Source organism: Aphis gossypii, chromosome X, assembly GCF_020184175.1.
Source record: "Aphis gossypii isolate Hap1 chromosome X, ASM2018417v2, whole genome shotgun sequence".
Lineage (NCBI taxonomy): Eukaryota > Metazoa > Arthropoda > Insecta > Hemiptera > Aphididae > Aphis > Aphis gossypii.
Genome location: NC_065533.1, coordinates 22791018 through 22935196, shown reverse-complemented (window position 1 = coordinate 22935196; position 144179 = coordinate 22791018). Strand labels below are relative to the sequence as shown.

At 28.5% G+C, this 144179-nt stretch overlaps 6 protein-coding genes, 1 long non-coding RNA gene and 2 pseudogenes across 12 annotated transcripts; 4 read left to right on the top strand and 5 right to left on the bottom strand.

Moving 5' to 3' along the window:
- Window positions 1-54148: 54148 nt before the first annotated feature.
- On the bottom strand, window positions 54149-56644 carry LOC126552021 (uncharacterized). The gene is made up of 8 exons (XM_050206497.1): window positions 56614-56644; window positions 56445-56555; window positions 56078-56388; window positions 55876-56012; window positions 55645-55820; window positions 55479-55583; window positions 54928-55423; window positions 54149-54864 (listed from the first exon to the last, which is right to left on the bottom strand). The coding sequence occupies exons 1-8, from the start codon at window positions 56633-56635 to the stop codon at window positions 54840-54842; spliced, it is 1383 nt and encodes a 460-aa protein (XP_050062454.1). The 5' UTR covers window positions 56636-56644; the 3' UTR covers window positions 54149-54839.
- Window positions 56645-58105: 1461 nt separating this feature from the next.
- Window positions 58106-60300, bottom strand: LOC126552426 (uncharacterized). The gene is given in 4 exon segments (XM_050207125.1): window positions 58106-58156; window positions 58159-58823; window positions 59140-59403; window positions 59473-60300. Coding segments are annotated over 4 exon segments (1137 nt in total). The 5' UTR covers window positions 59630-60300.
- Window positions 60301-60371: 71 nt separating this feature from the next.
- On the bottom strand, window positions 60372-63953 carry LOC126552020 (uncharacterized; annotated as a pseudogene).
- A 14120-nt stretch (window positions 63954-78073) lies between these two features.
- LOC126552425 (uncharacterized) lies at window positions 78074-79551 on the top strand (annotated as a pseudogene).
- Window positions 79552-87630: 8079 nt separating this feature from the next.
- Window positions 87631-95642, bottom strand: LOC126552023 (uncharacterized). Its single transcript, XR_007605879.1, has 5 exons — window positions 95402-95642; window positions 94673-94762; window positions 93641-93784; window positions 91326-91449; window positions 87631-87725 (listed from the first exon to the last, which is right to left on the bottom strand). It is a non-coding gene; the product is annotated as an uncharacterized LOC126552023 (long non-coding RNA).
- A 264-nt stretch (window positions 95643-95906) lies between these two features.
- Window positions 95907-99016, top strand: LOC114120667 (protein PBDC1). The gene is made up of 5 exons (XM_027982638.2): window positions 95907-96321; window positions 97562-97627; window positions 97689-97748; window positions 98392-98532; window positions 98695-99016. Exons 1-5 carry the CDS (start codon window positions 96292-96294, stop codon window positions 98908-98910), a joined length of 513 nt encoding a protein of 170 aa, XP_027838439.1. The 5' UTR covers window positions 95907-96291; the 3' UTR covers window positions 98911-99016.
- Window positions 99017-99318: 302 nt separating this feature from the next.
- LOC114120668 (FERM domain-containing protein 8) lies at window positions 99319-107511 on the bottom strand. 3 transcript variants are annotated; one of them, XR_007605876.1, is made up of 12 exons: window positions 107207-107511; window positions 106937-107139; window positions 106223-106396; window positions 105992-106154; window positions 105767-105928; window positions 105497-105682; window positions 104343-104472; window positions 104114-104272; window positions 103911-104031; window positions 103756-103854; window positions 103587-103695; window positions 99319-102114 (listed from the first exon to the last, which is right to left on the bottom strand). XR_007605876.1 is itself a non-coding variant. In XM_027982639.2 (11 exons), exons 1-11 carry the CDS (start codon window positions 107290-107292, stop codon window positions 102071-102073), a joined length of 1527 nt encoding a protein of 508 aa, XP_027838440.2. In that variant the 5' UTR covers window positions 107293-107511; the 3' UTR covers window positions 99321-102070. The 3 variants fall into 3 exon arrangements, 2 of the variants coding, with proteins under 2 accessions (XP_027838440.2, XP_050062453.1); XM_027982639.2 differs by lacking the exon at window positions 103587-103695 and having other exon boundaries at window positions 99321-102114; XM_050206496.1 differs by lacking the exon at window positions 99319-102114 and having other exon boundaries at window positions 102981-103695.
- Window positions 107512-109236: 1725 nt separating this feature from the next.
- Window positions 109237-113905, top strand: LOC114120671 (dynamin-1-like protein). The gene is made up of 2 exons (XM_027982644.2): window positions 109237-110765; window positions 113245-113905. Exons 1-2 carry the CDS (start codon window positions 109377-109379, stop codon window positions 113827-113829), a joined length of 1974 nt encoding a protein of 657 aa, XP_027838445.1. The 5' UTR covers window positions 109237-109376; the 3' UTR covers window positions 113830-113905.
- A 1288-nt stretch (window positions 113906-115193) lies between these two features.
- LOC114120672 (aftiphilin) lies at window positions 115194-132816 on the top strand. 4 transcript variants are annotated; one of them, XM_050206493.1, is made up of 9 exons: window positions 115194-115443; window positions 115515-115649; window positions 115712-117135; window positions 117202-117372; window positions 117455-117595; window positions 117676-117736; window positions 122168-122233; window positions 123362-123582; window positions 132550-132816. In XM_050206493.1, the coding sequence occupies exons 2-9, from the start codon at window positions 115520-115522 to the stop codon at window positions 132559-132561; spliced, it is 2226 nt and encodes a 741-aa protein (XP_050062450.1). In that variant the 5' UTR covers window positions 115194-115443; window positions 115515-115519; the 3' UTR covers window positions 132562-132816. The 4 variants fall into 4 exon arrangements, with proteins under 4 accessions (XP_050062450.1, XP_050062451.1, XP_050062449.1 ...); XM_050206494.1 differs by lacking the exon at window positions 132550-132816 and adding an exon at window positions 126353-127854; XM_050206492.1 differs by lacking the exon at window positions 132550-132816 and having other exon boundaries at window positions 123362-127854.
- The last annotated feature ends 11363 nt before the right edge of the window (window positions 132817-144179 follow it).

Here is a 144179-nt window from a genome sequence, read left to right as displayed (position 1 = left end):
TGTATTATAATACAATATTATTTTGTTTGCGGTGTGTAATTTGAAATCATCATTATTATTATTTTGATATTTTATTGTATAGCTGCCTGTCTGACGACTCCGACGGGACAATGCGCTCGAAAAGGACGAATGATACACCTAATATATTAATAATATTTTTTTCCAGGCTTTGCGTCCCGAATATATTATTTAATATTATTATTCACATTATCTTGATAAATCAACGCGCGGCCAACTGTACACGGCCGACCGAAGAGGACGGAGACAACGGCAGAAAGAGAGAAAAATTAATAAATTAAAAAGAAAAAAAAAACAAAAAACGGTTTTTGGTAATATACCGTACCTGCGTGGCGAGACCACACGCGACACGGCTTGACAGCGTCTTGAAGTTTACGATGATACCGGTGAACAACGGTTAGTGTGGTCTGTGTTTATATTATTAATATTAATAAATATTTATATTATATTATATACGTATGATACGCATAATAATATTGTAATGTATAATGTAAGAATATTTTTCCCCTACGTATTTTGATATTCAAATGACTTAATACAACATTGGCCAAACTAATCTAGAAAATCCAATCTGTCGACTCGCGTACGCATAATATACTGCTGCAGCGTATAAATAACTTAAAATATATAACCATATTATTATATTATTTTACGTTTAAATACATACAGTTTTGTATAGAACGGCAGCGATGAAGATAACAATATCGTAATAATATCATATATTATATAACGGTAGTCACGGTCGGACTATGGTATGGTCGTTGGCATATTGTTGAACACCAACCATATATACTCTCCACCATTTGCTTATATCACAGTGACATGTAATATATTATAATAATAAGCAGGCGAGCACGTCGCGAGTTATAAACCAGCTCCTCTCTGCACTCGTTGCCAATGTATATAATATTTGAACACAAAAACTATCTGCTCCGTATTACTTCGCCGCCGCCGCCGCCGCCAATTTAATGCATTATTATTATTACTATTATTTCACGGGGTGCAAACGAATTGCAGCATAAATCACGGTTTTTATTTCACTTATTTCGCTCCCTGTAGCATAAACGCGTTTAATGCGCAAAAGCGAATGGTTTCGAAACGACCAGACGAAAAACATAAATCTTCACATCGGATGTACGCGCGTTTATTATATTATATGCATAATATATATTATAATATATATGGGTATAGAGCACGTTTGTTGGAACGCGTTTCTTATAATATGCACTGGTTCGTGGGTGGTTGCGGACAAACGAGGATCGTTGACATTTGTCTGTGAGATTTAATTTGCAGAAAAAAAAAAACTATGTACGTATATAATATAATACGATTATTTACATACGTTATCATTATCATATTAGTATACCTATATAGAGCACTTGCTGTAACGACTTGTACGCATAGTGTAGGTACAATCGTAGCGTTTAAAATATTGTAGTAAACGTCGTAATAATATATAATATAATCCACTCGAATAATCCACTATCGACTTTGGCGTGACATATATTGCAGTTGTATTAGATACCTATATTAATTAATCTATCTGATAAATTGTCTCAATAGTTCATAATAATATATACACTGTGTCCTGTTGTTTTCATTTTATACCTAGTAATTTATTTTTTCGTCAAATATAAGATTGATGTTTCGTCTGTCGTCCGTCAAATTCCCTTAATACTCGTAAATAAATTGTATACAGATCATCGAACCAGTCCCGCACACTTTAAATGTTAAATTTTAAAACGAAACAAACGCTTATAATAATATATGTTGATTTTTATCGATTCTGGAAGTCAACGCACAGTATAATATTATGTTCTATAGCGTTATAATTTATTCTTGTATTACACTTTAGCCAGGCATCAATTAAATATTTAACCATCTTTGTCCATAATATACGTTATGGTCTAGTTTATATGTTGTAGTGGTCTAAATTTTGATCGCCTTATAACGCATGCATATCATAAATATAAATTGGATATCGATGACTACAGCCGATATGTAAAACTTATAGGTACATCGAAAATGTATATTACAACATGGTTTTTCAAAAATGTTAAACTTCATCTTTTGAAATTATCACATATACCTACCACTTCGTAGAATACACTGCTGCAGAACAATAATATCCATGATTAAGGAAGATTTTATTTTTATTCTCATGTATATCTGCAATATAATAGATATAACAGTGTAACACCATATATTATGGATACATATATAAACGTATAACCATATATTCCATATTGGAGTCACCATTAACAAGTCTGCACTATATTATGAGATGGTATATAACTTTTACGACAATGAAATAAATAAATAAAGCGCTCAGAAACTTAACTACTGGTGCATATGGCTATTTATAATCATAAATAACACAGAGAACTGGAAGAGTATAAACTATAAATACTGCTTGTAATATAAATCCACTCGATGAAGAAAACAAGAAAATATACGATTTGAACGATACCTAAATAATATGTAAACAATATTATTATTATACATAGATTTATTAATCCGAATCTATTACCTTATACATTTTAATCCAACTATAATTTCAAACCGAAATAATATTATCGGTTTATATAGTTAAGGCTCATAAAAATATAATGCATCATTTGTCTTTTATTAGATCACACATAAATTGTAACACATTTTAATCATTTACTCAACTAAAATAACATGTTATAAATGAACTAAACATTTAAACATTCAAGAGGAAAACAATATGAATAATTTTATTAGTACAATTGTGAATTGACTTTTTTTTAAAGTAAACGGTGGTCATATTCATAAAACACATTTTTGTATGAAAGTGATTTTATCCATCGTTTAATGTGAGTGGAGGCGTGGAAGTAATCGAGTACTATATTTTAAGAAAATATTTTAACGTATCTCTTCTAATAAATTATATCCTATGATCAATAAAATATTTAAATCTACAGGTATATAACTATATTTAAAGGTTCTTAACACGATAAAATCTAGATATTTAAGAATGATATTAGAATATAATTACCTATGTTCTATGATCTCTCGGCTCTAACTATCTCACCCAAAATAATTAAAAGGACATCGTAATTTTACGTTTGTGTTAAACTGTAACTAGTACCTATTTAATATACATACGTTTAATATCACAAATCTGAATTTCAATTACGATTTAATAATAAGTTAAAGCAAATTTACTCGAATTTATTGAAGAAAATATCATCTATGCAAAAGAGTTTTTTTATTTGAAAATACGAGTACCTATATTATAAATACTAAAACAATTATTTTTCCATGTTCGTATAACTTGTTTTTTAAATAAAAATATAAAAAGAAATTCGTCACTCGATCACAGTTAATATTATAAAACTACAATATGGTGTAGTAGTGTAGTATACGTGGGGTTTTTCAACTGTCAACAAAACACATTTGTTGTATTATGCTTGTATTTTGATTTGAAAGATTTTTTTTTTTTCTAAAATTTCGTAACGCTCCAGTTTGCGTGAGGTTATTTTCACCAGTTAGGTAGCTTAAACCGAATATTTATATCAGCTCATCAGCTGCAGATGGTCACCAAAAATGGTAGCCCACGCAGGTATGATATCGGTGCATAATTTTCGAGGGCCACCAAGTGTGTTCTTTGCGTACAAACAAATCTGTAATCGGACGCTCGCTAGTAAACTAGTGACTTATAGTACAATAATTATTGTCTTAATTAAAATCATAAACTTGTTTAAATTGACTTTGATGATTTTTTCTAGTGTAATGTTGAAATGAACCAAAATCTATAGTTTATTTATATTTTACTCATTTGGTTGAATAATTTTTTATTTTTTATTTTTAATATTTTTAATATATTTAATTCATTATGACCCAAGTATCTATTGTGTACAAACATAAATATAGCTTTTTCCTTTTAGTATCATATTATTTTTGTGTAACTTTTTTTATCATAACTTTGATTTTTCTCAGTTACATTGTATACGTTTAACTATTACAGATATTATAATATAAACGTTTAAAATTACACAAACGTAAATTTATTTGACAAAAATTCATGATTTTACCAAAAGAAACTCATAGGACACATCCTGCAATGTGGCTGTAATAATAATTATCATTAGATAGGCTTCTAAATGCATATCTCAGTACTTGGAAACGTTTCGCGCATATTTATAATATTTTAATTGTTTTCAAGACCATTGAATTAACATCGATAGTATTAATGTATTATCAAAATACAATTAGGTATTATTGCAGTCATAATTATTATTGTAAGTTATTCGAGATTTTATGGTTATAAATGTATGTATATATAACGAATACAAAGTACCTTTATAATAATAAATGACATTATGACAAGTTTTATAATGCAAAGTTATTGAGAGATTAAATATTAATCATTTTAGTGTCGGTAGAGTAGATAAAAAATATAAAATGTTAAAAACTCGTCATTACAACTAAATGTAATAAAATAGGCAATTATAATTTTCCCATATAAGTATATATAATAATTATATAATTCGATGTGTGTTTGGGTTATAAGCACATACAATATACATATATATTTTATACCTACGTCAAGATGACTATAAAAATGTACAAAACAATATAATGATATGAACTCGACATTCGTATTGAAAATGTAATTAATATTGTCCTCATGAGATAATAGCTATATCCTTATATTAATTTATTATAATTTACAAATTAGTAACGTTAAATTGTTTAAAATCGCATATTCTAAACAGGTGTCAGGTAATTACCCAAGTTACTATATTATAAACGTATAACGTATGTATGTATGATTGAATGAGATATTCATTACATTAATTGGAATTTTATCATAGCTTATTGTATTTCTACAAAATAAGCTGTACTATTTTGCAAGTATGATTTGAAATTAAATTTTTGTACAATTTCATACTGGTCAATTTTTAAATTGATTTATAGAAAATTCATAAAAATGTATTAATGTTTGCTTAACCATCGTGTTCTATTTTAAAATAATTTTCCATGGTTTCCTTTTTATTTTGTATAAATGCTATAAACGTAAAATCTGAAAAAATGCTTAAAAACATGTCTGTTTTGGTGATTTATTTTATTAAATACCTAATTACAATAAAAACATTATACATATTTGATATTATAACTAAGTGTATAATATTATAATTTTCGTTAGTATAGGGACCAGATATTTTCGTGAACAAATTATCGATTTTTATTATTCTATGTACATTTATGTAAGTTATCTACCTACCTATATATAATATAGTACCTATGTATATACATAAAATATAATAACGTTTATATTATATTATAGGTAGGTAACTCGCATATATAATATAATACATCGGCCGATGTAAGACGTACGTCGATAGTAAATCTATGTAAAATTATTCATAATTAAACGAAACCGTGGTCAGGTTATTTTCGATTGCATCGAATCTGATGTCGATTTTATCTATGTAAATACGCGCCACGATCGTTATGACTCTGTTGGCATCATTCGTCGTCAAAACAACGGTGGTAATTTTTTATAGCTACAGTAATATAACGTAACCGATAATGTTCTTATAATAACTCTATGTCCAGATCCAATGTGTAAGAATGGACTTAGAATAACAATAATACATTTTAAATTGTATGAACAAATAAAAAACTGCAGTTATCGACACATGCTGTTTATTATTGCACGTGGGTTTAATATTTTAATATGGCATAATATATAATTCGACTGTTACAACTACCAAAATTGAATATTAATTTATTTTGACTGAAGCAGTGTTGCGTTGTAATATACGTCAGTGAAATATTATATAATAATATGTTTAATGTTTTACTATCATAAATTGTAGTATAATGAGGTTTAATTAAAATTCAAATTCAAACTAAGGAAATAATATAGTCGAAGAATAGAAGTGTTTTTAATAAATTTTATTAAAACAAAATAAATAACATGTATTGATACGATATTAATATTTTGATCACATACTCGTTATTTTTATACTCGAGAAAATTTAACACCGGGAGATTTCATCAGAAGATAGTGAAACAAAACACGAATTTTGCATAATATACTATAGCATTAGTGTCGTGTTAAGCCATTTGGTGCCAAATAGCGACAATTTAGAAGCGCTTCTCCATTCCCTCTATATGGGTGGTATCACGACTAGACGATCCAAATCAGAAAGGTTGTTCTAATTATGTATTAATATGTATATTATAAAACATTATTTATTTTATAATTTCCGCCCATGATGTGATAGATTTAAATATATTTTATAACTATATTTCATAAGAGTAATTATTACCAATATATTTAATGGATAGTTATTATACATTTATAAGGTGTGCAGATTCGCCCTATATTATTTCAACAAGATGAATTGCATGAAAAGATATGTCCCTTTGAGACTTTATCTCACATTCTCACATTCATATAAATAGGACCATATTGCCCTGGTGCTAACTGCTAAGCATTCTAAAACGTCGTGTAAAAGACATACAGAACTCGATAATATTATAGGTAGGTGATCTAAATATTAGTTATGAGGCCCAAATAAATACATTATAGATCATGTCTATACCACTAAACAGATTGTTCCTAGTTTCGAGTGGGTTAGACAAAAATAATATTGAAACGTGATAATATAAAACTACCTACTTATACAGTTATATAATACATAAACGTACACCGTACAGTATAAATTGATGGTTGTAATGACCGGGCAGTTATTATAACGTACTGATACGGCAGGTTAAGTAGATGGAATTGACTAATAACTATATTATTTTAAATTTTAATAAAAAAATATGAATTATACAGTCTATCAGTTCAATTATTATCTCTGTTAAAATATAATCAGTTTTAGAATTTCTAAAATTAACAAATATAATATTTTATTAAATTACCTTAAATCTTAGTCATGATGCTTGTTTATGTTTCGATCAACAGATCAACAAATTTTAAACAACAAACCTCTGCAGCAGTTTATTCTGTGGTGTAATAAAAAAATTTGCCCCCCCCCCTCCGCAAAAATTAAAACTTTTTAAAATGAGCCCTTAATATATTATTATACCAAATATAACCCTATAACTAAAGGCCCCAAATTACCATGGACCCCTCGAAACGCGGGGTCTGCGGGCCCTCAGTTACACCACTGAGTTCATTATAAATTAACTCGATGTTAAAATAGAGTTTTAGGTATTACGTTCAATTTTCATCAATTTAATTGATGTTTTTGGGTCTCTGTATTTATACTTGTAAGTTGTACATTCACAATATTTTGGAAAATATTTCATTTTCTATATTAAAATTCACTATACACGCTATATAATATGTAATACTGTTTTAATTTATACTTCAGTGCATTGGATTCGAATTTTGGATGGATACTTATAATTTTAATATAAACGAACAAAATAACAGCGCACCGCGTATATTATAGGTGCATAATTCCGAGTGTTGAACGAGACGCAAAATAATACGACACACATCACTAGAGAAATATCGACTTGTCAGTGGGATTCGAAAACACCGTAGACACTGCCTGAAATGCAGATCTCTGCACGCCTAATACGTAGTGCAGTCAAATAATTACAGTCGTCGTCGTGGACAGATCGTATAGGCGTCGACAGTGCGTACGTATATTATATTACTATACATATTTTATAAGCGTTACACAGCCAAACTCTATATTATGTATAAATATATATTATAATATATGCAATGTCCAGAAAAGCGATCGGTTATAAATTAGAAGCCTATTATACACTCGGACGATGATAATAATAATAATTATAATTCGTAAAATATTTTACGACGATCCGTGTGTGCATTCGATCGCACATTACAATATCGTCGACGGTCAACACAATAATAATATGCACGTGTAACACCGCGAGATATCGAGTGTGATTACTGATTATTATTATTATTATTATAGCTACACGCCTCGACAAAAAACAACAATATTAATAATAATAATAATATTTATAATATACGCAAACGTCTTATCTTTCAACATTGATTTCACGCACGTGTGTGCGTACGTGCGGCGAGTGTTTGGTCAGTGTCGCGCCGGTAAGTTTCGCCGCGACCGCCACGGGAAACGCTGTTCCGTGGTTCACACGCCCACGGTCTCATTAATATTACCGTATAACTGTTTATTTATTATTATTTATTTTTTCTCCGCCGCCGCCGTTGGAGAAGACCGTAAAAACGGCCTTGACTTTGAGAAATCGCTAATTTATACAGCGATTAGGTACATATTATAATATGCGGGCGACGCACGTGACGCAACGACATATTATTATAATGATGCTGTACGAATAATTGGGAGACGGCAGCTGCTGCAGGTAAATTGTCCGAACAATATTGCGACGATGACAATAAAAGTTTTCATCGGTTTTATTAAAAAAAATCTGTGGTCAAATGCGCATAACCAAAAAAGAAAATTCGAAGAGCTTATACGATGGGTACGATGACCAATACCTACCGACACATACCGATGTCGATAACAGATGTAGTACTGTGGTCACGGTACAGTACAAGGCCGTAACTAATGTGGATGCTGGAGCTGATGTATTTCACCCCCGAAGAGGACGTATAAAAACGTGTGTGGCCCCAAGACACAAGATCATATTAATAAATATAAAATTTAACATGCACTTACAATCAAAAATCTTTATTTACGGCACTGTTATCAAGTATTAGCGGTAATTTATTATATCGGTTGTTGTTGAATTTTGTGTGCGTATTCGCTCAATGTGGCTGTTATTAGGCCACAAGTCCGTATCTAAATGTCGTAGTGCTACTGCGGCCGAAAAATATACACAACGTGTTTGGAACGCGGGGGTGCGCATTCGTCAGGGGTGGTCGTATTTATAGACACACGCACATAATATACGCATATGGCATATTATTATTACATGTTGTGCGCTACAGTGACAACGAAATCGATTTTAATTCATAAATCGTAAAGATAAGATGATATACATTTTTTTCGACCAGGCCGAAGCTTGATTGTGCCAGCCTACACATTATTTGTAGGTATTATACACGCTGTAGGTAGTCTGTACACACATCTGCGCCGCAAATTTTGAGGACAATCGCACGAAAATCGCACCCCATGACCAGGAGAAAAGTTTTTTGAACGGCAACCGCGGTGCGTATAATGTGTATACTTTACAATAATATAGTCGTTTATTGTCGTTTGTAATGTGCGAAAAAAACGAAATTCATACTGTTGTTGGCGCAGATACATTGTGGTAGCGTGCAAAATATGATATTAGCGTATAGGGTTCATCATCGGGTCGAATGATAGTATATATTATATGTATAAATAATATACAAGTCTCTTGATTTACAGGTGCAAATTGTATTGTATTCAGTTAAGTTGATTAACGATTTCGATGGCGAACGTCTGCAGTTTCGATTCCATTCAAACCAGCTGAAATCTATTCGTTGATAAAACTAAACAAGTATGAACTATTTACACAACACCAAAACACGAATTATATTTCTCACAACGGTTTAGCGGTTATTATATTATAATTTATAAAAGATGGCAACTCGATGCGTACATAGTTTATATTGCCAATTCATCGTGTCTAACCCTACGTTTTCGATACTAAAAAAATTATTGGTATAAACAATAAGGATTATCGTTTTAATTTAATATTGTTATTGGAACCATAAAAAAATAACACTCACTTTCAAAAAGTAATTTTTTATGTTTTGCTCATATTTACGAACAAATGATTTAATTATTTCAATTTATTTATTTTGTTTTTATCGTTTCTGTGTATGAAAGACGATCGATAAGTGAAATTTATGAATACGAAGCTATAAAGCGCAAATCCTTCGTATTTGTGTTTGACCATTTGAGGCAAGAATTTGAAACGCAGTAAACCCAAGAGAAGATAAGTAAATTAATGATAACCGATAAAAATCGATGTGCCATAATATAATGTAATAAAACGTGGGAGATATGGAATACTACTGAAATCATAATATGGACAATCCAATATTATGATTAAACAACTATTAAAATGAAAAATGAGACATTTGAGGGTCGATTTTGATAAAAATGATTCGCCGAATTTTGGGTTATCTCAAAAACACGTGCAACAGACAAGCGATTTCTTTGCTTATATAGACACCGACAATTTTTTAATATTATTGAAAAATAAATTACACATGTAAATCGTTAATAAAACGTTCATGGTGCATTACTTAGGAGCAGTCAGCAGTGCATAAAGAAAAATAAACACTCATATACGTCCTAAGTCCAAACAGACTACATTTTGGGTAATTTTACCCAAAAGCAAAAAGGTGAGCGTCCTACGATTTCATAATATTTTAAGTCTTCTGTATTTATTGGTTAAAAATTAAATTTATCATGATAATATATTTAAATTAAATTTTTCTATTTTCTAATAGTTTTAAAAAATATGTTAAGATTTACGACATAATCACAATTTATTTTTTCACATAAAACAAAACGATGTATTTATATGTACTCCATTATTATTATACTATAAAGATTATATTAAAAAAATGTGTTTCAAAATAATATTGTAATAAACATAATACTGAATTTATTTAAAATCATGGTAATATTCATAATAGCGTATTATGTATAAATTTACTTTTATAATTTTATTATATTTTGACCATGCATTTAAGTGGGACATCAATCTTGTCTTGTATCACATTTTGTTTAAAAACTCGTAATTATTTTGAAACCACGCAAAAATGTCGTAAAATTAATAATAAATGATTACCTACTATTCTTATTTTAAGCAGTTTTAGCATTTGAATAAATAATAAAACCGTTTGCATATTTGTATTCATGTGTCTTTTAATATTTATAAATTTATATAAAATACAACAACAAATACAAAAAATAATAATAATATAAAAAAGCAATTATTTTATAACAGCCCTTCTTCGAGGATATAATGTTTTATTTTTCGTTAAATGTATTAAGACAACATGATTTATTTTAAATACCTACGTATTAAATAATACAATAAACGATGCGGTTTTATTATTATTATTTTTTTTTCAAATTCATTTTCTTTATTTTAGTCCCGTTTTTAAAACCACCCCCGTCGAATTATGTCAAACAAATCACACGTTTTTCATCCGAAGTGAGGTATTTCCAAATGAATTATTTTTCAGATGAAGCCTGTCAGATGTTCACATTTTGTGTACGGGTTGTGTAATACAATAGGATAAACGCACGTGAACCAGCTAGTGGCGAAAGCCTGCGGCTTTATATACAATATTGTTTGTTGGTGGGCTTCACTAATCGGCAAATTTGACCCGACTAATAGCACGGCTTTGATGGCGTTTAACAATTAATTATAAAACAATTAATTATGTTTAAATTGTTTTTTTCATTCTTTTTTTTTTACGTTACTCGATTTAACGATTTAAAAATGGAATGCTCCGGGCCCACACACACGTGTAGTTTACCTATAGGTAGGTATATTGGAATATTTCGACGGAAGGCCGACGTTTAGCGCGTTTAACCCTCGGAATTGACTTGTTCGCATAATGGCTTCAGAATAATTATTATTATTGTTACCGCAGGAGATATCCGTACCTGTACGGATGGTGATCGTGGCGAAGGTAGGACGTCGGGAAGCAAATCTACCAAAGACGTCTTAATAGAGCTGTCCAAAAGGAATCAGAGATGGAGGAAAAAAACACTAACAATAAATCACGGGGCATCTGGCAAATTACCGGTTGGTTTTGGTTCAAAATTGAGATCACCGGGCAACGGGTAAATAATAACACCCGAATTGTTTTTCGTCATCCCTCTGGCTGATGTATGAGGTTTAAATAGCTATTCGTATTCTAGAGGGTGGTCTATAATAAACGACGGAAATAATAACAACCGAAAATGAGTATAAAAAAACACTAAGATATACCTATAGGTACTGAACTCGTGACGGTTTCTTTATTTATATTTTATAAATTTTTTTCCGCTGCCATCAGATTCTGAGATTAATATTTTCGAATCGTCTGAAAACATGAATAAAAACTTTTCCATTCAAACACAAAAATAGCAAATACTATATTTTAAGTACAGAACGTGACATTAATTTTTTTCAGTATAAAAAAAATAACCAAACAACATAAGGTATCAATTTCTATTTAATTTAATAACTTAACAAGTTATAGTAATTAATGAATAAGAATTATGTATACCAGTTGATTTTATCTACCATGATAACTTTTTGACATTGATGTGTCTATTTCTTATTACATGTTTAATATAGCGGTTCTGTAATGAATGACTAACATTCCTGTTTTTTAATCGGTTATGTGTATTGGTGTATATAATTTTAATGACATTTTGAGAAAAATTAAAATTTCATTTCGCATATTTTTTTTCAAAATAACTTTTATGGGCTACCATGGTTGGTTCGTTATTTCTATTGTCTAATTTTTGAAATCACACAGAATACACTAACAGATAAAATAAAAGATAAAATTTACTCAAGTTTCACTCGTACTTAGTTTTCAAATTTATACCCGAGATAAAGTACAATATTTTTTGTATAGTTAAGTTTCTATTTTATTGATGGCGGTCAATCTAAAAATGTATTGAAGTTAGTAGAACATAAACAAATAATGCAATTAAAGACAATAAAATCGTATGATTATAACTGAAATAAAAAAATAAAAATGCAATACCATACAACAATATATTATCTTCCATATCGCTTATAAATTTAGTTTCTAAACTATACGTCTATATGACTTTGGCCTGAGAGCTAAACGGTTATCACACACAATTTATGGGTGTGAAATCAAAACGATCAAAATAAGTTGTTGAGTCATCTGGTTTAGTTATACGCGTGTATTGTTTCAATGATGGCGTGCGTTATCTGACTTATCTGTTGGAAATCTATACAAAAAAAGTTATTTGGAAAATAGATTTAGGAATCATTTTTTTTATATATATTTAGAAAATTCCAAAATTTGTAACAAAAAACAAACTATTTACTATTTATTTTTATTTTGTTTTTAAAATAAATAATAGACATCAGTGACTCTGGCTAATAAAATGAACAACATATTATTATGTTATTATATTTTATTATTAATGAGATTTTAACATTATAACATTACAGTACCTCGACAATATTATGAGCCTGTAAGTTTATGTATTATATTAGAGGTTGGTAAAGCTCACACTCTTAGATTTAGAGACCTGATTGACGATTGTAGGATTAAATTAATCGTTTGAATAATTAAGTTATTATATTTTCGTTTTCAAAATCTATAGTACAAACTGCGTCATTCGAATTAATTGCAAACTAACCATATGTTTTTATATAACCAATATGTTGATATATTTTACTCAGCTTGAGAGAATGTAAATAAATCGAATACAAAATATTTTTTTAAATTAGATCTAGAATGCTTTATAAACTAAAGCGAATGAGAACCTATTCATAATATGTTAGGTATGTTTGGTATTTTGACGTTAACACGTGGGTATAGCATTCAATCTGACACTTCTTAGAATCTACTTGATCTACTATATTAGATACTTATAGTAGATTACATTTTAAATTGTTTCTCAGGATTTTATCTTCAACCTAAATCGCCAAGCTTTTATAGTTTGAAAACTAATATTTTGGCGATGATTAAAATTAAAAGAGTGAATTTTTGATTAGGTATGATATTAATCAAATCGAATTATATCATCACTACTATAATATTATGTATATGATAATTTATTTTTGTTTAACCATCACTAAAAACAAAATTATATCTTTCATTTTAACTCTTACGTTTGTAAGTAGATACTTATCATACGCTTTATTCGAGTTTTATTTAAAAAATAGATTAGAACTAATTTTAAACATAATTCTTAATCGCAACATTAATTTGATTACGTTTATTGCTCTTTAATTGATTGCAACATATTTCTTTTAAGTAAGATTAATGATCACTGAATTGATCTCTTTGTATTATATGTTGTAGCTATTTTGAGTAATCGATCTTTTCTTAAAAAGTTGTTCATTCCATGAAGTGGAAACAGTTTTTACCTATACACTTTTTTAAATATGAAAAATTTTACGAAATGACCTCTTAAATTTTAAGTATAATACTACACTACTATACCTGTATCATTTAATATATATTTAATTAAATTGTATTAATTTATTGAAAAAAAAAATTAAGTACAAATATTTTTTAAACATTTATTGTTTTTTGTAAATTTTAATGTAGCTTCATAAATACAACTTAAATTCATGTAGGTACGTAAATATCGTGTAAAGATACATTATGTATATAGTATTAAATATGACAAAAATAAATAATAATATTAATTCTGCGGGGTAAATGTAACATTCCGTAAAGACATAAAGTGAATGACAACTTTGTGGAAAAAATTACACGGTTATAGGTTCACAAATTAGCTATAATATATTGTGCATTTAATATGTGTTTAATAATTTTCTGTTTACCATTTATTATGTTATTATTATAAATTAGTACACGCTTAGAATATTATAATAATTCCAACACGTGATTTAAGAGATTTCGTGTTACTATAGGCGTATGCAAATGACAGGGTTGTAGTAAGGTGAACAGTTAACCTACATAATATAATATTATTTACGTACTGTAAGTTTTGCGTTGCAAAAGAGTTATATGACGGACGAAAATCTTACATGATTTTATAGCATACATTCAATTATTAACCTTACTAACCTTACTTAACGAAATATGACTGTCTACTTCAGTACTCAAAAATCAAATTTGACATATCGCATTAAAGCGTACTTAACGTTTTAACTGTGATTTGTGAGATGAACTTAATAAATAATAATACGGTCGTCTGAAAATTGTCCATTGTATTATACTAAGATAAATTATATGTACTTAATTATAACTGTTCTATATTATTTCTCAATAACTTTCATTGATATAAGTGGACAATAATAAAATTGTTAACTTTTGCAGATAATAATTTACCGGAAAACAAAAACAAATGTACCTACCTGTAGTATGAAACTAATATAATATGCATTCAAACAATTATATTTTTCCATATAGTATCATTTATTTTGACCATTTGACCTTTTTTTAAATCTAAATAAAAATGTACAAAATGAAATTTTAGAGAAACAATAAAGAAGACATTATTTAAAAAAAAACTAATATTATACTAGGAATCTTCTATGTTATTTTGTCTTTAATTTGCATTTTCAAGGTTTATAAGGATATATAACAACTAACAAGTACTAAAAATTATGGTAGAAATAATAAAACAAAGAACAATGATAGGCGTCAAACCAGCTTTGTATAATTTAAATATAAATAGTATTTTTTATGACTATTTTTAAACTAAAAAAGGTTATATTTTATTTTTCTTATTAAACAATAGATATAAATATATTATAATTGTAATAAAATAAACACATGGTTAATGGTTCAAAAGTTATAGTGGTAATAGGACACCTACACCGTAATATAATAATAGGACAATAAAAGTTATCTTGGAGCATAAAATTATTAAAATCACTTAACAAAAAAAAAAATTCTGTCAACGGTTATTACTCTTTAATTACTCGTGGATATATAGATTAACATATAAGATGGTTTCTTATTGTATATTGTTTATTATATACAATATTATTATTTAACATTAAATTTGTTTGAATATTCATCATGCATAAAAAAAATTTGTAATAGGTATATTCCATAAAAAAATTCTATTGTTGTAATAATAATATAGTATAACTATAGGTACACAAAGAAATTTGTTAATATTTAATGTCTAAAAAGTGTAAATTTACATAATTCTGTATCTATATAATGTTTTGAAAAGTGTTCCGCAAATATTCCCCATCATTATATATTATATATTATCATTATATATTTCTATCCTACAATATTTGGAGCAAAAAAACGTCTCCAATCTTAAAATGTGATGATAGTTTTTGCTAGTAATTTAGATCTTGTTGGTACTTTGGTAGCTTAAAAGATTAAAATGTTTAAGTAAAAAATGTTAACTTCTTTTTAAAATAATTGGGAATACTAATAAAAAACAAGGAAATCCGGGAATATTTTTATAACCACAATTTTCATTAAAATCAATTCTGTTTTTTTTTTTTTGTAATTTATATTAGAAAAACTACAGGAATTTAAAATTTTAATTAAATAATCAAATTAGATTTTTTTAAACATAATTTATTTTTAAGGTATTTTGGTTTATTTGAGAATTTGAAAGTTTGAGATATTTGAAATTTTTAACACTTATCTGTTACTCAATGAGGTATTCTTAAAATCTACAATCTACTGCATACACCGCTGCAGAGAATGTTTTCTAGCTTCTTCATTTAAGTCGTAACTATGATTTTATTTAAAATTATACATTTTATGGTTCTATTTTGATAAATGGCGTGTTATTCAAGTTGATGTTGTGTAACTATAATAAGTATAATATATCTATTCACAAAGTCATATAGAATTATGGCACTATAATATGGTCACTATGAGATACAATTTCGTTATCGAAATACGTATTTACATATTTTTTTTTTTATTGATTTTATAATCTTCTAATTTATATTTTCAATTCAAAAATCCTCAAATACTTGATTAGGTATATAAATATTATATTGCCATATAAAGTATAGGTATATGGATAAACTTACGATGATGGACATATATAATACGTTAATACCTAGTTTCACACATTTTATTATTATGATTTTATACGACCGTTTAAAACTGTAAGTATATTTTATTCAAAATCGTGGTAATCCGTTATTGTTTTCAATATATAATATTTTATATATTTTTTTTTCATTGTAATTTTTCTTCTCAACTTTTCTCCGGAATTATTGTATAATGGATGTAGGACGTAAGTGGTACCGATTTACCATAAATTCCATACTTACACCTATCATAAAAGCAAGTGCAGGTACCTATGAACCTATATGTGACTATATGTCAAACGACTTACTAAAATTGGCGAATATCGACGAAATACTTGTGGACCATAATAATAATATATAATATACCCTATACTTCATAATATTATGATATATAATTTATAAAATAATGGCGTATTTGCAGCTCAATTAATTTCTTTAAAGGGAAGTTTAAACTATTTAATATATGATCCAGAATACTTATCCTTTTTAATTCCATTTGTCATTCCAAAAATTTATCGATTTATCGATTTTGAACAGTCGAAATTTTAACGTCCAAATATTATTAATTTTTAGTTTCGTTTGATGCCAATACTTGATGTTATAATTTCTAGATAATAATATACATAAGCGTATAAAAAAAAAAAACACCAACGTCCAACTCTGGCTTTCCACTCATCGGCCATCGCCATCACACATCAAATATACATCACTGATGAGTATAATAATAATATTATATAATATTATAAGTTCATCATTTAGTATAATAATATATTATATATAACAGCCGAGACCTTGACCCGTCTTACTATTTAGATGCATAATATAATATATTATGTATGTAAGATATATATACGAACGTGTGCTGTACCGAGCGCGTAGGGTTATAATATTATTATTATTATTATTATTATAATATTATCGCGTCGTGGTGCCGCCATGCCGACGTGGAGCGACGGAAGAGCGCACAGCCGGCGCGCCGCCGCCGCCGTTGCTCGGCCCACGCCGCCGCCAGTCGACCTCGTTCCCAGTCCACTCGTCCACCGCTCCGCGGACGATTGGCGCCTGCCGCTACTGCCTGCTATAGTCCGCTTAATAATAATAATAATAATAATATCGTCGTGTTTCGGGTGCCTCCGTCTCTACACACGTTTCTCTACAATATTATATTATCAAATTTACACTATACTTCTCCTGTCCGTGCACGTTTTTTTTTTTATTATACTTATTGTATTTGATATTATACGTTATAACAATATTAGGTATATAGAACAGTGTGTGTTCGGCCGTTTTTAGCTCGACGTTTAAAATTTGACGTGACGGAGAGTCGCAAAAAAAAAAAATCACTGAAAAATAAAATATGAAATCGCATTGAATTTAAACGTCAACTACGACTTGAACGAACTTTAAGACGCTATCTGTTAGTACCTATGTAATTTTCCCACAGTATAAATTACAAAGGCAGTGCCATATAATATCATGTTTAAATTTGTAAAAATTCACAGCAAATCAATTGGCTCATTTTTCTATTATTTAGGTTACATTTACAGTTATATAGACTAGGACCGATTTTATACACCTACCTACGTTATATGGTCGGCGGCTGTCGAATGATATAGTTTACGAATGTACCGTCCTAAATAAAAATGTCATACAATTCTATTCGACTGATAAAGTATTATAAACTATTATTATTATTATTATTATGAGTTATGACCATTTCTATAATAAATAATAAACGAATGCGACATTAATATATGTATAAATAATAATTGAATAATAAACAATAATATATAGACATTATAGTTATAAACGAAAAAATCTGTACCTATTTTATAAGAAAAAAATGGAGTAAAACGTGTATATAATTATATAATTTAAATACCTATTTATTAAGATTTAGCTTATAGGAATGTGTAAATGTTATAAAAATGATTTTACATTTTGAGCACACAAAAATATTTAAACTTACAATACTACCTATACTTATGCTATTTCTAAACTTGGAAAGTCGGTTTGACCGATTAAATTAATTTTAAAAAATAACTGCAGTCGCGCGTAGTGAAAGTGGGTATAGTTGCTAGTTAAAAAAAAAGTTGTACGCTGCAGAATACCTGTATATATATGCGCGAAACATAAATGCACAAAAAATACTAACATCATAAATTATAAATAAATACTTATATCATAAATTTTATAAAAATACTAATATCATAAATAATATATCATATATTATTATCACGATGAACAATATATCATGGTTAAAATTTAACAACTCTGTGCTGAGATATTAAGTGTTTTCAGTTATATAGTGGTTATAGTTATTATATTATACACTGTATAATAGCAATAAATACATTTTGACATTTCAAGTAAATCTCACCAAAGTATACAAATAGTTCAAAAAAATCACAAGTGTTATAACATATTTACGGTTTAAGTAATCACTGTCCACTGATCACAAATGTTTGACCATATAGTACTCTAAAACTTTTGAAAATTTATAAAATATAGGTATATACTATTTATAATAATATCAATACACAATACAATACACTTTTGTAAAAGAGCGTTTATCGTACGTCACTCACACTCAAAAATAAAATATATTCGTAAAAATGTGACAAAATTAAAAATCTCGAACACTAAATTATTATTATAATTATTAATGTTCGCCAACACCTGATTTTTCTATTTAACGTTTATACTTGTAGTTATAATTTTATTATGATCACTTTGTACACATAAAACACTTTAGAAAAAATATACCGGCAGCTTATAATAAAACCAGATTTTAACCTCCGTCAAGAAGTTACTCTCTACTAAACAGTATATATACCCATACTTTATGTTATTTGTTTTAAAAATGTCTAATATTTTCTCACCTTATACGGGCTGTAAAGTCAAAGATGTAATGAGGTTGGATAGTTTTTTCACACCGAATTTTCTGTAGTGATTGAAAACACTCACCACACCCACATCGGTTTAAAACAGTTGAATATATTCGTCAAGTTTATATGAAAACTTAACTTTCAATGAATATTATTACACAGAAGCGTAAACAAATCTATTTTCACCGTGAAATTTGTGTGTTGAACATTTTTTTTTCTTTAAACGAGATTTAAAATGGAATTTTAATACTATTATTTTTTTTTTCTAATTTTATTGTTATTATTATTTGATTTTATTTAATAGAATCGTTTATTTTTATGGTTTATTTTATATTTGTAAACTACAATGTTAGTTTTTATAGACTTTTAGCGAATAATGATTATATATTTGAAACATTGTTTCAAAGTGATTTTCTAGCGAAAGAAAACAATTCACTTGTAATCAAAATGTATGTCTTCAATGAAGGCAATCATTATAAACGAATCGTAAACGAATCGTTATTAGAAATTTCGTGATATTATTACGACGGTGACTTCAATGCTAGTCCATGATGTTATTAACAGCGGTTAGACGTTAGAAATAAAAACCGGTATTTCTGATAATTACACAAAACTGTAAATTTGAAACAAATTTTCAGTTAATATCAGAGAATATTACCTTTTATATGTTCCTTGGTAAATCTCAAAAGAGCTTTTATTCATCATTAAGAGTCGGTATTAGATATAAAACACCAAATATGGTCAAGACTGAAATTGAAAAAAAAATTACTTAAAAAATGTATAAAGCCGATGAATTTTAAGAAAAAATGGGCAATTTGGAATACTATAATATTGTGTACGATTTTACGGAAACCTAAATATACCAAATTTTACTCAAGTCTTTAGATATTGCATATTAAGTAGGTATAGGTACATGACGATAGTTTTTGAACGCAACATCACTATAAGTATATGACAATAATATTACGGTAGTTAATAGTAAAAAATTATGAAAAAAATCTGTCTCATCTAACAAGTTAAACATTCGTATAATTAAATTATAATAAATTATTATAAATTTGTTTAAGACACCCGTATATAGCGGATATAATATGCAATATGTATGAGTACCTATTAACTATACATATATTATAATTACCAAAGCATGTGGGTATGAATTTAATATTATTCATTTATAACTAATGACTAACGTGATGTTTAACTTTATTATTTTCAAACTTCTTTGGATTTTTCTTACCCAATACTCTGTTGTACGTATACGCATTTCATTATAAATGTGATGACATGATTCGCCTTTATGGTCTGTATATACAAAAATGAACCACTGCCGTTTCCGTACATTAAAACGCAATATTCAAATAATTGGATGTAACGACCGGCGCCATGAAAAGTTACAGAATATTTAAATTATGTTTAAATTTATTGAGTCTCGGCTAAAACAAATGAGCGTTGTATGCGTATATGTATGGGTACGTGTATAAATTAGCCAACGCAATTTTTTTTCTCTGTGGTTTGTTCGGAACAACTCTTGATCCTGCAGTGCAGTGCATTTTTTTTTACCTCTTCTACGCCATTATAACTGTTTTTGTTTCATATTTGATACAATTTTTAGTACAATAGTACCAACACCGAATTATACGATTAGATAATTATTGGATAATAACATCATCGAGATGATGTGTCGATCGAACGATTATAAAATATAGTATAAAGCTTATTGTAACGATAAATTATGCTTACTGTAGAAAACCGTGGCCGACTAAACAAATTACTATTTACAATTTAACTTAAATCAGTATTTATTTTGTTGTATTATGTACGTCTTCGGATATATTGTATGTGCATCACAACAAACATTGTCACATGTTATATTAGGTTTTGAACGCACCAATTGGTATTTATCGGTATTGACTATTGGTATAGATATAATCAAAGCTAGACAATATTATTATTTCATTCAGGGATTGTGGTTTACAAAACGTCACGGTCCTTCTTCTAAAAAAAACTTATGTTATTATGTAATATTTAATAACAAGCTGTAAATCAATCATTTTAGACTGCGCGTGCTGCAAACGTTAAAGAGTGTTAAGTCTGGTGACCTAAGAGCTTCGACATTAGTTGCGCCGATATAAGTATTGCACACAGTAAATAAGTAAGTATTACATACCTAATTATTATACTCCCGTCACGACGATTTTCACATAATATATTATTGAGTTTTCTTCATCACGACATTGCATACGACCGCATGAACACGAGTTGCAGCAAATGCATCGACCTATATATATATATATAGGTATGTATGAAATTAAAAATATTATACGCAATGCATTTGAGCATCGTATAACGTCATTCTCACGCGAATGGGGGGGGGGGCAAACGCACATATTATTATAATGATAAAATCCGTCCGTCGTGTAATTGTTTTTAATTAAACGAGCACACACACCGCCATTATACGTGCAGCGGCGTATATTGCCGAGAGTACCTCAGCAACAGTAATAATAATCGACCGTAGCCCAGAGTCGAAACTAATTATTAATAACCAATAGAGGTAAAGTCGATTTTTTTTCTCCACAACGTTGTACATATATATGTATGTATATAGCATACATGTAGTACGCGTATAATATGTAAGTACAGCGGCACAACTGTGTACGACTGTTATTATGATTTAGTAAGGCGTTACTCACGTCACCTTAAAGTGATAATACACAAAGCTGTACGTGCGCACAGTATTTATATACCTGTACACAATATTATTGTATAAATAGCTTTGGCCGGCGCGCGCATTAACGTTTAATTAAAACGGTGTTGCGTTTACTTTTATACGCGAGCATATATAATATGGGTAGGTACGTTTGTTACAGCGCCAACACGTATGTAGGTAACCTATCTGTGTGTATAATACAAAACCGTCCGGGAAAAAGAAAGAAAAAATTTTTGACCAAACTAGACTTTTCTTCTTCTTCCACTCGTTCTTCTCGCACAAGCCGCGCGACCGCGACCGCGACGCGGCGTATAAACGATATAATACACACCTCCTCGTCCGCGTCTCGACTGACCAAGAGAGTATTATTAATTTTGTTTATACACTATATACACATATATACATTTACAATATATAATATTATATATCATTAACTATACATATACGCATGCGTGTGCTGGCCGGTCGCGTACATAATATGTAAAATGTACAAACGTTATAGTGCGGCGAGCGGTGTGCCCATCTATCAGTCTATAATATAAATGTATGTACAATAATATACTGCAGCAGTGTGTGTGTACTGACGGCGGACCACACCGGTTCAATGTTTGTCCGATTAAAAACGCGCACATAATAATAATATTATAATAAAGGTATGTACTACAACCGAAAGTCATTTACAGCCGTGTTTCACACGTTAAACAACGCGCGACACGCGCGCGGTGTATATGAGCAGAACGCGAGGAAAATCACGGACCTCCGGTGTGTAAATCGTATTTCGATTTATTTTTTATATACTTACTTATTTATTTGTTTTTGTTGTCCTCGAGAAGCGTTACACGAATATACCTTTATGTAGGTACGAATATTTATAGGTACGTACGGCCGCTGCAGTGGTACAACAGTAACAACCGACGAGTATAACGGACATTAATTCTACGCGAATTTACATACATTTTCCGAATAACATTAGGCGCACCGCATTATAATAACAACACGCGTCAAACCCGCAAAGTATACCTATACATAGGTACTCTGTGGTTAATGGCATAATTGAAAACCGTGTTATCTTTCGTGTAACAATTTGTATCGAATAAAAAACGGCTGTAAAAATAAACCGTCGGTAATATAAAATCGCATAAGACTGTATATAACATGTTTATTTTACAAGACGACTTTACACATTACATTATTATAATATTATAAGCATTATTGTATACTACATGACTAAACTTATCATACGTATTATAGTTCCTCTCGGCGCGCATTCACCAAGACAGACCGCTGAGCTGACCGATTTGAATTCACTCTATGTGGGACATAAGTATCTATAGTAATGTTGTCTATATAATTGATATTTTATCATTATATTCCATACACCTAATATGATAAAAATATTATTATGATGACACGCAATAAATATTATAATATTATGTAAATATAGGTACACTGTACCTACACAAGGTACTTGTAACCAAAAAACCAATTTATTGTGAACAAAACTAATGAAAATTAGTACAAAAACGAATTTTAATTTTAAAGTTTTCTAGGATTTGGAAAATTATACCTGAGAAAGTTTATTTTATTTTTTTAAATTAAGCTTTAGAAATAATCTGCTTTAATTAATCTTGTTTTCAGACGATACAGTCGAAGATGCTGTTTTTTTTTATTGATATTTATCAAATAAATTAACACTTAAATATATTATTATTACACCTAATTTAATATTACATAATATTAAATTCATACGTATAGGTTATCATTAGGGCTCAGATTTATATGTATTTATGCTACCAAAATATGTGCATAAATATGTGCTAAAAAACCCTATTACTATTATTAATTATTAATTATTGGGTATTATAAATTACCCTATGTATAAAGTATATTATAATAGTCAATAGATAATGACTAGATTATACATTTCTAACAAAAATGAATATATTATATTATAATTTATAAAAATATAGTAGTTTACCCATGAGACCAAAACTTCATTAATTTGTACGCAAAAATAAATTAATTAAAAATATAGTCTTTCGGTGTATTATTATAGTATAATAGTATATGTAACATAAAACATATTATTATTATATAAACTACAAGACTTCCTACTTAATTTTAAAACGCATCGCAAACACCAACCAATTAATAATATTTAATATTATACCTACGTAAAATCTAAATTTAAAAACTGAATAATAATTAATGCTGTTGGACGATTTAATCTAACAAAAAAAAAAGGAATAATAATTATTGCTGTTAAACGGTTTCATCTAAAATAAATAAGAGTGTGTCTGGAACAAACACTGTATTATAGGTATGTTTATAAAACTTCTAATGATGTATATTAATAAATAATATATTATACAGCACGTTTAATACGTGTAATGTATTAATGTGTCAAGAACAAAAACTGTTTACTTTAAAAATTCCAATGGAAAAAGTGCATAATAACTATAGGTGTTAAGTGTACCTCATTATTGAGTATAGGTCAATGCAACGGATGTGTTAAATTTGAATTGTATATTATAAAAACGATTATCAGCGAAAAAGTCAGACATTTCTGTGAAATTGTCAGCGGTGGTGACTGTCTAACTGATTCGAAAAATGAAAACTAATATTTTGAAAAATAATTGAAAATTGATTTTTTGTAAAATATTACAACTTACAAGTTAAAAAAGATTCTATTGTTCTCCGATTTGGTAAAAATTAATTTTCTAAAATATATTGGCGCTTTTTTTTAATCGATTGAACAAAATCATAGGAAGACAGAAAATCACTTCATGGATATGTCAACATATATATATTTATTTATTTTTACTTATATTTTGTTATTTACAAAAAAGATATCCCCCTTCCCAAAGCCAAATTAGACCACATAATATATTAAATTATAAAATTATAATTATTATAATATTATTTCATATAATAATAATACTAGTTGGTGTTAACTTAAAAGACACTATAGTTAGTATTATACTTACTAATGTGAATATAAAGGTGCGTAGTAAAATAGCCCAAAATTAATCTAAATATTTTAAAAATGTTATTAGTTAAGTACTTAATAATAATATTTTTTTAAATTAAAACACAATAACTAAAATATTTATAAATACGGTGTTTTGGTATGACTATTAAAGACGTTTATTTTAATATAATAGTATTACAATAGGTCGATACAATTCTTTCCGAAAACAATTTATTAACTATGATATTATATACTTATGTCTTATACCAAATTATATAAATGTATCAAATTCGAAAATTAATTTTATCTTTGTGTTAATGACGTAAACAGGTGTAACGCGGTCAATATAACAACCAATCAAGTATAATAATATATCCAAGGAGAGTAGTGCAACCCTGTGTATGTATATAATTATTAATTACTGTAGAAAGGGGTAAATATAATTAAGAATTTAAAATGCATTTAAATAACCAGGACTCAATAACAGTCATTATTACATTTTTATTGCCTACTAAATACTGAAATCAATTAATAAGTACAAAGAATATATTAATTTAAGTTTTATAGTAGTATATCGTAGTCATTCGGAGTTTGAGTTCAGCATTAGGGCTTGCTTGTGTGTGAATCTGTTATTGTATCGGTGTTCAGTCAGCTGCAATAAGTTCATATAGTTGTATCGTGTCATGTGACATGATAATTATGACGCAGCAAAAATAGAATCATAATACCTATAAACAGAAAATATCTTAAAATAAACAAAAATGCTATCACATATAGTAAAATTCACAATAATACAATAATCGTATAATATAATATGTAAAAGTTTTAAGTTCCAACAAATAATATTTATTAAACTATAAAAAATAATTGACATTGTCATTTATTATTTAAATAAGTAATATCATCCAAATTTGAACTTAAAATGTCTATAAAAAATAATTATCTTTATATATTTTTTTTAGAATTTATGAATGCAGTTTAAATCACTTATGGAATTTTAAACTAAATTTTCAAAACTTAGTTATAAATTAAAATTTTTTTATGAATTTATCTTCAAAATAGTTTACATTTTTGGGAACTGTAGAATATTAATACCTATAAATATTATTTATTGGCAAGTCACTTTAAAAGTAACCTTCTAATTTAATCAATAATAACTTTATAATTTAAAGTATTGAATTCAATGTGTAAAATAAGCTAATCTTCTAACACGTTCAAAACAAAAACTCGTAACTCGTTTTTTTTTTTACTTTAAAAATAGCAATGTTCCGTGTGACGTAAAACTCCTGAGGGTCAACTGGATAATGATTAATAATTAATATTTACCTAGTGTATTATGATAATAGATACATTTTTTACAGTATATATTATCACTTTTTATTTTAATCAATTTCTTAGGTTTCTTCTAATACGTGGCATTAATCTTGCTATAAATAACTTAATATATAATATGAATAAACGGTTTATTAAATCTATACTTATTCTAAATTTAAAAAAAAACTGACTTCTATTTTAACTAAGTTAGAAATTTGTGAAAATTCAAGCACTAACTTATATTCTAACTTAATTCCTTTTATGTTAAAGTAAATTAACTATAATTTGTTGAAAAAAAATTACTAACTTTTTCAACTTTAATTATTATGTTTATTATAATACATTACAATCATGAAAGAAAGAAAACTTGTAAGTAGTTTGCGATAATATTATAAGAATAATTGAGCTCTTGACGAAAAAAATATTTTAATAATAAAAACAACAATGTGTACTATAACGATAGGACCGTGAGAGCAACGGGAGCTCTATTTTGGAGCTGCAAATTATCACGGTTAATACGCATAAAGCGCGATCCTCTCGTATACTACGGGGCTCATCTATTCACAGCTCCTTTCGTCAACACTTCCTGTTACCTACTTCAGCCACCATAGAGTCTACAGCATAGAGATAGAAACTACGCCCCCAAAATAAGAATTATGATCCTTTACACCTTAAAATGTAAATCTGCAGTTAAAAAATATAATATACATAAAATATTTGGAGGTTTTAAGTATTTAATTCATAATAATTACGTGTAAAATAAAATATACAACACTTTTTGAAATAATAGAGAAATATATGTGCCATACAAATACAATAATAAAATATATCTATTATACACTATACAGGTACATAATATGAGTACCAAAGTGCAGGAACGGGAGGAGAAAAAACATATCGGCTGCGGCGGTTCGGGTTACACAGGTGAAAATAATGTTGATTTTATTATACTCGGTTAGAATTTATGATTGTGACGTGTCCGGCAGTGAAACATCGCACTATTCGATAGTTATTAAATTAACGGTCGTGCTGGGTGTCATTAAACATAATATAACAAACCGATTTTGTTGGTTTTTTTTTTTTATTTTTGTATTATTTTATTGTACCCTTCCTCAAGAATTGGGGGTGAATTTATTTATTATTTTTATAATTCTTATTTATACACATAGGTACATAACTACTGATACATGGCGGTTACATCACTTACACTGCAGTCGCCGCCGCCGCTGCCGTCGACTTCGAGATTCATATTGGCGCGGCGACGCGGCAACGGACTGCGGGGTGCCCTTATATATAAATATATATTTATACATTATTTAAGCCCGACCGAAGTGATTAAATTCCGTTTAAATCGACCGCTAATAAAACATTTATCAAATTTCTGCCGACATAACGAGGCAAAAACGATTTTTTTATAATATTATATATTATTATATATATTTTTTTTAATTTTTTTACCGAATTACAGCGAATACCGCTGCTGCTCACACGCACACAGACTACACTTCTCGCGGTAAACGAGTTTTGTTATTCGGCAGCGTAGATCAATAAATTATAAATAAAAGAATGTCCAACACGCGCGCGGGGTTAATAAATATATGAGTATTTATTTTATTTAATACAATATGGTGTCAAGTGGTATACGTGTACGTTTATAAGTACTTATTCAGAGAGACTGCTCATTATTATTTGATAATCAGTATTGTTATTTTTTTTTTTCTATTAATTAATTTATGCGTTTAGGACTTTTTACGGGACGGCAGAAATACATTTTTACGAAAATAACGCATATGTAGCTACATCATATAAAATCTAACATAGATTAGTGTTCCTCTTGAATGTCTTCATTACACAGTTCCGCCAAAATGTGTGTAAGAATACAGCGAAATCGATAAAAATATTTGTGACTTATAGGCAGTAGACATACATTGAAAAAATAAGCTAGGAAAATAAAAAATAGAAAATATTTATATCTAAATCTAGAACTTATTTTTCACGTGAATATTTTTAAAACTACCCAATTATTATATTATTCAGACTTATTTTACCTATCCGGAATTCTCTTTCTTATTTTATCATTATTTTGAATAAACGCGTGAAGATGTACCGTTTAATCATTTTTACACGAAATAAAAGTCGATTCGTAACCCATTAGATGTCAATAATTTAGAAATATTAAACTAACAACCGATTTCATAATTGAAATTACGTTAACAGTCGAAATAAACAACGTTAATAAATAATAGATTATTTAAATTTCAAACATTAAATGCTACACGAAAGCAGGTAGGTATACCTATAAAAATCACGTTTATATTAGCTAATTTATTTAGTTACATAATGTGACACTAATAATGCATGTTATTAATTCGAATTCATGTATTTGAATATTTTTTTTATTCATTAATGTCGTTATACGTGTACTCGGAAGACACCTTCAACTTTTCCTCTTATAACACTAGATAAAATAACTAAAATATTATATTGGATCAGTAGTTTATTCGGCAGGCGATCGATGCAAAACTGAAAGCTCTCGAAATCAATAAATACTTTTTGTTTCCCTCGATGCCGGTCGATGCATTTTCTTGAAACTTTTATCGGTACATCTTTCTTCGTGGGTTTAATCTCAATAACGTAGGTAGATATTAAATATGTTAATTAATTATCTTAAAAACAAGTTTAATGACAGAGTCATTATAAACATTAGACATTGCATTAACATATGTATATATATATAGTATTTATATCCGTTTTATTCATGAAACGTGTATTATTGTATATAGATCAGCCGTTTGACATGACTATAAAAAATTCTTAAACACGGTATATGCTTGGCTAAAACCTGGTTTCGCGTTGAGCAAACACCTCTCGTTAAAACTTCTCGGAAAAATCCAAAGACATAATATTAATATCTTAGCCATTAAAAAATTTTCATTCGCATCACATTTAACTACACAATAATATTATATACAGTATATAATTACCGTATATAATACCTATACATATATACAATAATTATATGTATATTGTGTACTATATATATATATATATAATAATCACACACACGACACACCACGTACACTAACTAGGACGTACGGACGCAGTCAGTTATGCGAAGATTCAAAGATACCGAGTTTTATGTCTTAATAATACTCGGTATTAGTCGTAGAGCGGTTGGTTTTTTTTTTTTTTTTATTCTCGTGTAGTCATGTCAATGTCAAGCTAATAAACTAAACGATCATAAAAACATCAGAACTCTGAACTCTCGTACATAAATAAATCACCGTGTATTACCCCCACGTGAACGCAATCATATTATCATTATTATTATTAGCAAAATTAAAATATATATATTCTTCGAATTGCGAAATGCAATGGGTCTTTTAATCATTCGTAATTTAGTTTGTTTAATATTCAACTATAAATATGTCAGACGCACGATGTTATCACAGAGGAGACGAGCCCATTTTCAATAGAAATCTCGCATGACATTTTGTGACTCACGCACTGCAAATGGACCACAGTGTAATAATATTCTGTGTGCATTAAGTGCAATGAATATAGACGTGGCCTACATGCATTTTATTGTTTATTATAATTGAAATCGATTTTAATTTTACGTCTGAGCTACCGAATTCCGTTTAGCCAACAAAGGTTATTATGGTTATACGGACAATATATAGACATAAGACGAATAACAATAATTTTTTTTTATATCTGTGTTTGTGTGGATTGTGGACAGTTAAAAATATATTTTTGTAAGTAAATACCTACGTAAGATAATATTATCGATTACATGAACATCGACTTTTTCAATTGATAAAACTTTATCTATTATACGAATGAGCCAACTCATATACAATATCGTGAGCAATTTATTGATTTCTGTCGTTTTTATAGAATATTAGGCATTAAATAGTAGACTGCAATAACCACAGAAGCTCCCCTACACGGCCTACATAATAATATAAACGATTCTTATGTTAAAACGGACTATGCAATCTACACATTTATATTAAAGTTGTTGACCTATACGTAAAAATACATATTTGCATCATCGGCAAAAATCTTCACTTTAAAAATAATATTATGCCTATAAAAATACGTTATGGTTATATGTTATGTCTTATACAAGAATAAATTAAAATATTATACGAAATGTTGCATAAGCTGATTTGAATTCGGATTTTAACTATAGGTAATTATAATAGGTATGATACTCGTTTGGATTTTGACTATAGTTTAGGTAGGTTTAACCATACACCACGTGGTTATGGATCCAAAAACAAACACACATTCCTCGGCAAGCAAAATTGGATATTTTCATTGCCACGACATTTTAAAATATTATATTCATTTTTCACACTCATATTATTATAATATTCATATTTTTTTATTATTCGCATTCAAATTTGCATAATGTCAGATGTTTACTAGTAAAATATTCATATCGTCACACGATATATACCTATATACCTATATATAAGTAGGTATATACTATGTTTATGTAGTTTACTGGCCGCGTCGATTTCGCGAAAAACACGAAAATAACTAAAAAATCTTATTGGACCAGCAGGTCGAACCTTTATAATAATATTAATAATATTATAACGACATAATGTTCTGGTATCGCGCGTTTCCGTGCATTTCAGTAATTATTCAAAACGCTATATAATATTATAATGTATGACGAGAAATAATAATAATGAAATAAATAGCGAAAAACAACAGGAATAACGCTGCAGTAAATCCGAGACCGGGTGACCGCTTAAAAGATAAAAAAAAAAATTAACCATAAGTGTGTAATATATTATAATATATAATATATATATATAACCATTATATTATTATGTACGGCATTACGTATACATAATAATAAACAAAAATAAAAAATACCGGACAACGTATACGATGGAGTACATTTCACGGGTAACTCACTATAGAGTCTGAGTAAATCGCCGCCGAGTCTCCGTGATTTACTGTGCGGCTAACGTCGGCCGACACGTCGTTTGTCATCGAACAGCAATCATAATGCACCCGACACCCAAGTGTTGTCCGGTAGGCAAATCGTGTTCCTCGCACAGTCGCTTCCACCCTCTTCTACTCCATCGTCTACGCCGTCGTCTTCTTCATATTTGTATTATTATTATTATTATCGTCGTCGTCCTGCGCACGCATAATATAATGATATAATATCATAACTACACGTCTTATATTATACGTAGGTATGATATGTTTGGTGACCTGTGAATGAAATAACCCTAAGGTTATATAGGTAACAAGCGCCATCAAAATACAAATCATATTGTCTGTATCGATGTATACTTTCAGAATATCATACGACAATATCACAATAAGGAATAACGGATGTGATGGGCTCCACACGACGCAATGGTTAAATTTGGAAAGAGCATGATGTCTACGGGCAACTGTGATGGTCACTGAACGGTGAGGAGAGTTCAATGTTATATATTTTTTAATTTTACTCTTTAAAGTGCAGCAATCTTATATATTATGATATTGCAAATTCCAAACGATAATCATCTCGGTTTTCGATCAAACGTACATTGATATATAGTAGATATACAATACAGAAAAATACATCATAATAGTTAATAATAATTTTTAAGTCTCGCAGTAATATATCTTTAACAATCGAGTTAAATTACGTGTGATTATTGTAATTTATTATAATACATAAAAGGATGCATGCTGCGAATATTTCATAAGAAGTTTAAAATGACGCAAGGGTAAAAGGGAGTTTAATTACGTTTGTATATAGGTACTCACTCGAACCAGTCGCCGATTTTAAATTAGTAAATAAATCCACGTCTGCAGAGATATTTAGCAGTATACTAACACTTGCCGTTAAATTGGTTAATTTTGCCATTTATTATTCGTTATTATAAGATAAGATATATTATATTAATTAAAGTTAAAATTTTGTGACTTTCAAAGTGACCTGTATATTGCTCCTATAGTTAGCGGTGTAATTAAAAATTACTGGATGGGGTAGAAGTTTTGAGAGTGACGTATTAAAACATAATTGATTTAATAATATTCAATAAGTAAAAATTGTATCTCCTCTCGGCCCTGCACAAACATATAACCATATGTCTATTATATAGCCATACAGATTATGCCAATACAGCTGTAGAAACGCATAGATAGATACCATTTTATGTGTACAATATATTATATTTGTACTAGGTATAATAATTAATAAATATAATATATTAATATACCATTATCTAGTTGTATTTTTCCAATGAATTAAATCCATACATTGTTTTCACTATAATAAGTTTACATAAAAATAAATAACTGTGCAAAACTGCAACTTGCAAAACGAACCAATTCGCTGAAAGTATGCATGTTTGCACGTGCACTAGTTATAACCCAAAACTTTAACAATATTAATACAATACAGCTACTCGTAGATATTTATATTTTTTAGACGTTTTTCAAGCACTTTTAATTATCATAAATAGTAAAGCAAAGAATTTTAAAGATTGAGATTTAATAACGCTACAAAAGTTATTTGAAAACGATTTTCTTCGATTTGTCGACAAGAGTAATAAAATATCCGACAGTATTATTTTAACCTTCATTTGTCCTCGATCAGTAAAATAATTTAACTGTTTCAAATGCACGATTAGCAGCGATTCCAATGCAAATACTCTAGTATGTTGTGAATTTCAGCTTTTCAACAGGCTGCGACAGTGGCGGCAGATAGACATATTGTATTTTTACTTACCTAAATTTGTGAGCACAACGATACCATCATATCTTTCAGACGTGCGTACTTAATAATTTATAAATCTGCTGACTTCAATTTATAAACGAATGGTGACAATTCCTGCGTGTTATACTTCTCGCGAACAGAGTGAGAAATATGGTTTTTCAATCTTTCCTAACATCCGACCATCGTATACTCGTACACAGCGCCGCCGCCGTATACAGCGGTGCCGACAGACGCGCCGTGTTTTTAGAGACACCCTCGACTTTTAATTTCCTCGTAAACATCCGGCGTCGGTGGTAGCGTGAACTCGTTTCACGCTGAGACCATCATCGTTACCATAATATATAATAATATTCGTAAGCGCGTACACACAATACACAATACAGTAGGTATAGCTTACTACCGAAAACGCTTTATAATGTTGTACATCCACGATGTTTATGATAATGGCACATTAAATTAGTATTACCTTAAAAAAAAAAAAATAAAAAAATACCCATAGTTTTCGTGGTCGGGACGAGACGACCGCGCGGCGGTCTTTAGTTTATTGTCAAGTCGACCCCACGCTATTATTGTTATTATTATTATTGTGTGCCCGCGTACGTTACATATTATTAGGCATTATATTATATTATATAGGTAGAGGTGTACATTATGTATCGGGCGCGAGCGCGCGCGCGCATCACCGCGCGTATATATTATATTATATTATACATCGGCGTACAGGAGTATAAAAACAGTAATATAATAATATTATATATCCTTTGTGGTTTGCCGATTGCATTATTAACAGTTTCACACCGATTCCCAATCAATTGTGCATTATTGATTGTCATTGTGTGCGGTGGCGGCGGTGAGTTTTGCGCGCCGTTTTCCTCCGACAATGAATCGCGTACATGCGTGTATATATACGCGTTTATACCTACCTATCTATATTATACATACCTAATATACCTACCTACTCGCATATCTATGTATATATATATATATTATATACGCGTATACCGTTTCTCCGGCCAAACGAAAACCCGACGATTATTATAAAATATATGTTTTTCAATTATGCCGACGCCGCCGCCGCCGCCGACGCCGCAGCCGCCGCGACTCCTCCTCTCTGCCGCCTGAAAACGTATAATATGTTGTTGTTATTATTATTAAAAATTTGTGTCTCTCGTGTGTGTGTGTATGTGTACGCGATACGCTCGTACCGAAAAGAGGAAATTGAAATTATATTATATTGCTCGAAACGCGCCGCGTTTTATCGTACGGTGCGCGACACTAAATTACACTTTATTACACGGTAGTTGTAGTCTCTCCGGTCCCTGCTACGCGCAATACACGTGTACGTAATACGAATATGCGTTCACTCGTACCTAATTATATATGTGCCATATTCTATTCATATATATATATATATGTGTGTGTATGTTGTACGCGTGGTGTGTGCGAGACAACATAATACGATATTTTTCTCACTGTCGCCGGACGCCACCCAGAGAGGTGTAACTACAACACTGTAATAATTATGTTATGCGCAAATCATTCTCGAGACGCACTAAATCACACATTATGTCGCACGAAGCCGCAAGTATAGTGTATCTATTACCTATTAATTATACACTCTACTGCGCTTCAGTCTCTGGAGAGCACGATTTCCAGTCGCGACGTAGTAGATCGTTTTTAGTAATCGTTATAATGTACGACGACGACGACGACGAAGACGATCACCCGGACCGCGAGTCGAAAGTCCGAAGAGAAATGACGTCGACGTGTCCGAGTGTGTGTGTTATATTTTATTTATTTTATTTTATTTTTTTTTCGTTTCTTTTATTATTTTCACCGCTTTGTAATAATAATCCGACGGAACAGCTCGCGTATATATATTATACACAATATAAACGTCTACGGTTAAATAATTTATTTCGACGCAGAAAATAGCTCGCGCGCTGCAGTACGTATATAAATACATATGTATATATGTATACGTACAGTATATATGTGTAGTAATAGCCAATAATGTTTAAAGGGAGAACCGGACGGAGAAATAGATTAGACGTGAAAGGAATTACTGAAAAACGAACAATACGCGTACGCATATGCAATTACACGGGTGTATGGAGAGCATTATCGAGCTGTCGTAAGTTTCGAAAAATAAATTAGTAACATACGCGCGTATAGATTTTCACATTACCAATGGATATTTTCGTAGAAACCAAATCCTTAGACTAATAATTTCTTCGTCGGACTCCTCTCTTCGTCTTCTTCTTCTTTTTTTTTCGAGGAGACCACAGCCACCAATTAAATAGTTTTTTTTTCGTCTGAAGAGCCTCTATAAACAATGCGAAGCCTCTTAAAAACGTGGTCATGGACACATCATCATCATCATCATCATCGTCGTCGTATTATATTTTGTTGCAAAGTGAGTCTCAAATCGGAGTATTGAACACAATAGAACTATTACAATATTCATCATGTATAATAATATATAAAGACCAACTTGAAACGTCGTGAATGCCTACTTTTATTGTATATGCCTACGGTAAGCTGAAAACAATTTTGTATCAAGGCACTTCACGTCAATACACCTACCGTTTTATAGCTGTCATCAATTATACAAATACTTTCTTGCTTTTAAAATAACAAAGTTTTTTTTTGTTTTGTTTCGGATGCAGGTATTTTCCACTGTATTTTAGACTATATCGTAGACTTACGTTTTAGTATTACGCGCGGTAAATGATAATACAACAATTATTATTAGTGCTTAATGAAAGAAAAATATCATAGTTATTACGTATTGTAATATAATAGAGGTATTCATAATAATATTATTCATCACAATGTCTAGATGTATATTATAGGTAGGTACCGCGTATTATAATAAACGAATGTCATTCGTTTATATTTTATTAAAAAATACAACTCGTTATTCCTAGTTGAATTTATGTACAAGGTTGTAAATTATGAAATAACTGAAAAGCACTCCATTATAACAGTCGGAAACGTTTAACTTTTTTTTTTTTTTTAAGAAAATATCTCTTAAAGTCCCTACGATAATGAATAGATTAAAATCAGTTTCGACAGTGTATTTCAGTTTTCGTTACTACGTTTTATTCATTACTATTATACATAATAATAGTTGTAGGTGCGTAATACCTAACTATATATTACAATAATGTACAACAGAACGCCTACCTAATTTATCTCCGCGAACACACGACAAACCCGATTATTTCGGTTACTATTATATAATATTATAGAAGAAAAAAAAATGATAATAATAATAATTATTATTAAACGATGAGACTTCTCGACTTGTATTTTTACAATTCGTGGGATATGGTAATAATATTATAACGGCGATAAATTAATATTACTCGCGAATCCTTGTCACTGCGTATAAATAATATTATTATACCAACGGTGTACCCCACGGCGTAGGTCCTGCCACTGCGCGTGCCGTGTGGACAAGGATGTTCACGCCACACGCTGCTGGGTTTCGGGTTTAAGTAATCATTTGCATAATATATATTATAATATAGTATAGCCGCAAACAAATCACTGACGGGTAACGGCGCCATCATAGTATTATAATATAATAATTATCGCCGTCAATGATAAGTGCATATGACCATGTCACGCGATTTTGGGCAAATCCCAGTGCGTCTATTATAGTTCTGCGGGAAAATGTACCTACCTGCTCAAATGATCATATTAGTTTTCTCGGGTATTTATCTAATTAGTTTGAAATATCATGTTTCCTAAAAATCTAATTTTTTCATAGTTCTATTTTTTTTAATTTTTTTAATTTTTAATGACCGATAATATTTATTGCAATACAAAACTAAGTGATAAGCACCTAATCCATATGGTGATTAAAATGTTGTCTCAAATAAGCAATAACGTAATGCAGTACCTAGTGGGAGAAAAATAACGGTTTTCGTTGTACCTACTTACATAATATTATTAGGTATGTATAACAATAATCTCATAATATAAAATAATTTTTTCTTTTATACGTTTTACACGAAGCGTTCATAGCATTTTTATTTAAGCAACATATACAAAAGTATTACACACAATAAATTATAGTGTTTGATACGATTCAAAGAATTACAAGTGGGATGACATACTCCATAGTGCATATAAGTATGACTTATCGTGTAGCTTCTTCACGATAAAAAAATACTGTATTCGCACATGTTATTTTAAACATTTTGGAAATATTATTATTATTTTTTCTGAATTTTTTAATTTAAATATTTCAATTACTATTAAATGTATAGGTAATATTAGTACACAATTAATTATATTTAACCATGTTTGTTGGCCCTGGGCCTCTGGCTCTCGTATTATATTTCACTTATCGGTGCAGTTCAAGATGTTCTTTTTGTTACGGCAAACAGTGAGCTATATACATATTTATAAATTTACATTGACATAAAGAAACAGAGTTAATGGAATGGTTATAGCGAGGTGGACATATTATCAAACGGACGAAACGGATACAAACGGCCAACAAACGTATAGATATTTTATGGTCTTCTCAGTACAGATAAGTGTCGGACGGTCCTGTGTAAGTAAGTTACTAAGTACAATGTATATATATAATCTATATGGCTGCTTTAAGACTTACAGCTGCCCTGAACTGTACTAGTACCCCATCTGTTGTGTGCCAACTCAAAATGTATTCTATACAATATACCTACACACAACACATATCGTATAATATATAGATTAAGTAAACCAAAAGAGACAGATAATAATACATATTTTATCGTCCCCAATATCGTTATGACATAATCGCATTGTTCGATATGTCATTTCAAGTATATTTGACAGTATACTTATTATATAAGCACAAGTAATGATGACATTAGGCGTACATCGTAAACACTGCAAGTTTCAAACTATTAAGTACTCCCAGATTGTTCCAGTAATTTATGATGCCTATCACAAAACAATTGTAGATTTTGATTTAAATATTTGGTTTTATTTATACTTTAGAAATATAATGTAGAAATACATTTGAAATTTGAGTTCAATGTTTTTGCTTCTTGGTATAAATCAATAACTGAACATTTTAAGCCAAGAAAAATAAAACAATTTCGTAGCCAAATGTTTTAAAATAAACATGCGGCTTTATTCAAAAGCTATTATTTTTATTTATATGCGTCTCGGTCTCATATTGAGATGAGTACGATAAACGACAATATAAGTACGTCTGGAAATTTGAAATTTGTGGTATCTATATCACTATTCACTCGTCTAAACATCAAATGTTCATAATATAATAAAAATTATTTATTCAAAATCTTATATTTTTAGAGTAGTATACCTACTGTTTTTGATATGATAAAATATATAATATTTGAGTTGTCGTGAACAAAATATGTGTGAAAAAATCACCACGATGAAAAATAATAAAAATATATATTGTGTTTTTTTTTTTAAAAAAAATGCAGTGTTATACGAAATACGAGGTTTTATACCGCTTAAAATATTTATTTTTTCAAAAACCCCAAAAATAGTGTGACCAGTGTCATTACCTACGCGTATATAGTGCGACCAGGTTATCTTCGTCCTTACTATTGTACCTATATATTGTTACGTATTCAGTAACAATATATATATATATGTATATATCCATTATACGACTATTCCTGAAGTCTGAATGGAACGCGACCGTCCCAGCCGGACCGGGGCCATCGAGGATGTATATATATATATAAGTAATACAATATGAGAGGGATGAAGTGGACAATAATAATATGTTCTACACGAACGTTCCACGTAACAACCGTGAATCCGAATCTCATTTAAACGACAGTGTCGTACTGTGTGGCGATCGCAATTTATTTCCCTCTCGCCCGCCACCCCGGCCGTTTTGCCCCGCCGCCATGCAAGAGGTGTACATAAATAAGCTATAAATTAAACAGTCCTTCTTATTATATTGTGCGTGTGATTGCTAAAGGTGTTTTTCTTTCTCTTTTTTTTTTCGGTCAGCGTCACGTTGTTGGTTTAGTTCCAGGCCAACTGACACGTCAATGTATAACTGCTCGGTGATATATACCGCAGCGCGCATATTGTACGCCGGCACCGCCGGAATAGTTTTTAGGATTTTGAGAAATTTTCCAAAATCCTAAAAGCATTATTATATTTATCCATTGTATTATATTATAATGTACATCCAATACATAATAATATAATATGCAGGTACCTATTATATACGCACGTCCGATATTGGTATTACGGATGCCGCTGTATACATATAGGTCCCTATATATATAATTATAAATAATAACTGTATGGGTACATATTACAACAATGTATTACATAATAATATTTTACGTTCTGTGTTGGACATTTATATTTTGTTTAACACTTCTGCGGGCTTATGGCATCTCTAAAGGTATAAAAAAAAAATGTATTATGATACGTTTTAATTTCTAGACGAATATACTATGTTTATTAAATGTTACCGTATAAGTCATAATAAAAATCGTATTAATTAAGATATTTTGTTTTATGATGGGCTGACGATTTAAACATCTTATAAATTATACTATTATAATGACCAGAAAAATATTATTTTTAGACATTATATGCGACTTGCTCGTATATAATAGTTCTTGAAAATTTAAATCTCAAATTAATGATATGTTTTACGTTATACGGTTTTAATACAGTTTTTAATATTTTTATTGTTTATTTTGTCGATTATAAAATATAAATTACAAAAACCACGATCTTATCAAAAGCGAATGAATATAAGACTAAATTATAATTATATAATTGGATAACATAATACAGCTGTTTTATGGAATTAAACCAGGTGCGTGTTCGGAAGGATCGAGTCGTATATTATGCGAAGGTAAAAATTACTTTTTAAACCTGCAGTCGTATGTCTATAAAATGTCTAAGCTTTTTTAATGGATTCATCAATTCATTATAAAATGTATATTAATAGTATTAAAAAAAAGGTACGTAATCACTTAATTCCTACCCTCCTAATATCATCATTTTATATTATATACCATCGGATTAAAACGTATATATTATTATTTGCCAGCACAAATTTTATGTTTCACTGTCTACAATAGTAGTGTAGATTATACATATTAGATAGGTACCTAATTTTAATTTGTAAAAGGTTTTTTTTCATTATATTTTAATGTAATAATTTTTAAAATCGTATTTACATGTAGGTACTTGATGTATCAAGATCCTTAAAAAAATTCCCGGGATCCGCCATATCGTAGTGACAGTCGTTACACAAAGAGAGATATTTTTTTAAGACTGCTAATATATGTATATCTGTAGACTGTAGCACCAATCTTATACATATATAAGGCCTATATTTTATCTATAAAATTAGTTAAAATGTTTTAAAAGTTAAAAAAATGTATAATGTCAAAAATATAAATCAAAATTTCTTCTCTTATATCAGTACCTGTAGCAACATATCATTACGAATTTTCTTATGGGTGCTGAGAGGGAGAATTAAATATTATGTAACTTCCAAAAAACCCTACTTGTTATATTGTATAATGAACTCAATTGTTTGTACTATTGTTATAATTACTAAATATAGACTATATAGAGTACCTAATACATTAAATTATGTTTATCAATTACATAAATAGTATCATACTATATAACTAGATATAACTTTTTAATTATTTTAGAAATATCATCAGTAATATCTTCAAGATTAACTATATCTCTGTGTTGAGCCAGTTGACCTATTTAAGCGATTTTTTTTTTTTTTTTTGAGAAAATTTTAAACGAAAATTGTTGTCATTATACATATCATACAATATTATATTGATAAAAATGTTAATAAAAAAAAAAAAACCATTCTGGATTCGTATCCTTATTTTACTATACTCTTGATTTTGATCGGTGCGAATAGTGAGCTATTTTTCTACGATATCCAATATATATATGATTTAAGAATAAATATTAAATTCACACACAAATACACAATAATGATAATATGCATTATAATGTGTAATCCTCGCCACCAACACTTACTATATTACTTCTCCGTACCTACATATTATATTATATTAGTACAATATATTATACGCACACATTATTATAATATTATAATGTACGGTTTACCATTGTCGTTCACTCGCGTATATTACATTATACTATATATATATTATATACATATATTACGATATTGAACGAGAAAAAAAAATATAAAAATCTGACAGCCCGCAACACTATATTATATACATTTATAATATATACGTCCGATACTGACAGCAGTCGACGTGAAGATAACGTAGTCCTGCGGACTGCAACGATTGACTCGTCTTCCGCGAATCCTCTCGGCCGTTTTCATCTCACACACACACACACGCGCGCGTACTTACGTAGGTATATATTGTAAACGTTTGTTAAAATGTGAATGTGCGTTTGTGTGCGAGCATATCGTAACAGGGAGGACGAGCGAGGATACCGAGGGCGTGAGATCGGGCAAGTGCGCGCACATTATATTATTTAGTTGCAGATGACGTGTGAGTACCTCTATATATATATATGCACGTATGTATGAATGCAAGTATGTACATACTATATAGGTGCATATTATAATATATATATATATATAAGTTATAACTATATATACGGCGGAGAGTCGTCTCTTCGGCTCCGGAACATCGCGCATGCCCGTGGGTGGTCCGTACGCTATAATATTATAGCTGCTGCCCGCCGCGGGAGACGCGATCTTTCTTATACAGCATATATATACTTATTATTATAATATACGATATTATTGTATTTTACAACGCGCCGTTTTTGGGGGAAAAAACCGATAGGTAGTGAGTATGTACGGGGTTGCAGAAGTGCACGTGTGTACTTATGTGTACTGCAGCGAGTGTCGTCCTCTGTGTGGTCGACCTACACTTGTACACGGAGCATATAATATGGTATGGAGGTACGAATAATATTCGTTATTATATTATTACTTTATGATTCTATTTTGACCTCCTATTTATAAACAAGAAATGTCATAAATATTGACCATAAAAGTGTTTAAAGCAAAAACGTACATTATTATTATTATTATGTATAGGTAATAGGTATAGGTACGCGGTATTTCTGTTATAAAATTTCTAAAGCCGTCTATATACCTATATAATATAACGCTATAATTTAGTCGATATAGGTACTCATAACATATTATATGAGCGTTACACACCAACTATGTTTTTGTTGAAACTATAATATGATATTATAACATATAGATTATTATGTACTCTTAACATGAGCGCAGATAACGCATAGTTAAGATTTTTCTGATTTTTGGACGAGTAATATATTATGACGAACAGTGAACACGATATAGTGAAAACTTGTCAACATTTTTTTTTTAAATTACTAATATCATATTAAATTTTTCATGATGTATAAATATTTAAATAGACATTTAACCTAATAAATTATAAATAACATTTTTTTTTTTTTATGAATTAATTTCACGCGTAGGTAATACGAATGTATTATGTTTTATTCATCTATAACAATGGTTTTAATTATTTAATCGTTTAAAAAAATTCTATAATTCCGTTGACATCATACAATATAATATAGTATATACTCTTAACTCCACCGTACTTTTTAAATAAATTGATCTAAAAAGCCACGATTAAAATGTTTGCGATAACCGTAGTTTAACAATAAGATAGTAAACTTGTAAGTACAAGAAAATTATATTTACACAATATGATGGAAGTTTCATTATGCGACTAATAAGTACCTACTAATTTTCTATTACAAAGTCTATTTATTACAATATCACCATAATAATAAAAGATATGTCAACACATATTAAACACCCTTAAACACACTCTAATGGTTTCCCATTTTAGTCCTCGGTCTTAACCTCGGTGACATGAGCACCAAAACGCTAAAGCAAAAAAATAAAAAATCATATCGTACAAAAGCACCATTTCCAAACATAATATATTCTCCACATAGGTACATCATCCTAAATTCCTAACTAACCTTAACCATCGAGATAAATAATATTATGTATCAGTCAAAATCTTTCCTAATATAAAAAAATATATATGTATATACTTAATCAAGCAAGTACTTACTATTTAGTAAAAGCATTTGCGTAAACTACATCGAAGTAATAATAAATTTTACAAAAAAATTGAATAAAGGAGTTTTAAAAGTATACATTTTCAAAAATATAGATTTTTACAATTATATATAATATAATATATACTATAGATGGTAAGAGTGATACCTAAACGATTAATTATATTGTCGCACGTTACAAAAACCAGTCTCGTTTTGTTATCAAAATATTATTATTTTCAGTAAATTAAACTTATAGGTACTTACTAACAAATTATGCATTTCACTATTGTCCAACACGGACATAAAATATAGGATATAGGTAATAATTATAACGATTCATGTCAAAAAAAAAAAAAAAAAATGTTCTCTGTCGGAGGGGTTTATTTTCACAACGGGGATTTCGAATTCGCATCGGTGAATTCTGCCGTATAATATGTACCGCGAATTCGTTTATGCTCATAGTTATAACGGCCGCTGCAGTTTCCGTCTCGTTGCACCCGGACGACGCCGTCGGAATTTATGTTATTATTATTATTATTATTATTATTACCGCTACCATACTCTGTGTCCGTATTAGGTTTAAATATTATACCAAAAACGTAAGCGCGTTCACATTATTATCGGATTAATTTACGAGCGATTTCTTCCTGTCCTCCGCCCCGCACCTAGGACCACGCGCGTTCGCCGTCCGTTTATCTGACAAGGCGTATCTTCTCGTACTCACCCCTCGGCGGACACACAGCAGCCGTTGCGTGAGGTCTGGCGCATCGCGTATAATATTATAATAATATATATAATGTGATATTACAATATTATATTATTATAATTCTGCTACGATACGACCCGCGACGACGACGGCGATAACGAGAGGGACAAAGGGACGAGCGCATGTATAAATATATTATTGTAATTTACGCTCAGGAATTTATAATTTTTTTTTCTCGTATTATACGATAATCAAAATAAATGTATGCCTGCATAAATAATATGTACGACGATAATTATTAAACGCGAGTTCCACGTCCATTTGTTGTGACGTGACGGCGCGACTTTATATTTTATGTACATATTATTAAAGATATATTATATAATATCTATACACACAAACACACACACGCGCGTTATATTATGCACTCGGGGATGGTCTATGTGATGTCACTGCAGCCCTGGCCCGATGTCTACGATATGGCTTGTTCAACGCCGTGTGCGGCGCAAACGACCGCGGTGATCACGATAATAATATAAGGTTCGTGAGACGTGGTGTAAAGGACTCGACGATTCTATAGCCGCAAGTGATTTTTGAACGTCGAAAGGACGCTTATAATAAGAAATCTACTATTTCCGTTTACTTTTGTTGCGATGCAAGAGTGCACGACCTATATGCATATTTTTACGGTGTATATTAATTAACAAACGATTTTTTTGCTTTCGACATAACCGTGTAGGTATTGCCTATTATATGTTATTGTTCCGCAGTAATACGTTGCGATCCGTTTTTTTCTTTTTTCTTTTTTTATAAGCTAGTGTTGATACTATCTGTGGAATACGCCGATTAAGCCATTGTTATTTGTTCTTATTTTCAGCAAAAAAAAAACGCTTTTTCACATCGTTTCCTCGTTTTTAACATCGAATTATTGAGAAAATATCATGTCGATTTTTATAATATTTTGAATACCTATCATTATTTTTCAATATTTTATAGAAATTATTAATCTATGATTTTGATTTTACAATTTTAAATCAAAAATGATTTTCTAAAAGTACTGATGGATACAAATCCTGAACAAATGTAGGTAGGTCTTTATATGGTTAAAAAGGAATTAATAGCACATTATCAATTTTAAGGGGTTTTGTATAGGCAATATGAACATAAATTTTAGGTTATGACAATTATAATACTATTTTAAACTTTAAATGTACTTAAATTTGTTTTTAGAATAGCTAGTAACCATTCCAATGGTCCACTGTTTAATATAAGTTTTCTTAATATTATAAAACGATGCAAAATAAGACACATTTTAATTTTAAATATAATAACAAATCAAAACTGTGTTTATCTTAAACAACAAACATAACAATATGTTATGTTATAAACAGTTATAATGTCACTATTCATCGAAAATAAGAAGACGATCATGTTTAAAAGATCAATTAAAAATAAAATAATAACAACAAATAATGAAAATTAGGTTTTCATCTTGTTCCGTTAAATGTCCGTACTTCCGTAGTCCTTAGGCATTACTATCTAAAACCTTGGTTAATATTATGTATAAAGTTAAAAAGTAATTACAAAAGTACTATTCCTTTTCATTCTATTCTTAAAATCAATGCCGTCCTTTAGTAAATAATCTATCTGTACTATATTTTTCTAAATTATATATTTATACATAAATAATAATAACCACAGAGAATAAAAGTCGCTATGGACATGGACTACCTATACCAATGAGGAATGGTTAAAAAAAATATACATATAATATTGTACAAATGAAATCAGAACTTAAAAATATAAAATGGATTAGGATCAAGAAAGTAAATCTGCAATAAAATTATGTTTAATAAATATGTAATTATTAGGAGAATAGTATACCAATGCAAGTTAAGCTAATATTTAAACTGTATATTAAAATAACGAAAAAAGACGGGCAGGACAATCGACTTTGTTTCAATGAGTACCTATAATACTTTTATAACCCCTTTAAGCATAGTATATCCAATGTTTTGCTTAGTCTTATGTAGTTATAGTAATTTGTTTTTATAGTCCTAGTTAGTTAAATAATTTAGTTTAATTTAAAAATACCAAATTTACCCAAAACCTCGTATTAAAATATAAATTCCTAAAATAAAAATTGTATTTCATAAAATTAACTGCCTATTATTAGTGGTTCTTATGAACATATATTTTACAATACGTTACATTATATTCTGAGCGAACAATGAATATATTGATTATACCTAAAATGACGTGTGTGTGAAACGGAAATCGATTTCACCAATTGTTGGCAGTTTCTTGTCGTTAGCTAAAGCTTACCTCGATTACTGAGTATATCGATACTGCATGGAAAAACTAAAAAATGTCTTTTGTAAAGTATATAGTTGGACTCGATTTTCAACCGTTTTGTTCAATATACTAAATAATTATGTTACAATAAACTTTGATATAGTATATTGACAAAAATGTTTTATGACCGCCGATAACCATCGGTTGTAATCAGGAAATGGACGAATCGCGTCTCTCTTCGAGAATTCAAAAAAGTATTAACGTACTTACTATTATTGTGCGTTCATAACTTTAAAATGGGTATTAGACACCAGCCCTCGACGTGGTATTTTTACAGTTACTGCATAAATGCGTAATACACCCGTCAAAATGCATGTAAATTTAAACGGTTTTTTTTTTTTAACACACGCACACGTACACAAACGTTTATATTTATATTCTTCAATATAAATTATATACATATCTATATAAATGTGTGTGTGTGTGTGTGTGTGTGTATAGAGGTACCGTGTACACTGTATACGGCTTCATTCGAAATGTTTTTCCGTCGAACAGTAGGTTGTAAATCAAAACGACCCCCTTGACGTGTCCGAACACGGGGTTCGTTAATCAATGACACGAAGTTATCCTGTGGATAATTCACATTTAACCAATTGTAATTTAAATATTTTATGTACTTCGTGTTCGTGCATTGTACACGCACAGTTACTGATAATACGATACTCGACAGAACAAGAGTGTTATTATAATATATATATATATATATATATATAAAATGCATAGCGTTTATTATATTGTTATTATAATAGTCAGGTTAGGTCGTCTCATATTATGTATATAGGTAAGTACGTGCCGTGATTTTCATTAACCCAGTAAAAAATAATTTACGACGGTGCCTATAGATGTGTGTACATAATACTATACAATATATGTTGCGGTGATGTGTGTACAATATATTATTATTATTTTATCATTAAATATATTACAACAATGTATGTGGAGGCGGCATTGTATTACGTCCGATTTAAATCACACAAACCGATCGATAATATGCTAGTCCGGTTGTACATATAATATACAGACAATATCAATCCTTTTTTCTTATTTTTTATTTTTTTTTTCTACAAAAATAATATACTTTAAAAGCGTACTATAATATACGTGTTAAAATTGTTAACAATAGTTATCTCGCTATCTGGTCGGTACGATAATGTACAGCGTAATGATGATGATATTACATACGCACATTTGCTGTAACAGTCCTAGCTGGAGGTGTGCATAATATTATATATACGCGAAGAACTTTGAAACATTTAAATGTAAATTTATTCACCGCAAAAGACGTATGTATTGTTAAGTTTGCTCGAAAACTTTCGTAAATAAGAATAACTTATTGAAACACGCGAAGTGATTCATGCATAAACTTATGCGATGCACGTTTGACTTAATCTTTTATTCGGTTATGTCCACAATATTGTAAATCCTCGTAGGTATTATTGTTCTGCAGAGACGTCCAAACGTCGTATAATATATTATCACAGTAGTTGATTATGTGTAAATATACCTACAATATTTTTTTTGTTGTTAATCGTATAATTGCAGTGTCTAATGCCTATAATAGATCATTGTGCTGTGCAGTAAGTACTTACTTAATGTAGAGCCTACATAACATATTATCTTCGAGGTGTCATGTAACCAGAGGCCGTTGAAATAAATTTGTCATTCTTATATATACATAATATATTTTATAATATTCCATGCTATATATATAGCAGGGGTGGCCAAACTTTTTTTGGTCACGATCTACGAAAAATATACTTCACCTTTCAAGATCGGCTTCCATAGAACATTTTTCTTATTATTGAATAACAGACTACAATCATTAAGAAAAATATAGGGCACGTGGTCCTAAAAATAAATTCTAACATGATCGACTTTGAAATTTTGAAAATGATCGACTGTTTGACCACCCTACTATTTAGTATAAATATGTGTGTACATATTATTCATACTGTTTTACTGTAATTATTTTGATATTTTTACTTGCGGGTTAATCATTGATTTCATATAAAACATCGTGTGTGGGACACCCGTATATCGCTTAAAATGGTTAGTAACTATATTCTGGGTAAGAATGATTAGATTTGTACACAATATGCATTCGATCAATATTGTGCTATACACTGCAAATAAAGCTGCCTCTCCAATAATAACCATATACAGAAAGACTGTTCCATAATAAACTGATATTATTTTTGTATCATAATGGATTGAGAATTTCTCATTTTTACCAAATATATACTTTCTAGTATAAGTATTATTATTTTTCAAAAAATACTGTTGACAAATAATAATGAAATGGTTGAAACTTCAAGGGGCAAAAGATATGCAATATAACAAAAACCTTTTATGACATAACAATTAAAAACGGGGAATCTAATAATAACTCCTTATAAGTTATAGGTAGGCAACTAAAATGTATTGATTTTACAATGATGTGTTTTTTTTTGTGGCTGTGTACAGCATTACTAGTCGAAATAATGCTTCAATTTCAAACTTTGGGGGTGGTTTTTGATGGAAAAATGAATACCCTTGGTGCATCATAGAGGTCAAAAGAAACATTTTCCAACAGTTTTCAAAAAAATTGAGAAAAACAAAAAAAAGTGTCGGAAAAACCAGTTTTCGAACAAATCGATTTTTTTATATGGTTTTAACTCAAAAACTAAAATACAATAAAATAAAATACATAAAATTTTCACCACATGTTTATGTTACTGTTATTAGTAGGTACGGCGGTATGGCTAAGTTTTCAAAATATTTTGACTTTTTTTGAGGTAATTATAAACCACTAAAATTTTCGATTTTGCTAAGAATGTTATTTTGAAATATCGATAAAAAAATGTTGGATGATCAAAAAAACTTGAAAATTTAATACAAGGTTACTTATGAGTTATTCTTATTGTAGTTGAAAAAAAATCAAAAATCGTAAGTCACAAATTTTTTTTTTATAAGCGTTAATAGTTCGCAAGAAATTTTGAAGTTGAAAAAACATAAAATTTTTTGTGTTTATATCTAAGGATTTAAAAGATAACACTAAGTTTTCCTGCAAGTAGCTATAGAGAAAACTCGAAGAATCATAATTAGAAAAATTTTAATTGCGTTTAAATTTTAAATTTTAACAAAATAGCCTAACAATAACGATTTATCGTCAAACGATTTTAAATATTTGTTATTATTCAAAAAGTATAAGTCGTAGATACTTGAAAATTTCACCAGCTATTAAGATTGGCATTTCCTTTACAGGATTTAATTTTCATTATATTTTAAATTTTTTTGAGCTATTTATAGACAACTTAAATTTTCGATTTTTCTAAGAATTTGTCTGAAAAGTGTCGATAAAATTTTTTTGGCCGAGTCAAAATACTTGAAAATTGAATACAAAGTTTCTCATAAGTTATTCTTAAAGTGGTCATAAAATTATAAGAATACATAGTCACATTTTTTTTTTTATTATTAGCATTTGATGTTCAAATATTGACAAAATTCGTCAAAATCATGTATATATTATGTAAATATTTTGTAGGTATAATTCATAAAAATATTTGTATACGTAGAGAGTTAGAAGTAAGAGTAAGAGTTGAAAATTTAATACAAAACTTTCCATAAATTTTGCTTACAATAATTATAAAATAACTTAAATGTTGGTGTATTCAGGCCATTAAAACATAAACCACCATTTTCAACAACCATTGAAAATTATATCCTTGGCTGACAAATCATCTTCATTTAGAATCGTTTACCTATCATTGGATTGAAATTTAACACTCCCATAATATAACATAATAGTGATCCACACGGTACCTAATGCACAGCAGAGTAGTACTCACTTATCAGCTTTTTTTTTTATTTATATTTCAGATATTTTATACATTAAAAAGATGTGCTTCACATTATTATGGTTTTTTACTCGGTAGAACTTAATATCTTGTCTAGCATAGTAGGAAACTATGTGATTTTCAAGTAAATAAAGTGCTGAATTTTCGAAGATGTGAAGTTCTATAGAAATTATTTGTTGTGGATTATTCATTAATGTGTGTCCAAAAATTGACCTATCATACATTTTAAAGGTTAGAATTGTCTAGGGCCCCACATAATCATAATATTAATATTATTATTTTTAAGTAAGTTATGAATTTATGATAATTTTAAAATGTACAGTTTAGTATCTAGTCATATTATAATATACTTACCTAACCTTTTAGTTTTTATGAATAACACAGTTTGATATTTTAAGTCAATACATCATGTTAATATATTATTTATAATTATTTTAAAATTAACAATATTGTTCTAATATAAATTATCTTTAAATAAATATGGGGCATGTTTGGACATTTTTGGGTATTTTATCGTTGATATTATATCAATAATTTAATTACTAAAATAAAAAAAATCAATTATTTTACTTTCATAATGACTTTAATTGATGGATTTTTACCTTCAAAGTCATACAGTAATGTTCAGTATTCATATCCCTTTTGAGTATAAAATAATTGCGATAAGGTACTTGTTTAAAATTCTTAGATACTTGAAATGCTTATATTAATTTTAAATCTTAGGGAATCTACTAAATATTTTAGTTTTAGTCTACACTCTACACCTCTACTAACAATTATAATTTCTCTTTAATGCTTGTATGTTATTATACAAGAGTAATTTTATTTTGTATGTAGGTAAATCTCAAGTGCCGGCTCGCTTTATTTAATTAAATAATATTTTTAGATTTTATGATAATGAAGATAATTATGTATAGTGTTATAATTTACCCAAAAATGTAATAAAAATAATTTAATTTGCAACTAAAATTATTTAAGTAATTTCTATCAATCAATGATTTTACAATATTTTATTTAATTCAAGCAATTCATTTGAAATTATTCACAAATATTTTTATTCGATTAACACAATGTGTATAAAAAAATTATATTCGTTAACTCAGTTAAATTAAAATCAGTATGCAGCTTATGATAATAGTTAATAATATACTTTATATAAATTGGACTATATTTTTGTTCCTAAATTTTCTGATTTTCTAATTTAATTAAAAATAAACTAGGTACCTTAAAATCCCTTGGCTATTTTTAAATTAAATTTATCGATCATATTAGTTTTTTAAATTGTAAATTAAAAAAAAAATTAATATTATTATTTTCGATACAATTAATATTGCTATTTGTTTAGTATATAAAATTTTCATTTTTTATTTAACTTTTGTGTTGGTATTAATTTATTTTAAAGTTAGACTTAAGCTATATTCCCTGATCAAAATTTTTGTATTGTCTAAATGTTAGATTAATGCATTATTTAATTAGCTCTAATGTATAATTTATACAAATACATGTAGATTGATTTCTTCAATTCAATCGTTCTTGGCTGTCTTTTGATGGTCTAGATGTTGAAGAAGAGTAAAAGTTTCGAACCTATGTTGTTGGCTTGATAAAAGACGTTTTATTGTCTTACGTCGTCACATATTAAAAGCAAAAGTAGGTAGCTATACAATTTTAAAATTTGTTATGGTTCTGTCTAATAATAATAAAAGAAAATATATTTTGAAAAGATGCTTTAATTAGTAAAATAAAACAAGTGTTGAATGTTTAACCTTAACATTAGAACAAATAAATACTAGATAAATCAATTTTTATAAAACTTTTATATAATTCAATTTTTACTATTGCAATACAATTTAAACAAATCAATGATAAAATAATGTAAATGTATTGTTTTGCTGCTTCTCTATCTGACGATAGTCACTGTATAGTTGTCATTCGAGTACGATTGAATTCTCGGTTCCACGAGATTTGGATACAGGATTTTAGGATAATGTATGAGAATAAAATTGGATATTAGGCAGTACAAATGATTATACACACAGAGCCTTGAGCCGCTGAGCCACGCCCCCCTACCGCCACCCGCTCCACTACGTGTATGACGTATTTTTGCTGAGCCACACCCCCCTACCGCCACCCGCTCCTACACATACATGACGTATTTTTGCCGCCGCCACCCGCTCCCACACGTACATGACGTATTTTTCGCCGCCGTCATGGTTATCATGTTATCAATTACGCTTATCATTTTATTGTACATGCACCATATTATTGTACACGCACCATATTATTGTACATTTATATTCGAGTCATCATGCACATGCGCAGAAGAACTATTTTATCATATTGTTGTACATATATTTCAGTCACCAGTTACATTATCAACGTCTTTAATAACGTTTTTCACAAACGCAATGTCTAAAATATTACTAGACCGCTCACCGAAACTTTTACAACTAGATAACGGTAAAGAATTTTACAACACCATTTTCGACACATTGATGACCAAATATAATATTCACAAATATTCTACGTTTAGCATCATGAAAGCGTGCATTGTCGAACGATTTAATCGTACATTAAAAGAAAAAATGTTTAGAGAATTTACGGCGCGTGGTTCACACGAATGGATTTCAATTTTACCAAAGCTGCTTAACGAATATAACAATTCAAAACATAGAACGATCAACGATAGGAATGACTCCGACGCAAGCAGATTTAAATCCTTTGTCAGTTACAATAAAACAACATGAGATTAATAATGAGAAAATTAAATTCAAAGTTGGTGATAACGTCCGTATCAGTACACAAAAAGGTGTGTTTACAAAAGGTTATTTACCCAATTGGTCTACGGAAATATTTGAGATTATCAAAATAAATAGAACATTGCCCGTCATTTATCAGTTACAAGATTATACGGGTAAACCGATTTCCGGTTGTTTTTACTCGGCTGAAATACATAAAACTGATCACCCGAACGAATATCTGATCGAAAAAATTATACGTAAAAAGCAAAATCAGATGCTTGTCAAGTGGCTCGGATTTGATAACACACATAATAGTTGGATAAATACACGCGATGTTAAAATATAGTGTCAGTAGTATTAAAACCATGAACGTGTTTGGAGGTTCTCCAGCTAGTGAAACAAAAAAAATTATATCAGATATTCAGTCAAGTAATAAAACATTACAAAATGAAATAAATAATCAGCAGAAAGAAATTCATAACATAAAAAGTAATGTTGTTCATCTACTAACGCTGGAAAATCGCATGTCGGAGCTGTTTAATAATTATATAGAAACAGATACAAAACTCTCTTTTACACTTTCTTCTATAGACAGTGTAAATGCCGAAATAAAACGCATAACGGGTATATTTGATGAAAATTCTTTACCGAATCATGGATCATATATTTCAGATTTAAACACTCGTTTGAAAATCATCGAAGAAAATTATATTAAGAAAAATTAATTTTTTTTTTTACATAAATGTCATTTTTGTGTAAAATCAAACCTGTTACGATGTCATCCTCGATCATGGACATTCAATGCATTCTTGGAGCAAAAAATAAATAATTTATTAAAGAATTGTCTATTGTAGACACAGAAACATGGGCGACTCAGCACTGGATTTTTAAAAATTCAAAATCTATACAGGACAACAAGGGTCGAAAAACTAACAAGTGGTTAGAATGTAATTATCATCAGATATCTATAGATTATGGTGATATAGAATATGAAGAGCTAAGTAGAATATTGAATTCTTTAAAGTCTACATACATTTACATTAAAGGTGAACAGAAAAAACAACTTATCATGGAGTTTATACCTCACGTCACAATCATCAACATTGAAGACCTGGGCTGTCCTCGACTGGAACAAATTTGTGATGAAGAAAATTTACCTTGTTGTATCTTTCATAAGGACTTAAATCCTAAACAGTGTACATTCTATAAAGTATTTGCTATAAGGAAATGGTTTATAAATAATTCTTAAAAATTGTATACATTTTATTGAATAAACATGAAAATATTTTAACATTGTTTTTTTTTTTTTATTTATATGCTAACATACATTTATATATGTTAACATTTACACAGGTTTTTAAATATGTATGGGCTTCCATCAACCTGAAACAGAAAAAACATGATTATTAACAGGAAAAAAAATATTATAAGAAATCATTGTAAACTAACTTAAATATCTAACAATTATACATTATAAATATGAAAAAACTTAATTATCTATCAATTATACATTATAAAGGGGGGGGGGAAATACTGTAAGTTTATACACTAATCTAACTTAAAAACATTCTGTTAGACAGTATTTACAATAATTTCAATTTGAGTTATTTTACAATCGTTGGTGTATCCAACCGTGACATCTAAATACAAAAGTTATATACAATAATCTATCTCAAATATAACAAACTATATAACGTATAATATTTACAATAAAACTAATTAACAGAAAAAAATATACAATATATAAAAAGTAATGTTGAAGTTCTGTCTACTCATCCTCTGGTTCATCTCTCCTGTAAAATTAAGATAAAATGTTAGTAAAATAATTTTAATATGTATATATTCTAATAACTTACTCTATACTGTAATGTCCATGGGCTAGTGTGTTTATTTTATCTTCCAACACCACCCTCTTATCATCATAGTTGTTATAGGTCAGCTTCCTGGTCTTTATCGTTACTAGCTGGTGGTTGAATGACCGTATTGATACATTCTCCTTGTATGCCTCCACTCCAGCTTCACCAAACAAACACTTCCTATGATCTTCCATCGTCATGTGGTTCTTAACAACATGAGCTCTGATACCCTTCGCCTTGATCTTTTCACCACCAACTCTGTCCTCTGCTCCAGCATACACATTAAAAGCGTAGGACTTTGCCCTCAACGCACAGAACTCGGTAATCACATTCCCATCCACCTCATCAGAAAAGTACCCCGGAGACTTCTTTCTTTCTGCCACATAGCACGGATGGTCATTGGGCAGGTTGGCGGTGTCCATCCGGTCCAACAAGTTACGATTAACCGCCAAGTCCACATAAAAATTTTCAGTATCAATATGATATACTAGTGAATCTGGAAAAAAAAAATTAATATATTATATACATGAGTATAGTTTTAATATATTTACCTGTATCAGTGTACATTAATTTAATTTTGTCTCTGTAGAATTTCTTCATTACATTATAATGATAGTCGTACATCAGCGTCTTACTTATATCTAGTACTGCAAATCCTGTAAATAATAATTGTGTTAATAAATGATAAAAATGTAATTTAAAAAAAAGTATATTTACCAATATAAATAGGTTTGTCAAATCTAATAATCTTATTCTCCAGGGCGACAGCATTAAGGTTCTCATTGTAATTTGTACAGTGTTTGAACGTACACTTGTTTATAATTTTTTGCAATCTCCTTTCACATGACACCAACTCCATCTTCATCTCCTTCCTCTTCGATTGCATTGTTTTACTTGTAAAAATAAAAATGTTAGTAAAAATAGAATAAATTTAATAAATAAAGTGACATACCAAATACAGCGTTATTCATTAATTTAAAAAAGTCTTTCTCAAAATCATTCTTTGCCTTCTTCCTCATCTCGGTGTTCAACTCAATATATTTAGCCAGCCAGTCAGACTGGTTGAATTGTATTACTCTATGTACCTGTAAAAATAAGAAAATTTTTTTAAAAAATCTGTTTAAAAATCATATAAAATATAAATATTTACCTTTTCAACTATAAGTCCATTCTTAATCGCCTGCTGCAGATTTCGATAGTGTATAATATAATTATCCTTCTTTTCGAACGTTGCCATCAACTTTCTTACCTTCGAACCACTCGGCATACTGTTTTGGGGTAAGAAAGGCAGGTCGTTATGCTCGTTGTGTAGGTGTTGTGGGTACGTCACGTCCACCTCATACACACGTCCTATGGGGGAGGTGTCATCCAAATCATCTAATCCATTCAATGTAGGTTCAACCCAGTTGAACCCACCGTACGGCATGTACTGAGACATTGCCCATCCATACAAGTTGTTACCTATAAAATAAAAATAAATTAAGTTTGAAAAAATTTGTTGTAAAAATTATACTTACAGTCCTGATAAATTATCCATGATTTATCCTTCGTCTCGTTGTATCCCGGGGTCTTGACATTATTCGCCTTCGCATACCGTTTGCTCGCTTGCACTAGTCCACCACGTATACCTATAAAAATAAATAAGATTATTATATGTACATTTTTAAAAATAATATATATACTAACCATTTTCGAACATCAGCAACATGTCGTAATCATGCAATAACTGTAGCTTTTGACCGGTAAACTTAAGCATCGCGTCAAAACTCAAGCCAGGTTGTACGCGCTCATACATAGGTCGCGGAAGTTTTCAAAGACGTCCGCCAACAACAGCACATCAATCTTCAAATACAAGTCACTGTAGTCACCAAGCGTCTTACAGTCGAAGTGGTCCCAGACCTCCTTCGCGTGCTTAAACTCATTATCCTTGATCCCGGTCTCTGTCAACGTACTATAAAAATCTTGCTTCCTCGGTAAACTCATATCCTTCAGCCGCTCCCAACTATCCGTGTACTCGTACGGGTACACACCCTTACGAGTCACGAGCGGCATATCTCCGGTGACAAAATGTTTGGCTGTCTCACGGAAGTTGTCATGTTCGGGTGTAACCAAATTTTCAGCCAGGGACGACAGACTCGACGCCATAAACCGGAACGTGTCGATAAACCGAACAGTGAAGGTACTACTTATATATTTCGAGAAAGATATATATTTCTCATCGCTGTTCGGAATAACGTTGATAGTCTGAGTATCATATCCAAGTTCCGTTACAATAAGATGTGCGTCATAGTTTGATAGATTATGGAAAAAGACGGGGACAAATTTAGGTTGTTGTAACTCTAAGTTACACCTAGAGCACAAAGTCTGCCTAAATTTCCCCGTCAAATGATCGTGATCCCTAACCTTATCGCCCCCGGCTAAACAACATTTACATAAATTACACGTATTACACTCTTGATGTGTTTTTTCTTCGCCCTCACTAATTTTTATAGGAAAATTTGTCTTCATCAGTTTTTCAATTTTCTGGGCCACCTCAACTATCATCTCCACAAAATGTCTCGCCACGTCCGTTCTGTCTTCGCTGCCTCTGTAGATTACCGGCCCCGCCGGTATCTCGTACTCTTCCAATAACTCCTCCGGTACGTTGTCGCTCGCCTTCACTAAAAACCCGTAACTCATCGCTTCGTGTCTCTGTATAATTGTAGTACTCTCGCCTTTCTTTTCCTCCGTCTTCACCAACAATGCTTCGAAATCCGCATAAATAACAAAAGGGTGTCGCTGTGTCTTTTTCCACGCCCTAAACTCAATGCTATCACCCTCCTTCGGCATCTCCGGTAGAATCGGCTTGTGCGCCCCGCAAATCAATTTGTGCTGGTTTAGAGCCTCATGCCCGCTCAGCTTGTATTTTAAATTTCGGTTGTCGAAACTGGTAAAACACCTTTTACAAAACACGACACGCCCATCATGTCCGGTTTTTTGTTTACGTATGAGTCGGGAAAAATTTGAAATGTATGTATAATGCGAGTTGTCACCGTCCGTTATCAGTAACAGGTCGAAGTGATTGGATTTTTCTTCGTCAACAACACATAGCGGGTAGACCTCATACCTCGGCAATTTCGGTATTTGAAATTTTTTATCGAGGCCGTACACGTTTATGGACACGTTAATATTATTTTTTTCAAATTTCAGTATATCTGAGAGAGGTGTAGGGAAGGTGATGCAATCAAAATTATATTTATCTTCATGTTGCATGTAATTTTCTCCGACACGGCATACCGCCGTCCCCGTCACATGCCTCGCGAGAATCGCCCACTTGAAACAATACCGGTCTACGTTCTGTGGGTTTACAGTCGCCCGCTTCCTGTCGATATACACCGGTAACTCTATATACGATGATCCGCCCATCGGAGTATATTTGTACACCGCCAATAATAACCCGTCTATGGATTCTAAAGTAAAACCACTACCTCTCCCCATATATTCATCCTTCTCCTTCATCAACTTCATATACGCTATCTCTACAATCGTTCTAATATCACTGTCGGAAAAAATTTCTACCGCTGAAGTCTTGAATGCCCTGTTCTCCGATGAGTTTGGTACGTTCGGACGGTTATAGGTCGCCTCAAGTTTCAAATTAAATTTAATCGCATGTTTTTGTACGTACGTTTTCAATAAATTTATTAGCTCAGGTATAAGTGGACGGAGAAAGTCTGAATAAATTTTTGTATTGGTGATATTTTTAGCGTAGTACCACACGATCTTCCTATTTGCGGACGACGACATTTCATTAAACCCGGGGGATTTAACGAGATCCATACGCGCCTTTTTTGCCCTAGCAGCTGAGGTGGTGTTGGCAACAGAAACGCGTTTACCATTTACAGCAGAAGTGTAAGATTCTTTAACGAAAAAAAAAAAAAAAAAAAAAAAAAGCCATAATTAATATCTACTGCGTTAAATTTAATGTTGAATCTATTAAATTTCTAATTAACATCGCGTCTGATAAATAAAATCTACTGATGTATTTATTTAAAAAATTATTACAAGTGATGAATATAACTATCGGACTTATAATTTAATAAAACTAATTTAACGACACGTAATTTTAAAAATTTATTTTAAATCTTACGATATTTCTTAAAAAAAATCTACGGAGGAAAAATCAGCGGGTCTCTTAAAAATCTAATAAATTCGGATAAATTAAATAAAACTAACCTGTATCGGCGTCTAGCATTTCATATGCATCCATTGCGAACATACATATGTCATCTTCGGATAACACGCGCGATCCGCCAGTCGGGACATCTTCGGATAACACGCGCGATCCACCAGCCGGGACATCCGGTACAAAAATTTGAGGCGCTATTTGAATCTGCGGGGTGGTAGGAGGCGCGAACTGTATCACGCTTGGTCGTGTTTGCTGATTGATGATCGGAGCAGCAGGCAATGGTCTCAAGTGAGCCGGAACGTTAATGATACCTTAGAAAAAATAATAGTTACAAATTAGTATTGAATAAATAAGATACAGTTTAAACTTTTATTACATACCATGAGCGTTCTTCAAATGTTTGTTGAGGCTGGTCTTGAAAGAAAATGTTGATGGACATACGGTGCATGGAATACGCACACCGGTATGCTTCTTTTGGTGCACAGTTAAATTATGTTTTGCGGTGAAAACCGAGGGGCACTGATCGCATTTAAACATGTTTAAAATGTTTAAGATAAAACGGATGAAAATAAAGTGTTTAAACACTTGGAAAATTAACACTGAGAAAAATTGTTAACACTGTTGTGTAAGGACTGTGAAAACACGGAGAGAGCAAAGGCAAAGTAAACGCTATAAATGTCTAGAACAGACTGATTATACATCGGTCGACAACGGGGCAAGTGTCTTAGCATTTGCGGTGATGAAGACAAATTAAACTAGGGCTAGGTAAAATATTAATTGGGTATTTACCATGATAATTGTGTACATCGCTATAGATTTTTAATTATTTTGGGTATCAATGTATTGGACAGAGTTTTATTACCGATTCTGGAAACTGACCTGCGCGTGTCGAACATAATAGAACGAAAGACCGGCTGGGACAGGTCATTCCGTTAACAATAGAACATGTTACATAACGCATACCGTGCCGTCGTGTTGTTTACGCAGCATTTGACAAAAATTATGATTATTATATTATTTCGAGCTAACTTTTATAAAAATAGTTGTTATTATCGACATATACCGCTTTGAGATTATAAAGAATTATAAAATTTGTTTGAATATATTTATTGATGGGAAATATTATTTAATTAAATTACATTAAATAGATACGTTAAAATTATGATAAATTAAAATAATAAAAACTGTTGAAATACTACCACATTTCAGATCTACTTGATCCGAATCCCGCATTACGTGCATTTTCAACAGCTAACATATTTTTTGCGTCGTGTATAATATCTAATTCATCTAAAAATTTATTTTTTTTATATTTTTCATTAATTTTTTTTACAATTAAATTATTTTTACTTATAACACAATTTAAATCGACGTCTTTACATTTTAATTCTAATATCTTAAAAATTAAATTACACCAATAATTTGAGCTATCTGGATTTGTTCGAAGAGTGATACTTTTTTGACTAATTTTTTTTTTCCAAAAATCATGTCCTCTGTCACATTGTATCTGATATACGGTTTCAAATAGCTCGCGTAGCAATACCTCGAAATCATATCCAGAAAATGTAGCGAGCTCGTCTATTAACCATATTAATTTAGTCTTATTAAATTTCCTACTTATAATTGAAAACCACTTTGAATTATTAACTAAATGATAATTTTTACAAAACTCTCCTTTTTTTATTCGACATTCATTGCATAAAAATGAAATCGAGCATTCCACACCACAGGAATAAGTTGGCTACATTATACCGCGCCTATGTAGAGTTTCAAAAATCTTACTACGGCCATGACGAAGTGACACCTCTACTGAACCGATCAGATTTCAAAAATCTGTGTCCGATTATAGTTGTTGATATGAGCAAGCAGAACGATAATGTAAAAATGTCAACTGTCGACCTAAGGATTGAACTAGAAGCAGACGAAGCGTTTCCAGCTTCCACTTCAGCATATTGTTTAATATTACACGACCAAATTATAACTTACAATCCGTTTAACGGAGAAGTAAGAACCTTGTAAATATTGTAAAACTTAATATTAATAAATGAAAATACTTTTTTTATATACATGTCTTTTTATTTTACACAATACATATCTGAAATTAAAATAGTTTACGTTTTGGTACAAAATACATTTCCGATACGGCTGAATCGAAGTTGTACGTTTTCGATAATGATCGCGAGTTGAAATGTAACGGCCCATCGTTTTCATCGACTGCTCTGCTCGGCGATTGCATTGTGAAATTCGGTGGTGGTGATGTCGGTGGTGGTGTTGACATCGGTGTAGGTGGTGACATTGGTGTTGGTGACGACATTGGCGAAATGACCGTCGTTTCATTGGAATACTAAAATTTAAAAAAAATATTTTATAATTGTTGTTTAAGGAATAATAATATATTTTTTAATTACCTCATGCGAGATGTTCTGGTGTAACAATGATTCAGCTAACTGTTCAGCTGCACACATCTGTATTTGATTGGAGAAATTTGGAACGGACTTAACGACTCGATCGTCTTGTATGTTCTTAATGAAAACTACCATCTCATCAACAGTTTTCGGCGGTGATATATGCTGCCTTCATTTCTTGTCGAGGTACTCGACAATTTCTTCATATTGTTTTATAATCAATAGAGCGGTGAATACTTCTTTTCGCACGATGCTCTCGAAAATAGAACATTCGAGATATTGAAGTCGAAGAAGGTCGCCCCGATTCAACAGTACTCTACATCCATCGCGATTTTTTGTTTCGATCACCAACACATTTTCTCCGCTGTACATCATACTCGATAGTTTCATTTTTTCGTCTTCATAAAATATAACTCGCTTATATTTTTGTGGTGTGTCTGATATGAACGACAAGATATGCCCCATGAACCCGAATATTTTTTTCATAAAATCTGTAGTAATATGCACGTACCGCGATGAAGTTAATAAATGAACAACGACTTGTAATTTTTCACTCGGGTCAAAACCAATATGTACAAACTTACGGGATGCAAAGTCTAGTGTGTAGCTAGTAGATTCGATGAGTTCAGCTGGTGGTGTCGGTGGCACATAAGTAAAGGTCTTCTTTTTATACAAGGCAGAGTTGTCAGCGATTGATCCAGCCATCACTTATAAAAATATTTAACACTGAAAAAATATAAAAACTGCGAGAGAACGGTTGAGACGTGAGAAACAGTATAAGGCTGAGGACAGACTGAATGATTGTCTGCTCTTGTAGAGCCAAGCATATGTGCATTTCAGACAATAATAGGTAGGGGTACATTCCTTAATGACAAAGGATGGACGTGTGACTCATAATTCGGGGCTTAAATACATATCTTATAGATGTAAATAACAATAGACTGCTCGGACATGTCGATGCATGTCGATGTACTGAAATAAATTCCTCATATTTCTACTCGGACCTGTCGATTACAATAAAATACTTTATATATAACAGTTTTAACAAAAATTATCAATGGAGTTAGAGTTGAAGTGGGGAATATATGTTTGGTTACGTTTGTACATATCCCGGTTCGATTCTAACACCAGATTATTATTATTTTTTGCATTATTTAATGAAAAACGTTATTAAAGACGTTGATAATGTAACTGGTGACTGAAATATGTATATGTACAACAATATGATAAAATAGTTCTTCTGCGCATGTGCATGATGACTCGAATATAAATGTACAATAATATGGTGCGTGTACAATAATATGGTGCATGTACAATAAAATGATAAGCGTAATTGATAACATGATAACCATGACGGCGGCGAAAAATACGTCATGTACGTGTGGGAGCGGGTGGCGGCGGCAAAAATACGTCATGTACGTGTAGGAGCGGGTGGCGGTAGGGGGGTGTGGCTCAGCAAAAATACGTCATACACGTAGTGGAGCGGGTGGCGGTAGGGGGGCGTGGCTCAGCGGCTCAAGGCTCAAGGGCTCAAGGGCTCATACATCAGAACTGTCCAAATCAAACTACTTTGGACTTCAAATTCTGTAATTTGTTTGTACTTCGCAATTTAACATACGCTTCAATTTGAACTTCTTTCAACACATCAATAAATTGAAAAATGTTCGGATTTGCCGAATAGAAACAACTGTTGAACTTGCTGTGAAATGATTCACAGCAATTAGTTGTTCGTTCTATACTACTTGTATATTCAGCCCACATTGTTGGTGGAAATAAACAATCTTTATCAATATAATTTTCTAAGATATAATCAAAAAAATCTTCCAGCTTTTCATTGATAGGTTTTAATGACATCAACTCATTTATGTAGCAATCGCTAATTTCTTGGGGCGATAATAAGGATAAGCCAAAAAACAGTTTCTCGAAAAAGAGATTTACCTATAAAATCTCTACGTGGGAATCGATCTTGTCCAGTTCTCCTGGTGTCTTCGATATTGACGTCGTGTGCCTTGAAGCGTTGAGGTTGGCGATGTATTTTTTTACTTTAAACTTGTATAATGTGTTGGTGAGATTTTACACTGCCAGGATGCTGTGTGGGCGTTGTGGTTTTTATACACGTTCTCCCCACCACATCAGGTCATATGGCGCGGTCGCGTATTCGGGTCGCTTATGTGACCCGCGTGTTTGTTGCCGGTGTATCCGAATTCGTTCCCAAACGTCCGAATCGGTTCCCGGGTAGTTACGAAAGGTATATCCGAATTGGTTCCCGCGAAAAAGCATTTTCAATTTTACTTCCCATTTTATACAGACTTAGGACTATCTATAAATTATGCAGGTATAGTTAAAATTGTGGCTTTTGTCACGAATGTCATTAAAAAAAATGAAAAATAATACATAATATAATAATAATAATACAGTTTTTCAACTCGTAAATTTTTCTTTTTTTTTATAAGTATAATAGTTAGGTATATATTAATGTATTACTAAGGTAAAAATTTGCATAAATTATAATTTAGTAATTGCATTACTTTTGTGTTTGTACATTTCTATTTTTATAAATGTTTCCTTATTTTTGGACTTCAAATTCTGTAATTTGTTTGTACTTCGCAATTTAACATACGCTTCAATTTGAACTTCTTTCAACACATCAATAAATTGAAAAATGTTCGGATTTGCCGAATAGAAACAACTGTTGAACTTGCTGTGAAATGATTCACAGCAATTAGTTGTTCGTTCTATACTACTTGTATATTCAGCCCACATTGTTGGTGGAAATAAACAATCTTTATCAATATAATTTTCTAGGATATAATCAAAAAAATCTTCCAGCTTTTCATTGATAGGTTTTAATGACATCAACTCATTTATGTAGCAATCGCTAATATCTTGGGGCGATAATAAGGATAAGCCAAAAAACAGTTTCTCGAAAAAGAGATATACCTATAAAATCTCTATGTGGGAATCGATCTTGTCCAGTTCTCCTGGTGTCTTCGATATTGACGTCGTGTGTCTTGAAGCGTTGAGGTTGGCGATGTATTTTTTTACTTTAAACTTGTATAATGTGTTGGTGAGATTTTACACTGCCAGGATGCTGTGTGGGCGTTGTGGTTTTTATACACGTTCTCCCCACCACATCAGGTCATATGGCGCGGTCGCGTATTCGGGTCGCTTATGTGAACCGCGTGTTTGTTGCCGGTGTATCCGAATTCGTTCCCAAACGTCCGAATCGGTTCCCGGGTAGTTACGAAAGGTATATCCGAATTGGTTCCCAGGAAAAAGAATTTTCAATTTTACTTCCCATTTTATACAGACTTAGGACTATCTATAAATTATGCAGGTATAGTTAAAATTGTGGCTTTTGTCACGAATGTCATTAAAAAAAATGAAAAATAATACATAATATAATAATAATAATACAGTTTTTCAACTCGTAAATTTTTCTTTTTTTTTATAAGTATAATAGTTAGGTATATATTAATGTATTACTAAGGTAAAAATTTGCATAAATTATAATTTAGTAATTGCATTACTTTTGTGTTTGTACATTTCTATTTTTATAAATGTTTCCTTATTTTTGGACTTCAAATTCTGTAATTTGTTTGTACTTCGCAGTGTCCCCCTGGGAGAGGATTCATATTCATTAACATCTTTAATTGACAATTTTTGTAAAATGTCTTCTAATGATGGATCTGAAGATGAATCACTGTCCTTGAAGTCCCTGAGGTATTGCAGAAGTTTTTCATATTGTAGTGTACGAAATTTTTCTTGTGATCGGATTACTTATGTCTTCTATTAGCGGAGTCTCAGCTCGGGGCCCCGGGTACGCTAAGCCCGTAACACTCGGTGTTAAGTGACACGCAGTGTCCCCCTGGGAGAGGATTCATATTCATTAACATCTTTAATTGACAATTTTTGTAAAATGTCTTCTAATGACGGGTCTGAAGATGAATCAATGTCCTTGAAGTCCCTGAGGTATTGCAGAAGTTTTTCATATTGTAGTGTACGAAATTTTTCTTGTGATCGGATTACTTATGTCTTCTATTAGCGGAGTCTATTTACAGATTTCATTCATTGGCGGATATGGTTTGTTGAAGTGACGCTTTTTCATTTGTTTGTCTTTATCAGTTCTGTGACAAGTGTGTATATAAGTGTTTAAAATCAGAAAAATCATACGGTATGTTAGGTTTAATGTGGATAAAAATGAAAAAGACTTTTACAGAGAAAATATTATGTTATTTTTACCATGGCTCGATGAAAAAACAGATTTGTTAGATATGAACTGTAAACAAGTGTATGAGACAAACATTGATCAAATAAAAAAGTTGTACCAACAGTTCAATAAAGTAGAAGAAAACCAATTACACGATAATGAAATCCAAATAGAAGTGGAACAAGGCCGTAACAACAATCAGCTTGTAGACGATGAAGATTGGGTACCAGACGATGTACTAATAACCGATGTTGGAGATTATGTTGAAAATACAAATACATCAGTTGTAGATTCACCTAAAGATGGTGGTAAGATAATAGTGCACCTCACAGACAATGAACAGTTTAAAGACTTAATTGGATGTCTAAACGACGGTCAACGCCAACTCTTATATCATACAACAAATGTGATAAGAAGTCAATTGTGGGGAAAAGGTCATCCTGCGATGAAGGTATTTGTCATTGGACCAGCGAAGTTGAAAAGTCAATGCTTATACGAGCATAAGCACAATCTGTATTTCGGATAGCAAATCTTAGACCAGATATAGATGATCTGTCACTTCCTCCCGTATTGCTGACAGCACCAACAGGTAAAGCAGCTTATGGAATAAAAGGATTAACACTTCATTCCAAGTTCAAACTACCATTGAATCAATTTGCCGGATTGTTACCAAAGTTAAGTTCAGATATTTCAAATACACTACGTTGTCAGTTTGCCAATGTAAAGCTTTTGATAATTGATGAAATTTTCATGGTTGTCATAAAAACACTGGGATACATTGATCAACGATTGAGGTCTATATTAAGAATAAATAAACCATTTGGCGACATAAATATAAAAGTGTTTGGCAATTTCTTTCAATTAGCACTGGTATTGGTAACACCATTACACGATAGTTTTGAAGAAATATTGTCTAAATTTCCACGTGCTGTAGAAATTTTATCGATAAAATCTATTTGGGAAACATTCAAGTTTTATGAGTTAACTGAAATAATACACACACTTAAAAGATCCTGCGAGCGACAACTGTGCCGTTTCATTTTTTTAAACGAAATTTAATCAGTGTTCAGCCATTTCTTCTTGAGTATTTAAAATAATTCTTTCTCTCCTTATTACATCGACTGCGTTTTCAGACAGCTACGGATAAGGTAAGGTGCATGCGCATCGATATTTATATAGTCATAATTTTATACAGGTATCATATTTTATTTATTAATTTATTAGATTTTAATAAATTAATAATTCATCTAATATTTTATCAACGGTATACTTGATCGTTCTCGAATCACGACCTCGAGAACCCTCCGACCATCAGGAGGAAGGTAATCGCGCAAATTTAAAATAATAAGTCTCAAGTTAAGATAACTAGAAATATCTAATAACTTATAAAGTTATAAATAAATTTGAAGCATTCCTTCAAGGCTAGTTGCAATTGCGTTTGCCTTACAATTTATTTAGACCACTTAATCCCATACACACATACATAAATAATACATTACATTATATTTTACAATAAAAAATAATAAATTATTATTATTATATTATTTTTTTAGTTTTCAGACTAAAAGAGTATTCAACTCTTTAAAAAACACCAATTCTAATGGCCCGGACGGGATTTCAGCACGTTTACTTTTTAATTGTCAAGATTCTATTGTTTACCCTTTATTTCTACTCTTTAGGCTATCTCTTGATGAAGGTATCTTTCCAGCTGCGTGGAAAACATGTTCTGTCACCCCTGTTTTTAAATCTGGAGACCCCTCGCTTGTTTCTAATTACAGACCTATTTCCATTCTACTTCACATTTCTAAACTATTTGAGTCCATTGTCAACTCCTCAATCAAAAGAAGTCTTAACCATATTCTCATGGATGAGCAGTGGGAAATCTACTGTCACTTGCAGCCTATCTTTCACATCATACATATTAAAAAGCTTTGAATCTGATTGTCAAGTTGATGCTGTGTTCATGGACTTTAATAAAGCCTTCGACACAGTCATTCATAGCCACCTTATCTCTGAATTTGATTCGCTTGGTATCGGTAGTCCTTTACTATCGTGGCTCCTATCTTGTTTAAGTCAAAGAAAGCAATTTGTTAGAGTACACGGCGTTGTCTCTGACTTATTTATAGCTCCCTCAGGGGTCCCCCAAGGAGGGCATCTCAGTCCTCTTTTATTCATCCTTTTCGTTAACTCAATTAGCAGGTACATTTCTTCCTCTAGAGTTCTTCTATTTTCCGATGATATTAAAATGTTTTTAAAAAATTACATCTCCGGCTGACTGCCTCCAACTGCAATCAGATCTCAATACTTTTTCGCTCTGGGCCCAGCATATTGGCCTAACACACAACCTCAACAAGTGTCATGTTATGTCATTTCATAGGAAACGAAGTTGTATAATCCATCCTTATTCTCTTAATGGTTCCACTCTCGAACGTGTTTCCACTGTCAAAGATCTCGGATTCTATCTAACTTCTTCTCTTTCTTTTGAACATCATATTAATGTTACTGTTGGTAGAGCGTTAAAAATTCTAGGGTTCTTAAAGCGCAACACTAGCCTTTTCACGTCCGCTACATGTCTTCGTTCCCTCTATATTTTCCTTGTTCGCTCTGTCTTAGAATATGGTTCAGTTGTATGGTACCCATATCTAGCTAAGGACCAACTACGTTTAGAACGAGTTCAAAACCGCTTCCTTTCCTATGCCGCGTTTATACTCAAAATTGATCACCCACCCCCATGATTATCAATCAGTTAGAACTTCCTTAAATATACCTACTCTTGCTTCTCGACGTGTGGATGCTGACCTCTCCTTCATCGACTCTCTCCTTAACGGCTCAATAGATGCCCCAGACCTTCTGTCCTCTATCTCTTTTCGCGTTAGTGTACATTTCACTAGAAATCACTCTCTATATTTTGTCTCCTCTCATCGTACTAATTACTCCCATAATAATCCATTAGATAGAATGCTCCGCCTACTTAATAGCTTCTGATCTGTAGCTGACTATATTGTTATTTATTGCTGTATGTTTTCGTCTTTAGTTTTATTTTACTTTAGTTTGTGCTCTATATAATTTAAACACTGTTTAGTATAAGTTTAAACTTAAGTCTATAATTATAATTACTGTTTTTAATGTATATTATTTCATTACTATCATTTCTTGTTAACTTACTATTATTACAATGTACATATAAATTGCCGTTTGGCGTTAAATAAATAAATAAATATACAAGTGCGCATTGTAAAACCTCACCGACATAATATACAAGTGACCAGTGTGAAACCTCACAACCACAACATACAAGTTTAAAGTAAAAGAAAACATCGCCAACATCAATGACTCAAGAAATACGACATCAATACCGAAGACACCAGGAGGATTAGACAAGATCGATCCCCACATAGAAATACAATAGGTATATCTCTTTTTCGAGAAACTTCTTAGCGTTACTTTGGTTCACCATTTTCTGGGTACAATCCTATATTGGTATATTTGCTTAATTGTTAAAAGACTAAAAATACCTATATTATCATTTGCACTGCCTAATATCCAATAATATTTATCCTAAAGTCTATATACAAATGTCAACCTTTATTCAACCTTTTCCAATTAGTAAAAGTAAAAAACGTAAAATGTGAAAAGTAAAAATGAACATTATGGTTTCAAGTCAATATAAAGTATAATACAATAATAACAAAATTATAATATTATGTTTATTAAAAAAAAATTATTTTTGTGAAACGTGTTTAAAGTATTCAGTGTACTATTTATATTGGATCATATTTATTATATACACAGATACAAATGCAGACATAGTACCTACATAGAACACTGCATGAGTTCTGTGATAGAGGTACCAAACTATTAATCCACAGTTTACCAACACAGTCTTCATTATCTTCATGCGTACGATTCATTCACAAGGTGTTAATATGATGAGTGAACATAGTCAAACAGAAGAAATTCCAGAAGAGATAATTGGAGCAACTGATGAAAATGGCCAACAAATAAATTTTATAAAGTACATAGGAGAAAAAGATCATTACAAACCAACAGATAATTGGAGGCTAGGTTCGATTTACATCATATTACCTTACTACCATTATCAGTTAATATATATTTATTGGCGTACAAAACAGCACCACGCGAGTAACGGGACTATTTTTTCACCGGATGATAACTGCTAGACTCTCTCAAAGCAATCGACTTTAAGTATTTTTACGAACAAGCCTACACCAGAGGTTCGACATCCGGAAGTTTGACAATCCGCCATACTGACATAGGCGAATTCCACTTTCGGACATCGATTTACATCATATGATGACTGATAGCTAGACATTCAACTAGGTACCATTTTCTCTAAATATATTTTTTTATACCTATACAAAAAGAACCAGGAATGCAATGCGACACGGTATTACACCAGTTTAAGACTCATAGCTATACACTCAATTACCATTTTTCGTATTAATTTGCTCAAATTTAGTATTTTTCCTACTTTTTTGGTGCATGATTTCTTTTCTAGACACCTGATTACCATGTCCGGCCAAATTCATAGTAAAACGATTTTTACCTGACCCCCTCGAAGACGCCGAAGTAGGCTTTCACAATCCTAGAAATTAAGGCATACCTAGTAATTAATAAAATATGTATTTATCTTATTTATCAGACAACTATTGCCATATCAATATTGAACTACTTACTTAAAAATTTCTCTGAAACAAATGTCGATGATCGTTCCGACCCACTTGCTGTAATCGTAGTGACCACGAAACAGTGGTTGGCCACATACATAATGTTATACGTCGATTAAGTAGAAATACTTCAATAAAATGTTGAAAATACCAATACATCAGATGTAGAATCACTTAAAGATGGTGGTAAGATAATAGTGCACCTGACAGACAATGAACAGTTTAAAGACTTAATTGGATGTCTAAACGATGGTCAACGCCAACTCTTATATCATACAACAAATGTGATAAGAAGTCAATTGTGGGGAAAAGGTCATCCTGCGATGAAGGTATTTGTCATTGGACCAGCGAAGTTGAAAAGTCAATGCTTATACGAGCATAAGCACAATCTGTATTTCGGATAGCAAATCTTAGACCAGATATAGATGATCTGTCACTTCCTCCCGTATTGCTGACAGCACCAACAGGTAAAGCAGCTTATGGAATAAAAGGATTAACACTTCATTCCAAGTTCAAGCTACCATTGAATCAATTTGCCGGATTGTTACCAAAGTTAAGTTCAGATATTTCAAATACACTACGTTGTCAGTTTGCCAATGTAAAGCTTTTGATAATTTATGAAATTTTCATGGTTGTCATAAAAACACTGGGATACATTGATCAACGATTGAGGTCTATATTAAGAATAAATAAACCATTTGGCGACATAAATATAAAAGTGTTTGGCAATTTCTTTCAATTAGCACTGGTATTGGTAACACCATTACACGATAGTTTTGAAGAAATATTGTCTAAATTTCCAAATGCTGTAGAAAAAATATCGATTAAATCTATATGGGAAACATTCAAATTTTATGAGTTGACTGAAATAATGTGCCAAAAAGATGACAAACAATTTGCAATAATGTTAACAAAGTTGGCCAGAGGACAGTTGGAGGAAGGTGATTTATAATATTTCCAAAATCCTATAACCCACCTAGACATAACTTTTTAACCACAAGTAATGCATCTTTGGGCTACAAATAACGAAGTCGACGAAATGAATAGGAGAGTGCTTAAATCTATAAATCAAGTTAGTTTAATATCCGAAGCCATTGATACGTCTGCGAAACGATCGGATATTGAATCTGCCAAGAAATTGCCACGACAAAAGACTATAGGTTTAGCTTTAAGGTTAGTTTTAAAAGAAACAGCTAAATACATGATGATAGCAAACATTTCAACCGAAGACGGCATAGTAAACGGTGCAATCAGAGAACTCATGCAAATAAACAAAGGACAGACTGCAGGAGGTAGAGAAGTTGCAAAAAGAATTTGGATCAAGTTTGATGAGGCAGATGTGGAGTCAATAACCAGACAGAAGATAAAAAAACAAACTAAAACTCGAAGGCAAACACACAGATGATATGTGCAAGTGGACACCGATTGAAATTATAAAATTAGAATTTCAACTTGGTAATGCAGAGCACCATAAAGTAACTAGAATGCAATTGCCCTTAGTGGAAGCTTTGGCATTGACGGTACACAAAAGTCAAGGTGCCACATATTAATCTGTAACATTTCATATACCTCAAAAATTCTCGAGAAGCAATATGTTATATGTAGGATGTAGTCGAGCAACTTCGGCTCAAAGTTTGCGTACAGACTAATTTTCTGCAAAGCCACCAAAACCTTCTGCAAAAGTTGAACATGAAATGTACAGACTCAGGACACCAAGTTGTGCTCTTATTCCACGCTTTTCTAGAATTATGACACACAACGTGCCACTCTCCTTGCATGTCCCACAATATAAGGTCATTAAGAAAATATGAAGCACACATTAATGCGGATATCGTTCTTTTACAATCTAAAATAATGTTTTGTAACTCGTGATTGGATAACTTCCACTGCTTTGCAAATAATCGTATTTGACGAAACAGATGACATGTTACAAATAGGATTGAAACCAGAAATTGGATTTACACTAAACAATAATACTATGGTAACGACGGTAAATATAATTCTTATTTATTTGATCTCATAATAAGTACAAGTTAAACGAAATCGCGAGTTCGATGGGTCAACCGAAGCAGAAGAGTAGTAATGTATTCTGCGTTTAACCTTCAATGTTTCATAATGTCAAAAATCTGATCGATTGTAACACATTCTTTATCGATAGCAATGATTATGTACATATTTGCATAGATCCGGAATATTAGTTTAATTGTGTTGTTAGTACTACACGTAACTTTTAGAGCGTGAAAATGAGTGTGGAATTGTATCACTCTTTAAATGCAGTCTTTACAACATAAACTATTTACTTCCATCGCACTTACGGTTAAATGAGTTTAAATTTATGTCAATAGAGCAAAAATATTATTGTAAGAAAAATTTCTGGATAATATTGTTGTAATATTCAACTCTTAGCTTCAAATCAACATATTTTATACTACACAGATACAAATACAGACGGTAGCGTGTCATGTGTTCGAAAATCATGTGTTCGAATGCCATATGTTCGAACGTTTACTGTACGAAAGATTGTCTGTACGAAAGATTATCTGTTCGAAAGATTATATGTTCGAAAGGACCGAAAGGTAGTAGGTCCGAAATTATCGATAAATGAAACTAAACAAAAATAACATTAATCGTGTTTCATTATATTGGATTTCACACAATCTTATCTTTATTGATTTTATGTGGAGAAAGCATTATAGATATTATTAAAAGTTGTTTTTTTTTGTCATCTATCAGTACAGTTTGATACATCATTACAAAAGTATCGAACACAATTTCGTTTGAACGTTGTTTTTATATAATTTGTGTAACATCAACATGTTTTGACGAAACATCCGTGTGTCCGTACATAATATCCGTCTATAGTTATCATATACAGTTATACAAAGTCACAATGAGCGAGAATGTATCATTCATGTTGAGTGAAAAAGGCAAACAACTGCTAGTTTTGAATAATTTTAAATTTTTTAAACATCATACATCTAAAAAAAATGAAATAACGTGGCGTTGTGTTCTAAATAAGTGTAGTGCAAAAGTGTATACTTTGGGTCAAAATGCCCAATTAATAAATACAGATAAATCCTGTTTTGATCACAGTCATACAAGTGATGGCACTTTAAATCGGCAAAAAATAAGTAATGCTTGCAAAAGAAAAGCTGTAGACTCTATCGTTGAAAAACCGTCAAAAATAATACGAAAAGAAGTATCTAATTATGCTAACGAAGGAGATTTGATTGCACCCGACTTAAAACTCATAGCAAGGAATATACATAATGCAAGGATGCATTGTTTCCCCAAACTGCCAACATCAAGAAAAGAAATTCACGAAACATTAACTTTATTAGACATAAAAACAAATAGAGGTGAGTTATTTTTATATGCAAATGATGCGCTAAATGAAATAGTTATTTTTTCATGTAAAACAAACATAGACTTTTTAAAAGAATTAGATGTTTTATATATGGATGGTACTTTTAACTATAGTGATAAATATTATACGCAACTATACACGATTCATGGCATTAAAAATGGAGTATACATTCCGTTAATGTTTTGTTTATTGCCAAATAAAGAAAAAAAGACTTACATTGCATTATTGAAAACAATAAAAATAGCTGGAGTAATACCTAAAAAAATTATTTTAGATTTTGAAATAGCAATGCATCAAGCAGTTTTTGAAATTTTTCCGGAGACAGAGGTGTTTGGATGTCGTTTTCATTTGGGCCAAGCTTGGTACCGTAAAATTCAAAATTTAGGTTACGCACCACAATTTAATTCTGCAAATGACGATGTAGGAAAATGGTTGGTACATATTTTTGGACTTCCTTTTCTCAAGCCAGAGGAAGTGGCAGAATGTTTTACAGAATATTTTATGGCAGACAACCCTGAAAATGCAGCTATAACCGATTTTTGTGATTATTTGATAGACAATTATATATCAAATGAATCAATCTTTCCTCCGAAAATGTGGGCGCGGCAAAGTTCTGATAGAGTCCATACGACAAACGCTTGTGAAAGTTTTCATTCAGATTTTAACTCTAATTTTTATCACCAACATCCAAATATTTTTAAAATTATTGAAATTCTCAAACTTTTTCAAGTAAATACGTATATAAAAATAAGAACTACAATTAAGAACAAAAATCCAAAAATCAGTAAAAAATACGCCAAAAAAGAAGATTTTATAAATGAAAAAATATTATATGAAAGACTGGCATGTTGTATACATATGAATCTTTACAAATGAACCCCCGCCGGAAAATACTATTTTATCCGTTTCCACAATATAGGTATAATGGATGCCAGTGATTCAAACTGAACACATACAGTTAGTCATACTTGTAGATACCGCATTTTTCAATCGATTTACGACAACAACAATTTCTCCGCAAAACACTGATTTGTTAGCCTACGTTAATACAAAATTTGTTTATGTTGAAAACTTCTTTAAATCTACGATAACATCATTGTATAATGACATAATTAAAAAACAGTGTGATCTCGAACGAAAAATATTACAACAAAAGCTTACACTAGCCTCTTCGAACATTTCCGACTTTTCGTATCTTATGGGCGAAGGAATAGGTTTTACTGCAGTGAAAACAGGCGAAATAATATATTTAATAAAATGTAAAAAGGTAAATGTTGAAATATCGAGAAAAAAGGTATGTTTTAATGAACTACCAGTTTTATATAACAACAAAACGTTTTTCATGGCCCCCAAAACGCACATATTGCAACAATTTGGAACTCAAATTGATTGTAATATATTACTTCCACCTGGCTTCAATTTGGACGGAGACTGGTTTGGTATTGTACCAAATATACAAGAAATAAAAAAACACAAAAGCTCAAACAGGCTACAACCTGGACGTGGTCGTACAAAAGTCCAAAACCGCTTATGAATGCTGGTATATACACACAAGACACAATGAAAGCTTTTCAGCAACATATATTGTTTCCACAAGAAGTGAGTGCTGCTACAAATAATTTAATAAGACAATCTATGGGATATGATACGACTAACCAAGGTCTGCAATATAAATATCTTATTGACGAACAGACAATAAGCAACATGGTCGAAAATAAATTACATCAACTTTGGGGATGGTTTACAACTATTGGTACTTTTGTTTCGGGACTGATGGGGATATTTTTTATTGTAAAATTAATATTAACACTAGTGGATAAGGGGATTAATATTACTATTTTATACAAAACCTTTGGGTGGAGTGCAAAACTGTTGGCAGGAATTTTTTCTAGTATTACCCATTATTTAATGTTAAAACACACAAAAAAAATCAACATTTTGATCAAGACTCGCTAGACACAAAACATGTTCGCTATTCAATTAAAAATAACAAAAAAGTGTACCCGATCTTAAGTCAAGATTCTGTTTAAACACTTTAAAGCCATACAGAAATAATGTATTTAATTTTATTTAATTTATTATTTATTTAGTACCTATGAAAAGTATTGTTTTAAATTTGTATATTTTATTTAATTATTTAATGATAAAAAATTTTAATTTCATATTAAATGTACATGAAAAATGCAATTATTACCTTTATGGCACTACGTCAATTGTCTCTTTTAAAATGGTTTTCACTCGATCCATAGTTACGGGAATTTGATCAACATTTTAGTTTGTAATGAAAATAGGATGAATAGTATGTAAAAAATCATTCTAATCAACTAGGATATTCCGTATATATTTATTGGCGTACAAAACAGCACCACGCGAGTAACGGGACTATTTTTTCACCGGATGATAACTGCTAGACTCTCTCAAAGCAATCGACTTTAAGTATTTTTACGAACAAGCCTACACCAGAGGTTCGACATCCGGAAGTTTGACAATCCGCCATACTGACATAGGCGAATTCCACTTTCGGACATCGATTTACATCATATGATGACTGATAGCTAGACATTCAACTAGGTACCATTTTCTCTAAATATATTTTTTTATACCTATACAAAAAGAACCAGGAATGCAATGCGACACGGTATTACACCAGTTTAAGACTCATAGCTATACACTCAATTACCATTTTTCGTATTAATTTGCTCAAATTTAGTATTTTTCCTACTTTTTTGGTGCATGATTTCTTTTCTAGACACCTGATTACCATGTCCGGCCAAATTCATAGTAAAACGATTTTTACCTGACCCCCTCGAAGACGCCGAAGTAGGCTTTCACAATCCTAGAAATTAAGGCATACCTAGTAATTAATAAAATATGTATTTATCTTATTTATCAGACAACTATTGCCATATCAATATTGAACTACTTACTTAAAAATTTCTCTGAAACAAATGTCGATGATCGTTCCGACCCACTTGCTGTAATCGTAGTGACCACGAAACAGTGGTTGGCCACATACATAATGTTATACGTCGATTAAGTAGAAATACTTCAATAAAATGTTGAAAATACCAATACATCAGATGTAGAATCACTTAAAGATGGTGGTAAGATAATAGTGCACCTGACAGACAATGAACAGTTTAAAGACTTAATTGGATGTCTAAACGATGGTCAACGCCAACTCTTATATCATACAACAAATGTGATAAGAAGTCAATTGTGGGAAAAGGTCATCCTGCGATGAAGGTATTTGTCATTGGACCAGCGAAGTTGAAAAGTCAATGCTTATACGAGCATAAGCACAATCTGTATTTCGGATAGCAAATCTTAGACCAGATATAGATGATCTGTCACTTCCTCCCGTATTGCTGACAGCACCAACAGGTAAAGCAGCTTATGGAATAAAAGGATTAACACTTCATTCCAAGTTCAAGCTACCATTGAATCAATTTGCCGGATTGTTACCAAAGTTAAGTTCAGATATTTCAAATACACTACGTTGTCAGTTTGCCAATGTAAAGCTTTTGATAATTTATGAAATTTTCATGGTTGTCATAAAAACACTGGGATACATTGATCAACGATTGAGGTCTATATTAAGAATAAATAAACCATTTGGCGACATAAATATAAAAGTGTTTGGCAATTTCTTTCAATTAGCACTGGTATTAGTAACACCATTACACGATAGTTTTGAAGAAATATTGTCTAAATTTCCAAAATATCAATATTGAACTACTTACTTAAAAATTTCTCTGAAACAAATGTCGATGGTCATTCCGACCCACTTGCTGTAATCGTAGTGACCACGAAACAGTGGTTGGCCACATACATAATGTTATACATCGATTAAGTAGAAATACTTCAATAAAATGTGGACCCTTATTTGATACATCACTTCCCAACCAAAAAAGGAAAATTAAGGTAAAACTTACAATAGTTTTGTTTATTTTTTTGAACATTTAATACATTAAGATGATTTAATATCATCTCTCTTATAGAAAGGTGTTCATATTATTGTTGCAACTCCGAAATGCAGTCTTTACACCATAAACTTTTTACTTCCATCGCACTCTAATTTAGACGCACGTCTAAACATAAAGATAATCTGATGAGTAGTTATTTTTCTTTTCGTTTTCTTTTTAAAATTATGTTTAAATCGTGCAGTGCCTGTCGGTATTCAGTGCTAAACGGAATTTGGTTGCCCACCAAAAAAAGCATAAGGGAGTTCGTTTTCCGTGTACTGTTTGTGCGTTAACATTCACTTATAAAACTGGTTTAAACAAACACCTGAAAATAAAACATGGTATCATGCCAGGTTTTCGCCAACCCTATGCGCAGCTCGACCGACCAGCTGCACCGATCGATGCTCAACCCACTCGACATTGTTTCATACAGATAGCACCTCAGATATTTGTCCCAGATATCCCGGCTGGCGGATCGAATGAGGTATCTGAAGATGATTTGTGTATGATTGCAATGGACGAATATGAGAAACAGAACGCTATTACAGGTTAGTTTATTTTTTTTTCAAACTCAAATTAATTAGGTTTTTTCATTTTTTAAAAAGATTCTTGCACCACATCCGTTAACGGAGGACGTACTTCCACCGCGAATACCACGTCGGGTACTAGGGCGAAAAAAGCTCGTATGGACATGGTTAAGGCTCCTGGGTTCACAGAAATGTCCTCATCTGCGAATCGAAAAGTCGTGTGGTTTTATGTCAAAAATATTAACAATGTTCAAAATTATCCCGACTTTCTCCGCTCGATCGAGCCTGAGCTAAATCAAATATTAAAAACACGCGTTCAGCAAGGGGCGATTAAATTTAACCTAAAGCTCGAGGCTACCTATAACCGCCCCAACGTTCTAATTCGTCAGAAAACCGAGCATTTAAAACATCAGCGACCGAAATTTTCCCGGAAAGTAACATTGAAGAGACTTTAGAGAGGGCTTTTATAAAATTGCTGGCCGAGGAAGAAACTTATACTAGTAGAGGAAGCGGGTTTACCGTAGAAACTATAGACGGATTATTGCTAGGTATATATAAATATACACCGATGGCTGCCTCTTCATATATACAGTTACCGGTATATATAGATAGGAGACGAGCTACAATAAACCCACAAAACAATGACCAACAGTGTTTCAAGTGGGCTATATTAGCAAAGCATGTGGCAGAGAATTTGTCAGATAAATATAAATATTGTGTCGGTAATAATTATAAACAGCAAGAGGGGAGATATAATTTTGATGGAATCACCTTTCCAACACCTCTGTCAGATATAACAAAATTTGAAAATAATAAGCTTAACGTGAGTGTAAATGTCTATGGTTTGGACAAAAAATTCCAGCCTCCGAGGAAATACCCGACGTAAGAGGTGTATCCCTTTCGTGTAGTAGACGAGGAGAAAGCCAACCATTTTGACTTGCTGTTGGTGACGGACAATAATCTGTCGCATTACGTCTACATCTCCAATTTTTCCCGCCTGATACGTGCTCAGAAAACTAAACACACTGAGAGAGTCGTATTTTGTAAAAGATGCTTTACCAGCTTCGATAATCAAATATATAAACGCAAGCTGAGTGGGGAGGAAGCGTTGAAGCAGCATAAGTTGATTTGTGGGGCGCACAAACCAATACTGCCTAAAATGCCTAAGAAGGGTGATTGTGTTATGTTTGATGCGTGGCAAAACACACAGAGCCACCCATTTGCCATCTATGCTGATTTTGAGACACTGCTAGTTAAGACGGACGAGATGAAGGGGAAAAATACGAAGATTGTCTAAAAACATGAGGCTATGAGCTATGGTCTCATTGTGAAGGCGAGTGAAGATGTACCGACGGAGCTATTGGCTGAATACAACATACCAACAGCACCAGTTATCTACCGAAGAAGTGAGAGTCGACCTGATGTGGCGAGATATTTCGTTGATACCGTGATGGATATATCGTTAAATATTGAAAAACTACTAAAAACCAATATAACTATAAACATGTCCGCGGATGGCGTCCAGGCTCACGAAGCAGCAACGCATTGCAATTTATGTAAAATCGAGTTTAGCCCACCCTCGGAAACACTTCGTCGCAAGACAGCTGACCATTGCCATCTATCAGGGAAGTATCGTCAAGCTCTTTGTAATGTATACAATTAAAAATTGCAAACACAAAAGTTTGTACCGATATTTTTCCACAACTTGTCCAACTACGACGCACACCTGATAGTCACAGAACTTGGTCATGACACCCAAACTATAAAAGTAATACCCAACAGTGAGGAAAAATATATTTCGTTTTCGAAATTTGTGTTAAGCAGATTTTCGATTCGGTTTATTGATACTTTCCGCTTCATGGCAACGAGTCTATCTTCACTCGCTAAAAATTTGATAACACCAGGTCTTGAAAACTTTCGTGAAACAGCTAAAGTGTTTACTGGAGACGATATGCCGCTCGTGACACAAAAAGGGGTGTACCCGTATGAGTACACCGATAGCTGGGACAAGTTAGACGATAGGCGATTACCACGGAAGAGAGACTTTTACAGCACATTGAGTCGGGGATAACGGAGGAAAAGTTCGATCACGCCAAGGAGGTATGTTATATGTAGTGCGCGTATTTAGATCTATATTTTAAAATTATTGTATTTTACAGGTCTGGGATCACTTCAATTATAAGACGTTAGGCAATTACAGTGATTTATACTTAAAAAACGATGTGTTACTGTTGGCGGACATCTTTGAAAACTTTCGCGATGTCTGTATGAAGACTTATAACCTGGATCCCGCTCACTATTTCACTGCACCCGGTTTAAGTTTCCACGCAATGTTGAAGTATACGGGTAAGAAGTTGGAACTTCTGACAGATTACGATATGCTTTTGATGTTTGAGAACGGTTAGTATAATATTATATTTAAAAATACATACATTTAAACATTTTTTTTTCTTTTTTAGGTTAGGTTAGGTATGCCAAGGCCAACAATGCTAAGACACCTGGTTATGATGAAACGAAGGAGAAATCGTAGTTGATATACCAGGGCTTAAGTATAAATATTTTATTTTTAAAAATATTTTTTAACTTTTAAACTTTACAGGTAACAACTTATACGGATGGGCAATGTCAGAGTACATGCCGTACGGTGACTTCAACTGGGTTGAACCCAGCTTGGATGGTTTGGACGATTTAACATCAACATCGGATAAAGGACGGGTATATGAAGTAGATGTGTCTTACCCGAAAGAGTTGCACGATAACCATAACGACCTGCCTTTCCTGCCACAAAATAGTATACCGCGTGGATCAAAGGTACGGAAACTGATGGCTACATTTGAAAAAAGACAAACTATGTTATACACTATAGAAACCTGCAGCAGGAGATTAAAAACGGTTTAATAGTTGAAAAAGTAAATATCTGCATTTTATAAGATTTCAAACAGATTTTTAACAATTTTTTTTTTTTTTTTATAGGTACATAGAGTTATACAGTTTAACTAGTCTGCGTGGATGGAAGATTACATAAAACTTAACACTGAGATGAGGAAGAAGGCTGGGGACGATTTTGAGCGGGATCTTTTTAAACTAATGAATAACGCTGTATTTGGTAGGTTACTAATAAATATTTTAAACATTTTTAACATTAAAATTTTACTTTATACAGGGAAAACTATGGAATCAAAACGCAAGCAAATGAAGATGGAGCTAGTGTTGTGTGAGAGGAGGTTGCAGAAGTTGATCAATAAGGCTACATTCAAGCACTGTACTAGTTATAATGATAATCTCAACGCTGTGGAGCTTGAGAACAAAATTATTAAATTTGATAAACCTATCTATATCGGTATATATATATATATATATATCGCTTTCTATTATAGATTTATTAACACTTATTATTTTTAGGATTCGCAGTGCTTGATATAAGTAAAACCCTAATGTACGACTATCATTTCAACGTTATGAAAAAACACTATGGAGATAATATTAAACTAATGTACACCGATACAGGTAAATAAATATATATAAAACCATTATGTTTGAATAAATTTAATATATATTATTATTATTTTAGATTCTCTAGTGTATCATATAAACACGAACGATTTTTATGAGGACTTAACTAACAACCCGAATTTGTTAGATCGAATGGATACATCTGACCTGCCAAAATATCACCCTTGCTATATAGCCGAGCGTAAAAAGATCCCAGGTCTATTTTCTGACGAGACCAAAGGTGAAATAATGACTGAATTTGGTGCGTTAAGAGTCAAATCATACTCATTCATTTTGGTCAGAAAGGAGAAAATCAAGGCTAAGGGGATAAGACAACACGTAGTTAAAAACCATATGACATTCAATGATCATAAAAAGTGTTTGTTTGGTGTGGAGGAGATGGATTTCAATAGAGAGAATGTTTCCATACGATCGTTTAAACACAAGTTAATGACAATTAAAACAAATAAATTAACACTGAATAACTTTGATGATAAAAGAGTGGTGCTCGAGGATAAAATACATACACTGGCTCACGGACATTATAGTTTAGAGTAAGTTTTAAAATTATTTTATATTTTTCAAATTATTTTACTTATATTTATAATTTTATAGGGATGATGATGAGAAGATTTTTTATTGGCTAGATCATGAGATAGATACTGGTGGTCATGAGTGGGATGAATCTGAAAAAGATTTAATGAGATTGCTTCTACAGGAATCCATAAAATAATTAAAACTGTACATATATTTCTAATTTGTAAATACCATGTATATATTGTTGTATATTTTGTAAATATCATGTATATATATTTATTGCACAAACAGTAAATGCACGTAAAAACTAACACATATGGGTGGCAATTAAGCTCAAGAAGTGTAGCTTTCTTAAATGTCGCTAGCGATAAAGGATAATAGAATGAGATACTCTGCCACTATAAAGTAAGCTATTTTCATTAAATCACAATAGTCATTGATAACGTCGTCAGCCATTCACTGATTGGCATAATAGTATTATTTTTTTCACCCTCCATCTTAGAACACCTCAAGACCAACTTCAAAACCAAAATTAATAAAAATAAATAATAATTATTCCAAAAATATTCCATATGATATAAAAAAAATCATAAGTTGAACTAAACAAATTAAGAGATAAAATTTCAAAACTAATCAAAACTAAAAAGACTTCCAAAAAAAAAAATTAAACTAAGAAAGATAAAAGTTAACAATTATTATATCTAATTTAGTTTCAGATAATACAACAATGTGGTCACTAATCAAGATATTAATAATAAAGAATAAGGTTTTTGTTATGTCTTTTGAAAATATTTAAATAATTCCAAGGTTCATTTGAAATATTATTGCATTATTGAACAATTCACTTTCTTATTTTTTGATAAAATTGTTATAAAACTTTAATAGTAACTTATAATATAATAAAATTATAAAATTATATAAATATAAGTTGTTAAGTTGCTTTAATTAGTTTTTATTATTTATTCCATACCTAGATGCTAGGAAAAGATTATGTTGTTATAATACTTGTAAACTCTAGAGCAAGTTATCAAATTTCATATTACAATCTGCTTTATAGAAATAAACAAAAAGTGTTACAACGTTAACACAAATGCATTGTAAAAATGTCTGATACTTTAATGTAAGTAATATAAATAAATGTTATTAAGACAGACGCAAAACAAAAACATTTTTTTATGCTCATTCATTTTTTGAAATGATCTCAATTTAAATTCTTCAAAACCATCAAATTACAAATAAAAAGTCATGTATGATGTAATAATTAAAAAATAATAATATTTTAATATTTTGATTTTGTCTAGTTTACTATTAACAATTTTATTCCTAATGAAATCAAAAAATTTTTATAAATTACAATTTTTTTTTTTAAACAGTAATATGTAATAATTACATATTTCCCATTATTTAATGTATTCATATTAATAACAGCTAAGTTATATACATATAACACAAAATATGAGTCAATTTTTTTTAATAATATAATAAAAAACATTTGATCGTATACACTATGTAACAACTATTTGTCAAATATTCTTTACTAGACATTTGATTATAAGCTTTTTAACATTTGCTATTCAATGTACTAGTATCAGAAGATCCCATAATGTATCAAAACACAAAAATTGTGTGTAAACCACAAATATGTTGTTTATGTAAATTAGCTAATATTAATAATGTTCCTGGTTAGAGTTGAGTTACTAACTGTAATTCAAATCAATGATTCTAACAAACATTTATGAGCTTACGGATCGTTAGACCACGCCAGAGGCACATACAATAATAATGTTTATTTTAATTATTTTTTTTTAATAAAAACAACATGTACACTAAAGCTAATAAAAATGTGGTAGTAAAGAACAAATAGTAATTAGATGTTTATTATACAACTAATGTTTTTATTATACTGAAATAATAAAATAAACGTTTAAAGATTTTGTTATATAAACAAATAATTTGATTGTATTATTGTAAACATTTTAAGTTAAAATTCAAAACAAATTACATCATACATTATTATTTTTCGATTAAGTATATATATTACAATTATACTGTATGTTTACTTTTAAAAAAATGAACTCCAAAAAGCATAAAAATGTTTTTATTTGATGTAATGATTGACAAAATTTTCAGCTAAAATAGAAATTGTCGAAAAATCAAAAATGATTAAATACATTATATAATTAAGTGTTAGGTTAACCAACAATCAAAACATCAATGTTGAATACTGACAAAGTCAGACTATGGACAATGAACATGATACACAAGAAAATATGGGATATTTTAACGGACATTATGTGATAAGGAATTTTTGGTCATTCAAGTTTATGCTTTAAAAACGTTATTTTTGTATTACCTATTTTCGAGTATAACTGTGAAAAAGGTTGCTATTTGTTTAAAAAGATTAGTCCTTAAAAAATTTGTGTTATCATTAAACATATTTTGTTATATTTTTCAGATAATTATGAGATGTGGATTATTTAAATCATATAAATGAGAAATCTATAATTATTTCTTCTAGCATACCTATCACTAAACACTTTGTTAAAGGACAATACCTAATATTATTGAATTATATGTATATGGTGTAACGAGACAACTAAACAGCATATCATAAACATAACAAATAAGAATAATATTTTAAACAAAATGATAATAAACTCTGCAGAAGGCATCATTAATTGAAACAAAGAAAATATCAATAATTTAATTATTATGAACAATACATATCCTACATAATAGAAAGTATGTTAAAGGTCAGTTAACATAGTAACATCAAATATAATGCTAATAGGTAGGTACTCAAAAACCACTAGTCAAAAAAATTGTATTTTATATCTAATATGAAAATATTCTTACACAGTACATCGTCATTGGGTTATACAAAATCTGAATGTTATCTACAGATGGAAGGATTACTGTTCACAACATAACATAACTTTATGAGAAAAAAGTGCTTATGTACCAGTGTCAAAAAAACTAGGTAGATTCCAAAAAGAGAAGATTAACTTTATGACAAACGAAAACTTCATTTTGACAAAAAAATATATAAAAGGGTTGACCAACGATAAAAACAACAAAATATGAATGTTGACGAAGATCTCACCAAGTAGTTGGTACAGAAAAAGAAATAGAATGTCTTCTGTATTTTAAACAAAATCAAAATATACATAATCCCTAAAAGAAGTCACTTATTGAAACAAAATATATATCAATCATTTTATTTAATAGTACAAATTCAATTAACACAAATAAGAATATCCAAGACAATAAGCAACACATATCCCACAAAATAACATTTCATACAAAGGCAGTTCTACAATAACAACAAATATAATGTTCATAGATATTTAAAACCAACCATTATACCGTTATATCATTAATTGAATATAACGATAAATTTTGATGAAAAAGTAAAAGAATCGGATTGAATATAATAATATTCTAATCAACTCGTTTTTTAACTGTAGTTAATATTATGGTCATAACGTAACTGGTAAATCCAATAGGTAACTTTGATACCGATTTCACAAATCAAGTCTATGTATCCCTTAAACGTCATATACTCATTGTTCACTCAGAAATAGTAACATTAACTATGTAACTTATGTATGTAGTAACTCAATAAGGGTAACATAAACTAAACTACTTTCTTTCTACAATACATCAAGGGTAAACAGCGAGAAGAGACAGTAATGATATTCACATTATTACGCCACTCAGCTTCATAATATAATATCATCATAATATTGTCAACTATTAAAATACTAATATGCAACAAACAACTACGTTTAATAACAATAGTTTCATAAGTCAAAATTTATGATATTATTCCACATACCTAGCCCATTATTAATTACATCTCAAAGACCAACACAATTAAAACTAATAACTATTTACAGCTTTGAACATCAAAATTAGATAAAAATTTACACTACTCAATAATTATACATATACATATTTATTAATTATATTTGTATCAAATAACATGTTTATATTTCACAAAATTACTTCATAAAAATTTATGATAATAACTTATTATAGAACAACAAGTCAAAAGGTCAATATTATAAGTAGAGCCCCCTTTCCCGTTTTCAAGTCAGTTTGCTTCCATCAGCCATCTAGTTCAGTGCAACTATTACACCGTCTTACTTAAAACCAAAAAGCTTATTTAACTTAATTATATAATTGATTTTCTATCTTGCTGGGAAGTTGTAAATTATTGTTCAAAACCGAATCACTACTGCTTTGATTTCATTTAAAACATCTTTCTCAATACCAAAGTATTCGTTCAGATTCTAACTATCATCTTGTCTACAGCGAACTATCTGGTAAGAGAATATATTAATATATAACTACATGTCCAGAACAACAAGATCATTATTGAGTAAGACAACGCAGACCCTGGTGTAAAATCAAAAAGTGTAAAAATAAATAATATTTATAAAACTGTATTCACGATCGCGAATAATCGTAATAATATATAGGCTTAAACTAATAATAAAAGTAAGGTTAGGATAGTAGCTACTCCTAGCTTCATTAATTATTATTCGTTGAAAGTACTTGACCGTAACACCATGGTTAATATATTATTATAAAGTATAGACTCATCAATAGCAACGCGCAAGCATATTTTTGAGTCATTACAAGACTCGCAAGCCACCAAATGTATTAATAAATATAGAAGAGCCAAAATGTAAAAAAAAAATACATATTATCATATCATACATAAATCCATAAAAAAAAATGAAAAACAATTGGAAGATATAATTTATTAGGGAATCAAGAACACCGTTTATTTAACTGAATATATTATTAGTGTAAAATTACAAATTATAAGTTTACCCTACTTTTGTTTTTAAAGAACTTTATTTTGTAAGAATTTTCTATTACTTAGTTTTCTTATAATTTATGATATATGTATTATTTAGTTTGTTCATTGTATTTTATTAAACCGCAGGTACCTATCTCATAATAAATTATTTGTTTATTTGTTTGAAACTTATTTTAGGTATGGTTATATATGAAACAGTCCTAGAGTGTTGATGATTCCACTTACTAGTTGTGATCATCAACTCAATCGACCATCTAATTTAATCATATTCCATTTAACAAACAGTAGAAATCATTAATATATATGCAACAAATATGCATTTAAAAAATTCAAATTTGTATTAAGTATAAAAAAATATAAGATAATAAAATATAATATAATATAAATCTATAAATAAGAATACGTATAAATATATAAGTAAACATTACTGTTAAAAAGTAAAATAAAATATACAACTCAAAATGTGTATTTATTCTTTATTCTTAAAATTTCAATCAGAATATTGTTAATTTTGTTGAAATGGTTTACACTCTTTATCAATTGTAAAAGAAAAAGTTTTTATTGATTTTTTCAGTGATTTTGGAGGAGTTGAAGTATTTTCAAGAAGAACCCTTGACAGGAAAATAAATGATTATTATACGCTATCTATTGATAAATTTAAATATTTTCTTAGTCTGTACCAGTATATATGCACTACAACAGATATTTAGTCAATGAAAGATAGATGTTTTATTGGAGTCAGTCACAGCTCATGTGTTAAGTTATAAGGATTTTAGTAGGATATCAATTGAATTGGATTCTACTCGTTTTAAAGGAGTTCATTCTTATAACTGCTTTGCAAATATTTTACTTAATTTACATTTAAAACAAGATTTAAATATTTCTAAAATAGTTCCTACAGTTACAGACAATGGCTCTAATATCGTTAAAGCTTTTAAAGAGTTTGTAGTTAATAATGATAAAAATTAACTAGATAATACTAACGAAAATAAAGATATACAATTTATTGAAGTAGATAGGAATTCTGACAATAATGTACAGAATTCGCCTTTACCATACCATCAACGTTGTGCAACACGTATATTAAACCTGATTGCTAGTACTGATATAAATAAAATTATTTAATATAATATAACTCTAAAAAAAAAGACCATCCAGCTCTAGCTAAATGTACATTGTTGTTGAATGTTTCTAGGCGACCAAAGACAGCTGAAACTATTTTTCTATATTGGGCTTTAAATTAAGCTATCTTTGTATAAAACACTGGAATTCATTGTGCGATGCATTATGTTTAATTTTAAAAAATAAGGAAAATTTTTATGTTAAATTAGAAGTTATTAATAGTATTGCTCAGTTAAAAAGTTATGAGCTAGATTATTTATCTGATTATGTAGATATTTTAAAACCATTATTCATATCACTTGACAAAATTCAAGGTGAACAGAATTGTAACTATGGACAACTTATTCCAACACTAGTCACTAAAACGTAGTAAGAAAAAATGCTGTTACAACTTATTAGAAATATGGCTATTACTCAATCTTAACAATATTCGTCTATGAATGATCAAAGGCAAATTATGACACATCAAGCATGTTTGAATATATATAGCATATTTTAGAAAGTTTAGAAAAAAAGTTTAAAAATTATTATGAACTTTACCCTGATGTAAAACCTGCTAAGGAAAACACAATTACCTGCAATGCAATTAAACAAAATATATTAATCGGACCAACAACATATCCTGTCTGTTGATGTAGAATGCAAAAAATTATGATACACACTAACGCAACAAAGCTGGATACACACACAGTAAAATCAATAACCCTCAAACAAAAGGCTTCTCATGAGATAAAAACATTTAGATCTCCACAATGTATCACTTATTAAAAAATAAGAGCTAAACCTAAACTTAATTTTAACTAATTCATATAAACCTATTTTAAATTTAGTCATCGAATAAACTACAATAAAGTAATAGGCCAACAAAAATATAACGAATTGAACAATTTTACAATAAAAAAACATTTGATTTGGATCTGGATTTATGTCCATCAAATTATAGACATTAAATCTCAAATAAATCAAAAGCTATTTTCAGTTAAACTGTTTTAAAACAGTTAATATATACAAATAGTATCAACATCTTATATATAAAAAGTACACAACCAGCCTGAAAGCAAGAATCCAAAAGAAATAAGAAAATTTTAAGATCAAACATCATCTTTTAACAGTAAGCTTAAACTTAATGAAAAAAAATGTATTAGAAAACACCATAATAAAAGAAAATTAACATAAACACTGTTTTAAATAAAGCAGAAATAAAATTATCCAAAATAATTTTTAAAATAAGAAAAATTAAATTACTATAGTAATAAAATTAAAACATCAAAAACATAATTAATTAAAAACAATAATAATACCTAAATCACACACATTTAATTGTTTAGTATATACCAGGAGTAGGCCACTGGCATACCCCGGAAGTCACAGCTCTGCATCTCGTCAATACATCGTACTTGATTAAGTTATTTACTATAACAGTATTTAGTATATATTATCATATTTTGTACTATTATTATAATTATTAATAGAAAATGTATAATTCATTTCATTTTTTAAACTCAAATAATAATAGTTTAATGCACTACAAATATTTTATCGGGCAGCTAATAATCAGTTTTAAAACAATTTCAAAAACGTAAACTTAACAGATTTTCACTTTGAGGACACATTGTGCATAAGCTGTTCTCCAAGAATTCCCAATTTCAAAAAAAACTAGCTCAAGAAAAGAAGTGCAATTTTTCACATTGCTTGTTAAATTATTGTTATTATTATAAATATTTACCTAATATTGTCATTTATTAATTTTAATTACTAGATTATTATTTTTATTTTTAAACTGCTATTTTTCTAATTGAAAAAGATTTTTTCACTGGACCTCATTGAATAATTATTTTAATCTTTAATGCTACGATAGAATTTACTTTCCAACCCCTGGTATATACTAAACAAAAAATAATATTTATTATAACTGTTAAAAAATAAATGAAATTTATAAAAATTGTAAACATGATTTTTAATTCAATATTACCAAAATAAAAAATGTTTGATGTTAAGTACTTATATATTAAAATTTTAATTTTATCTCATGTTTTTTTTTCATATATTTTTTAATCATCAGTTTATTAGTTATATAGATATATAGTGACAAGATCATAAAAAATTTAAAATATACAGTAATAATTACAAAAATATGATCATTAGTGACATCAGAAGAGAACATACAATCTAACCTTCCTCTGCTATTAAACGTTTACGAGGTTAATATGAATAAAAGGTTTGCCTTTAGAATAATTTTCCAAATATTATGCATTTATAAGATATACATATATTAAAATCTAAATAAGTTGAAAATATAATACTAATACAGCTAATGTGAAAATTTTAAATTGTGAATTGGTAAGTAAAAATATACCGTAAAGATGAATCAATTGTTTGAAATTATTAACAATCTGCAGTATTTATTTTTTGAAACCATTATTTATAAGTTTTCAAATTATATTAAACCATGTTTTAAAACATAAATAATTAAATAATTATTTTAACAAATATAACACAATTAAACATAAAATAAAAAGTATAAATAAAATTTATACAGAAATAATAAAATAGCACATTATTTCATGGACTACATAAACGTATCCACATGAACCTTCATGTGTTAGAGTCACCATAACCATAACACCTACTCCTTATGATTAAAGCATATAAAAGAGACATTACGACAAAAGCTCAGGTGACAGTTAGGGGTATTCAAGACATTCAGAGGCGATTCATTTAACAATTCACGGTATGGTTTATCAGTATTTTGGAGTCTAGTGGGAACGCCACTCAGTATACTAATTTTAGTATAATAATAATTAATAACTTACATTGCTCGACATGTATAAATATATACATATAGCTATGTGTACTTAAGACTAATAACAATATTAAAACCTTTATTAATGAATAATACTAGGTATTGTCAGAGTCGTTTGATACCTATGTAATTAGACATTAAAACATAAAGATAACATCTGACGTACAACAGAGAGTTGTATTCAAATGGTAAATACAACACTCACTGTAGGTACTTAAATATTAAAGATAAAGGTAAGGTAATAAAATCATAATTTATACAAAATTAAATACAATATTATGCTCACCGTCAGCATCAGTGAAGAAGATTTATTCTAACCATGCTCTGCTACTAAATGGCAACTATTGTACTCTTTAACCATGGTTGGCATCGGCTGTCCTCGATCCTCGCATAACTCCATTACTTCTTTACTACAGATAAATAACCATGATAAGAAATTAAACATATGAATATATTAACACGATATAAGGAGGACAAACCACCAGTAATAAGTGGCAATTAATAACAAACGGAACGACACAAATCATTAGAATTGTTGTATATAATTTCTGCTAGTTACATGCAACAAACACATAAGTAGGTACATGCGCTATGCACATCATAACTCGACACGGGTCGAGACGTTCGCACGAGGTCAAAAATTACAAACAAAAAGATATTACTGGTAAGATTCGATTTAATATAGTTTCCTAAGAAGATAAGGCAATAACTAAATTGACAAATTATAAAAACTCTCGTAAACAAACACGTAGCTACCTATACTCAAAAAATATATACTAGATTTACTAACCTTCAAAATGGCCGACATTAATACGAGACGTGTGAAACGTGGTACCTACAGGAACGAAAGTAAAATCACAAATGAAAGGAGTCGACAACCACACTACCACAGCCCACAGCTAAGAAATAACGAGCGATGATAGGAAGGGCGGGCAAGATGGGGGTTTAATGAAACAGTGTGGCCAATATAACACCAACAAGTGGCTTATTAACCCACCGTTTTAGATAATGTATGATATGATAAAAACCATGTATAGATAATACAGAAAATTGTATACGGTTTGTTGAATATGGATTTTATCATAAATATCTCATTTTCCAAATAATTTCAATTAACTTCAATCAAAAATGGCTTGACAGTTTCACTGAAAATTAGGAGATTCTATTTCCATCTAATCTTTATAATTATAATATGATAAAAACTTATATTTCAGTGTTAGATATTAAATTTTTCTTATCCCAATCATGTATCATTATAATCACTATAAGTGCAGAGAATTATTTGATAAATTATGAAAGAATTAAAAAATATTTATTCAATCACTCTAGTGTGGTTGTGACAATTTAGATCCCATTGATTACTTTTAACAGAATAATTGAAGAACAACAAGTCATATTAAATTATTTCCTACACATGAGATATAGAGTTTAAATCGCAGACCTTACACCACACCCCCGAACGTTTCGTCACGACAAAATAACCAGACCACAAATGCCCAGTCAAGGAGAGTTCTAAGTGACAAGATATTTGGTCAACGACATACATTGATAAAATGAATACCTTAATTATCAATAAACAATTTAAAATTTAATAATTGTCCAACACGAACCTTCCGTGAACAATATCATATCGTCAGTGAACAATAGATGATTATAACGACTGTATGTGTGGAAAATTATTAGGTAAATAAAACAACTATTCAAATACTCTGGCATGGTTGTGTGAATTTAGAATTTATTGGTATTTTTTAAGAGAGTTAACTCACATTAACTGAAATGAATAAATTTATGCCATAAAAACATTAACAAGTATGAGTTCATTCTTCATTATTCTGAACATTGAATGTTTTAGGTTTTCACAGTATTTCGAGGTCACTGCCATTGATCAGCAAGTCATTCACCATCAATGGTTAGAAAAAAAATAGAAAAAAAAATAATAATATGTTATATTGTTTAAATAAATGAAATAAAAAGTGTTATTATTAAACGTCACTGGGATTCAGGAAATCACAATGTATTATTAATCTGGTCAACAGCACATAATACATTGTAGTCAGAAACAACCATAACCACCGAGAAAAGTTAACGATGATGTTCATGACAAACATTTAAAGAAAATTATTCTTTGAAAAGTGTAAAAAACACATAAGTAATCAATAAATGAAATATTGATTTGCTTTAATTTATATTCAAATGAATTCATGATATGATAAAAGAAAATTGATAAAAATGATTTATTGATATTGCAAGAAATTGTATATGGTTTGATGATTGTGTTAATTATCATAAATATTAAAATATCCAAATAATACCTATCAAGTTCCATCAAGAAATGTTTGACAGTTCCATTTAGTATTAAGAAATTCTATTTGGTTCTCATATTGCTTTCAATTCATATAATGATATCTTTGATTTAAATGTAGACATTATAGATTAAATTATCCCTATACCAAGTATGTATAAACAGATAATTATAAAAACTGAACGTGTAGAAAATTGTTTGGTAAATAATGAGAGGTTTAAAAAAAAACTACTCAATTATTCCGTAGTAGTTGTAACAATTTAGAACCTATTAATATATTACATATACAGTAAACTCACATTAAATGAAATGAATAAATTTATGCCATAAAAACATTAACAGTTATAAGTCCATCATTGTTTAATCTGAACGTTTAATGTTAGGTTTTATCAGTATTTCGAGGCCACTGCCATTGATCAACAAGTCGATCACCATCTATGGTTCTGCAAAATAAAAAAAAATAATATGTTAAATTGTCTAAATAAATGAAACAATAAGTGTTATTACTAGACGTCACTAGGATTCTGGAAATCACAATATATCATTAATCTTGTCAACAGCATATAATACATACTAATTAGAATCAACCATAACCATAGAGAAAACTGAACAATGATGTTCATAACAAACATTTAAATGAGCATTTAAAGAAAATTATTTTTTGAAATGTTTTTAATACATGAGTTACTAAAAATTGAAATATTGATTTGCTTTAATTTATATTTAAAAGAATTCATGATATGATAAAAGAAAATTGATATAAAAATGATTTATAAATAGTACAAGAAACTGTATATATTTTGATGATGGCGCAATCATCAAAATATTTCCAAATAATTTCAATTGATATATAAAAACACAATTCAATGCTCTATCCCTTGAACTACCAATTTATAATATTTTGATTATAAAATAAAAATATTGAGCATTTAACTACCAAGGAAGAACACATTATTTTAACAATTTTCCATAACTTTTAATTCTATAGAAATATTTTCTTTGAAATTACTATTTATTTATAATAAGAATTATTTTAACTAAATGCAAAGATTTATTATTATATTGATTTCATTAAATTAATAATAATTTAACTCATCTTTAAATTTAATGAATAAAATACTCTAAACAAACTTTATTTTTTAAAATACATAGCATTAAATTAATGAAGTATTCAGCTTTTAAAAATATACTGTTAGCTCTACTCTGTTAAACATATTTTCATTAATATTATAAACAAAATTATTTTTATTAATATTGGCTGCAATTTTATTAATATTTCATAGGTACTTTACTAGATTATTACGATTTTAAAAATAAAAGCAGTTCCTTACATGTTTCCAATTCTGTTTAAACTGATCCCAGACTTATTATATTCATACTTAAGATTGGAACTTCATTGAAAAGAACATCTCTGAAATGAACTGATAACATTTTAGATAGTTAGTTCAATTTTTTAATTTGAAGTAAATTTTTGCTTTATGCACTATTTTAATAATTAAGTTATTAATAGTCATAATTTGTATCAAGTTTAAAAATCAAACTATTGTACAAACTACAAATATAATTTTTAATATTATTATAAATATTATAGTAAGATGTATTAGTTTAATCATAACAACATCTAAGTCTCAGTCATGACATTAAACATAATTAGTAAGCATTATGCCCAATTTCAAAAATAGTGGCTTTTGTATGAATTACTTTAGATAGTATAGACTAAAAAGTTATAAATTGTATTATTCTATTAACACAAACCATAAATGTAAATATTTGAGTTCTATAAAATTATTACGCTAAGTAAAATAATGTAAAACTAAATTTTAGATTCTGAAATTTGCTAAATTGTACAACTTTTCATCAAAATTAAATAAATTAAGAATACACATTTAACTGTGATGAAAATGCTAATTTAAAATTCGAAGATTTAGTTAGGTACAAATGTACAATGACTTTTAGAGTTAGAAAGAATTGAAAGAAAAAAAATTTGGGAGAAATGATAGTGATCCCATAATTTTTACATTGTGTGAATAGAAAATCATCTATCTGGTATTTTTATATACCTATCATGGAGCTGCTGACAGACCGTCCTCACTTCGAATGTTTTTCATAAATATTTGATGATAAATAATTGAAATCAATTGTAATACTAATACACCCCATAATAATAATCCACTTGACACCTGATGTACAGCAAAGCGGCACACATTTGCTTACTTTTTTCCATTATTATTTCAGATTCAGCGCCTGAAACTTACTTTATTTTGTTAATAATTAATTAAGGTGGCTTTTTGTCGTTATAAGTTTGCCCGATTACTATCATACAAATATACGGTTGGGGTAGTGTGGTGCAATAGTTTTTTTGTCGGGTGACATTTTGTCGGCTCATAATAATGGTGTTTTGTCGAATAGGCTTTTGTCGTTATCAAGTGACTTTATGTTATGTGGTCATTTGTCGGATGGCTTTTTTGAAATGTCAACACCTTTTACTCCTCCATAGTGATTAAACTAGATATTAATTTATTAATATTAATTGTTATAATAATTTATTAAGATTATTCAGTGGATACCGCGATTCAAGACGTTAGTACTATCAAGAAATTCGTTGGTCCAAACAGGACGTGTAAATACAAGTATAAAATAAACAAACGAATTTCCAGTATACTATAGAATAGATAAAAAATCGTGGTTACACTACTTACTGCTGCAGTCGCCGAGCGTACATGTGACCTCGTTATCTGTGCTTTTTGTCGTATTATCTTATCACTGCACAGCGAACGCTGAAGCTTGTCTCCAGATTCCAGATTTCGCCGCGTAGCTAGAACGTTCAACGTACGCCGTTATTCATTTGTCGCCCGGGCCGTCTTACAACCGACTGCCGTACAACGCCAACGTACGAATACGCCTGCCGTTCCACGACCGATCGTTTTTACGGTACCTTCGACTTGTCGTCATGGACAATCTGACCATTGCAAACGGTGTGGTAAGTTTCCGGACTAAACGTCCGCGACATCGTAGTTTCTTCGATCCCACGACATGTGTACCTTATTGCCCAACCGTTAGTATTACAGTTAATGTAAACGTGTATGTCTACTTACTCGCCCGCCGCCCTCCGAAGTGTGTTTCGAACGGCCAACGAAAGCGGTTAATAGTCGAGTTCAAATAGACGGTTTTCGTTCACGGGTACAGCACGTACTGTTGTATTCGTAGTAGCTATACGAACTAAAACTTAAGTTTTTTGGTCGAATTTTCTTTCGTAATTGTACAACGATCGTATTGTCATTTTCACCATAGGTACCAAAGTACAAACACAAAGCAATTTGATTTATACATATTATGTAAATATATATTTAACTTTGGCTTTACTAAGTAGTTGTTAAATACGATCAATTGTTGACAGTTCTTGTCAATGTTTATTCTGTCTAGCTAAGAAACACTTTGCTTTTATGCATTCCTACGTGAAACCTTACACTTGTGAGACAATATGAACTATAACGAATGTTTTATGCGTATGGACAGAAGAACCAAATTGTTTTTGTACCGAGCCTAAGTGTTCTCTCACTAGATAGAGCAAGGTACCTAAGCTGCATCTACTGATAGAATAGTAGTTGACTGAAACACTAACTAGTCTTGCTCGATAGCTATATTTTCTATTAAGCTACAAGTCGCTTATCAGATTATTTCATCTGTCAGTTATATGCATGTCATACTCTTGTCCATGTTTTTTTCTGTTAGCTATTATAATCTTTTTATTTTATAATATTTAGTTTACTAGATATGTTAGATAGAAATTGTTGTCACTTACTGGAGATAAAAAATATGGCATTTTTATTTCGCATGGGTATTTTGGAAAAATCAAAAATTATTGCATAGTATAATACTTCAATATTTTTTAAATAATGTTGTTGAGCTTATAGTTATGTACAATTTTCTTGGTAATATGTCAATTTATTTTTATATTTTTATTCTTACTATTTATTTTTACTATGACAAATGCATAACAATAATTTTTTGGTATATTTTTCAGCAAATTTTGACATTTTTGTTGCATATTAGCATACTTTATGGCCATATTTTGTAGTTTTTTATTACGTATTTAAAGCCTTTTATTATATACACAATCGCAATTACTATAATAAGTTTCCTGACTAATAGATTAACTTTTAAACTATATTATAAGAATATTAATTATACTTGATTTAATGTGAGTATTATGTTTACAGGGAGCTGCAGAACTTTCTGCAGGGGCTGGTTTACTTTCAAGACCGGCTGATGAATATGGAAATGATGCAAGTATTAATTCTTATTTATATTAAAGTGAATTTTATTAATTATTTATTTGCTTTACAGGGAAAAGTTGAAATGATGTGGGCCATCAAAGCATACGAACATGCAGAAATATATTTTAATGTAAGTACACTAAAACTTTATTTTTACATCCAATGTTATCACTTTGACTGCGGCATGGTTTTACCTGAGTGGGTCCCCTATGCTGAATATTTTTACAAATTACGACGTATGAACGAAGTACAATTATAAACATTATTATGTGAAGAAAATTATCAGTGTGGCTCCACGTGGAGCCGATTTCAAGTAATTTATAATAATGTAAAATATAGGTAATAATAGCATAATTATATAATAGTAAGTATAATGATATTTATTTCAAGAAATATGATTATCTTACATTTATTACGAAAAACGATCATCTAATAATAACTGGAATTTCAAACCACCACGAATTAAATAATTTCAACTTCTTACCTGTGCGGAGGAGTAAACACGTATGGCTTGTTGTATGCTGGTATTATTGGGAGAGGTCAGAAAGTAATAAAAAGGTTGTCGACATCCGCCGCATAGAACAAATATGATTTGTTGATGTCAGCAGTCAAAGTTTAAGCTAGTCATGTTTATATTGAAATTCAATAATATACTTATTATATTAATATATACAATTGACAAATATTGAACAGTATACAATTTATGATTTTTATTATAAAAATAATTTTAGTATAAAATTATATTGTATTAAGTTTTTTTTTTTTGATTTCAGTTGATATGTTCTGTTGATCCAAAGTTATTAAGATTGACTCCTCATGACGAGAAGATTTATAAAGAATTTAGACGATTATTTCCCGATCTTCAAATAGAAGTTCTTGATGAAGAGGATGTAAAAAATGAGTCATCTAAAATGGTAAGTCTTTAAAATTTTACAATGGAGCATTTAAAATGTTGATGTTGATGTTCTATAAATATTATAATAATGATGTAAAAACGTGTGTATTTATATTATAATTCATAATATTATTATTATACATACCTAAAATTTAATACTGTATTATTATTTTTGTCTTAGAAATGGAGAAGATTTTGTGATCTTTATAAGAACATGGAAAACTACAATTTTGGCACATTAATCAGAAAGGATGTACACGGAGACTACAGTGAAAGCAACAGCTTTATAGTTATAAGAATACAATTTTATGCTATTGAACTGGCAAGAAATAGAGAAGGACTAAACGATATTCATTTTATTAACAATATTTATGATAAGGAAGACTTTGAACCTTAAATATATGTATATTATAATATATACATATACATTTCTAATTTGACTTAATGGTTTATGTAATTATCATAATTTTGGCGATAAAATAAATTTAAATGTTTTTACTTAATCCTATGGAGTTATATAATCTTTTACATTTAACGTTTTCATTTATGTCGATTCTTTAAATTCTAAGAATATCTTTCATAGTTGCACGACTATCTAGACTTAACTGTTAAAATTAGTTAATTGTATCTTTACATTATTAGTCGTGATTTTTACAGCTGTAAATTTTGATCACTGATCAACATGTCAAACACATTTCTTGTCACACAACTACACAAGATTAAGCTTTTCAGACTATATTTACATACAATTTTTATTTATTAGATAGGAATGATAAAGAACATTATTAGTCCACGCATATTATGTGTTACATATAATATAATATCTTATCTTATCTACATAATTCTTTTTTAAACATATATTTTAATAATAGTACTATTTAAACTAGATGTGTTTTATCCTGTTATTTAATTTAAAGGTTTAAGTAATACAATTTATGTCAATTAAGGCAAAATGCATACAAATCAAACAGCATTTAAATATTTAATTATCATGACAATTTCCAAGAGATTCAGCTCTAAGGCTCTTATTCTTTATTTTTTGAAATACTATAAACACAAAATGAACTGATAATAAAACTAACAAGGAACGACTAGAGGTACTTATAAATGAAATTACATTTTTTATGAATCAATATTTCACCAATAAATACACAGTAATTAGTAAAAAAAATATATAATATATAAACAATAATTATGATATACAAATGTCTAACTTTATCTTAAGTAGGTAGAATATGTTTTTACTAGGTAAGCTGATTATAGGTTCTTACTGCTTAATTAATTGTGTAATATTTATAAGAGAATCATAACTTAGAACACTCAAAAAACAGAAATCAGAATTCTAATTTCGAATTCATAGAACTCAGTAAAAATTATTATTTACATTAACAATTATTAATTAATAAAATATATTATCGTTTTTTTGTCTCTGATTATTCAGTGATCAATCTGTTTATTACTGATTCATAGAAGGTGAACCATTTTTTTTTGTTTTTCATTGTAGAACAGAAGATAAACATTTTATATTGCTATCTCTCAACCTTATTCAGAACACTACCCATTATATTTTAGATATACACACACACATAGCCTATCCATTACATACTATTTACGTTTAATACTTATTTAAAATAAGATTTATTACTTTTCTCGACAAATATATATGTATACATGTTCATAAGAATTAAATAAGTATTAATAGTATGTATTACTTTAAGTTAAATTAACACATTTAGGGCATTTGTAGCGGAAGTGGTAAAAAATGTAGTCTCGCAGGGTTATCTATTCAAACATGTAAAAAACACATTGTAGTAAGGAATGTTTAGCTTTAAAAATATGTAATATGTAATGTTAGAGCTGTACATAGATAAATTAAAGTTATTTATATATATATATAATTTTTTTAAAAAAAAAACAATGATTTTAAAGAGTATTGATGCATTTACCATTTATTAAATATTGCAGTTTCATATCTATACTACATTTTAAAATTTAAACAACAATTCATACGTTAAAATTTTACAACACCTGTAAATAAATAATTTAATATTAATGATATCACTATTTAGATCAACAACAAAAACAAATCAACAAGTTTAGGAAGCATACAATTTTATATCAAACAATAGTAAATGGAAAATCTGATTATTTAACCTCTTATACTACAATGTATAATATATGTTTTGTGTTGACTATTGTTTTTTTTCCAAATTTCAGAAATTGGTTCATTTAAACTAAAATATTTTTAATACACTTTCTTTAATGTTAATAATATAATACACATGTGATTTGTGTAGTTAAGGTATTAGAAATTATCTTCCATAAAAATTGTAATAAATTAGAACTAACTAAAATAAACTGCACAATTAGTTTTTCTGTTTGAAGTAAATATGTTATGGACTACCGTTTAATTTGTACATTTGTACATAACTCAATTTAATGGCAACATTAAACATTACCCAGACTATAAACTTGTCTAGTCTAGTTTAGGTAATGTAAATTACAATGGTTGTTTTTTTTTAATACATAATTTTTGTCAATAAATTACCTATTTACATTTTTGTTTTTAAATATTTGTTCCAAAAGTTTAATTTAGACATAACATGAATTTTTCAAGAATATTACTTTATACATGACTGTACTGAACAAGTAGTACTAACACACATATTTATGTATGATTGTAATAGATAATAATTTGGTAGAAGTTCCCATCACAGCTGTAATACCACAAAAAAATAATCTTAAAATACAAATATAAATATTACAATATTTTAAAACTTACATTATAAACACTTATCATATTAAATTTGTAGATGAAAAAAATTTGACAATTGAAGAGATTAAATCGAAAATTTGATATAGATATGTTAAATACAAATATAAAAGTGAACAATAGTTTCATATTAATAATGATAACCTTTATATAAAATAAGAGCGACCCAAGCAGCGATTGGTTATTTTTCAGTGAAGTTCTGGTCACTCACAATACTAACCTAACTTTTTCCTACTTAATTGATTAAAATTAGCCAATATAAAAAACAACAGAACAATGCTAAACTAATTACACAAATCAACCGGGTGGTTACTTCTTCTGATGAATAAAGTTTTGTATCATAATATAACCTTAAAAATGTATGTAAGCAACATAAATCAATATTGATAGAACTCTTGTACCTCTTTAAAGTTGGCAATTTAATCAAATACCAAATTTAAAAATTATACGGTTAAAATTATACTCAATACTAAGGACAAAATATACTCAGACTAGAAATGTTCTATAATCCTCTGAAAAATAGAGTTTTGATGAATTTCTCTAAACAAAAATATTTTTTATAGAATCCTTGATAATCAAGACCGATGAAAACTAATTTAAAATATTATATACAATAAAAAAATATTAAATTATTTAAGATTCAACTAAAATATAAGTAAACAAAATTGACTAGGTAAAGGTAATCACGTTCAATGGTAAGAAACAAAAAAAAAGTAATTTTAAGACAGGATGGTTATATATAGAGATCAATAGAAAAAAAGGTTATTATATTAAGCATCCACTTTTAGTAGCTGAATGACCAAGATCCCATTTGTCCAATACAATGACCTATAAAAAAAAAAAAAACAGGTTTACAGGTGTTATTATCTTCTGTATAATATATACCAAAATAATTTATACAATATATATTAATAATTGTTTTGAATTTTATGGTTTTATGTTAATATAGATACAAAAACAAAATGATTATTCATTATAAGTTAGTTCAAAATAAAATCCCAACAGGTTATTAACGCTAAGATAACCCAATTATCAAAATATAAAAAAATTATACATTGATACTTATTCGTCATCACTATTATAGTATAATCTTTAATATTTTAAAATAAACCAAACATTATTATCACAATTACTACAGGTTAACATATTTCAAGATAATTTTTTAATCAGTAAAACAAAATATTATAAATTTGTTTGCTAAATAAAACTGAATGCATGAAGGATGTGCCAAAAATGTATTTCCTGTAACTGCAGGTAATTATTTACTTTTTTTTTATTTGCATAATTTTATAATAAATTTCCAAAATATTTGTTTCTAAAATTACTCATATAATTTAGATTTATGACTCACATACTCATATTTTCTATAAAATACTGTAATTTTCGTAGAAAATACCAGATTTTTGATGGGAAAATATACAGGTATTGCTTTTATATGCTTTACACTTTATATTATTTTATTTTGTAAATTAAAAAAAAAATGACCTCGAATAATATAAAGTACTTCTAACTTAACATAAGTCACAATAACTAAATAGTTTTCCAAAAAATCATACTTAGTTGAGATAATTGATTAGTATTGATATGGTGTTATAATAGATAAAAAAGATTATTAGATATAAATTAGTCAAGTGGAATTACATGGAGTATTTTTTTTTAGGTGAAAAAATATAAAAAATATTTATTTATTGTGAAATAAATAATAATATAGTGTAGATAAGTCAACTCATTTCTTATATAATAAAGTAACAGAATAAGTGCTAAGTTAATTTAACTGATTAATGAGATGAGTTAAGGTACAGTAAGATTTGCTTAAAAATGTATCAATACTTATTTTATTTATTGCATTGCAGTTGATTATTACTTATTAATTTTGACATTGATTATAAATACTAGAGAGCCTATATAATATATATAATATATATGTATATATATATATTATATAGGCTATCTAATAAATACTAGTGTTTATAATCAATATTATTAGTATAAACCATAGATTAATAACCACTATAGATAGATAACACTAATGTAATTATTTTAATTTTATCTGGCTCAATAAAGGTGCCTGGTGGTAGAAAACAAACGGATACTTATTTTTTACCTTCTATTACCGACCACAATGCTCTACTAGTGAGCTAAATCCAAATTGAAATAAGTAATAAATGATTGCATTGGTATAGCATATTTAAAGGGTTATTTAATTTATGGTCATACAATGAATAATTTGGTTAATTCTAAATGGCTTGAGTCGAACAAAATTAGTAATAAAGCTTGATTCCAAATCATTAAAAACTTACTTTAGTCTGTTGCAGTAGATTAAATTCATAAATAGTGTACAAACCATGCATAATTGTGTATGATCAAAACAACTATAGTATTAACAACTTTCTAAATGATGATTGCATGCTAACAAAATATCAAAAAAATGATCTATTTAACATGGATGATTATTGTAAATGAACATACCATCTTCATCAAATGTAGCCAGAGTCAACTTATTTAGCTTATTACATAATCGAGATTGAGGCTCACTGCGGAATAAATGTGCCAAAGGTATTTGTGATCCTATACATAACATATTAAATAATAATAGTTTATATTAAATTAACTAAGTTGATTACCATCTCCAACAGAAATATGTTCAAAGCCGCCAGTTCGATCTACATCATCATATTCATTCATAGCTAATTTATGTCTAAAATCTTCGACAAAACCCGCAATTAGAGCATCTATCATAACAGCCTAAAAACAGGATATTTAAAAAAATCAACTTAATAGTGTATGTGTTATGAAATGGCAATTAAATATTAATAACTATATTTACTTGTTTAGAAAATACTTGTAAAATTTTTGATACTCTTGTTCCATTTTCTAATATTAAAAACTGTAGAAATATACATGGTAAACAATGATCGTTATCTTCTTGAGATGGCTTAGCAAATTCCCATGAAAAATCTTGATACTTAAGACCCAACAATAAACTCTAAAATAATTAAATTAAAAATTAGAAAGTCTACCAACTATCACAAGTATTTAAATTTGAAATAAATTACATTTTCCACACAATCTAAAATATAAACTCCTTCAGTGTTGACTGCGATGTAAATAGGAACATCTTTATGGTTAATTAAAGACATCAAACCTCGAACAGGTTGTTCAATTTGACCATGGAAAAAAGCACATCTAAACATTTTTAATTCATAGTTAAAAGTTTTAAAATTAAACAATATAATTATAATTTTAACAATATACATGTAAAATAGAACCAACTGAAGAAATTAAACTAATACTGTAGTAGTAGTCATATTAAATTCAATATAAACTTAGCTTATAATTGGAACAATGAAGAAACAATTTTTAGTGGACATAAGTTATTTAAGATTTTATAACATAGTTAAAATATAAGGTTTAGATATAAGAAAAACCATTCAAAGCTCTGGATATAGCTCTTAATGATCAGTAGGCATTTGGATGAACTAGGTAGACACTAGTTAAGAAGACGTTATATACAAATATTTGTTATCTCAGTTTTTATACAACATTAATTTTAGATTCAGTATTATCTATTTTTTACCATTATTTTTAATACTAAAAGGTTAAATAGTTTTCAAATTTAAAGGTTAGAATATAGGGTTTCACATAAGGTTTTTATGAGGTTCTAATTATAATTAATTTAACATGATAGTAGTATTGATTTTTTAAGACTTAATTATTTATGCATTTAAAAATATTTATAACTTGCTTTAAAATTAAAATATTATAAAAAGCATATTAAGTGAATCCTTAGAAAAATGTTTTCACTTTTAAATTTATTAATAGATCAATCTCAGATGTAAAAGTGAACAGAGTAAAATGGATTATTCTGAACATACAATTGGCTATATTATGTTATATGTAATAATATGATGCTATTAGTAAGATGGAGATGAAAACAACAGCACATTTTTGTTTATCAGCTTTAAATACATGCAGTAATTTAATAACTGATTTACATTGATATATTTTAATCAAACCTACTTATTGTAAATATAAGAAAATTATGTTTGTTTTTATTGATATTTTATATATTTATAATTTGTAAAACAGAAATAACACATGCAAGTATAGTGTCTTCTTAAGTCTGAAGTCATATGAGTTTTTTTTTATCCAAATTCTTATTTAGATACATTTTAGTTATTTTAGAAAAATAAATATGTATAATTCTCACCCATAAAATGGTAGCATGTAACAGCACTCTAAATACTTGTGGTAAAGTCTACGATCAGATCCAGTTATCTGAATGTGTTTTAAATGGTCAGCAAGCCGTGAATGCGGTGTACTTTTTCTATCAAGATTTAACCATGATGACCAGCTTTTGTATAAATGAGATGGCAAAAATCTTTCCCGGTTATCTCTATAAAGTTGTTATAAAAATAGTGTTCTTAATTTTATACAATACTTAGAATTTTGAAAAAAAAAAATTCAATATTCTTAATACCTAAAAAAACTTGAGGTGTATTGTTGTAAATTGTTTGGACCTAATTCTATTCGGCACTGCAAGCTAGCTAACATTAAACAGTGGTTAACTTCAACAGGATATCGACCTTGCAATACATTATATTTTGCTTCTGCGTACAATAACTCAATAATTTTTTGGTCCCTTAAATAAATGTAATTTTAATGAAAAGTTTTTTCTTTATAAATATACAAAGTATACACTCACTTAATTTTTTCTTCGTCTTTTCTAGGAAAAAACACATTTCTTTGAAAACTCAAAATGGGTTCCTTGAAAATAATTTTTTTAGTTTGAATGCAATATTTATCCTCAAGTGAGGACCATTTTTGAAAGACTGTCAATAATTTGTGATGTGGTTTTAATTGAATTTCTGAAAAAAAAATAAACAATAGTAATACTAACATTTTTAGTAAATTTTATTATACACTTGATAATTACCTAAAACATTTGATTTCATCCAAATCGTAAAAATATTCTTAGCAATTCTTGATAATCCTAAATTTTTTTGTTGTATTATAATATCAACAAGATCTGATACTGTAGTTGTATTTGCATCTTCTATATCCATATGTAAGACTATGTCAGCCATTGTATAAATATATACACTTAGGGCTATAATAATTAAAAATTAAAATTAAATACTGTTTAAATTAAACATTTTAAAATGTTATGATACATTTTAAAGCTATTAAAATAACAGTTAAAACATGACATTTTTAAAATAAAATTAGACTTTTTAATTAAATTGATAATATCCATTAAAAATTATAAATTTAACAGGTTATACAAATTATTATACAACAAAATATATGTAGTATGTAGTATGTACCATAGAACTAGGTATTTTAATGTGTCCAAAACAAATATGCTAACTACAGGGGTGTGTTTGACTATGATTAGTAATAGTAGAGTATATTTTACTCTCATCATTATCAGTAGAGTTTAAATAATCAACCTATTTATTTACAGTCATCGGGGTTAACCTGGAGTCAATTACTCAGTTACCTAACAGTAGTGCGGAGTTAACTTTGTTATCCCGAACAGCGTTGGGTAACCAGAGTCAAGTTTTCTAACGCACCCCAGTATGATAATCATAAACCACAGAATATACAAATAATAAATAATTAACAATAATATAACTACAATGCTCACGGTTTTTTTTAGGTTTTGGAGCGGTTTGGAATGCAAGTGGAGCACTTATTATTGGCTTGGAACATGATTGTATAGGATCATTAAGAGAATGATTGAGAGATCTTTTGTGTTCCAATGACCGTTTCAGTTCTTTCCTCCGCATAGTACTCGATTCGGTTCTTACTGCTCTTGTATGGGGCCAATTTCGGTTTTGAGGAAAATCACTAACACAAATAAAAATCCAATACATTAATTGCATCGCAGAATAGACTGAGTGCATCATATTATTACCTATATTCATCGGGCGGCCGTATGAACTGTTGCCTATTTCGAGGATACTCGACAGGAACAATTGTAATGTATTTATCTGACTCCATTTTTGGTTCGTTTCAACTTATTTCACAAAGAAGAGTGTAGTAACCCACTCGTAATGTATTAAATTACGATGTGCCTACAATATTTTACAATAACGCAACAAGTAATAAGAAGAAGCACGATCCAGAAATGATTTTTTGGGCAAAAATAAGCTGTATAGTTTGTCGTGTTTGTACACAATCAGCCCAAGTATTATACTATCGAGTATTGACTATCATAATCATTATAAAATTAATGTTATCAGTCTTGAACGTAACGTTATCATGTACTTGTTGTCAGTGTTGTTTGTCACAGACATTTCTTTATCATGGTCACAGACATCTTAGACTTATCTTAAAGTTTAGACATCATTTTGAACATGATCACCGTCCACCGATTCACAGACATGAAATATTCTAAGAGGATTGCATGGATAATAGATATTACATTAATTGGTGAATTGGTTCAATACAAATAAACTTATAATGCAAACCACGTACAATTTATGACGATCTATTACGAGGGTCGAGGATTAAATCCGAGTTAATAGCAAACATTGTTTGTCGTGTGGAGTGCCTTTTATCGTATTCTGATAAGTGATTGACTTTTGAAATTATACATCAAACATCATAGGTAGATCGTGTTTTTATGGAATATGGAGGTAACGAAACCAAACGAATTGTTGGCTATTTAGTTGACCAATGAAGAATGACAGACATTTACATAATATGAATCTACTCTTTTAGATTCTAAGCAAAACAATGAATGTATTTATTTTTTTAAGATATACATATTATGTGTGTGTATTTTTTACCGTCTGTCAACATCTATTGGGAAGTAAAAGTTCTTTAGTTTTCAACTTGGGGATGGTTTTTAATAGAAAATTTGATCTAGTTAGTAAATTAGGATAAAACAAAAACCTTTTTTAGTTTCTTTTCTATGAATATTGATAAAAATTATTCGATGGGTAAATACTAGATATGCTTCACAATTCAATTCAAAGCTTCTTTAAGTTGTTAATTTCTCAACTAAAGATATCAAAAAAATAGTCACAATAATTTATTTATTTGTTGTAAGCCTTTAAAGCTGAATTTTGAAAAAAATCATTCAATAGGAGTAAATTATTGTGTAATTAGAAATTTATATATATATATATATATTTTTTTATAGGTAGCTACCTAAGATTTGAAAAGTTAAAACAAGATTATCAATAAATTTTTCAATCTATATGCTTAGCTTATTTGTTTTCAATAATAATTGCTGATACATTCTTTGGGCTTAACATTTTTGAAAATTGAATACAAAATCCTACATAAGTTGTTCTTATACATGTTTAAAATTTTTATAAATACCTACTTGAGCCCAATTTTTTTTTAAATGAATATGAAAAGTTGCTAAAATTTTCAAATGCAAAACATTGCAAATTATTTTGTTATTAGAAATTTGTAAAAAAAAAATTTTTATCAAAGTTTTGAAAATTTAAAACAAAATTTCTCATAAGTAATTCATACTGAAACAATAAAATCTAAAAAATATATAAAGGCAATTTTTTAATTTTAAATAACAATATTAATTATTTTACATATATATATTATATAAGTTAATATAATATGATATAAATATTAGGTAAATATAAATTGTTGTAATAATTAAATATAAAATAAATAATATAATAAAGTATTTTTTTCTGAAAAAAATTTTATCAACCTACTGGAATCACTATAAATAAAATAAATTTATACTTTAATAACTGTACCAAAAAACGTATTATGAAATATATTCAGTGATAGAAGCTGAATAACCATCTCCTCTGAATAGTTTTCCATGTATAATTCATTAAATTCAAATTGTGCACAATGCACATTCATAATAGTGACACTACTCAATGCCTAGTGTATAGCAGAGCAGTACCACACTTCCTTACATTTTTTATTTAAAATTCACTGATTACTTATGTAATTGGGTAACCATGGCTATTATATAATAAAAATGTATTTACAATAAGAACATTTAAACATAATTGCTACTACAAAATTTATTAATATATATTTTAATTTTTCTTACACAATTATAAAAAATAAACAATAAACAATAACTAAACAATCTTATGGAATCCTTAATTCATACAATTAACAAGTTGCAAGAAGTTTTTGCAGTGATTGGTGATCATAAAATTAATTTACCCCAGATTGTTGTTGTTGGATCTCAAAGTTCTGGTAAAAGCTCAGTCCTCGAGAGTTTAGTGGGTAAATCGTTTTTACCAAGAGGTACTGGTATTGTAACTCGTGCTCCGCTAATTCTCCAAATAGTAAGATATAATAAAGAAGATAGAGATTCAATGTTGGAAATAACAAAAAATGATAAAATAAAAGAATGGGCATGGTTTTTACATAAACCTAACACCGTGTTTCAAAATTTTGACGATGTGCGTTTGGAAATTGAAAATAGAACAAATTATTTAGCTGGTCACAATAATGGCATAACACATGAGCCAATAGTATTAAAAGTATATACTCTTTTATATGATCTAACTTTTGTAGACTTGCCAGGACTTACCAAACTTCCTGTTGGTGACCAACCCGAAGATATTGATGAACGGATTCAAGATTTAATATTAAAATATGTTCAACAACCAAATTCTATTATTTTGGCAGTAGTTACTGCCAATACAGATCCGTCTACTAGCGAAAGTCTTAAGATTGCCAGGAAAATTGACCCAGAAGGGGTCAGGACAGTAGCTGTAGTAACCAAGCTAGATCTTATCGATAAGGGTACAATACAAGACACAGTAGAACTTCTTTGTGGTTACAAAATTCCTGTTAAGCTTGGCATAATTGGAGTTGTCAACCGAAGTCAAAAAGATATTTTTGACAATAAATCCATGAAAGAAACTTTGAAGTCTGAAAAAGAATTTTTAAAAGCCAATTATCCTGAAATTCACAAAAAACATGGTAATCAAATGCTAGCTAATACTCTGCAGAATATACTACTAATGCATATAAAAGAAACATATCCGGTGTTACGCAAGGAATTATATGATACCAAAGATCGATTAGAAAATCAACTAAAAACATTGAAAACGCCGGACCAGAAGGTTTCTTTTGTTTTAGGTTTATTAAATGATGTGTGTAAATCATACTGTGATACAGTTGCTGGAAACAGAAAAGATTTATCTGAAAGCGCACTTGTGGGAGGAGCAAAAATTTCTCAAATCATACACAATGAATATGTAGAAAAATTAGATAAAATTGATCCGCTTCTTGACTTAACTGATGAAAAGATAGGAAACATTTTATTAAACTCAGCAGGAACCAATAAAAGTTCATTTGTTAATGAGAAGGCACTAGAAATTATGGTAGGCAAACAATTACAAAATCTTATTGAACCAGCAATGATTTGTGTTGACCTAGTCGGTGCTGAAATGTTGAGGATTTTTGAATCTATTGATCAAAGTATTTTGGATACACTCAAAAGATTTCCAAAACTGAATACTGATGTAAGTAATATTTCATAGTTCATGGTACCTTAGTTAGTCTAAATAATTTTTTAAATTTCATTCTTTAAAGAAAATTATAAATTATAATTATATAGTGATAGTGAAAAATTAAAAGTTTCTATAGGTAGTTAATATTTTTATTTTACAAAAAAACTAAAATTATTAATTTTTGTTTGAATACTTATTTTAGATAAATTTTAACTTTAAACCCTCATTAAAAATTAACTTGTGTTTACTCTTAATTATTTTTTTAATATTCCTAATAAAAATGTATTACAAAATCTGTAATTGATTTCCAAGCTTTTTGACATAGATATCAACAAAAGTAATTATACAAAAATAAAAATAAAAAAAGTTGAAAATTGTATATGTCTATAAGTAGGTAAAAAGCACAAGAATATTTGAAAAATTTTTCTACCTGTGTCAAAAATTTGCAGCTATAAATATTTTTCAAAAATTTCAAGTATTTATACATTTAAATTAATTTTGTTGAACACTGGTGTTGAATAATTTCTGTTTTATCTTTGTATTTTTAAAAAAAAAAAACTTTTAATTGAAAAGTGGTAATGAGTATTTTCTACTTAAGGCTCTCCCAATTACTATCTAGAAACATTTTGCTAACAAAAAACACATTCAATGTTGAAGATTAAAACATTATTTCTGTTATAAAATATAAATAGTATCTTCAGAATCCACACACAAAAGAAATAATAATAAACACATTATTAAGTCATTAATTAATTTATCAATCCATTCAGAAATTCAAAGTAAATAATATATATGTAGGTACTACCTTCTTATATTGAATTAAATAATTAAATATTTTTACTACCAGAGAACATCACTAAAATTTAACTATATTTTTTTGAGACTAGGTACTATTTTTCTTTATATTGAATTACATACTTGTAAAAGTATAAATATATTTGAAACATTAACTTTTATTCAATTAAAACAGAAATTAAATTGATTTTGTATTTAAATGTAAAATCCAATTTAAATTATTTGCTTTTAATCAATATTTAATTTAAATTAATTTGTTATACTATTTGAACTTTGAATACTAGTTTAAAATATAATATATATATATATTTAATTTTAAATAATTATTTAATCATAGGAACTAATTTTAATAAATATTGCATTTTAAAACCTATTAAATCTTATACAATTAATTGAAAATTAAATACATATATAATAATTAAAACATTTTGTCATCATTTATAAATATTTTGATTTAGGCTTAAAATAAATAAATATCTATAGTAAGTTAAGATAAATCACTTTCTTAAAAATATAAATTTTAGCATCTAGGCCATGAAAAAATAATTGTTTACTTATATGTTATTAATTTTGTTTTATATATAGTATATTAATTATAGTGATACTAAAAATATAGTAGAAGATACTTCATAATAGAGAAAGTTTGTTAGTTGTATGCTATTGTTCTAGTTACTGAAGGAGAAACTATGGGATATTGTATTTGTTTGTCGGAATTTCATAAATAAGTTAGGACGGTTAGATATTTATAATTACCTACACCGAAGGTTGGACAATTGGTTGGAGTCTTTATTTTTGCATATTGAGTACATAAATTGGGTGGGAGAACCCTATACTGAAATGTGTATAGAGTGACATCTTTTCTTCTACTTATTATTATACTAATTATCTTAAGACAGCAGTAGTTTTTAACATTTTTTTTGCCACTTCATAAACTTTTTGATTCCCCTCAATCTAATTTTAATATCTAAAAATTAATGATGTTTTGACAGTTATTTTAAAATTTAAATCACTTGGTTTTGTTGTTGATTAGACTTTCCTAAGTTTCTATAACCTTACTTAGTTTATGGATGAATTTCAACCTTTGGACACATATTTCAACAGTAAATATTACAAACTAGTTATTCCACGTGCACTTTGTTGCTCATTAAAAAATTAATAATGATAACTCTACATGAATAATATGTTTTAATTTATAATAGCTGAACAACAATTAAATAAAAACAAACAACAATCAAAGATGTTTTTCTGTTCTTATTGTGAAAAATTATTATTAAATAATAATAATTTCTTTCGCACTAATTTTTATTGCAACTTATAATAATAATAATTAATATTATTATTCTTATAAACCAATAGATTTCCATTGAAAATCTCAAAATCCCTGTTTGAACATCTCCTGGGGTTAGACCTCTACCTTTTAAATTAGCCTATCTTCTTCCCAGAAGTCTAATCTATCTCTGTACCAAATTTAATCTTATCGGTTGACTGGTTTAAGAATGCATAAAGAACAGACAGGCTGACAGATATTCATTTATAAATATATATATAGATTACAATTATTTTTAGTTTGTGAATAAATAAATATAAATTGATAATTTAATACAATAAGCAATTATTATTACCTACATATGCTAGGTACCTAGATTATGATTGTTTACAACATAAAAAACTAAATATGTAATAACAATAATTTTAGGTAAAAATGGTGTTGAACCAAATGATTGATTACACATTACTAAGCATTAAAGAATTTATAAGATCTTATATTGAAACCTATCAAGCATGTTTGAATACAACAAACCCAGATTTCATCTTAGAACTAGTTAAATCATCTGATGTAATTCAAGATGCATTTATATCAACACACGTAACAAACAAAAAAGGTTTGACAAATGATGAATTTACAAGAGCTGAAGAAGAAAGAACTAAACAATTATTTAAACAAATACTATCAGGTCTTAACGATCTAGATAAAACAATGGAATCTTCTAAACAAGTCAAAATGCATAAAAATTTAACACGTTGTTACTTTGAGTTTGTCAGAAAAAATGTACGAGATTTTGTGCCAAAGCGTATAATATTTAAGATGGTGAATCATGTTTTGAACAGTATAGACCAACATATGCATAAATTAGTGTTTACTCCATACGTAGTTAATCGGTCTATTGATCAAGTGCTTGTTGAAGAAGAACATATAGTTGATGATAGACACAGAGTTGAGCGACTACTAGTCGCTGTTAATAAAGCTTTGAAAAATATGGCTGATATCCAAGTACATTAAAATTTGATTTTAAAACTGTAATATAACAATCTAAAATGATTTCAAATAATAAATTATACTATTGACACATTTTAAATCTTTACAGATCTAGTTGTCATTGTTTTATAAATGTAAGATTAAATATAATATTATATTAATTATTATGAGTTTATAAATGACTGTAAAATTAATACATTTGGTCATTTTAAATATTAATGTAGTTAAATCAATTAATTTATAACTGTACTATAGAGGTACAAAATATAAAAATGTGTAAGCCACGCAGTTACAGTATCTATAGCTATTAATATTTTTGGAGGGACAAATTGAAAATTTTAAATATTTTTAGGGCCATCAAAATAGCCAAGTAAATAGTTTTGACATATTATATTATGACAATGCAAAAGTAATTTTATTTGTATTTTATTACTGGTTTTATCATTTTTTTTTTTTTGTGGGCTGGATGTGTTTTGCAAGCTGCCATTTGGTAACCACTGATCTAACTATACATATACATACATATAATCCACAATACAGAACAGCAAGGAAGGCAGAAACAAAAATTATTATAAGTATAGCAGTTTTAACCAATAGTGAATTAGTGAAAAAAAATTCGAAGTACATAAAATTTTTTATAATATGCCGATTAGGTTAGGTTACATATTAAATTATTGGCTTTTTCTCTCCTTGTATGCAGGTCGGTTAAAATTCATCCACGGGCCACCATTTGGTGACCTCTGATCTATGATATATGGTAAACGTAAATGTAGACATTATTGAATAGTTAAAGCCATGTGACATAATTTTATACCAAGTGTATTAAATTTCTATTGTTTATTTAAGTATTAAATACTTCCAAAATTGATTACTGATTACACTATATAAACTGACCCTTTCGGCCTTCGAGCAACCATAATTGATGAAGAAATAAGAACAACGAATTATTTCAAAAAATTGCGCACTAACACATCAGCTTTTAAATTTAAATTTGCTGTACAGAAATGCAGCAATACATAACATTTTCAAAATGATAAAAAATGTATTAAAAATTTCATCCGAACGAATAACAATCAAAAACGTACACCTAACTTACTAAGATATATTGTTGTGATAATTATTCGATGTTTAAACGCTTTCACAATTGTTCAATTTTAAATTGTATACATTTTATTATAATTTATTATTTAATATACCATTAGAATATCACTAATATCAGTAATATCAGATAAATATTCAATAATAAATATTTTGTTATTTTGTGATATTATCATTCAACCGATAACATTCTAATCACTCGTATATGATACTGTGACCAAGGTTATACTCACATATGGAATCTCCACTTTGTATATAATAATTTTTATCACGTAATGATTACGATTTACAATCCAATAATCGAGGTGTTTCAGATTAGTGCTTAAGTAGTCGTGACCGTAAAGAATTTCGGGTTTGGTTAAACTTGAATTATTAATTATTTTTTTTTGTTTGTAGTTGTCAGTTGTCAGTTTTTTTATTTTAATTACTTTAGTTTTGTTAATTCGTGTCTGAAATATAAAAGCAACTTTCATCGTACTGAGTGTTTTTCAGTTGATCTTCAGTTTTATTTGTACGTGACATGTCCGTTTCGAAATTTTAGTAAGTACCTGCGCGTAATAATCGAATCCAATATGCATTAAAAAAATTATAATAATTATGACGTTTGCCAGTTAAGATGTCTGATGACATACCACCTCTAATACCCGAAACCCCACCTCCCATGACTAAATTGGATTGGGAAGATGATGAGGATTTTATGGACTATCCTCATCTGGCCTTGGAACTGCCATCCGAGTCTAGTTTAAGTAAGTGTTTAAAATTGTAGGTATTTGTGTTGAGATTAACATTACGTTTCATATGCATAAAGGTCCAGATGGCGGATGGAATCCTATTGATGTATTATCTCTTCCTTATGATGGTGATATAATTCATAAACCAGTAGCTTGTATTGAAACAAACTCCAATGACAATTTGTCAAAATGGCCCTCAAGTATTATAAAGAATGAGGTTTCTATTGAATCATCATTATCTGAAGAACAACCTAGTTTACATCAAAACAATTTATCCATATGGAAAGATAAAAAAGACATCTCTTGTGAAATTTTAAATAAATTAACCAATGACAGTTGTGATAATGTTAATGAAATAGACTGTAAAACAGAGATCAAACATAATAAATCCTCTGAAGATGTAATAGATAATAATAGGAAAATAATTGATGATGACTTGTCTGTAACTTCTGATCAATATATTTGTGACACGGCAAAAGTAGAAAATAATATAATACCACAGCATTTACCAAATTTAGTACTTCAATTAAATAACTCTGAAGTTAATGAAAATAATGAGATATTTCAGCCTATAACCAATGTTAATTTTGAAAATTCTACTAATCAAGAAACATTGGTTAATGGTTATTTAGAATGTGTAGATATTAAAGAATCGTCTAATCAAATCAATTGTGTTCAAAATGTTTTATTAGAAAATTTGAAAAATGATGTAAGTGACACTGATACATCTAATGATATGTATGCAACATTAGTTGATGATTTATCAATTAATAATAACAATAACAATAAAATAATTAAAAATGATCAAGAAGAGTATACAGATTTCTGTGATTTTGAAACTAATTTGCCTCATACTCTAAATGTGCCTTTACCAAATAGAACATCACAAGAAAATCATGAAATCATTGAAGATTCAGATTTTCAAACTGTTGACCAGCAATATGTTGACAAGTTACCTTTAACACATTTTAATAATGAAAACTGTAAACCATTGAAAAATATTGAAACATTAGTTGAAAATAAAATAGAACAAAATGTAGAATCAATTAGTCCTAGTTGTACAACATTTCAAAATAATGAAATTAATGTTGAGTATAATTCAGGTTCCGAAAATGATGAATTCTCTGATTTTCATGAATTTTCAAATTCTACTACCGAAAAAAAAATAATTTGTGATAAAAGTGACAATGATGATGATTTCTGTAACTATGAAACTTGCATACCAAATTTCAATGATACAGTAGAGATTAAACATTCCAATGTTGAACAAGTGCAATGTTTAACTAGTAATGATTCAATATTGAAATCTGATTACCAAAATAGTATAATTAATAATGATGATGTTGATGATGATGACAACTTCTGTGATTTTGAATCTGGTTATACTACATCAGGTGATCAAGTTAAAGATTTAAAACAAAATTATGCAATATTAGATTCAGAATCCCATGTTCAACTCGATTATAAACAGTTTTGTAAGGATGCTTTTCAAGGAGATTATGTAAGCTTTATTTATTTATTTGTATTACATTTATCTATATTTTAATTTTCTATTATTATCTATTAGGAGTTATGTGAAGAAACCGATTTACAAATCTTAGAAAATGAGTTGAATGAGTCTCAAGTGTGGCAGGGTTTAAAAGATGTAGATTCAAGTCCAGCCCTTAACTATAATTGGACAAAATCGGAATCGAATAATGTTTTTCTTGCTTCACTCTCAATTGATTCTAGGAACATAGTAAGCTCAATACAAAATTATACTAATGATTTAATTGTAAATATTTCGGTATTTTTTATTAATATGGATTTGAATATGATAGTTGTATGGTGCTTCTTGGAACCCAAAAATCCCTAGATTTGCTGCAAACATGTCTAACAATCCATTGGAACCATTAAAAGCTTCTAACAATGACACAACTGATACAAAAATATCGCAATCTTTTTCCAATGGCCCAATGCAGGTGAATTTAATTTCACTTTTTTAGTAAACTTAATATCCTTAAAATGCTCAATAAACTTTATATATATTATTATAATAAAGGAAACAGTACCGGATCCTGAATTTGACTGGAAAAGCAGTGGTTTAATAAACCCATTGGACTGTAAGTATTCCATAGATGTTTTAAATCTAAATAGTACCTACAATAAATTCTACCATTTGTCAATCTTTAATATTGAAACATATTTTTTTCAAAATTTAAAATATTTAATAAATTATTTATAATTAATTACTAGTATTCATTTTGCAAAAGTTTTTAAATTTGATTTTTTTTAACCACATAATATCTAAACTGAATTTTCTTAAGTTTTAACATTAGATAAACATAAAATAGAAGAACTAAAAAAATCTAAAACATCTTGTGTTTTCTTGGAATCAAATAAATAAAAAAAAAAAGCTATAACATTTTGATATTTTAAACAATTTTTAATAATGCTAAATTATCTAAAAAGAATAAAGGTAGGGAAGTGGGTACTGTTTTGCTGTACATTAGGTGTCAATTTAGCCGCTATTATTGGTATGTTAAATTAGAATTAAAGGATAATCATTGTATAAGAAAACTTATTGTATAGACAATTTTTGAGCAGAGGCGGCCTTTTGTGTGTTCGCCTATTTCACTAAATATATTTTGTCATATGTTTTTAATATAGCTATTAAAACCATTTATTTTATTTTTAGTATTATGGTAGGTTCATGTAATTTAGTATTAATTTATTATAATAATATACATTCACACCTATATTAATTTATATAACTCAAAATTTAATTTTATATTTTTGTTAATATCAAAAAACAGCAAAAATAGATTCAAAGCATTAATAGTTAAATCTTAAAATGAATTAAAAATGTCATTACATTTAATAAAATTCTTATAAATACAATATATCTAAAAAAATTAATTACTCATAAAAAATAATGTTTTTTTTTAAATTATACAAAATAATTAACATTGTTATTTATTTGTTAAATAAATAACTTTGTGCACATTTGAAATTCATACTTTGGTATAAAAAGAAAAAGTTTTTACAAAATGTGCTTATGTATTTTTGATATTTTTATACAGATATAAAAATAACTTTTGTTGGATCTTGTATTAAATTTTCAAAATTTTGATCTACCAAATAATTTTTTATTAATATTTATAGAAAAAAACTTAAAAATTTGTAATGCCTATAAATGGCTCAAAAAGAGTTAGAAGAAACTGAAAATATTACCATACTATGAAAGTTATAATATAAATATTCAGTAAAAGTTCCAAGTATCCACTATTATTTTTATATGAAATACAATAAAATATCAAACATTGTTTCAGAAGAAATAATTATTTTATGATTGAATATGAAGTATAAAAATTAAAACTTGAAATGCTCAAAAAAAAAAATTAATTTGGCTTTCTGGTAGAATTTTTTTTATTATACATTGGTTGAAAATTTTATAAAATCCTTGTATTACATTTTAAAATTTTAGATATAAAAACAAACATGTTTGCTAATTAGCTGGCCTCGGATTTTATAGCATTTGCTAATTTTTATTGGATACAGATAAAAATAGCATAGTAAACTATAAATTTGTTTTATGCACCAGAGACTTCAATTATGAAATTTTATTTTGCTATTTTCATTAAACTAATTTATATTATATGGTATGAAACTATAAAACATGACATTCTGATAATTTTGAATAGTTTCCATACTCAAAAATATTTATATTTTCTAGTTTAATGAATCAACATATTCAAGTAATATTACCTAATATTTAAAAAAAAAAGTTTGTAATATAAATTATTTATATATTTATTTATTCTTTATTATTTACAATGTTTTTTAATTTGTGAACAAAATAAATTTTTATTTTTGCTATTTATTGTGTTTTAAGACATATTATAGCGCTTGTTTTAAGATTTTAAAGGCATATTATCCCCGCATATTTTAGTTATTTTTAGTGCTATTAAATCCGAGCCCTGCTAATATTAGTAACTAAAATAATTTACTAATATCCACAATTGTATGAATTTATCAAAATTCTATCTTTAAGCGCTTAAAAAAAATATTATGCTTATAAAAATAATAGGCTATAGTATTTTTAAATTAGAAACTATAAACTTATGAGGAACTTGTATTAAATTTTCAAAAAAAAAAAAAAAATTTTATTAAAAATTGAATTTGCATAAAAATTCATTTTCTTTATTTATTTTTTTTTATTTTCCCAATTATAAAAAAAGTACTGTAGTTTTTACTTCTTTAAAGTACAAACTTAATACAACTTGCTATCCTAAACCATCTCTATTTTTGAAAATTTAAACATTTTATCAACTATTTATCGTGTGTACAGACACAAAAAAAAAACATCATTGTTAAATTAATACATTCATCAATCATCTCAGAATCTAAAAGATTATTTAAAACTGTCATTAAAATTAAGGGCATATAAAACCAAGATTATGTTTTACATTTGTCTTTTTATATAAAATAAAAATACTAATAATAATTGACCATAATTATATAATATTTTATACATTTTAAATTAAATTTTTATCTTGTGAATAATTTGATGGCTAAGAACACTAAATACAGTATAGATTACTTTGCGAAATGTTAGTTTTTTCTTATACTTTAAATTAGTATTCATTTTGCTATTATTTAATTATTTAATCATTGTATACATATAAAAATGTTTGAGTTATTAAATAATATTTATTATTCACATTGCTAAGTTGTCATTTAACATTAACATAAAATTAAAAATAATTTAACATCGTATGTAATTTTTAAAATAAAATATGTATTGAGCATTTTATTTTTAATAAATTATTATTTAGATGATGGTTTTTGGTTTTGCTTAGTATTTAATACTAATTAGATGTCTAACAACTTGTATACTGTTTAATTATTGGCAATTAGCAAAAACAATAAATTTATTAAAAATAATAAAATTTTACAGTATAATTAATTGTAAGTAGACACCTGTAAAGACAAATTAAGTTTTTTATCTGTTAAATATATCATTGATCAGTTTATTTTGATTAACAGTGTACCTATAATGTATAGGTACCTATACCTAATAATATCATAATAAATAAATTGTATTATTTGCTTGGAATTTCTTTTGTATCTATACAGTGTGATCACGCTAAGAGGTACCACTAAATATTTCAGTATGATGGCCTTGTATTGAAATGAGGTAGACTATGTGCACAATAAATTATATAAAACTTGTAGTAAGAGTAGTAAGACATATACTAAATGTTGATAATTATTAACTACATTATATTTTTCAAATTACTTAATAATTTGACATTTTCAGCTAATCATTGATAATAATTTAAAACAGTTAGGTAACAATAGTACAATAGGTATTTAAATTCATATTTAATAATTTTATAATATGCAATTGTTGAATTATTTAATTTTTATTTACATAACTGTTACATGTTATCATAGGTAAACAATAATTAAATTATCTTTTTAACTACATTTTAATTTAGTGAAATTTGGTGTGGTAAGAGGTGTTCACTATTAATCATTAGTCATTACCTATACCTACTGAATTATTAAAAATGTTAAATTATTATATTTATCCTTTTTTTAGCCACAAGATATGATAGATGGAAATTAATAAATCATTCTAAATTATTGGCATTGGTAAACACTTATATTAAGATACAATTTTTTTGTACTTTCGGTTGTTCACTTTTTTTTATTCTATACAAACATTTTACACATTTCAAACATTTTTTTCTTATAGTTATGTGGGATGAATTTATAAGCTTTCAATAATATATATGTAATGTTTACATGTAAATTATAATCATTTTTGTTCACAAGACTCTTTGTCAATAATTATTATGTGTAGTGTATACACTATACAATATATATATTAATAGTATCTATTCTTGAAATTATATCTTAGCATCCTGATAAAATTTCCTTGTATGTAACAAAATATAATTTTCTATCGTACTCTAAATTGTGGCGTATTCACTTTATCCTCTTTACAATTATTGAGACAATTTGCATAGGCAGTTATTAGTTATTACTTATTTTAATTTTCATTCTTATGACCAAACCTATCCCAAACCATGTACTCATGGTAGAAAACATGTAATGTTTCTTCAGAATTCACATTTTTATTATATATTTTTTCAGTTGGATGTGGAACAGTATAAATTTTTTATATTTGACTGGTCAATTGCATTATTAAACATATTTTATGATTCGATAAAAAATTGATTAAAATATTTTTAAGTTTTTTAAATATTAATTTTCTTAAATTTTTGTTTAATGTAAATTAAAATTGAATGTCTCATGTTAAGCCAACTTAATAATATTTACCAACATTAGTGTTAAAATAGGTAAAACTAGTAATTAATAAAATTGTTTTTGTTAAGGATATAAAAATATTTAAAATTATTATTTGGTAATGGGGTAACCTGACAATAATGCTTTTTATTAATCTATTTGCTTTTTTATTATGCTTTAAATAATTATTAACTTTGGTGGTGGACCTAAACATGCATTTATTGTGGGCTAATTAGGTAATCATACGTCGCTACTCGATCTTGAACTCCTTGATACACTTGCACCATGCTGTACAAATGCTCGTGAGTATTTCTGTTTTTGCTTAGTTTGTAACAAAATAATGTTCTTAAAATACTATACCAGTATGTGTTTCTTCATCAAACAATTGTAAAATATACCAATTACAGAATAAATTTTATGTTGCTAGCTTTTTAATATTGAAATAAATTGATTTACTATCAAACTTTAAGGTAGTAACATTATCTGTATTTGTATTTATAAATTTTTATGTAATTTTAATTTAAGTAAGTTATTAGCATTTTTAAATTGTTTATTATTTAAATATTATTCTTCGAACTTAAAAATTGTTATGAATAATTGAAATATTAAAAGAAACTAACATAAAAGTACTGATAACATTATAATGATATTACTTTTTAACCTTAATCTAGTTAATTGGTTAATTTACATTAATATTAAAAGCTAACAACTTAAAATAAGTCACGCTGAGTGCAATTTTTCTATATTGTATATTTATTTTTGTAAGATGGACACAACATAATATGTGGGTATAGTACATATGCATTTATGCATTGCTTTGCTATTATGTTAAGTGATCTTACATATAAAATTGAGGTAGTTTATTTTATAATAGTATTTATGGTATAACTTAATAATTTAAAATTATAGTCTAATAATTTAAATAATAAGATGTATGTTTTGATTATAATGTTATAAATTATAATCATGAGTAATATCATTTATTGATATTTTTATATAACTATATAAATAACAAATTAATGATAAAAGATAATATTTTATAAACTTAATGTTATATAAATTGTAATTATATCTTCTATACTATTATTATTAAAAATTGCCTTAATTATTTTAAAAAGTATACATTTTTATAATATTGTTATGGTTTTATTAAATGTGTAAATCTTATTTTCACTTTAATTCTTTAAAATTATTCTAACAAAAATTTCAATCATATTGTGAAAATATACATACATAATTGACATCATTGTATATTGACATTAAAATTTACATACTCATATTATTTTGAAAACTAATGAGTTATACATTCACTTTCAAACATAAATTAAATTTTGTAGTATTTATTTCTTTTTTATAATAAACATAATATCTATAAATATCTGTACTTCATTGGTTTATTTTAATATTCTGTTTTGTGTTAATTATTTTAGTTCAGCCTCAAACATGGAAAACATCTGAGGTTGTAAAAGAAGAAGATACTCACATCCAAAGTAGTCCAGAAAGTATAGATGTATTCGATGAGTTTTTTAATACATCATTGCCGTCATCATCTGACAATCAATCAATAGACACTATTGAAAGTCCAAGTTCGCTCATAGCAACAGTTAGTCATGAAGCACAAAGAATTTTGGATAATTTGCCTGATTTCAAGGTATTGCAAAAACCTTATTTAGTAATATTAGAAAGAGAAAACAATTTATTTCTGAATTAATTCATTTTTTTTTTATCAACAATTATTTATAAGAATGCTAGATCACTGCAGCGAGAAAGAATATCTTATATTTTTTCTAGTTGAAATCAAGTCCATTATGTGCAATAAGTTAAACTAATCTGTCCAAATTGTTTTCGTGTGTAAATTAATTTAAATAATCATTTATCGTTTATCTTAGGTATTCCTGTTAGTTAATTTATTTTATTATAAACGTAAAACATCATCATTAATTCCAATATGTTAAAAAGATAATTATCTTCATAATAGTTAGGGTTTTTTTTCTATTGACACAAAATTGTTTTTTATGTTTTTAACTGTATTATTAATTTAAGTTGTTTAAATTATAAAATTTAAAATTTTGTTAAATTAATAATAAAGCATGAAAAAGTTCATATTTGCTTTAAGTTTAAAATACATTAGAAATATTTGTGCTACTAAATAATAATAATTATTATTCAATTTCTAGTCCTTATGTAGCATGCAAGACCTTAATTGGTATTTCATAATTATTTATTCATTTAATATGCAGAGATTTCTATAAATTTTATTAAAATTTCAATAAATTAAAAGTTACGGCTTTGAAGTTTTAATAGACTAATTTCAATTACATAAATTTTTCTTGACTAGGTATGTATTATATTTTATAATATAATATTACATTCTACAGTATACTTTTTGAAATAATTCAAATTTTTCTATAAATATATTGTTCTTTAAAAACTTGTAATTATGGAAATGTATTTTTAACAATACCCATAATTATATCAATATCAGATAAAAATTGATATACCTACATCATCATTTAACATTGTTATGACTACAAGCTATTGACTGCATACCTAGCTATTACATATGTTCTAGTTCATTATTTTTCTAACAATTTGGTAAAGCTAACAATAGCTAATGATTTTCCTTTAAAATTTAAATTTAAATTGATTTATAGAACTCTACAAACTGCTCAAAAAAAAATAAATATGGAATGGCTTATAGTTGTTGAATTTGCTTTGCAAGGAATGTTAACTATTTTTGTTGTTGATAGATATTTAATTATATATTAAAATATCAAGATAATTGAATGGACTAAAAAATTATAATTTTTATAAAAATAATTTTTAACAATTTAGTGTATATGATATAAGTATAAACTTAACTTAAATGAGTTATATTTGTGTTTAATATGTTTAAATTATATAGAGTGGGGAAACAGCCAAAACAGCCAATTTAAAACATTAATTATAAAATAAAATTTAATTATTAATGTATTAGAATGGAGTATATAATTTGTCATTAATTTATAATAACCATTTCCTCAAAATAACTATCTACTCTTCTTAAGCACTCTTTTTATCTTCCTTGAATTATATAATGCCACTTACGATAAAGCAGACACTAACTGTCATTATTTTTATAAAACAATTTTTCAACAAAATCATGTTATTTACCATTTCATGTTGGTTTAATGATGTATTATTATTAAATTAATAATAGTTAATAAGAGAACATTATTATCATTATTTTTTTTTTATTGTTGAGAAAACTTATTTTTTAAATTGTTCGTTTCACTTCCCCACTCTATATTATATTTTGGTCTGTTCATTAATATTTTTTCTTGGTTGCCCATCTAGTCTTAATGGCTCTATTAGATATGTACCAAATAAATATTAATTCTAGTATACATACAACATAATATGTAAAATTTCTTATTATAAGGTTTATTTTGTGCAATCTATTGTTTTTCTTCAATATTTCTCATATTTTGTTTGTAAACCATATTCCAATGGTTATATTTAAGTCATAATTTTAAAACTACATTCCTTTTTTTTGTTATTACATGTATGGATATGTCTTAATATAATCATCTAAATATTCATGGTACCTAATATCAATATATCAATATTAGATTGAATTCATACATTTTTACCCATTACCATTATAGATGTAAAAATATGAAAATAATATGCTCAATTAATATTATTTTGTTTTAATGAAAAAGTTTAGCCACTGTAATATCTTGTTTTTAGCATTAACTGGCGGTTTTCACTTTATTTTCAATTTAAGGATTTTTTTAACATTATATGACTTTAACTAAAACGATTAAAAAATATATATTGCTTTAAGTAGTACAATGAATATTAATCAATAAATTTTGTTAATATTGTATTAAATATAAACAATAATATTTCTGGTTCATATTTCCAAATTATTAGTAAGCCAGACTGATTCAATAGTTTTCTATTTTGATTTTGTGAGTTGCATGTTCATTTTTTACTCTTTTTTGTGTTTGTATTTATTTACATAAAATTTGCATGTAAACTAATTAAGCTCTGTTGTTTAGTTTATAATTAATGCTCGTAGTAAAACCTTTATTTTTAATTTACCCATGACTTAATAAATTCATAGTTATTTGTGTGCACACTTAATAAATACCTTGATACTAATCACTTATCAATTCAAAAAATAAAAATAAGTAGTTTTGTCTAAAATAAAATATTTTCAAATGCTAGAAAGTTATTAGATTGATAATATTTAACAACTTCATATGCTTGAAATTGAGTGAACATTAATAGTAGGTATAAAGTATAACATTTATAAATTATTTGTTTTTATATGTTATGTAATGTGCCACCTCACTTGCCTCGCTGCCAAAAACCGCCACTGCAATTGACTTAACATATTATATCAAATAAAATTGAATGTATTAATTATTTAGTGATATTTTATTCTTAATCTTTTCATATTTTATAAACAACTTGTAAAAATCAGTAAGAAGTACATTTTAAAAACTATTTTTTAGAAAATATTGGTGACTTACAATTTTTTGTGATTTATGATTCTTTATTTTAAATAAAGAAGGGATAAATGAAGTATTATTTTTTTATGCATTAAGATTTTTAAATATTACAACAAAGATAATTTCTTGACAACTACAATCAAGTTAAAGTAGATATTAGGTATTTTGAATAATCTAATGGCTAAAAGTATTTTATAATTAAAAATTTTTAAATCATTTTTAAATTATTTTATTTTAAGTAGATACCACAATAATTGTTTTAAAGTTATAAATGTTAAAATGTTAAAAGGTATATTTAATTTATTTTCATTCAATTAAGTATTAAAAAATTTCTGACTGGTGTAGCAATAATGTATTTTATTTGATAACGGTTAATATGTCAATAGCAAAGATTTGTTCTTCAAATAATTGAATGTATACTTATGATATTATGTATTTTATCTTTTGTTTAATGTGGTTATACATAAATATTAACATACTTACATTTATTCAACAACGTTTATCAATATTTAATATCTTAAGTGTTAATAATTGTTTAATGTTATGTTGCAAATTACAAATTGCAATCAGTCATTTATTTAGGTAATTGAAGTATGTTAATATAAATATTTTTTGTAGTTACCATACAAAATGTAAAAGTTTTAATATTGAAAGCTATTTCTTGATTGACAAAAGTTTGCAAAATTTGATCAAGATGTTTGTACTTATTTTATCAATATTTTTCTTATGAAATTCTATACATTTAGGTCTTTATAATCCGTCCTTTTATTAGTTTTATTACATTAAAATTATTTTTATTGATAATTTTTGATCTCTTTGGTAATGTACGAAGTACTTAAATTAATTGGTTGACAGTAGGTAAGTAATATTTACCAGTAGTATATATTTTTCTTTTATATTAGCCTTTATTAATATGATTCCACTGTTCATTAAAAAAATTATTATTTTTTAGTAAAAGAATTTGTCAGTTTTATTTTGTAATATATTTAAAAAAATAAGATAAGATAAACCAAAATGTCTTATATTTAAACGTTTGTTGAATAAATTAGGTAGGTAAGACAAAATAAGAGTTATTTTAATTACTCTGTAATTTTTTGCTAGAAATGTTGATTCTTATATTAGTTATCTGGTTGTAAATATAACACTATAGATAATCTTTTTTTTTTTTAACTATAGTAATAATTATGTAACCCAAATTTAATTTGAAAAATATTGTGACTGCTAACATTCCTTATATTTTTAAATTAGATGTATTAACAATATGTTGTTGAAGTTTGAATGAATTTTTGTGTTTAAGGTTTGCTCTAAGTGATTATTTATTAATTTATTATTATTATTTTTATTATTATTATTATTATAATTAATTTTGTTGGATAATGTTGTTTGTATTAAATATAATTATGTTTGGTTTATAAAACAAAGTATTATAGTTTCATTTTTTTTATGTGTAATGTGTATACTATATAGTTTGTAATCATATTTTGTATTGCAACTATCCTATTATGCAAAAATATAAGTATTATCAAAACAATGTTCTCTCGGTGTTCATGAACTTGTGACAATGAAAAATATTTTAGTGCTACCTGACACTTGAGGAAATTTTTGTAGGTATACATATACTATATAATACATTATAATTTAGGTACACAGTATTCTATTATTAAAATCAAGAAAACCATTAATAATATTTAAATAGAGATGGGGCTTATTATATAGTATTTAATATTTTTTTAATTTATTATTTATAGTATTATCCAATTGGTATCAATAACTTTTAACATACTTGTACAGTTAAACATACTAGTAAGTGTTTTCCTACTCCTCCTTTTAGAAAGAGAAATATGGCCACAAAATTACGCTCTTACGCTACAGTTATATGTGAATTAGACAGCTTAGACAATTATCTAATATAATATAATAGGTAAAATTAAACATTAATAAGTTAATTGTTATTAACAGAATTATTTCAATAATAATAAATTATAATTGGCTCTAAATAAGTTTTTATAGCTAGCTAATTAATTTATTAATACAAATTTTTTACTTAAACAGCAAAATATTTTTATTTTGTTATTAAATCGACGAAGGGTGAACAATATTATTGCCTGTATATTTACAATATTATCACTCGTATAACTGATCGTCAGTGACGATGTTGAAATGTGTCGATTTTTATTATAAAAGTTTACGCATGCGTCTTTTATATTATCATATTGCGCTAAAATAATGTTATTACCTGAATGCGGTAATTGTCTTTGAGGTTTATGATCTACAATAGTCTACACGACATTATTAATATTGTCCCGTTCTAGGTTAAGGTATCTTACCGTCGAGTGTTAATTGCGAGGCGTGATATTAGATGTTGCGTTGAAAAAAACACGAAAGTAGTGGCGCTCTACATAGTACATACGATAGGTACCTAACCTATTATTGCTATTTCATATTATACATTAAATCGGATCAGCTGCCTCGGAATTTTGATTTCATAAAAGTAGGTAATAGAAATTTGGAACTTATAAAGAAGAAACACAAAAATTGCGAAACACACATAGAAGTGTTTTCCTCTGTACAACACTTGTTTTCTGTAATGACCAAACCCAACAATTTTAAATTAAAATAAAAAAAAAAAACTGAAGAAGTAATTCTTGCGTATAGTAGGTTGTGATTGAACATTTATATCACTGTAATAAGTATAATAGTGTAATGGAAGTGTTAAATTTGAATTAAACCATAAATCATTGCAAGCTAAAATCGATTTTGGGCAAAGACAGTGTTGACGCACTGTGCAGGCATTGCGCTGACGCCTTTCATTATTAATTATTACAAGTTTATTTTATAATTAATTTATATTACTATTAGTATAAAGTTTATATGACAAGTATTAAACTTAGTTTTTTAAATTACTATTATATAACAATAGGCTATTTAAATATTGGCAGAAATATTAGGTAATAAATTAATAGATAGTAGGCAAGTGAATAAGTAATAATGATAATAATACATTATTTATTTGTGCATTAAGTCTTAATTTTTTTTATTATTTCCTTTAATAAATGACCGCATATTGATACTTTATGAAATTTATTTTTGTATGAAATGGGAATGATTTTTCATTCACTTCTGAAACTCAAAAATATTTCAGAATGTGGTTATTCACTGTAAAATAAAACATTAACCTACCACACAAAGTTAATATTATCAATATTTTAATTACATAATTATTATAATACTTAATATCATACACACGGGCAAGACAGGGCACTTGCCCCCCCCCCCCCCTAGAATAATGTTATATCCACAGCAATTGGTTAAATTACCAATGAAAAATAAGCTTCTAAAAATAGGTCTACCTATGTATTCAGATTAAAAAAAATTTGTCCCCTCCCCCCTAGAAAAATGTCTGGGGACGCTCATGATCATACAAGGTTTAATATATTATATAAATTTAAGTTGTATTTATACAAGGAATCTCCTGATACAACTTCAAGTAAATGTATAGAGAACTACATGCTTGAATCATATCAATATCAATAAAATCTTCACATTGCAGATACCTGGGTAATTGGTTGCAAAACTAAATTATTGAATATTTTATAACTTTTTGAGTGAAATTATCTGAGTTATAAAGTTTTACTAGGATTAAAGAGGTAAGAGATTTTTAAGTGCTTCATTTAAAAATGTTTTAAAATAAAAATATATATATAATATATGCTTACTTATTTTGAAGGTACCTTGCATGAAATGTTATAACTTATGATCTTGCTTAAACAAATTATGTAGTTAATAAACTTTCTCTATTTTTATGTGGTTTATTTGCATTAGTTGTAAGTAGGTATGCATATATTTTAATAAAACGATTTAATAGTTAAAATATTAAATCATTTAATGTATAAATTAACTGATATTTGAATAAATTCAACTTAATTAAATAATATATAATATAATCTTCTTGTATAGTAATAAAATGAATATGTCATAAATAAATCATAGTCGCCTACCTATAGTTGTATATTAAATACCTAACGTGTGTGGTAAATATTTTATTTTAGAAATGGTTTAAATAATTACATTAACATAGTAGGTAGGTTGATACAATTTTTTAAATCATTATTTTAAAAAGATGTATATGATTCAGATATAGTTTTCCGTTCAGTGGAAAAACATAAAATATCATGTAATTATTTTTGGTTTTCCTTTCTTATAAAAACACATACTTAATTCAATTTTCTATTAGAACAACTCTCTAAGTTAAAGATTAAAACATTTTTACTTTTTAAAAAGGTGTTACTGTATTAGTAGATATGACGGATAAAATAAACCTTATTTTATGTCTTTTGTGTCTTTGGAAACCGTTACCAGGGGTAACCAGGTAGTAACTAGCTGGGTAATCGTAACGCTTTTTCGTAACGCTTTTACGTGACGATTTTCGATTCTGTGTGTCAAAGCTAGGAAATAAAATGTCAAAAAAACCAAATTATGTTCATAACTATTATTATAACTCACTTGTAAGGTATGTATAAACACTATCAACAAACAATATAAAGTTAATTTAGCTAAGCAATGACAATTTGTTACGCTACTTCTCGAACACTCGCCACGGATATTATTATCAGCTTATCGTCACCATCGTTGTTTTCGTCTGTTTATAGCAAACTTAAATAGGTCGTGGCGGCTGTGGTAATTATACTATTTTTATTAGTTTTCTATACGATAATAGGTACTTATTCATTTATCGACTCACAACAAAAACAACACGCCGTTACCGTTAGTCGTTCCTATTTTAAACTTATTTTTACGATAAAAATGAAACGCAAAGAAAAATCTGGTCCAATAGTCACATTTTTTTTTTAATTAATAAATAGTAAAAATAAGTTTTATTTATTATCATTTATTTATTGTTTATTAAGGTTATTAATTTCAGATTTATTAGTTGTATTGGTGAAATAATGCACATAATTAATCTCCAATACTGGTTAAACAGAAAAAAAGTAATTTTATTTTTGAAAATTCGACTTCCCCCTCTCCCTTGGGTGACTTTTGGATCCACCACTGATATGTAGTGTGCAGTATACAGTCGGACAGTACCTGATGAATTCCAGTTGTATATTGTATTTATATTATTTTTATTTTTGTTACAGTATATTAACATAATAATCATTAAGTCTTGTCATTTATCTACATTAAATAGGTACCTACTTAGTTTACTCAAACTCCAATTTCAACAAGATATAGTGATATACTGTAATCGGTCACCCGATAACTTAAAAGTATGCTAGAGTACTTGATTTACAATTACCTAAGTGAATTTGGGACACACGCCTCTATAGTCAGTAGTCACTATTATATAAGAACATGATGGAGCACACGTAAATTTTTCGGCCGTCAAATATAAACGGTAACTTACGAAACGGTCTGATATCGGGCGTTTGGTCACCCCTGAACCAAAAATTCAATACTTCGAGATTCGATTTCACCCGTCAGGATAAGTATTTTTCTAGACGTCTCAATATAATATTTAATTTCGATATTGCACGTGACGTTGACAATGTTCGTAAATAAATACAATTTTTGATCATTGAGTTTTATGCTACGCATTTTGATCACCGACACTTCAAGGAACAATAAGGCATAATAATGTCGACAATTGCACTGTATAACAAGATAATGAAATAGAATACTGTTAATAATTACATATATCGATTAGCGATACTATACATTTTAGTTGTTGAACAAACTGTTTCTATAACTTGTTTGGCTAATTTCTATTGATATATGAACAATATTTATGTCATCAATATTATAAATTGAGGAAATATGCATTTTTGGAGAGATAATTTACCCGTGTTAGAAGTTAACTATTGATAAATATATAATGCGGTGTTTTTTTTTTTTTTTGGGGGGGGGGAGTGCAGTAGATCAATCCGCACGTTTACCATTGTTATACTTATACCATCAATATTTGACACTTAGAATGATTGGTTTATGAAGGAATCAGGCAATATGTATTATGCAATGTATGTTATGGTTTTAAATAAATATTTTTTTAAAATTCTAAACAGATCAATAAATGTTTAGATTTTTCAATAATATTTGTGTTTATTTATTTTTAATTTCAGGCGGAGCAATGAATATGTTCTTTTTACAATAATGTTATTTTTGTGTGTCTGAAAACTGAAGACACTTTTTATAGAAGAAAAAACGTTTTAATATTCAACTGCAATATTTTTTTATAATAAGAAAGTGAATCTAGTTGTTCTATGGAGGTCAAAGATATAAAAACCACCTTAACTTTTCTTCTTAATAATCGGGAACAACAAAATAATCCTCATTATCCCTAATTAGGGAAAAATGAAAATATATTCTTACATGAACCCGGTTTTTGAAAAATTCGATATTCTAAATCTACAATAAACAACAACAAAAAAAAAATTGTTTTATTACTGTTTTATTTTTACTTATATAACTACCTACTCAACATCTTATTATATGAAATTTATGACTGAGATCTACAATCTTTTATTGCAAAAATAGTGATTTTTTTTGGAATTTTCAGGACAAACATTTTCTTTATCTTCTCTTTTAAAGCCAATACAAGTTAATTTATACATAATTATTAGATTCTTATATTTAGTGATACTAATAATCGATATTTCCACAAGATTTTCTAATCTTTTTTTTCTTCTTCTTATATTTTATTGAAAAATATCAATAATATGAAATATAAAGAGTTTAAAGCTATACAAACATTAAAAATAAATCAAATAAATCAAACTTTACTTTAGAAAAAGGAAAGAACCATTAACAAAAAAAAGAAAAGAAAAAATAACAATGACTATATGATGCAGTTAGTCGGTCGTTATAGTAAAAACATTTACAGTAACTACGTTGTCAATAAAATAAAATAATTTTTTATACAGACATGTAATTTTGGAGATTAGGTTGAATTTTTAAAATTATTCAATCACGTATAATTTTTATTTAAAGCGAACCAAACGAGTAAAAAAATTAAATGTGATGTAATGTTCGTTCGTTTTTTTTTTTTTTTTTTTTTTTTAATAAATTGAAATAGTATTATTTTTCAAACCATTGGCCGGCTTGTGAATAGGCAATGTCAGTACGTCGGTGTGTAGGTCAGGCAGCATACATAACTGATTACTGTTTTCGACTAACTCGCTATAATTAGTAATACATTTTAAATATTACGTTCTAAGATTTAAATATTATTTATTTGAATATTTGCTACGATAACAATAACAGTTGGCATAATTTGCTAACTAATGAACAAATTATAAAATATAAATGTTCAATATGGTATTAAATTAGGTTTGTTTTAATAGCTGTGTATACATAATTGATTTGCAGTTTCCTCACTTTACTCTATTACAATTTTAGTTTTTACTTACAATAATTTTAAGTTTATATGCACGTGTTTAAATCAATCACATTGCAGTATTAAATTTATGCATATTTCGATTACTTTTGCTCAGTTAATATCAAACCTTATAAATTTAATACCGACTGCTTGTAATTAAATTACATTATTAATATTACGAAACAACAACTGTGCATAACCTACACAAGTTCAAATTATTGGAGAAGCGATAGAGAAAATGTATATGTGTACGTCTCTGAAGCCCAAAGATGTAAAAATATAGACTTATATATATTTTTTTTTAATTGGAAAATTAATATTACAATATTTATAATTTCATTATTATCAAAAATATTATTTTAATGCATCTACCTATTGAAACCAAAATAAATATTAATTTTTACACTTTTTATACATTTTCAGTTTGTTATTATTTTAAATGTAAACTATACCTCAACATTATTATTTCATATTTGTGTTGCTACTTAATATAATATGTTTTGTATGATTTAGAAGTAATTTATATTCACATAATATTTTATGTTACATAATATTAATATTATTGATACAAACAGTACTGTGTATTTTAGATTCTGAACGGAGTGATTTTACAATAATGATGTGTGTTTTTTTTGTGTCTGTGTACCTACAGCATAACTAGTCGAAATAATGCTTCAATTTCAAACTTTGGGGGTGGTTTTCGATAGCAAAGTGAATATACTTGGTGCGTTATAGTATATAGAGGTAAAAAGTAAACATTTTCCAACAGTTTTCAAAAAAATTGAGAAAAACCAAAAAAAGTAACGGAAAACGGGAATTTTTACGCAAAACCAGTTTTTGACAAAATCGATTTTTTTATATGGTTATAACTCAAAAACTAATCACTGTAAATACTTGAAATTTTCACCAAATGTTTATGTTAATGTTTATGTTAGAATTATCTATATACAGTTAATTTTCAAAATATTTTTACTTTTTTTGAGTTATTTATAGACCACTGAAATTTTCGATTTTTATGAGAACTTTTTTTTGAAGTATCGATAAAAAATTTTGGATGACCAAAAAAACTTGAAAATTTAATACAAGGTTCCTTATGAGTTGTTCTTATTATAGCTAAAAAAAAATTAAAAATCGTTAGTCACAAATTTTTTTTATAAGAGTTTATAGTTCAAATTTTTACAAAATATGTCAAAATCGCGAAAATTTGCAAGTAATTTTGAAGTTAAAAAATCATAAAATTGTGTTTATATCTAAGAATAAAAAATTCAACATTAAGTTTTCTATAAGTTTTTCTTCAAGTAGATATAAAGAAAACTCGAAGCATCATTATAGAAAAAATTTTAAGTGCGTTTGAATTTTAAATTTTTACGAAACGATAACGATTTATCCTCAAACGATTTTAAATATTTGTTTAAATATTTATTATTCAAAAAGTATAAGTCGTAGATACTTGAAATTTCACTAGTTATTTAGATTGGCATTTTCTTTACATGATTTAATTTTCAAAATATAACCTAATGTACAACAGAGCGGTACCCACTTACCCGCTTTTTTTTATTTTGATTAGTGTGTTGTGGCGGGTGTACAATCAAGTAAACAGATCGAGGTTCTATAGCGGATTTAATCTAGGTTTATATTCATAATATAATAATAGCGTATAGTCCTATTAAACCTACCCAGTATCCATGAGCCACCATTTATTACAATGAATATTATTATAGTGCTCACATAATATTATTATTTTACTATACAACTCTGTAGCACGTAGTCGTCGTCTTAGAACTTCCTGTTGCGGAAACTTTTCGGCGCACCGTTTGACTGCTATACTGTCGCCGTATCTCGAAACTACTCACATAATATAATACACAGAGATACACAGAGAAAGAGTCGCAAACGGCAAAACGTTTTCTATTCTGTGTGTATATCCACCCGGAAAGAATATTATATGCCGGAAATGTGTATTTTGTGACATTAAAACGCACTGCGTATACTAATATAATACGCGCGCAATTTACTTATATAAGTCACCACGTGTCGACTTATTGCTGTCCGCTTGTAGAAAATGCGTATGCGCACGCTGGTAATATTTGTATAAGCTGTTAGACTATTGTATTAAAGTTTCAGTGTTTTAGGAAAAAAAATGTATCTTACCTTTCTTATCATGTGTGTTTATATTTAAAATTTACACAAAATAAACTTATTACTCGTAAATTTACTTCATCAAAATATTCTACACGAAAAGGAATACTAAAAACTTAAAATGCAAGATAAATTGTATCATTTAAAATTATTCAAAAGACTATCGTTTTATACATGTAATATTGTAATATAGGTATTTACTCGTATTTTATACGATAGATGTTTAATGCAATAATATTTTTTAATCTTATAAATTGGAGTCACCGGCAGTATCAAATAAGTGTTGGCCCCATTTATTTATGTTGCCAAAATGTTTCAAGTTTTTAAATAAATAATAATAATAAAAATAAACCATCGTTTATTTAATTTATGCGATTATACATTATCGTACGTACGTACTATATGTCTTGCAGTACACTGATACTGATAAAATACATTTTAATGTAACTCTTAAATTCGTTTCGTGTTGTCTACATTTTTTTCAATTAATAATATAAAAATTCAAACCTGCCCATACTCTTATATAAAATATGATATATTTTGCCTTTTTTTAGACCCTATAATAGTATGACGTGAATTTTAAAACAAAATTAAAATTTTTGTAGATACAAATTGTATTTGCGAAGGTCAAAGGCCCTTTTAAGTCCAGGGGCCCGAGGCATTGCCGTGTCTTGTCCTTCTGTAGTTACGCCAGTGTTATAAATCAATACAACTTTAGATAGCAACTGCCAAGTAATATTTAATTACATTTAAAATAAACTCAAACCAAAAACCATAAACTTGTTGTAAAGAATAAAATAAAAACACATTTTCGATCATGTTCACAGAATTATTTCATAATTTTATAAATTAATTATCTCTATATTACATGGTTCCTAGTTTGGTATAAAAAGTTCTAATTCCTATCTTTTTTGTTATAAAATGTTGTGTTATTATATTTATATTCTTTAATTATTAATATAAAAATTAGTTTTACTTTTAAACTTCTTTATTCGGTTTATAGATAGCATAAATATTCAACTCAAACTTATATAAAGTGTAGTAATAACCAATATGCGGCCAATGGCCATTGCAGTCAAGCCTTGAATTTAAAATAATAAAAAAAAAAAGAAGATAAACGCATTGCAATATTCTGAAAATTTAAGGTGGAAATTTAGAGCTTTTAGAGTTCAATGACATGTACAATATAAGTATATAATATATGTGACATAATTTATTATTAAGCATATTTTACAGTATATAAATGCCAATATTTTTGTGTTTTTTTTAAAAATTATGTTTTTAAACGTAGACATGGATATTTGATATAATAATAATAATAAAGTTTATATTGAATTTAGAAGTTTTAAATATTAATGTATGTGCCTTATAAGGAAAATAGCATATATTATAATATCGTCGTAATGGTATAGTTAAGTGAATGAATAAAATTTTTGAAGTACATTTAAAAACAACAAAAAAATTCATCATTCAAATGAGATTTGGAGAATGGGATGGCCAAAGCATCATGCTCTTTGATATTTCATTTGTTAAGGAAAATGGGCGTACTTGTACAATTTGCAATCTAAAAAAATTTGAAATTTAAATTACAAGAGGTCATATTATTAAGAACACATCATATTTAACTAATTTGTGGTTACTTGTTGTTCAAGTATATAGTCAGCATAACGAGTTGTATTCTATTTACCAACTTTGAAAAAAAGAAAATTTTGTTGGCTATAATAATGTACACCAGTTTTTGAGTTTTTTTGCATTTGTGTGAAAATCAAACAATGAAAATTTCACACGTGTTTAATTGCTTGATTTTGTCTCTATAAAGTTCTTTCATTGATCATAACAATATTTTTTGCAAAGTTTTAATTTTACATTATTTTTTCCAAGCCTATTATTGACAATAATTCATGACGATTTTTAGTATTATAATTATAAATAGTGAATACTTTAAACCCCATACCTTATGTATTATAGATATTTAATTAATGATGGTATAGGATATTATAATATCCGATAAGACGTTTTACGCAATAAAGTTTACTGAGGCTAAAAAGGTGGTAAGTAATATATTAATTACTATTATTGATAAATTTAGATTTATTTGCGTCAATGTAAATGCATTATTATTGAAACATTACATATATATATCAGGGGTGGCCACCGAGAAGAGACTCGCAAGCCACCAAATGTATTAATAAATATAGAAGAGCTAAAATGTAAAAAAAAGGTCATATATTATATATATAACACATAAATTCATATAAAAAAATTTTTTCGTAAAAATGAGATAAGATGCGAGCCGCAAAAGTTTATGTGGTGAGCCGCGGTTTGGCCACCTCTGATATATATGATAATTATGAATTATTTGTGTATCCCTAATCTATACAATATAATATATAGATATCATAGGGCTTTTAAATATTTTTAATACATGGTATTTTTTCGTTTCATTTATCATTTAAATGTGTTAAAGTTAAAGGTAATAATGAAATCAAATATTACCTGATTATTAGTGTAAAAATTAATTAGTGAAATATTTAGATGTATTAGTGATATATTTATCTGACACATAACTTGTGCGAATAGAGAAACATGATAGATAAACAACAATAAACTGATTAACATTATTAATAGTTCATGGTTTTTATTGAAAATTAAATAATTTTTAAAACGGGCTTGAAATAACTTTGAGAGAGCTTAGTTAATTTTCTTATTGCCAACTATTTTTGCTTTGGAATATAATTTTATAAACTTAGAAAATAAATATTTAACATGATGTACAAAGAGCACAAAACTTATTAAAAAAAAACCACTTCAATTTTCGATTATGTTTTTCGACTCATTTTATTGAGGGCGTAACACAAAACTCTAGTTTTTTTTAGACATTTTTTTAGTAAACTATAATGGATGTATCCAATTATATATGTGTACAATTACAGTCTTGCAGTCGATAACAATTTCAGACAACAGAGTTATGAGTACATTTATTATACATATTAGGAAAGTATTCCAAAAGCATACTCCTTCATTGCAACACTACTAATAATACAATAAAAATAAATAACAACGATAAAGATAATAATATTCAGATAACGGAAAATGTCTGTGGTCCCTCGATACGTATCATAGGTATAATGAACTAGGTACTTATCGTAACTTTACTCCGTTTTAATTATTAAAACGACGCTGTATTGGTATTCCATATTATTATTATGCACAGCAGATGAGCCTCTGACACGTAACGAGCCACGGCACTCGTGGTACGCCGTCAGCAGTTTTTTTCCAGACCCCTCTTAAGATACGATGAAAGAAACTTGCATATATATTTTATATACATATATATATTTATTTGCGTACTGTAGACAGTCTCTCTTAACTTATTTTTTGTTCATATAATAAAAATAAAAATCACCCCTTCGTCCCGAATTTATTACTCGATGATTTTGTACTATTGGATCCACGTCGCATTAAAATGAATGGTATTTCACAGCTGTGAACTGTAAATATACTCTCTTAAAATATGTGAAATTTCGATAATTTATATTTTATATAATATAGGTAAATTGCATTATGTGTTTCTAATAACATTACGGTAACTCGCTTAGCCCTTCCACAATAATTATAAATATTAAATAAAATTATGGGATTTTAATTATAGTATAGGTAGATACATGAAATTGTAACATTATAACACTGCGATAAGTTCCCTGTTCACTCTTCTACTTAACTTATAAGTAACTGTCTATTTTCTTTTGCTTTAGCTATTGTACATACAAAATAAAAATACGACACTTTTTTTTTGTATACAATAGACAAACATAATATTTATTTAAGATGTTTAAGGCCAAAGGTCAATAAACTTTTTATATAGGTTGTAATGGTACGTAATTTAGATTTTAGATCATATTAACAATTTTGCAACTTTTAACAACACTCCATTTTTTTTTCGTTTTTAATAATAATAAATATACATTTTTTATATGCGTTAGTAACTCCTACCGCGACGTCTTTACGTGATCCAATCTCACGTTTGTACTTCAAAAATATTGTATGATTCCTCGCACGAAACATACTTGACCACCATGACGTCAACACCCAATTATGTGCACGTCAACTGCCGAAATTACGATTATTGGCTTCTTGCGTTAAGTCTAGGAACAATCGATCAACTCAAGAGCAACGCTGGTCAAGTAAGAACTTTTCAAGTTATTACATACGATTATAATTATTTATCCTCAACATCATCAGCGATGAGCTATTATTGACTAGAAATAATGGAACATGTAGATAAAAAAAAAAAATAACAAAATACAAAACTTTAAATCAAAAAAAGCGAGTAAGTGGGTACTGCTCTGCTGCAAATAGGTGCCGTGTGGATCAATATTATATATTACAGGAGTGTTAAATTTGAATCCAATGACAGGTATCATTGTATAGGTACGAGAAACGATTCTGAACGAAGATGATTTGTCAGCCTAGGATATAATTTCCAGTATGGTTGGTGAAAAAGGTGGTTTATGTTTTAATGGCCTGAATACACCAAAATTTAAGTTCTTTTATAATTATTGTAAGTTGAACTTTTGAAAAATTTTGTATTAAATTTTCAACTCTTAGCTACTTATACAAATTTTTTTATGAATTATACCTACAAAATAATTTGCAAATATTCATGATTTTGATGAATTTTTGTCAATATTAGAACTTCAAATGCTAATAAAACAAAAATGTGTGTCTATGTATTCTTATAATTTTTTAATCACTATAAGAATAACTTATGAGAAACTTTGTATTAATTTTTCAAGTATTTTGAATCGGCCGAAAAAATGTTATCGACACTTCAAAAAAATTTTTTCAGAAAAATTGAAAATTTCAGTTGTTTATGAATAGTTCAAAAAAAGTCAAACGAGTTACACTTATAGTGCACTGAAGACGTCAATGGTAAATTAAATGTGTTGTTCCGAATGAGTATAACTCATTATAACATAATATATTGATCGATTTAAATCAATACTGACTATATATACAAATAATATGGTAATTGTATTTCAAAAATGTATTCTATGACGCAATATCATTTGGTCTCGCCAATTCGGCGGAATAAATAAACCCGAAGTTACAGCGGTGCGTAAAATAATTCGTGAAATCCGAGAGACGTTTGAAGAGCGGGTACGAATCGTGATTATATCTGAAGGTAGAGCACATCCGGCGATGAAACTCGAAAATTCTCACGAGATTCCGACGAGTGTTAATTGATCGTGATGGTGTGGCTCAACGTAACGAGGCAGCGTGTCTTATGATTATTACAATGTTGTATTGAGGTACTATAAAACGTCACGATAGTCACGAGTTCATAGTTTGTGAATACCGACGCGTAGGAATGAAAAAAATTATTATCTTTTCAAAGTCGAACACGTTACATTATTTCGGATTCTTCACAAAAAATTGTGGAAACTATTTTTTTTTATTATTATTATTAGTGATGGGTTTTTGTTTGTTATTTCCACCTTGTGTCCCTCCTTTTTACTATATTTATACGGTTCTGTTCTTTAAATATATTTATTTTGAAAGAAAGTGAAAAACTCTCTCTCGTTAAAACTTTAGCCATTTCAATATTTATAAAAGTTCAACCGTTTCTATGAAAAACCACGAGAAACTTCATTTATAATTTAAACATGAAAAAATGTTCATAGTAGATAGCGTTTAGAAGAGTAAAAAATGTATAATATATGATATAAATATGTAAAATAAACGAAGATAAAATTTGTGAATGAGTAAAAGTTATGTAAAACGCATTGGATACTTACCTAGATGATGAGGTGTTGATGTTAATTCCGTTCTACTAAGTAGATAAATTACATTGCAAATCTTATTTATAAGTAGTTCTTGTTTTTGACGTCTATGAAGTTACAAGGGTAGGTAGTAAACCTACTTTAGTGCTCTTTATTCTGTAAATTAGTGTGTATCAATATTATACTTGTACTGGAGTTGTGGGATAACTTTGCTAGGTATCACATGAGTATACGAGTGTTTTTGACTTACACAAATGTATATCGTAACTTTATGCGATTGGTCAACAAGAAATATCCAAACCATATGGCCAAATAATAAATACTGTTATAAGCATGCTTGTCCTATAAAGAATCACAAATATCATAAATAATATTAGGTAGTTTATAATATAATAAGTGGGAACTGTAACCAATAAGCTATGATATAGACATTATAGACATGCAATGACCGTACACTATTATTGCAGGTGTAGTTCCTTTGGAACGATCGATAAGTACGTATTAAAGTTGATTTAATATTATAATCGTTAGTTTATTATTTGGAACTACGGTCCTTTGAGATCATTTTAATACACATAACTAATTAATGATATCTAGTACATAGTGTTAATTTAATCAATGACAAATACATTTTATAAACAGGAAATAATTTTTTATTATTATAAAAATATTAAATATGGCTAAAATTAATAATATAAAAGCATCATTAACTTACTTGCATATTATATTGTCTGTTAAAATTTGTGTTAATTTCCACGACAGTGTTTTATGAGATACACAATATTAATATAATAAATACATATCACGAACTTAATACTTACGAGATAATAATAGAATATTTCAGCGATTTCATTTCAATAAAAGGGAATTCTATTTTTCGTAGGGATGATAGTCTATATATACGTATTATTATGGTTTCACTCCACTTATGGAAATTGATTCCTATATTGTAGTATTCAGGTATAATTAAATTCTTTATTTAATTTTGATCACAAATTATTATAACCAATATATTTTTTCATTTAGATTAATTTTGACTAAATTAACTACCAAAAAATCAATTATTTTTACTTCAACAAAATCAATACACATGACATGTACAAGTGACCATTTTTTTTAGTTTTTAACAAGTGTTGGATGATTCTTATAAACGTTGTTTTAAAATTACATTCTATAAACACTTAATTGATTAAAAACATTTTTTGACCAAATAAATAGAAAAAATAACTTAAAATGGATTTTTTTTTTTAAACATTTTTGATATTTTTAAAATTTTCATAATAATTATAATAAAAAACTATACTTATAAACCTTAAAATATACTTCAACATTTAATCTGTCATGGTTTTTACTGAAAGTTGAATTTTTGATTTGATTTTTTGAATTTAATTTAAACGGTCGTTTTAAATAATAAAAATACATATATTTGTATGTATATTATAGTGTAAAGTATTTTTTGTATATAGTTCTAAGCCAAACAGGCTTTAGGTAATTAGCTCTTGTTATTTTTATAGTTATTTTCTTATCTAAAATAGTTGTTATAACTATTTACTACAATTTTTCTACTTTTAAGACGCGGTGGCCTCTATATAATGCTAAGTACCTAACTTACGAAATACAATTAATGTAATACTCTTAAGAGCTATTTGATTCATGAACTATATTGATTGAAATATATAAATTGAAGATTTAATTAACTTAAATTAAGTCCACAAAATAATATAGTTTTAAATACCAAATATACTAATTTTGTAATAAGTCTAGGCCAAAATATATTTATATAATTATATCATGTGTGATTCTATAGCAATTATTAATAGTCATTGCAACGAACATATCAGATGTACATGTATTATAAGTTATTTGAAACGCAGACAAGCATGACTATACAAGATAATGTAGTAAAAACGCAATACACAGTACAGTAAAATTAATAAAACTATTAGTTTAATATTTATAAAAAATATTCAAGATACAAGAAGGATAATTATAAGAAAAAATATTAAAATCATTTCCAATGTATTAAAATAATAAAATGATAATAATATGTGCATATAGTGTCAAGTGTATACCGTACGGCTTATTATATTAATCTTGAATTTTTAAAACCTAAAATAACATTTTTGATCAAAAAACTATGAATACATTTTATAAAGTATTGAATTATCAAAATTAGAAAAATGTTGTTTAAATATTAGCACAACATAATTCACTTTTTAAATTTTAAGGATTTATGTAAATCTATTTTAATATTATTGCTTTATACATAGAAAATGTTTTCTAAATTTCGAAGTACATTTTGGTTAAAATCAATTTGTCGTAAGTATCTATTACTTTTTTTTTTCAAAAAATTTATCAACGACTATTGGGAAATTCTAAACATTATAAGTTACGACTCTAATAAGTAACATCTGCGTCCTATTTCCAATCTATAAAGTAGCCAATTTAAAAC

Bases quoted from the DNA above. Each gene is read 5' to 3' on its own strand.
- LOC114120667 (XM_027982638.2), top strand. From the start codon at position 96,292: ATGGACAATCTGACCATTGCAAACGGTGTG. The intron at 96,322-97,561 runs GTAAGTTTCCGG...TTATGTTTACAG, and splicing joins TGACCATTGCAAACGGTGTG to GGAGCTGCAGAACTTTCTGC. The intron at 97,749-98,391 runs GTAAGTACACTA...TTTTGATTTCAG, and splicing joins ATGCAGAAATATATTTTAAT to TTGATATGTTCTGTTGATCC.
- LOC126552021 (XM_050206497.1), bottom strand. From the start codon at position 56,635: ATGTTGCTGATGTTCGAAAATG. The intron at 56,556-56,613 runs GTTAGTATATAT...TTATTTTTATAG, and splicing joins GTTGCTGATGTTCGAAAATG to GTATACGTGGTGGACTAGTG. The intron at 55,424-55,478 runs GTAAATATATTA...TTTTTTTTCCAG, and splicing joins ATTAATGTACACTGATACAG to ATTCACTAGTATATCATATT.
- LOC114120668 (XM_027982639.2), bottom strand. From the start codon at position 107,292: ATGGAGTCAGATAAATACATTACAATTGTTCCTGTCGAGTATCCTCGA. The intron at 104,473-105,496 runs GTGAGAATTATA...AAAAATGTTTAG, and splicing joins TACATGCTACCATTTTATGG to ATGTGCTTTTTTCCATGGTC. The intron at 104,032-104,113 runs GTAAATATAGTT...TCCTGTTTTTAG, and splicing joins TACAAGTATTTTCTAAACAA to GCTGTTATGATAGATGCTCT.
- LOC114120672 (XM_050206492.1), top strand. From the start codon at position 115,520: ATGTCTGATGACATACCACCTCTAATACCCGAAACCCCACCTCCCATG. The intron at 117,373-117,454 runs GTAAGCTCAATA...TGAATATGATAG, and splicing joins CAATTGATTCTAGGAACATA to TTGTATGGTGCTTCTTGGAA. The intron at 117,596-117,675 runs GTGAATTTAATT...ATTATAATAAAG, and splicing joins TTTCCAATGGCCCAATGCAG to GAAACAGTACCGGATCCTGA.
- LOC114120671 (XM_027982644.2), top strand. From the start codon at position 109,377: ATGGAATCCTTAATTCATACAATTAACAAGTTGCAAGAAGTTTTTGCA. The intron at 110,766-113,244 runs GTAAGTAATATT...CAATAATTTTAG, and splicing joins TTCCAAAACTGAATACTGAT to GTAAAAATGGTGTTGAACCA.